The sequence below is a fragment of the Chamaea fasciata genome, unplaced genomic scaffold (genome assembly GCF_029207755.1).
Source record: "Chamaea fasciata isolate MVZ Bird 193981 ecotype frontalis unplaced genomic scaffold, bChaFas1.0.hap1 SCAF_18, whole genome shotgun sequence".
Lineage (NCBI taxonomy): Eukaryota > Metazoa > Chordata > Aves > Passeriformes > Sylviidae > Chamaea > Chamaea fasciata.
Window position 1 is genome coordinate 3,803,870 of NW_027094103.1, and position 141,907 is coordinate 3,945,776.

Sequence of the window (141,907 nt, forward strand, 5' to 3'; positions counted from 1 at the left end):
ATTTATATGCTTCTTTTAAACTGGATACCTAATTTTTCAGATTTCCTGCTATGAGGATTCATTTCAGATGTGGCTGTGCAATGCGGTGCTGTGAATTCAGCATTTTGGAAGTATTACTGACCATTTTATTGTCTGTGAGTTCATGAAAACCATTTAAAATAAACTTGTTAGTTTAAGAATTTGAACAATTTTGCCAACTTGAGTGGTATTTGTATTATTAAAGGAACTACAAACTGATTTGTAGAGGCAAATACTGAAAGATTCCTCTTTAAAATGTTTTTCACAAATTCAAGGGTTTGTGGAAATATTTTGGGGTTATTTAATATTATTTCATATTTCATTGATAAAGGTATTTGACATAGACAATTAATTTAATTAGGTCCCACTCCACAGTCAGCTTGGAATCTTCTCATGGACTTCTCTGGGTCAGCTCCAGCTTCACACAACACAGGCAACAGGAAAACACAGGCAGGGCTGTGCACAGTTATGTCACAAGCAGGATAAGTCTTGAACAAAAGGCTAAATACACCCATTAGGGAAACTTTGGATCTGGACTCACATCTGAACTTGTGGGAGGAGCTGAATACTAATTGTTCTATAAATATTTAATATAGCTAGCACTTTCCCATTGTGTAGCATCCCAAAGGAGGCATCTTTCCTTCTCTCACACATCCACACCCACACTCTCCTTTCATTAAGGGCTCCCAAATACAGTAATTAGAACAGTCATCAAATTTGCATCTGACTGATCAAGGCCACTCCAGCTTTATTTCAGTGTAATTGCAGTGGCCTCGGGTGCACTGGTGAACATGGCCCAGGGCTCAGGTAATTATTATATCAGAGATCATTTAATGAGGAAAAAGCAAGTGAGACACTTTGTGGGATAGGAACCCACCAGGAAATAACCTGCTTGTAAACATAGCAGGACCTTGGTATTTTTCCTAATTTATACATTACATTTATCACAATAAAAAAAAAAACAAACAAAAAACCCAGTTCAAATGGATTAATTCAATGTTTACCTTCATCCTCTGATACCAAGACAAGCTGTGGTACAGACACCAGCACATCAGATTGATAAATAATATCCCTAAATATTCTGGTTTGGGACAGAATTGCCATGCCATGCCCCATGGCTGTCAAAACTCCAGGTGCACTGTTGTCACAGGGCAAAAGCTCCTTGGAGGGCTACTCAGAGGGTGTAGGAACTTGTGGATTTCTGTGGAAATTTTCTTTTGCTTCCCTTTAGCTATAGAAACTGCAATTGTTGAGAAAGATTAACAGCTCCTTGCCCATGACTGAGGAGTCTGACTGCCCACTGCTCATCCCCACAGAGCTTCCATGCTAAGAGGTTGTCTTGTTTAATAATGTCAGTATTTTGCTTTTACACTTCATGTGTGAGAAAATCTGGCAACTTTCTCATGGAATTTGTAGAGGGCTTCCAAAAACGTTGAACTTTCAGCTCTTGCTCATGCCCTGGATTCTTTTTAGAAGCCTGCAGTAATCAAGACTGCTTTTTTTACTGGAGCAAAAGCTTGATTTTCTGTCATTTTTCTCACAGCCACTTAGATTATGAGTGTCATGGTTCTTCCTCTTTTCCTGCAAGAAATGGGAACAGCTGGACATTGTAATTGTCCCTCCTTTTAATGCAGTTTTCATTACAGAATACGTGTATTTTCCTTAGCTTCCAGCTGCCCTCCTCTGTAAGTGTGGTTTGAAGAGCCACAGGTAAGGAACTGCAGCCTTTGAAAGGCAAGGATTTGCTGGAATATTCTGAGAAATGTTCTAATGAACTCTCTGTGTTCAATGTTTTGATGACTGTTACAGTAACCTGGTTCTAGAAATAAATTAGATGCTGGAGTGGTCAACCACATGGAGATCTTTTAAAAATCTGCTACAATTTATGGCACACTGACCAAATCTATCATGTAATGGTTGGGTGTAATTTACAATGTAATGTACTAAAATACAGCCACCCTAATAACAAGCCATAAAATTCACATGAGAAAGAAACAAACATTTGCCAGGGGGAAAAAAAACCCCCAAAACGGTCAACAAAGAGAAAAGGATTTCTTTTCAGCCTTCCCCTACTTTGGTGTCTAATCTTTCCCCTGTGAAATGCACTCCAGAAATCTGGATCAACAATGGAAAATCAGAGTCCTGAAAATGGACATTGTTAATCAGGACTGATACCACTAAAAATAACGCTATGGTGTGGGGCTGATGCAGCCACCATCCCAAAGCCTGCAGGGGGTCTGTGTAGCTGGAGCATTCCAGCTCCTTGGGGAGGCACGCTCTAAGGGGAAAGAGTTTCAAGATTGCTGTGCTTTGTGCAAGAGTGAGTTTTCCCCTTATGGTGGAATATTTCCCTTTTTGACTGCTGAATAATCAAGGATCTGACTTATACTACATCACGTAGATCAAAATGCATCCACAGCCCCTTTTTGATGTTCAGTGACAGATGATTAAGAAGAGTACAAGAAATGGTAATTTCAGGGTGTTTCAGGCCCTGGTACCTCCTCCCAGGATCTCATGATCAACTGTTTGTGATTCAAAATCCAGAAAATTAAGCATGGGGCAGCTGAGAATTCTTCCCAGCTGCATTTGGTCCCATCTTTGTCTGTCTTTGATCACCTTCTTCTTGTGGTGGGTCAGTTTTCCTGCTGGGAAATGTATTCTGTGTGTGGGACTGTGGCTACACAGACCCAGTTTACCAGATCAACCTGCTGGTTACGAGATCAGCCATGGCACTTGTAATAATAATCTATTCTGATTTTACAGTCATCAACACTCATCAGGGTCAACAAGAGTCTTACCACTGACCTTAACAGGAGCTGGAGCTGATCCCAAATATCCTGGAGTTTGTAAGCCTGAGTTTTTGTCTTCTGCAATGCTACAACAGTGATATTTATTGAAACTTAGCAGAAAGAATTGTTGTTATTAGTGTGCCACAAATATAATTCCATCTCTTTAACGGGCTGGTGTGGCACCATTAATTTAAAAGATAGCAGAACAGAATGGTGATTTATAAATTTGAAATTCTGAATGGGAAAATGCACCCCAGTTTCTGAATACCCCTCCAGTGACATTTCTTTCCAATAAAACAGCCTATCTCCAAGAAAGACAGAGATGTTTATTTTATAATCCCTATTTATAAGATGCTGCTTTTTATGTCCAATACAAAACACAGAGGGACTATTGTTGATAAAATAGGATGGTTTGCTTCTTTTCTACCATGGTGGAATCTTTCCTAGGAAAAGAGAATAGAGATGACAATTTCTGAACCCTTTTGAAGCAGAAGGGAAGGGTGAGTGCTGAAAGAGGCATTACTTACTCTTTTAATTGTTGAGTTTTCCTGTAGCACTTGCCAGCCCAAAATCCAGGGAATTCTCATGAAATCAGAGCTTTCTGCCCAGTGACGCTCAGGCAAATGTTCTTATTTCAGTGTCACAGGTGAAACCTGAGGAGGGAGGGGTTTGAGTGACACTGGGAATGGACAGCAGGAAACAGTTCATTGTCTGAATCCCCTCCAAACAAGCGACCAACCCAAGTTTTCATGGCTTGTTTTGGCCAGTGGAATTTGTTAGCCACTGCTCCATCAGCTGAAACTGTAGAGGGTCAGACTGGGATGGGACAGAATGCTGATCTGAGCAGCTCCACTACATGCTCTGGTGACCTTTAGCAAGCTGCTTGGACTCTTGGTGCATCTCCAGGTGTTAAATGGGTTACTTTGAACCTTCCTTGCAAGGGTCTGCTGAAACTGAGAGTCTAAGACTGAGATTGTTCATGGAAGTATTTGGGAGAATCCAAGATACCTACAGGATAAAGCCCTCAGAAGTTTAAAAATCCCAAATCCTCTTTTATCTGGGACCTCTTAATGCTATTTCAGTCCTTTAAATTGGAAGATCAAGACTTGAGTAGAGCTGAGAATCTACGGATCCTTTGCCTGAGGAAACTAAGTTTTTCAGGAAGTAGGAAAAGGAAAGCTCCTTTTTTGCTCCAGAGGAGCTCTTTGACATCTCAAAGTAAAAGAAGCAGAAAATGTTCCATTATGCTGATGCTGCAGAAGCAAAAAAGACAATCTTCTTTCTTTTTAGAGGAGAAACCTGATGGCAATAGGTGAGAGAAGAGCCATCATCAAACAAAAGCACACATAAGATACAAACCCATTAGAGACTCCTAACATTCACACTGGCATCCTGCTCTGGGAGCTCGCAGAGCTGCTCAGACATTAGCTAATTACATTTGGCACAATCCTCTCATCTTACATGCACGCAGACACATTAGGTCGCCTCCTTAGCTGGCATAAAATTTGGATTCTCACAGCGTGGCTCGTGCCCTCCAGCTGAGGACAAGCACCTTTGTTTCCATTTTTTTATATGTGATATATAAATGAATTTCATTAATAAATGAAATTTCACAAACTCTGCCTGCAGTTCCATACAGTGAGGAAGAACCAAGATGAAGGTTCCACCCTCTGTAAACACAGTTCAACCAGGAGCTATCAAGCTCCTAAATTAAGATTTCTTTTTGTTGGTCACAGGGTAACACAGCAGCCCTGATAATGAAACTTGACCCAGATCATGGTGAAATGATCCCGGAAGAAGAGAAGATCTGAGGGCTCTTAAAACCTGTTGAGAGCTGCAAGGAAGTTAAAAGAAATAGAAGCAAATGATGGAATTAAGGTTTCAGAGATCAGAAGGAGACCTGATTGTGCTTATCTGCCGGAATCACTGCAACTGATTTCTCTGAGCACCAGATCAGGCCTGCAGAGTTTTTGGAGGGAAGTTTTTCCACTGGATTTTGAAGTGGAGGAAAAGAAAAGCATGGACAGAGGAAAATATGATTTCTTTACCTGTACAAATGCTAATTTATCACTGCCACATATAGAAAGAGAAAAGCAGGAGCACAACATAAGTCAAAGAAATCTGTAAGTCAAAGAAATTTGTGTTCTTGGTTCTTTTCCTTGAGAAACAGTTACCTCTTGATAATGAGGGGGGACAAAATAAGGCCATTAATCAGTAAAATATTACACATCAGCAGTCACTGTGCTCACATGGCCTTGTTTCCCCTTATCGTGGCTGAAGGATAAACAGCATTTTTCCCCAGTGGGCCCTCAGGAAGCTCTGACAGGCAGGGAAGCAGCTCGTTAAAATCATCAGCTAAGAAAGTCACTGGGTCACCAATTCCACCATCCAGAAAATGTGACCCACCAGGAAATACACATTTGAGCCCAGACAGGTTCACAAATATCACGTATTTGTCACTGTCTACAAGTTCAGGGGTGTGATTCTACTGCCTTTCCCTGGGAAGTAATGGCAAACATATGCTGAGGTAATCAGGGGAAAATGTAAAATGTACCTTCATCTGGAAACCTGGGAAATGCATCTAATGATGCTTGGCTTTTCAATACTGATGTTAATAAGGCAAGAATTCATCCATAATCAGGAAATAACTAGAGAATAAACTCAATGCCAACCCCCTCCCCCCATCTGAATAACAAATATAAAATAATTAATGCAAAAAATTGTCTTAAATCTTACAACTATCCTGTGTTTGGGCTATTTTTGAATAAAGGAGAGCAAAACTGAAGAGCAGATCAAGACAATGCTGTTTAGATATGGAAATCATTTATCCGTACTGAGTAGATGCTTCCTATACTGTAGGTATTGTTAGAGGAATGTTATCAAACATCAAGACAATACAGATCTGGACCTGCTGGGTGCTCAAACTTTGCCTTTTAAAGGCATGATAACACTCGATAAAATGCAGAAAAACTGCTGCCTCTGAGAGATTTCTCTTGGTCCCGCAGTCAGGGGAACAACTGTGATGAGAACACAAAACACGAGGTGGCATCGTTGCCATTTTGGTCAGAGGTACCTGGTTACACTGCACAGGGGTAAACGCTGTCAGTGTGCTCTCTTGTCTTCCTTGTGTCCTTCCTCGCCGGCCAATAACTTCCAGAACTACGAGATTTGAGCCCAACTTAAGATCTTTAGGAGCTGTTGCTTTTTTCATCGTTGTTGAAGCAAAACAAAGGTATCTGCAGAATTCTGTGACAATTTACAAAACCTGAACAGCTCATGGATGCAACGACTGGGAACAACCCCCCTTTTCAGAGCACAAATTAATGTTTCTCCTCGAGTGTCCTAATAGTTTATGACAGATGTCACTTACACTGAGGTGGTAAATAAATCAACAATGACATAATAATCAAATGATACTGATTAAAAAACCAATGGTTGTCATAACATCTTTCCCCTGAAGACTTCAAAGTGTACTGTAAAAAATGAATCTTCATTTAATGAGATCCTAAATTATTTCATCTGGTAACTTTTCAGTGCAGGGATTCCACCCACAGGTGCCTGCTCTCCCCACCCTCATCACACAGGGAATCAAGAACTGGGCTCTTCTCACCTCCACAGCTGCAGCAGTTCTGGAGAACACACCGGCAGTGCGGACAGAACCTTAAAAAAGGTATCTGGGTGAATTTTCAGATCAGGATTCTTCCATATTTTTCCAGTCTTTCTGGACATAGTGGTCACCCTTCACACACTCTGGGAGTCTGGCAAGCAATGCAGGAAACCTTTAGCTGAAAGAACAGCAATAAAAGAGAAGCTTTGGGGAACAAATGTGCGTCTGATTAATAACTCTGAGTTTGCCTGGCATTTCTGCCACTTCACAGCCTCCATAACTTCCACAGAAAAAATGGCTCTTTGGGGAATGCACCACTCAGTGTAATTCTGAATGAATCATAGAATGTTTTGGGCTGGAAGGCACTTTTAAAGTGAATAATGTGAAACAGCTTTACTTTATTGGACTTGAGCACCAATTCCCTTTGCTGGGCATTGAAATCAGGACTTCTTCATTGTTCATCGAATTCTGGATGACAATCTTGGGTATGAAAGGAAATAATAAAATCCCAACAAATGCTTTCATTTTACTGTAGATTTGTCCTCTTCATCTTTTCTCTATTTGTTTTGTTTGGCCTCTATGGATTTTCCAGTGCAATCAGTGCCTGTTCTGACACACTTTCTGATTGTCTTTACTAGTCCTTTTCCCTGTGCTATCATCATTCTCCTCTCTCCATGTGCTGCCATAAATCTCACTGATGTAAGTGCTCTGCTATTTTACCATTTCACCCTGAATGCAGAGATACAGGAGGAGAATTACACCTTACAATAAAAATAAAACTCTTGTGAAAAGACTGCCATTTTTAAATGTTCTGTCTAAATTCTGCGGTGCGGCTTTGACAGTCCTGAAGACTGATGTTCCAAACCTTTCTAGTCTGTGCATAACAGGGCTGTGGCTCCCATTGCAAAGGCAACACATCATTGGGCAGAGCTGCCTCCCACCAGCTTAGGATACGTGTTACTGGGACAGGAGAAAAGGGGTGAGAAATTTCCTCATTAAACCAGTAGAAAATGAAACTCACAGTTCTCAGCTTCAGCAGGGCCAGTTCTACACTCAGTAGTGTCCTGCTGTTGCGGATGTTCTTATTATCCCTGGCTGGATTATCCAGGTAACTGGAATCATGTCACACACAGCCCTTTTACAGCCCCTCCATGCACTATTTTGAGAAGGGAAGTTCTGCTCAGTGCATTCTTACACTACACTGCTCATATTTGTTTGTTTTTCTCACTTCATGAGAGAGCCAAGACAAGCAGCACGCAGCAGTCAAGTGTTCCTCTGTGATTCAGCTTCCTTGGCAGGCAGAGCATGGAAAAACCAGCCCCATTGTAAACGAGACAAGTGCCTGGGGAAAGCAGAGCCTCTGCCGTGGCTTTGTGTCTCCACGAGAGGGGTGACCAGCCTTGTCAGAGCAGAAACAGAGATTTCAGTGCTCACAGGCAGCCCTTGGCAGGGCAGGGCTGGCACAGAGAGCTGAACACATCTGTTCTGTGCTGGCTAAGTCAAAGCCACCCAGGGGTTCTGTGCCTCTTTTATCAGTTTTGTCCATCTTCACCACGTTCTCTTTCAGTTCTCATGCCCAGCTGTCTTAATCTTTCCATATCACTTCCAAAATACTTCATTTTTTATTTGTTTCAGAGCCTGGTATTTCTGAAAATATCACCCTTCCTGCCTGCTGCAAAAAAACAACCCAACCCAACCCACCAAAATCAATTTAAAACTTAAAGCTGTGTTTTGAACATGATCATACTTCTGCAGAGTTAACAGGGAACACACTAAGGAAGGCAGAAAACAATGAATGTGAAAAACATATTTTATGTTTAGCCTGTGGGCATTAATACCAGCTTTTTCGGTATCCTGTATACATCCCTATTTTACAAATATATTAGAAGTGTTTACATTTTATACCAAGTTTAGGCTGTAGGTAAAAAATGCTTCAAACTGCAGACTGTGTGTGGACTGAATTTATTATTCAATTTTTGTGTGAAAAGGATTAAAATGTCCAGAGTATATATTCCCAAAGTATATGCCCAGAAGAGCCATTCAGAAATAACCCCAAAACACTGCTGTAAATATTTAACCTGTAATGTATTTTTGTACACACTCATAAAACTGTCCATCATCATTCCTACATTTTTATTTTAATGTCAAACCACATAACTTCATCTTTAAATGGCCTGAAAACAAAATCTGGTCAAAGGCAAGCTGAGTTGTGTTACAAGAGTTACAAAAACCAGTCTCTTCCTACCTCTCAAGGCTCACTGGGATGTCAGGTAAGGATCAAGCTGCTTCTTCATGATCTTCTGCCTCATATTGGCAATGAGATGGGTTCGCTTTTAATGGAAGAGCTTTCAGGGTAGCTAAAGCAAGACAGAAAACTACAACTGACAACCTGTGGTAATCATTTTGTGGCAAGCACCAGTGTTGCTCAGAACATACAGCAAGACTCTTATTCTCACAAAAAAAATCTAAATTTAATATAATGTACAGGCGGGTTTTTTAGACTGAAATTTATGAACTAATTTGATGTATTTTAAAAAATGGTAAATGATACTGAATTTGGATTGTTATCATCAGTCACATCCTGGCAGGGAAGTGCCCTCACATTGCATTGGGATGTACTAAAAGTGCTGCAAGGTTTCCGTGGCCTGCGCTGCTCTCGTGTCAGAAAATGCTCCCTGACATTTGCATGCCAAGTGCTTTGCACGGAGAGGGCTGAGTTTGTACAGCACAACGTGTGCTTCAGAACCAGTTCTGTGCCCTTACCCTGCCTTCTGGGCCTCTGCTTCCTTGGTATTACACTCTCATGGTCCTCAATGAATGGCAAGTTCACTCTGTAGTTCTTCTGACAGCAAACCCTAGGACATAATCACCTTTAAAATAAAGTACACTGTGCCTTCTCCAGGATGTGAGACATTCTACAGGTGCTGCTAAAACACTCCTGATTTTACACACTTGGTGGGGCTATCCAGGTATAAAATTTATTTCTCTTGACCTCAAGGGGAAAAAAAGAAAGCTCCAGCAAAGTCTGTTTGTAAGAATGGTTTGCCATGTTGATCTTATAGCTGTGGAAACCATCACAGAGCTGAGTGATGAGGGAACACATCTCATGTTAGCTGCAAATGTTATAGAGAGACTGCGTATTTCTGGTGGAAACAGAAAAAATTCCACAGAAATAAGATAGAACATTGCTTTTTCTACAAAGTTGCTGGAGCACAGGATCTTTTCCATTTGCAAAGATTTATGGAATATTTTCCAGAAAGTACATACTGCTTGCACAGCAGCAAAATGGTTATTCTGCTACCCATGAAAAAAAAAAAAGCACACATTTTCTGAATTTACTGAATGCTGAATTAGGTTGTTTGGAGGGAAAAAAGAATAAAAAGAAAGAAAGAGAAAAGGCACAAACTCTGTTCTGATGAGTTGCTTTCCCTTGTCAAACCCATCAAGCGACATACCCAGTCCAACCTTCTTACCACCTTTTTGTTTATTGATACCTTTTGACACCTCTTCATGTTTTACCTGTAGGGATGCCAAAAAATAATCTGTAAAATCTTGCCAACTCATAGTGATTGCTCTCTCCCTTCCAGAGAGGATGCCACATATGCTGGCCTGAATGAGACATCCCAAAGAAATCTGGTGCTTAGTATTTCTGAAAATTAAGGGTTTTTTCAAAGAAAAGCAGATTTTTTTGAGAGGTTTCAAGATAGGTACCCAAATACAAATGCACCCAATTCACTAATCACTGTTGAAAAGATAAGCTTTGTTCTTGCAGCTGTTAAAAACCTCACCCATTAAGTAGAAGACACTAAATATTTTTTAGAACAGATGCTTATAAAAATGGTGTATTAGAAAATAAGGTAGATTTGAACAAACTATGGAGAAAGTCTGTTTTCTGTGTCATGCTGTGCTAGTGGCATAACTGTCAAGTCTGGTGAGTTCCTAAACCTACTGTATTACTTTGCCATTCTTCTTTTAAATGTCATGTGGAATTTAATGCATTTAACACCATCAGGTATCTAATTACATCTCTGTGTCTCCTTATCAGCATCCACCACCACTCCAGACATCCTCAAGCAGCCCTTCACTGGCTGCAGTTTCCAGACCCCCCCTCTTTGAGCAGATCTCTCTCCAAAAAATACCCTTTACTCTTTCTGCCTCCCACTGTAAGGTGAATGCTTTTCTTCTCCGCTCCCTGGAACACTTACAAAGTCAATTTAACTCACTGTTTTCCTTCAAATTAACGTCTCTGTTGTCCTTCCCACTGCTGTTTCATTCCTGCTTTGGTGCCATCCCCTGGGAGAGACAGACACTCCCATTTTCTCTGTGTTATTCCCTCCAATCACTCATGCAGTAAAACACCTGTCAGACTCCTTAGCAGAAATCCCAGTGTTAGCTGTCAAATCCTAAATCATCCTCCAAGGTGCTTGGTGTGTCCCACATGGTAAAAAAGTGACATTTCCCTGAGTACACAACACCTTAAAGTTGTAATCCCCAAATTCAAAAGGTCCTTTTCCTGTCTTTTTGGGAAGCACTGCACACAGAAGAGGAAATGGCTGCTGAATGGTGGCTGTGTTAAATAGCAGCTCAAGATATTTCTACATGGTAAAAGTCAGAACCTTGTTTGGAAGAGCCCAGTCCTTTCATTCATTTCCACCTGGAGAAACTGAAGGCAAATAATCAAGCTGGTCTGTATTAATAATAATATTTTTGAAATATTAACCTCCATAGCCGTGAGCTAGTCAGACATTAATTAGAAAAGAGAAAAAAAGCAAGGAAGGATTTAGTAATTTCATCTGACTTTGATTTCTATGCCTTAGTTAATCATCTGCGAAATGGGGTACTACATTTACCTGTTCTGCAGAGATCTAACAATGATAAATCAGTTGAAGAGGCATTGATCAACCTCAAAGAAAAGCCCCAAATTCAGGAATAAGTTCTATAAGGAAGATCCTTTGCAAAAATACTTATATCCTCTTTCAAAAAATACTTTTTTTTATGGAGAAGTCAAAGTTAAACTGCTCTCTGGAAAGCTTTGCAGAAAAAAATCCAGTTAGTGTTTAATCTCTCATACGAGTCCCACATTTTCCTTTGCATTGTGAAGAAAATGTGTGTCATCTGAACTGGTCTGCATTGTTCCACATTGTTCATTACACAGGGACCATGAAAAATAAGGCTTGCATTTTGTATGTTTGGATCATATACTCCCTGTCTGTGGAAAATGAGATTTTTAATTTTTCTTAAAATGGGGTGAAGAAAGCAAGCTTAGAACTCTAATCTGCTTTGTAAAACCTTTGACTGATTGGGTGGGGACTGAGTGATAAATGATACTTCCTCAGCAGTGACCTGTTGTTCTAGGACTGCAGCTTCAACATTTACCTCTTGTCAGCATGATGTAACATTTAAACCTTTGCACTAATGCAGCTCCTCACTCAGCCACCAAGCACTGAAAAATCCAATTTGTATAAGCAAAGGTACCATTGGGCAAAATGCTTTGTATTGAGTCATGAATTCTTAAAAGAAATCTTTCTGTTAGTCACGCTCAGTTGTATCTACAGATTATCTGCCTGCTACAGAATCTCTTTCCCAGCTTTGAAATATAAATATGTGCACATGTGGGTTAGGGTTATGTGTGCTCTCAAAATTATGTCTGTATGAGCTACATGAAGATTTGTGAATTTGGGGTATGAGGCTACAAGGCAGCTGTACTTGTAATCCATTAATTGTTTTTCCTTCTATTCTGTTAAATCGTGTTTGCACTTGAATGTACTTCCAGCAATATATTGTAGCAATGAGTTCCTAAATTTAATCATGCTTGAAAACACTTCCCATTGCTTTAAATTTTCTGCCAGATAATTTAATTTGGTGTGCAGTAAATCTGGTGTCAAGGGAACTTGTGAATAACCACTCTCTAATCACCTTTTTTCCAAGCACTCTATGATGTTAGAGAGATCTGTCATAACCTTGTCTCCAGCCATTTCTCTCCTGCACTGAAGAGCCTCAGTCTGTTTAATTGGTTCTCATGTGGAAGACATTTCAGATCTCCACCATATCTCACCACTTCTTTTCCAATCAAACTTTACTACTTGTGAAACCAGCCTGGGTGAATGGGAACTGATAAAGCACTTAAAAATATTTATATTTTTCCATAACGTATTTTCTTTTTTAGTGTCCTCTTCATTCTTGGGGTCTTTCTTGCCTTTTTGACAGATCCTGAACAGTCCCAGAGCTCTCCCCAATGGCTCCAAGAGCTCCTTCCTGAGTGGTAATTTAGAGTGTAGCAGAGCATGCTGTCAGCCTAATAATGATATATAAATATCAATTAAAAGGTAATTAGCAGTACCAAATGGTAAACGCACCTTTCTGGTCCAGTTTGACTTGGAAGGAAATAAAATATTTAAGATCACCTAGTTCTGTAGTGAACTGCATTGCAGAGACGACAGATAAAGACCCTGGCAGATCTATCAAGTGATCAGAGGCAAAAGGAAATTTGCAACCAGATGCTGCAGAACTGGAAAACCTGGGAAAAATCCAGAGCTCTGTGCATTTATACTCTGCTGCCAGCTTGTACCTGGGAGACTTGCTGACAAATTCTCCTTTATCCCAGTCTGCTGGTTGGTCCCCATATATAAAGGGGTGAAAAAGCCATTCACCACACACACCAGGACTGCTTCTCTCCTCCAATTTACCAGGCTAATCCTGTATAATACTACTTCTATGCCTCTGTTATACATAGACACAGTTTGTCTTGACTGAGAACACAGACAGAAAACACAACAGCTTTGGAGAGCTTTACCCTGCAAGTCAGAGCATAAACTGTTCTTACCAACCAACCAAATAACTTAAATGCACGTTATGTCAACATTATTATATTGACTAAAAAATTGTTGAAAACCTAAATTACTATTTACTTTTGGCAGTATAAAAGTTTAGAAGCAAGAGATCTTTTACAAAATACCCATTGCTGTCACACATAATTGATAGAATAAAATCAACTACTAAGTATCACTTAATAGCTGGCTTTGTTCTGTAATGATAATGTACATGGAATTCCTGTTGAGTTCAGTGGGATAACCCTTCAAGGGAAGGCTGTGGGAATATACATACATCTATTACTAAATGCATTTAATTTGCATATTTATTAGCCAAAAGAGAAGAAGGGAAGAAAACAGATTTGGCTGGGATCAGTATTTTCTCCTGGTTCTGCAAGCTGCAATAAGAGAGGAGGAATCTGTGCTGCTGGTCTGACTGTACCACTCCCTGCTGACTGCACAGGGACAAAACCAATCCAGGATTTGTTTATGGTGCATGGCACCGAATTAATAACATTCCACTGAAATGGTTATTTCTTGAAAGAAGAGAAACAACAACATAAATAGGACAAAAGATCCCCAGCACCTTGCTCCTTCCCCTGGGATTCCAGCAGGTCAATATGGAATGGGTCAAACTGTTGGATTTGAGCGCCAAAGCTTCCAAAAGGCAGTGTGTGGCACAGAGCTGTTGGAAAAGGTGTTCACTGGAAAGAGGAGAAACCAACATGTTACATTCCAGTCAAGGAAAAAGCCCAGCTGGCACTGTGTGGGCTCAAATAGACACATCCAATTATTTCTGTAGCAGGAGCTTTTAATTGTCCCAGTGGGTTCTAGACACCTCTCAAGGTTTTCTAGTATTGATACATAAATCTGTGTCCTCAAAGAATATTTTTGGATGTGAAATTTCCAATGGGCTTTTATTGATGACCTTCCCGCTGCTTTCAAACCTAGGAGAATTCTGACACTTATCCCACTATGGTGTGGATTCTTGGGGGTTTGGATTCTACAGGAGCTTCTAAGTTTTGCATTTATGTAAAAACAGTGTGCAAGTTTAAAATGTTGAGCTCATCTTTTTCCAAACCAAGATTATCTTTGGCATTCAGCTTGTTCCGTGTAAATATATAAAGGCACATTTGTTGAGCAATTGGGTTAATGAACTTAGAGCAGACCAGACTGTGTGTGTTAGTGACTAATCCAAACTACAGAGAAACAAACATGGTACAAGCACTGCCTTCTCCCTCTCTCTCTTTCATAGGCCCACTTTTACCTTGGCTGATTAAACTTTAATTTTCACAGCCTTTCCTTAAAATGAGCCCAATCCTGAAAGCTGCACCACATAAAACATTTTATGCAGTTTAGAACTTGCTGAGTGAATGTCAGCAAGGCAAATGATGCGTGATTGTGCTTCTGCACATGTGCACATACAAGGCATTCTTCAAGATTCAATCGTTTGTTGTTAAAATTTAAATAATTTAAATCATTTAAACCACTGTAATTTAACAGTTGCTATCAGTAAAGACAGGCTGTATCCCCACCAACCCCTGAAATTCTCAGAATACAATTTCAGCAGCTGAACAGCAGCTCTGGGTGTACCTGTGATGGGTCTGTGTCACTGTGAGTTTCACTCATGTCCTACCATGGAGGGCAGGACATGAATCTTTCTTCAAACTTTTTGCTCCAGGGTGGTTTGGAATCCAGACACTGGCATAAACAGTACTAAATGACTGTAAGGTCATCTTTTTCTTCTTTTTTCCTGATTTCCCCATGTGGCTATCTCCTGTGGGAAAGAAGAAGGACTGAAGTTAAAAAAGTAGTATGTGAAATTAAGGTAGAGCAAATTAAACTGTGAATTGTTTTCATCACACTCCCTCCTCTTCTTAGCTTTTAAAAGAATACTTAGATGCCTTTCTAAATTGTAAATGACTGTACTTATTAGCATTTATTTATATTGAAAGTTGGATACTTCTATGTTTATCAGGATATACAATTTTCATTTATTTCTAATATGCTTACAGTACTTTCTAAATTATAAATACAGTATTATTTGTATTCACACATTTATACTACTGCTTATTATTAGCAATTAAGCATTTATGCGAAATCAGATTTGGAAGCAGAGGAAATAATGTGACTGATTTGTTTGAGAAGAGATGCTGACACACTGCTGGCATTCCATTCTTGTTTTCACTTGTTTTCTGTTGGAATCATGCCACTGGAGGTGGTAGGACTATATACCTGAGGCCAAAGTTTCAAGATGTGCTTCAAATTCTGTTCAGTTGTTCCTGGGTTACCATATTGTGGGCACAGAAAATAACAAAGATTAAGTTGAAAAGATTCACCCCAGTGAGAAGAATCTTGGCCAAACCAGTGTAACAGAAAACTGAGCTTTTTACAGGCTGTGGGTGCTGCTCATTCACTGCCATGAGTCTCTTTGACCTGTTTTCTCCTTCCATCACACTATCTCTCAGGAATACTTTGTTTCTTTCCCACCTTTTCTAGCTGTTCAATCAGGCACCATTCAGATTGCTGGATACTCAATGTCACTCTAATAAATATGATACATTTCTGTTGAGAATTTCTCATCCTGTCTGTACTATTTGATTGGTTTTCTTATCTGGTTTTTTGCACTCTCAGGAGATATTTTATTTCTTATTTTTTATTAATGGTTACATATTGTTGTCTCAGTTCATGACTAGAGCATGATGGCATCTCTGATGACTGCGGAGAATGAGTTATACAAGTTGAGAATCAGTTCATGAGAGGAAGGTGGTACCTGGGAGTGACAAAAGCCACAGCAAAGTGATGAGAAAAGACTGCTGGAGATGGATGAGCTTTTGATGCACTAAAGCTCCAAAGGTCTATGACCTCCAGAAGAGTCCCTCTGTCCTGCTGAGCAAGGATTTAATCATCACCCAGTGAGAGCTGGCAGGTGGAAGACAACTTGTGTTACAATGGGCATTAGAGGTGCAGTGGGAGCCAAAGGACTGAAGACAATTGCGTGATCAAATGGAGAGAAAACCTGAAGAAGTTTCTGAGTAATAGGCGTGGAGTTGTGAAGAAACCCAGCTACTTCTGCTGAATGTAATTCTATTTTATTCTTAGTGCTGTGGGTTCCCACACTGGGGAAACAAAAGCATGGCACAAGCTCACCAGGTTTTTTCTTTTCATTTCTGAGGTAGCTATGAAACCTCTCCAGAGTTCACTCACCTTCTGCCTGCCTTCTAAACGTCCTCTTTTAAAAACCACTTCAAGCACTTTTCCCCCCCACGCTTGCCAAGTTTACAGCTGCTCACTTACCCAGACTTTAAGCATTATCCCTTTCTAGTCCATCCAAGGGAACTACCTCAATAGCAAGGAATGACAGAAACTGGAAACTGTCACTTTTTAAAACCACTGCCCTCAGATCATCCAAAGACCTCTGAGCTGACTTACATGTTTATTTGTTCCTTTGACTCCTCCACATCAGAGGAATATTTGGGTGGCTGGAACTCAGTTCTTTCTCATGTGCCCCGAGCCTGCTGGGTTGCTTTCTGTGCACTCTTCCTCTTCAGCGATTCCTGACCAAGTATATGAAAGTATTCTCCACCTTGCTTCACAGAACTGAGGTGATGCCTGCCAAAAATCATCACAACTTGGGCAGTGGTCTGATCACACACCATTAAATTGATTGATTCCTCTGTTGCCCACCCACTTAGTTTTTAGAGATGATTTCACATTCTTCTATATTCAAGAGTTCAACACTAGTATCTCCCTCTGCAATATGATAACAGAGGACAACAATTCCCCAGCATGAACTGGGAGAACTTTCCCTTATCTCTTTCAGCATCACACAGGCTATTGGATGTCTTGAGCTCAGCATCACTTTGTCCAGTACTTGGTTCAAAAGTGTAAACACCCCATCTAATTCCAATTTCTAGCAGTACTGGACTCCCTGTGTGAGCTCAGCTGTCACTGTCCTGCAGCTGCCTGTTCACTGCTGAATTCCACATGCTCTTGGAAGGCTGCACTGTTGAGGGAAAGGGAAGGTGCCAGGGCAGTCTGTCAGTGAGCTGAAGGGAACAGGCAGGGCATTACTGCAGGAGAAGGAAATAAATTACTATGCTGTGCTGCCTGTGGGATAACAATAGAGGTTAAAAAAAAAAAATGGAAGTAGAAAAAGCAAAGGTGATGGCAGTGAAAGGGATTTGGCACACAGGTACTCTGCAGCCTTGGAGTAAAATGTTAGTAAGGATGTAGCAGCAGATCCAAGTCCAAGGAGCATCTTACCCCACACTACAGGACACATCCCTGCCAGTGGATGTGCTGCTGACTTTTGAATCAGGAGTCATCAGACTGTATTGATTCTTTCAAACACAATCCAGGCTCAAAAGCTGGGCCTCATTTGTTTTACTGACAAGTAATAACTCTCTTTTCTAACCACAGGAGTTAAAGCACCCAAAGGCCACAAGGTGCTCATCGCTCTCGGGCACAGGATGATGGTCCTGTGCAGGACCAGGAGCTGGACTCTGTGATCCCTGTGGGTCCCTTCCAACTCAGCACGTTCTGTGATTCTGTAATTTCAGGCACCAAATTCCCCAGTTCTCAAGGGGAGCAGTGTACTCCCTCCTTCCTTCTCAACTACAGCAAAAGGGATAAATAACAGAACATTTAACAGCAACGCAGCATATAAAAGAGCTGTAACAACCATCTGATTTAAACACACAAAAATATCTACTCATAATTTCATTTTTTGGGGTATTTATGAATGATCCTAAAAGTTCATGGGCTCTTTAAAAAAAAACCCAGTAAAATAAACTCAAAGTTAAAATACAGAGATAACCAATGCACTCTTCTACACTGTAGATTTACAACATATTGCCGGAATATGACATCAAATATTTCTCCATTTGAATTCGGGCATCACAATACCCTGTTTATACAATAACTTAATAAATTTCGCTGGGCTGCCTATTTGACAAGTAGGCGAGAATCGTTCATTAAAATGCAAATGTAATCAAGGTGAAATTTGGAATACGTTTATTAAAGTAATTGAGCTTCAGTCAGCTGTAGTCACAACACAGATTTTCAAGCGCCATTCAGACAAAAGGATATGTCTAATTCTTCTACATTAATATCTTTATCAGCAGGAACGTTAAAAGAGTTTTCTGAGCAGTAATAATGTACTGTGGAATAATTCCAGTTTTCTCTGCAGGAATATATTATTACAGATAAGGGTCAAAGACATGCACAAAGGAGTGACCCAGCAGTGTACTGCATATATAGAAAATGGGTTGCAAGTGTATTTTCAGTGCTTGATGTAACTATGCACTTACTAAATTACTCTGTAAATCCTTTAGAGACTCAAGGTCATCAGTTAATTGGCCATTAAAGTGTTGGAGGATTGAACTTTTACTGCTAAGATTTGGGATTCTTGGTGCCTTTGACTAGGAAATTACTCATAAAAAGAAAAGGAAATCCTAAATTTGTCCTAGTTTATGATTTAAGTGCTAGTAAAACATTAGGAAGCTGTGATAGGAATGTCAGAAACTTTTTCATCAGGGTAAGGACAAGCTAGGTATTTAGCAGGGATTTTTACATAGTTTCTAGTTGTTTAAGTACCCCGGGCCATCTTTACTGCCTTCAAAGGAATCACAGCAAGGTTTTATTTTCCCGAGAAGATCAAATTTTATAGTTGATAATGTCAGAGCTATGGTGTGCAGAAACAAATTCAGGGGAGAGATAGTTATTAAAGGACTGATGTGATGCCAAACCCTTGCTCAGCTCAGCTGGTTTGGCTCCAGCCTGAACAGAATAGCCAGGAAAATGGGAAGAAAATTGCAAAGCCCTTGGCTGCTCCAGTGTTTGATGCAATGGGTGGTCTCACCAGGTGCTTCAGCCTCATTAACTGTTTCTCCTCCTCTCCCTGTGCCCCATTCCCCAAGGCTGGAGGTGCAGACAATTTACACCAGCTTGATTCTCTCTCTAAGGCTGAAGATTCCTGGTGCACAAATATTTTAAGCAGTAAATAAAGTAATTAGGTAGCTATCAAGCAAAGTATATATAGGTATTTCTCCAATCACGGAAATTGTTAGCCACCATTTCATAAAATGGCTTCTTCAATTTTCTTACCTCAATGGAATCAGCCTTTATATCAACAAAGCTGATGCCAGAACATCTCCTGCTCTGGACACTGTTGGAAAGAATCCAGCCTTTTCCAGAGGCTCACAGCCAATTGCAAATATAAATGAAACTTGTGTGTCACTGCTCTGAAAGCCACTGTGAGCTCAGGCTAAGGGCCATTTCCTTTATTTTCATAAAAGCATTTCAATGTGCATCTGCAGCAATTCCCTGCTAGACCCATAAAAGCTCCTCTTTGGGCACCAGGCCAGAACCTGCCGCGGGTGTTGGGAGGAACCCGACTTGCTGCAGGAGTGGCAAACTGCAGAGGAGCTAAGGCTTCCCAGGTGACAAACGAGTGCAATTTAATTCACACTGCAACCATTGCCAGTAAGGATTTTCTGTGGCAGAAAATGTAGTACAACAATCCATTTGCTTATAAACCAGAAAGTGCAGGAGGAAACAACTTTGAAGCTACAGCAAATACAGCTGGACTGTTTCCTGAGCAGACTAAAACTGTATTAAAGCCCACTACAAATCTTCTAAACAAGCACTTTGCATTATTTGCAGCCATGCCATCATGAGCTGTGATCCCATCACAAATCTCAAACGAGGACAGTGAACATCTGGACCCTGAAGATTTCGAAGCAATATCCAGTGAAGAAATAAGGGAGAGCAGGAAGCTGACTTCATTTGGATTAAACTTGAAATCTATACTCATCTATAGTTTTGGGGGAAGCATGGTACTGGAGAGTCTGTTTTTTTTGAACATGCAGTAAAATGGAAGTTCTGACAAGATGAAGGATTCAGGATGTTATGGCAATTCTCTGCAGGAGCACAAGTGTTAACACTGCATTAATCAGATTTCAATTGATTACACACCACTGCCCTCACTGCTGTTTCACTTTTAATAGAACACTATTTTTTTTTTAATCCTGTCTTTTAATCCAGTCCCCCCAAATATATATTGAATGTATCTGCTTTAGAACACATCAGACTCCACTGGAGCTGTTGCTGCATTTTAATGGCTAAAACAATTCTTCCATGTCCCTTAACTTCGTGACAAGGTGCTACAACAGCTAAATAGCAAATAATGGTGAAACTGCAGGAATTGCCAAGATAAAAGAAATTCCATAGGTACAGAGTGCTTTTCTTATTTACAGAGCATGCACAGAACAATAGGAGAGCAAACCCTGCATTTCTTGTATGCTGTCAACAGTGATACTGATTTACACCAGCGTTCCATTCTCTTATCAGCAAATACTGGAGCTGCTGACCATTTCACTTGGTATTGCAGGGCCTTACATTCAGCACTGTAATTTATATCCACGCCAATATGTCCCAAATTTATTTCTGCTAGGACTGTTCTATCACCTTTCCTGAGCAATGTAAGGCAGCCTCATTGTAAATGAGAATTAGGGCATTGTTCACTATAGAATTATTCAGTGAGTTATTACAGGGCACACACATTAATCCTGAAATTTATTTCTGAAATTACCAAAAGTCCTGAAGTTGAATTTATGTAGTGGTGAGTCAGCCAGCAAGTCCTGCTATCGAGCTCTGCATTTGGGTCATGCTCTGAAAGCTCAGCATGTAGACAGAAAAAGCTTGCAACTACTCACAGTTCAAATGCAGCTACTAATGCAAATTAATTATAAATTCTGGTTTGGTAGTCTTCACAGCCAAGTTAGAGATGCCCACACAAGGAGTCAGGAGCACAGTGGTGACTGCTCCCATTCAATGCTTGAATAATTACATACTAAGAACCGAATGGGTAAACATTCATCCACCCACTTTTCTTTAATTCGGCGAAGACCAGATGATAACGACATTAAAAATCTATTAAATGTAGGTACCAACCCACAGAAAATCACACATCTGTGATCATTTTCCATGCTGAACCACTGATGATTCTGCCAAAGAACTCAAGCAGTGCCACATCAACATCTGTCTGGAGCAGTTGAAGACACACAAACAATCTGGAATACCCACATTGTTTCAGATGTTGATTCCCATTTTATTCTGCTGCAGATGACTACAATATTCTGTACTCAAATGTCTGTTTAGAAAACAAAACCAGGATTTGCATAATGGGAAAGAGGCACATTATCTATGGAAATCTGACCAGGAAATAAGTCACGAAACAAGTTCAAGTATGACACAAGCAAATTTGTGGTACATTCACAGAAGGTGGTGTGACAGGAAATAAAGATCTTCAAAAGTCAAAACACCACCCACACTGTGATAGGAGATGTCACAGGTAGATGCATTCACGTAGTACTGCATATTCAAAGTGTCTCAGAGTGGTTTTCAATTAACTACAAAGATGTTAAAACACAGATGCTGCATCCATTGTGAAATGAGACAGAACCTCTTGTCAGAAAAAGAGGAGGCTCTCTAACACTGAGAAGCCGAAACACATTTGGCTACTAGGAATTACAAAAATCCTGTCTCAGGAGGAGTACATAAACAAAGGTGAGTGGGCAAAGTACTTCCAGAGCAGCACCAAAAAGTCAGTTTTTTAGTGATGAAGGGCAGAAAAACAGTCCCGTGAGATTTCAGAGCTTTGCTTTAAATTTTTCTCCAAAAAGCTGTGGGTAAGCTATTATCAAAACTTCAAAAGAAAAAAATCACGTGGAGATTTCTGGGGTTTCCATTTTCTAGCTGTAAGAATGTACAATAATTACTTTATGTTCATATTACCAATAAAATCTCACTGCTTATTAAGCAGAATTTCAGTGAGGACCCTCATCCTCCACCAGGAAATAATGCTGCTTCAAGATATTAATGTGAAAGTAGAAAACAATTCTCATGGTTTCATATCTTGCTTTACTACATTAAGGTATTTACAGAGCAATGATATTTTACTGCTAAATAATGGAAACCTCATTTTACATGTCAGCATTGTTCAAACATCCAGTGACAATATGTCATTGGGGTACCAGAAATGTGGGATTACATTGCTGTGTTTAGATAAATAGTAAAATCTAATAAGGATGGACTATTTACACATAAGAAATCTCAAATATAAACAAATATTTTTGACTAAAAGGAAAGGAATTGAGACTCAAAGGAACAGCCTCTGGAAAGGCAGAAATGCTGATAGGAGTAGCAGTCTTCCCAGTGATTGATGATAGAGATAATGGTTCATACATCCATACACTTAAATGGCTGTCTTTCCCCATGACTGCTGTCTAATTAATGTGAGCCATCATTCATGTAAAAGAAAAATTTTGCTTCTGGAGAAAAAAAAAAAAAAAAAAAGAACCTGCAAACTGCCAGCAGTGACAGTGCTAGAAACATGCCAATTAGAGTGATTTCTGCCACGCAGCAAAAGGGCACCAAACACTGGTTTCCAAGCAACTGACATTATAAAGTATTAAATACACTGGGAACTCAAATTGGCAGATAAACACTTCACCTTCTCAGCACTGTCTTTGCTTCTTAACTCTACGCTGCCTCTCCTGCCTGTTCCTATAGACTCCACTTTACCTTCCAGTGAATATATGCACTAAGGAATGCCAGCTTATCACACTCCTAAACACTAAACATCTTCTATCCGCATATATTCGAGTAGCACTGGGACACATTCACAGGTAAGGACAGACAAGGTCGTAACCAGAACTCCAAAAATAACACATTAAAGTCTTTCAGTACAGGCTGCCATTTCAATCACATTGAAATGGTTTTCTGCTAAAGGGAGATCCACAGCCACTATCAGGAAAAGAAATAGGAGAAACTGCTCTTCAGGTTACAGGCAGTCTGTTGTTCCAGGCAGAAAGGATGGATTAGGAGAGGCTGGGCTTTCTGCATGCAGAGTGACTTTTAGAGATCTGCCTTCAGGAAACTTGAACCATTTTAAAGAGCGATCCAGTTCCTAATTTAAACCAGAAAAAGCAGCCGGTTGAACACTGCTGAACTGCCAGCAGTTTGACATTTCGCTTTATCTAACCAGCACAGCCCAGGGAAACAAGAGAACAGGAGGCATTTCCCTCAAACTCTGGTTAATTCCATGCAGAGGTTCCATGTGCCCTTTGCAGGTAAAGGCTTGGCTGGCTCATGGAATAGCACGGACACTTCTCCTTTGGGCTTGCAGCTCAAATCTGTCAATTCCTAGGCACTGACGGTGACCACAACTTGTCCTTTTTACATGGCACCTGTGCTTACATGACTGTCCTTGCAGAGTTTCCAGTTTCTATCATTTTTCATACCTCCTTTTTACAGACACAAAAAAGGTGTTTTCAGCCAGTTTCATTTGAAGCAAAATGCTTAGTTTTAAATTCTATTTTTTTGTGAACAGGAGTGTGTCCAGTATGCTTGCATGGTCTTGGTGGGCTGAGCTGGTCTCAGAAGTGGTTTATGGCAACCTGCTTTTATTTACGAATTAACCACTACAAGTTTCCAATAGTTTTGTAGTCTCTCTTGCTGCGTAGCTGTTCTTAATGCTTCTCCAATTTGTTAATTATAAAGACTTCTACTTTCTTGGTTCTCATACAGTACATCCTCAAAGCATGGATTACTTAGCATTATCTCTAGATCCCATTTACAGGTGTCACTGGAACAAAGCAATAAGACAGGAACTCCCTCAGAGCTCAATGTCATTTTGAAGGGACTGTGCTGCTTGACTTTACTTAGTTCTAGTAAAAATAGCAATAGAAATGAAAACATAATTCTTAGCTCAAAGCCACGGGTATTTGAATGCTCAAGGACAAAGGTGGTGTCTTTCCTGCCACACTGTATTCCACCCACTGAATCAAACACTGGGAAGTACTATAAGCAAATTCCTTCCCATGTTTCCATGTTGTGTGGGGGTACAAGAATATAGAGGAGGGGACAGGAACCTCCTGGAGCGACTGGGCCCAGCTCATCAGGGAGCACTTCATACCTGGGAATAGGGACTGATAGTTTTGAGAGATGAGTAGTTTGCATTCTATCTCATCATGCTCTTTTATGTCATCATGAGGACTCAAGAAAGTGTAAGAGAACATTACTGACAGGAGGTATGAGGTCATAATTATAAGGTTTATCTGTAGTTTAATTACGTTTTTAATGTGCAAGGCAGAATATTAAAGCTGTATGAATGCAGTAAGTCTGTTCTGGTAATGACTCCTCCAACACTTCTGAGATAATTTTAAAATTCCTGCGACTCTGCTATGTCACTGTGATCATTACAAAAACTTCCTCACACTTCGTTCCATTATACTCTTTCATACAAACAAGCTCCAAGATCACAGATTCTACTTCCTGTGAATATGTATCAATTAACATCCAATTAAGACAACTGCTGGGTGTCCTTTTCAATCAGGAGGAAAAGCAGCAAAAACCAAATCCACAAAGGTCATTTGTATTCACTGACTCTCTGTAGTAAGTATTAGCATGCTGCTCTGCTAGCCTGACTGCTTTAATTGAGATTAAAAAGTTGCTGCCCTGGAGAAGAAAACTCCACTTTTCTTCTTTACTTTTTGCACTTTCCATTCTGCTTTTTCTCCTAATATATCTCCTATTTTAATGTCTGAAATTATTACAAGAAGCATTGCTGACACGGCCTTTGATCCAAACCAGCAGCATAGTCATTCTCATTTGAAATTATGTTCTCCTGCAACTCCCTATTTCAATATTTGGTTAAAACATCTGCGGGCTTTGATTTCTTTGCCATTCTTGCTGTTTCTTTTTTTCTAGATTTAGCCAAAGTAACAAACCCTTAAGGTGAATGGCTAACATGTTTTCATTGTGAAAATGTTTCCACTCAGGCATGGGAAATCACATGAACTTAGTTTTGAATGCAGCTGTGAGTGAAATCTGTGGGACTAGAAGATGGCAGAGGGATGCTTAACAGGTAGGGCATTTCTTACTTACCAGCCCTTCAAACTCTGCTTGGGATGTTAAAATTAAGCTGGGTCCTTTCCATCTACTGCAGCAGGAATAAAAGGAATTCTGCAACCCAAATTTTATATCCAAGAACAGTTTCACAGAAACCACTGTCCTCTGTGGGTTGGAGGACAGGTCTGGTCAGGACTGAAGAGACAATTCTGCTGACAAAGTACAGAAAGGACCACAGTTATGCCCGTCCCCTTAGCAGCACTGGCTGCTGTAGGGTGGACAGGGACGAAAGACTAAAATCAGGGAGTTCAATCACTCAGGGAAAAAATATGACATCAAAACACATTAAGATCAAATCTATTCACATCATTAAAAATATACATTTAACATAATTTTGCAGATTGCATTACCATTAAAAATTCAGTGGAAGGCCAATCTGCATTTATTATAATGTGGCCCACGAAACAAATGTCCTCAGTAAAATCAGGCTAAAGAGTCCATCTGTTAGAGAGAACAACTGCACTCCCCCAGAGTAATGGGCTGCAGCTCACAAAAAGTCTTTCCCTGGAGATTCTAATTTAGTAGGTCAACTTTGAAATTAGAAATAAAATCAGAGAAGCAGAGGCAGCACTGAAGTCTAGAAGAATTAGTAAGGTGAGTAGGATATTTACTTCCCCAAGACACACAAAGTTCCAATTGCAGCTGTAAAAGTGACAATTAATCTTACATCCCCAATTGGACTTCCATAATTTAGCCCTGAGAGTAATATTTATTCACCTAATACCTCTCTGTGCTGCAGAGATGAACAGGACAATGCTTGCACATACTTGAGTACTAGGCATTATAAGATTGATCAGATTAGCATTCCTAAAAGTGTAAGAGAGTTGTAATAAGATTTTTTAAAAAAGGAATTCAATTAAAAGAGTAAGAACAAATATTACCTATGTGTAAAAAACCTGTAACTTGCATTGAAGCATCCTGCTTCATCTAAATGCCTACAGATCAATGTGTTACTATTTAAGCTGAGCAAGACTTTTAATACCAATTAAATGAGGGTAATTTGTATCCTAGAGAACACTTGCAGCTATTTCTCCTCCTACTCATTTGAAAATAAAGAATGCAAAACAACCAAAAGCAAGCTCCAAGCACCTGCAACTCGTAGATCAAGAAGTAAAGTGATCTTTGGCAGATTATCATCAAAAGAACTTTAACGTGACCTCAAGGAGACAATCCCTCTGAAACTTAGCAGAGAATAATGACTGCAGGCAAACATAACTAACAGTGCATTTATGGCAAAACCGAGTCATGCTTTACTAAAATGGCTTATCCAGCCTTCAAAATACATAGGATTTATTATTTTGTTTACAGTTTATTACTATTTTCAGTCAAGTTTATCAAGGGAAAATCCACTAAAACTGATTCAGTTGAGTAAGTGAATAATAAAAATAATTGGGGGCAGAGAAGGATAAGAAGGGAAGTATGTGAAATCTAATGGTACCACAAGTAAATAGTATAAAATTTAAAAATTACTCTCACATAAAAATTTGAACATTTAAACCACTTAAATTTCACTTCATTGTGAAATGTAAAGCTCTGGTTTCTCTACAGCAGTGCATGCAAAGAAGCTGGTTTAACTTCCTTGACTTTTATGCAGTTAATCTCAAACAGTGCAAGAGCTTAATTTTTCTCCAACATATGCTGATACAATATCCCACGTTGTCTCGACTGCCACATTTGCTTAGATTTAACCTAATTATTAAGTCTTTATATAGATGTCTGTCTTATTGCTGCTTGCTTCAATTCAGCTTTTTTCCCCCAGTGAATGCTCTTCAAAGACTTAAAGTCTCAGAAGCTTGTAAACACTCGTGTAATTTGTACCCTGCTGGGGCTGGCAGGGGTAATTTGTCAGTTTTATTTGCAGCAGGCTGTAACTAAATCCTGCCAGATGTAAATCATCTTTTTGTACTCTTTGCTGTTCAATTGCAAATGAATCTCTTTCCTTAGATTAACACTCTCATCAACGAAGTCAGAAGTTTCCAGAAAAATTTAGAAAACCCTGGAGTCACCTACTGCTAAACTTGTTATGCAGTTTAGCAACTGTTTAAGGTAATTCGGAGAAAACAGAGCGAGTGGTCTCTGCAGGCAAGTTTAGAGTGCAAGCAGAACTTGGGAGTGCCGCAGGAAAGCAGAGTGAAGCCTCAGCGCTGTCAGCTCAGGCAGCTCCTGCCGTGGCAGTGGTGACACCAGGGTGACAACACGTTTTTACATATTAAGAGCACGAGAGCCTAAATGGGAGCATACTTTGTCAAAGCCTGCTCTCGATAAACGTCCCCTGCGTGTGGGTGTTTTGTTTGCTTGGTTTCCAATGTTTATTTATTTATTTGAGTGAGACCATAAGAAATGTCCTGCTGGACCAGAAGTTTCTTGTGTCTAGTGGCAATAGAAGATGGTTTCTAGGAAAAGAATGTACAACCTTGTACAGCCCTGCCTGACTAAAGTTTCTGTGTGCTTTGGGTTCCTTCCCTTGACTCAGATCCATTCCCAATTCTCTAAAGGGGAAGAGCATCATCCCTGGTTCCCGTGGATCAGACTGAAAGTCACCAAACCGAAAATAAACATTACAGCATCAATTAGGAGCAGCTCAGCACAGAGAAGGTATGTGCAGTCTCAGGGTTTGGTTTCCATCACCAAATATTTTCTGAGCTGGTCATCACCTGTGACAGCATCGTGTCATCTCACAAGCATGGAAACAAGTCTGAGTTCAAGTTTGACAGAGATCTTGCAGGAAGTTGAGCAACCACGACCTTCATTAAAATACCAGGCAAGGAGAAGAGCTTGTTCAATAGCTTAGACTTAAAGAATGGCTGCTGTGTGTGCTCATGGATTAACAAACTACAAAATTTATGCATACTTTTCAAAACGAAGTGGTGCAAATAATTTTTTCTACTGAGATGCAAACTAGAGCAAAAGTCTGGTGTAGAAAAACTTTGTATACCAGGAAGTGTCTTTGGCGCACAAATAGATTCACATAGGAAGTACCTGTGCAAAATGCATGTATGCTTTATAAATTGTTATGCTTAAATGCTTAAGAAATGTAACTTTTCTCATGGGAGATTAATATATAGACTACTGTGTCTAACATAAAAAGAATATCCAATTTCCAAAGCCAGGAATAGAAAATTACTTACTTGTAGCTGCTTTTCCCTGAAGATACACTGTCATAAACCTCTATTCTGGGTCTGTGCTTTCACCCCCAAGGAAGGCACAGACCCATAAAAAGCCCTCAAGTCAGACACAAGCACAATTTTGGGACTCCCTCAACCATCAGTTCATTCAAGTGGAAAAAAAAGACACATTCCTGCCTATTAAAAAAATTATATAGGTAGATTAATAAAAGACTTCAGATCAGTCAGCTGTGTCTGGAGTTCAGGCTAAAAAGAACATGAAAACAGTAATTCTTTCCTGCACGAGTTTTAGATCAAAGGGCTCATTCACTGATTCCAAGCAATCCAAAGCTCTAGGCCCCCAGAATTTGTGCCCATGTACTCAAGGCAGAGAAAATGCACAAAAAAGAGGGCCCAGCAGACTCAGAGCTGTGGCTGGAACACTTGCTCTGCTGTGTAGCTTTTGCACAACAGAGCGAAGCCCGAGAACATTCAGGTACTTCCAAAAAAAAAAACAACTGGAGGAGAACATTTTGCTTTTTGGAATCTTAACTTAAGAAGGCATAAAACTCCTTTAAAAATTCATGTTCCTATCTAAGATTTCAGCAGAGCAAAGGTTCAAAATGTAAGGAGCAGTGACTTGGGGCACCCAGCCTTCACCTGCTGGAAATGCCAACCAGAGATTACTGGGCATATTCAGCATGGAGAGTTTCTTACATAGAACTGTAAGGAAAACAAAAATTAAATATTTGTCACTGTATAAATTTAGTAATTACTATTTGACATATTTTTTCCAGGGATCAAAGCTAATTATTGTAACAATTTGTAATAAAAAGCAGGTTTAGAATATTAAATGTTTTCATCTGTGGAAATAGGCTTTCAAATAGACTGGATTTTAGAAATGAGTTACCAGACAAAGCACTTAAAAAAAAATATTTCCAGCATAAAAACATAAATACTTGTAACTTCATTCCTGTACACCCAAGAACAAAACTGATCTACCCATAAATAATGCTCAAAGACAAATAATTATATCCTCTGATAAGCCCTTCTAAATTTCACAGCACTCTTGAAGGTAGAAAGGTGCCAGATGGATGGAACAGACTTTGTGGGTGGAACACCTTCAGAGAAGTTGCTTCAGAAGCAAATTGGTTTTAAAAACTGAAGTTTTCATATTTTGGGCAATATTCAACTTGTATCAGGGGACATGACTTTTAAGAGTTCAGTGAAAAATCCAATAAATTCCAAGTATTTGAACAGCCTTTGATCTTTTCTCTCTTTTTCAGTTACCGTTTCCTTAAGGCTGTCTTCCCTGGCACGTCTGTAATCCAGAACACCACCTCCTCAGCACCATCCCACAGCACAAAATAGAACGACAGCCCCAAAATCCAGGAACTTGTGCCGGCTTTTTCATCACCTCTGCTACAGGAACAGCATGGAACCGAGTGACTCCGGCAGGACTTCTTTCTTCCCCCCCCACACACACTTTGTATTTAAAGAAAATAATAGAAGAAACCTGACTTGGACACTCCACGAAGAGGGACTTTCCAGTCTGCTTTGTTCACGATACTTACTCGGGTATTTTTTTCAGAAGCAGCTAACTGTTGTCAGCAGCCAGGTCCCATTAGTTCTCCCCTTGATGACACAATTAATACAAATTAAAAGTCTTTCAGGCTCGCTCCCCACTGAGGGGCAGGAAGGGTGGGCGGGAGCGGAGCGCTCCGGTTTCAATGGAGGGAAAGCAGCGGCGCGGCGACCGCGGGCACGGTCTGGAGACGTTTAACCACGATCACTTAAAGTGTTTAACGCCACAGAGATTGAAAACTCGTTCTCTCGGGAGCGACATTGCCTCTTCCCCTGCCTCTGGCCAGCGAGCTTTGCCAGGCGCTGGGGAAAGGGAAAGAACTGTGACGGGCCTCTGCCTAACTCAGGGGGGCTCTGCCTCCCTGCCCTCAGGCCTCAGGGTGATTCCTCTCAGGAAACAGAAGGGAAAACTTCCTTTCCTGCAGTATTATTCATGGATGGGAGAGGTGCAACCCGAGTTTAAAACCGAATGTAATTATAGAACAGTAGAACTCTCCCTCTCGCGCTTTCTTTTTTTTTTTTTTTTTTTTTTTTTTTTTTTTTTTTTTTTTTTTTCTTTTTTTCTCTTTAATTTGCCGTGCAGTTATAAAACCAGAAAACATTGCTGGAGTGTGTCATTTGTTAAACCCAACAATACATTATTGTGACAATCTGTAGAGTCTCTGCAGGTTGGGTGTTGGTGGGAGGTTTTTTTTTTAGCGTTTTCAACTTAAGAAGACTTTCATTATAGCTCAGCTAATTTGCTTTAAGCCCCTTGCCAGTGATCGTTTCCTGATCTTAAAAAAAAAAAAAAATAAATTGCTCATACAACTCCATATGTAAGAAACGATAAATTTTAAAAAAAGTCATAAAGTAATACATGAGACATCATCATAAAGTGAGACGACATGAGGCAATGACGCGAAAGTCTCCTGTGGGCTGGTTATGGTGCGTTTCGGGGTGGAATTGGGCAGGTGAGAGGAAGGCAGGCAGCCTGCGGTGCTGCCGCAGCAGGTGGAGCTCCGTGCCCTCGCATCGCCCACGACTCCGAAAAATCCCAAGGACCTGCAGGCGACCGGAGCACAGGGAAGCTGCAGGTTCCTGAAGCATTTTTGGATTTAAAAAAAAAAAAAATATATATATATATATAAATATTTCTTTCAGTCAAACCCTTCTTCTGTAGACTCTAGATCTCACCCTAACAATTCCCAAATGCCTCCGCTTTCTCTTCTAGATAATTCTGGAGGGTGAAAATTGCTCAATTCTGACAAACCCATCCTTATGTTAACATTATCCCCATGGCACGCACCTTTGCAGATGTCATTCTGTAAGTTTTGAGATTTTTCCAATTTTTTTTGTTTGTTTAAGCTGGTGAAAGAACCTGTTTCCTCTGAATTAATGAAGATTTTTCATTCTGGGAAACTCATTAAGATTATATGATGGGTCAAAACCAGCAGATTGACACACCTATTGCACTCTTCTTCCTTATAATATATCACTCAACCAGGAGTATTATGATAACATTTGCAAACTGAATGTGTTTTGATGAAAATAAATCAGCACAGCCTCATCACGAGCCAACATTTAGTCATCCAAATGCAAGATCAACCTCAAAATTTTTTTGATTTTATGAAAATCTTTGGGCAGCTTTTGTAAAGCACCATATACAGAGATGGCTGCTGCAGTTCTGCAGGCAAGATTCTAACTGTTGAATTTTAAAGACAATATTCTAGCCAAGCACTCAGGAATTTTTTCCCCCATTTTCTCTTTTATTGCTGCTGCTCAATACTGACCCATCCTGCCCTCTCACTAGAAACTGGGAACACAGAACAGACATCAGGACCAAAAGAGAATTTTCAATTAAACACAAGAGGCTCCGAGACAAAGGACGTGACAAGGAATAGACTGCAGAAAATTTAGGTTTCTTTCAGAGCAACACTATTTTAGTGCTTAGGAAAAAAAAAAAAAGGAAAAAAGCCACAACTAAATCTGCAACAAAGACAAGCCACCTGATTTGTTAAGGATGTGCTGTGCCATATCAATAATGCAAAGCACTTTGCAGTTGAGGATCTCAGTTGCCAAGGGGAGCACTTGGTAGGAGCCAGAGCAGCAGCTTCCACGGTGCTGCTCTAGTTGGAATGGTGCTGGCACCCACGGAAAGGGGTTCATCCTACTGTTTTCCCATGACAGTTTTAATGTGAAAGGCAGTTCCAGTCGGGTTGGGTGTCCCTCTGCACTCCAATGAACGTGTTACTGTCAGTGGAGACACATCAGCCAAATGGAAGGAGACGGTTCAGGAGTCAGACGAAGGTTGCCTGCTAGTGAGAGCATGAGGAGGAAAACTCGGAATAAATAGATTCAATTTCATGTCTGTCAGGAATTTCCTCTGACACCTTAAATAAAACATTTAGCACCTTATCCCAGCTAGCAGAGGCCTTTTCTTGACTCCGATGAATTCCACAGCTCATCATGCCTCCACTTCCATTGCCTGGAATGGGAAATAAAATAGTTCTCTTCCATAAACATCCACAAAGCTGTCTGATATTATGGTGATGGAAAGCACTTAAACAGAAGAAAACCCTGTTTTCATAACAAAACCATCTTGAATAGCTTGGTATTGTTTATTCCATCCATTTGCTTCCATTCCTCATACTCCTGTGAGAAATCTTTTTTTATTATTATTATTTTCTTGTCTCCAAGGATTATTTACTAATTCTGGCAAGGTCGGTAAGTTTTGTGAAACAATTGGACCAAATTAGTAATGGCTGCAATATTATTGCTGCCAGTGAATTTACCCTACAGTAACTTTGAACCCTTTAAGCAACTACAAAATTTGATCTGCCATCTTTGTCAACTCCTCATTCAGATGATTTAAAAAATTTAAAATATGTCCTTGGAAGTCAATACAAATAAGGAAGAAAACAAAAGTTTCCACTTAGATATGAAGTTTCTCTATACCACCTATCTTTGTCTTGTTTCTGTCATTTATGTGGTCTTTGGATATTGTGCCTGTAATTAGGTATTTGCAACCCTCCCAAAGCCCTTTATGCACATTTTTTGGTTGCTTACTGGCAATGACAATGTTGCTCAGCCTTAGCTAATGTTTTCTAGATATTTTCCTCCTACTTAAGTCAAAATTACAAATGTTCTTGCCAAATCTCCCAGAATACCAAATGTCCCAAAGTCATTTTCAATTGCCAAAAATCCGTTCTAGTAGAAATTAATGCAATGACTGCTAAACAGAAAGGAAGAAAACCCCATCTGCACCATAATTCCGCTCACTTCCCCCTTGCTACTAGAGTTAAAAACAGATTACAAAAGTGCTGAAAAGAACCCTTCAGGCACAAAGGACACTCAGAAAGCAGAAACATCCATAAACATCTTTAAAAAAAATTGGTTTCTTACTTCTGCTAGTCTAACACAGGATTTCTTATTGCAATGTTATGCTAAAAACATGAGAGTTCATGAACCAAGGCAGAAGTACCTAATAAAATTATCAGATCGATATCTGCTACAGCACAGACTCTCTATTTAATCCAAAAGCAGCAAACAAAGAACATGTTATTCTGTTTTATTTCAGAGTGAGAGCAAAGTTAATTTGAAAAAGAACTGGGGGAAGACACAGCTGGAGAGCAGAGTTTCCAGCCTCCGGAAATTCAAGGAAATGTAATTGAGAACAAATTATCTCTTTAATTACTTTTGACCAAATCAATAAGAAGCATGGAATAAAGAGCATAATGGCTGCCACCTGGTAGAGGACTAAGAACACCAAAGTTGAAAAGTAACACAAAACTAAAACACAGCTGTGGTGAGGACAATCGGAGTACTTCTCTTACCAAAGGGGAAAAAAAAAAAAAAAAAAGGAAAAAGAAAAGAGTGTGAAGGGTATTAGCTCGATAAACAAACAGTTCCTGCAGAAATTAATGGTTGGTTTTGGCCACGTCTCACTGTTCTCAGCTGTGAAGACTGTTAACATTTCACTGTGCTGTCCACTCCCAAAATATCCTATCATTACTCAGGAATCAGAAAGAAGAATTCCCAAGACCTCTCTTTTCCTCCTGAATCTCCATTACTTCTCCCATGCTAGCTTTTATTTACCAAACACCAATGTAGGAATTCATTACTGTTTGAGTTTAAGGCAAGCACTTATTCTTGTCAGTGTGTTAATAAACCAGAGCAAGATCTTACCTCTCCCTTGGCTTCGTTCCCAGATCTGAGCAGGAGTACTCACACCCAGAGGTCATGTGTGTGCAGCTAAGCAGGACTGGATGGGGCAGGGTCCTCTGGCAAGGCAGAGATGGAGGGGCTGCAGGGGCTGCACTGGCATCCAGTAGCAGTGAAGGCTCCCAGCCTGTCTATCTTTAATAATTAATTAATAATACACAGTGCCCATTCCCACAGTAGTTTAGCAGTTCAGCACCTTTAAGACATTAATCCTCACAGCAGCAGTGTTGCATTATCCTCTTTGTCTCGCTGAAGAATGAGGGTGGAACAGGACAAGTGCCTTGTCCCAGCTATTCCAAGCAGGGCAGTGAACCCAAAACCTCCATCTTGGTATGGAAGCCCCGGATCCCCTCACACAGCCTGACTCAGTGTTCCAGCATTTGTCACTGTCACTGAGGAACGTGTGAGGAGGCAAATTGCTGAACCTCCTCCTCTCTCCTCAACCACGTTTTAATTTAACATTCCACAACTGTTCTTCATGTGGCTGCTGGGCACTGGGGTTAAAGCTGATTTCAGATGTGCTGTTGACACCTTGCCCTCTGCCTTTTTCTCTTTCTTATCGTAACTCCTTGGGGACCTTAAGATCTTCAGTGTTTCAAACAGTTTCTTTATAAGTCTTGGCACCTATATGTGAGCAGGAAAATGTGTTCATTTTATGGGCTGAGTAAATGAAATTTCACTCTGATGTGACCTTTCCTTGGATTTTTTTCTTGGAAGGAAGCAGAGTGGTCATTTTCCATCTCCAGAATCCTGCATCTACATTCACAGCACACATGCTGGGATGGCTGGCTCAGCTGATCTGTTCACCAGCTCCTCATGAGATGTCTGACAGTGATCATCTGCTTTATCCCCTTCACAGTACATCTGCGAGATGAAATTCTAGCAGAAACTAAATTCTACAGCACCAGCAATGTAGCATCAAGCTGGCCTGTAACTGAGCACCAACTTTTACAGGTCCTTCACACAGGGATCAAACCTGCAAATGGAGCATCTTTGTTGTCTAAAACCACAGTCACATTAGCCAGAAGTTCAAAATAATTGAAAATTAGATATTACAAGACAATTTTTTCCCCTAGGAGTATGCATCTTATATTTTTTGCATAGGTCTTACTAAAGTGCAGACATGCCTGAAATGTTATTAATTTTTCAGTGAAACAGAGCTGACTTCTACTACAAGTACCATCCTTGGCCCAGAAAAAAAACCCTCAGAAAGATGAACTACTTCTTATTTCACTGTCTGACATATAATGGAAAAAAAAAATCCAAGTGCCAACACAATGCAGACAATGCAGTGAGATGTGCTATGTAGCCTGAGGTGAAAGAAAGGGGCTTTGGAGTCCTTTCTCCTGTAAGCTGCTGTATCCCACTTAGCGAGTAAATGGATTTCTGGCCAAAGCCATTGTCATCACTGAGCCCATTCCCACAGAAAAGCATTCCCTGAGAGGTCCTGGGAGCAACCATGAACTACCTCGCTGGTTTTGTCCATAAATAGAGAAACTCATTCTGCAAACAGAAATGAACATTTTTCATAAGAACTAAAAATCATTTTAACCCCCAACAACAAAGAAAAACATATTAAAAAGATACAATGACTGGCTTCCTGGAATAACTGTCTCAAACAACAGCTGGCCAAGTATGACAGATTCACATAGAAGAAAGAGATGGCTGTGCTTTGTAACAGACATTATTTCAAACCCAGATCTCAGAATTCCCTTGATCCAAAGAAAAGTTTTTTTAGTTGGCTTAAGGGCAGAAAAACTGTTGGTGGAACGAACAACTAATTATGGTTAAATGCACCTCTGGAAGGAACTGGGGGTGCAAAACCAGCCCTGTAAGCAGAGCACACATCCTTTTAAAAGGATGCAGTTTTCTCATCACATCCTGATAGACAATATCCTAATGCACAAATGACAGATTCTCTCCTTGAAGAACACAGGCAGATGAATCAGAATCTCTCAGAAGATTGGCAAATACAAAATTTGTTTGCTCTTACTCTGCATGCAGCGATATACCTAAGGTCAGACTGCAACCCTCCATATGGAGGAGTTAGACAACAGGAATAATGTAGTAGGATCATTACGGAATTTATCAAATTATGTTTTGTCTATCAAAACTTCAACTTCTACATTTATTTTTCACACTGTCTAATCTTTTTGAGATTCTAAACCTATTTCAAAAACTCAGATGATTGAGTTTGTATAATGAGAAATTTAATGACCTGTAAAGTGAGTGCATCTGCCAGTCCTAAAAAAGTCATCTTTTCACCACATGCACGTCACAATATGGGACTGATGGTTCCACTGTTACTTTTCCAGGCATCCACTCCTGGATGGTTAAAACAAGCATACATTTTGGGATGTAAGCTGAAGACCATTAAAATGCTTAAATATTTCTTACAGTATTTTTCCAATAACACTTTGTAGAGAAATATTCACATTCTCTAAGTAAACTGAAAATAGAGAGTTTGCAAACAAAAAGATAAGCAAATTCTGAGCCACTGTTTAGTCTCACTCAAGCATATTTTTGTCAAAGGGTCAAATTCTGTGCTGGAATAAAAGCCCTGATTGAATATGTATTTTGACAGGGATGAATATGATCCATATTGCAACACCAGAATGAGTGTATATCCAAAGACTGGCTGGCACCAACTTCATCCACAGTAAACACGAGACAGATGAACATGTCAAGAAAAAGATCTTAGTGGCTATGCTTTATGCAAGATTACAGAGCACCCTTTAATCCTGATGCAAAATCCAAATCACCCTTTATAGCTATGCATACAGAATGTGCTTTAAATGTAGCATACAGAACTCAAAATTACTCTCTTTACTACGTGTTTGTAATTTATGTTAAAACTTTAGCATTCAGGCACACATATCCAGTCTGGACATCAGTTTATATTCGTTAACATTCTGGCCTAGATTTGTTTGGTTTACTGCAAACAAAGCCCTATCTGTGACATTAAAAAATATTAGTATTTAGATACTACCCCACACTCCTCGCAAGTGATGCTCAGTGCAAACTGCTGAAGTTCTGACACGTAAATAAGGGAATAAGCCCCAATCAAACCCGCCTGTCTGAAGGACAGTTATTTTGAGCAGCAGTTTGTGATGGCCCTGCCAGCTGCACACACAGCCTGCCTTGCATCTGTGGCCCATTCTCTGTGAGCATTGCCTTTGTTTTGATTTCCTAGTTTGTGTCCCATTAGTTTTAAGGCTGGATGTCACACTGCTGTTAAATCACTGTTTTCGAGCAGCGGTGTCTCCCAGCTGACCTCAGAGCAAAAGCACAAAGACTTTCATTCTCTCCACTTTCTCTGGCAAGCCAGAGGTGCTGAGAGCCTCCAGCTCACACAGCAAACTTGCTCTGACTCACCACACACCAACCCAGATCTCACACAGATAATCAAAACGAACATTAATTTACGAGAACAGCTCAAAGTGGAAATACCTGAAGGGAAAAAATTACATACACAATATTTCACTGAGAGCAGCTTCTCAAAAGGGAAGGATTCGAACATTTCTGATGAGCTAATGGAAACAGCAAAGTGACTGTTTGGAAAAGGTTTTTAGGGGGTTGGTTTGGGGGTTTTTTTTACACGTTTTTATCTGCTTTCACTAAGAGATGAAGCAAGCTCACCATCAGCAAGAATGATTTCTTGCCATCAGACAACAAAGCTAAATGAATTTAGTGCTTCTGAACTTTTAGACAAAGTTAGGAAAAAAAATAAAACTAGAGTTTTCATCTGATAAATAAAACTAGAGCTTTCATCTGATGAACCTGGACAGGGATCACTAGGATCCTGCCAAGGTTTAATTTCTCATTTTTCATGGATTAACATCATTGTTTATATATTCAGGCTGTTGCATAGTGACAAAGGCTCTAAACAGGGTGACAAGAAATAAACCCAACCAAACAAATAACAATTCCAAGATGCAGCAATTCCTCTGATGGGTGTTTAGAATGAGTTTATTTTACAGAAACCCACCTATGAGTTGCCCCAACAATGGCAGTAATTGTGGAGCAGAGCTTGGGGGGGATGAGGAGCCTCCAGTGATGTACAGCTGCCTACACAGAGGAGTCAGCTCCCTGAACTGTGATGAGCAATTTGTCTCACAGCTTTGATCCAATGTCACTTTAGTTGACACTGACTCTGGGAATTAATTTCTAACATTTCAGGGTAACCTAGTAAAAAAAAAAAAAGGAAGCACTGCGCGGTAGATATCTGTAGATAACCTATCACCTGCTGCAGGTGTTGACAGCAAAGTTGAATATCTCCTGTTAACAGCACAAAAGCTCTCAATTTCCTGAGCACATAAATACATAACCCTACCCAAGGCAAAGTATCAATGAAGTAAAGCAGCATAAAGGACGAAATGTTTTAGCCATATGCTGTAATAATGTGTTGTTCCTATGTATGTGAGAGGCTTCCTGAGTGGAAGAACAGATCCTTTATTTCAACCCTCTGCCCACTGGAAAAGGACATCAGTTCCATCAAAATGGAATCAGACTAGAATATGTTTGGGGTTTAATTACAAGACAGTTGCTATAGAGCTTTAATTATCTTGTTAATGTGATAAGTGCACTGCATGAAAGCCATAAATATTTCTCGCTCTGGCTGAACTGATCAACACCAAATAGAGCAGCAAATACTGGCTTTGGAAGTCATTTAAGAAGGGAATATAAACCCTTGTTAAATTCAGTCCTACTGTTACTCTGTCATTATGCTGCAGATGGATGACAAACCCTCTATTTCAGCATGTTTTGGGCAAAAATCTTTGTCATTAGCAAACTGACACTGAGTTGTGGCTTCTGGCTGTCACGCTTGGCCATCATGAATTAAAGGCAGTCACACCATTCTTCACCAGCCAGTGAACATGCTGAGGTCATGACACCTGCAAGAAGATACTGATCCTAGGAGCTCTCAGTGAGCAACCTCTGGTCCTTTCCTGGATCCTGTTCCCCTGTATCCAGGCAGGAGATTACAGGAGAGGAAGACTGCTGGCCCACAAGTACAAAAGTTGAATTTGTCCACAATTCAACCAACAATCACATGTAAAAGTCTTATTCTCAACAGTGTCAGACACGGCAAGTTTGACTTCCTGACATTAACTCCCCCATCATAAAGGTAAAAGTTTGTTCTTTAGTTTTAGGCCCTGGTTGTGACATAAATTTATTTATTCCCAAATTAAATAGCTCCCCCAAAAGCAGGGTAAACAATGAGCCCTGAGGATCAATTGTTACCTAATAAAGCTGTAAGTCTTCCTCTGTGTGGACTGGGAACTATCAGGTTTAAGGGGTACAAGCACTAAACAACAGCTTTGGGAGAGAGGGAGGAATCAACTGAGAGCAGAAGTCAAAACCACTGGAATCCTGAAGCACTGGGAAGGAAATACTGACAAACACTGGGACTAAATGATGCCACCTGGACAGTTGAGGATCCTCAGCATGGCAGACAAATGAGGCTCTCTGATCACTTTTGTACCTGCAGGGGAGAAATGAACCACCAAGGCCAAAACTACTGAAGCAAATACACTTCAGACTGAAGGACTGCAGTCCAAGGGCTGCTCTAACAGATGAAGAATGATATGATTTCATCCTCCTAGCAGTGCCACAGGCCTTAGCTCAAGGCCAAAGACACAGCAGAGAGCACACAGTGACCAGCATTGGCTTCAGTGCGTTCTGGAAACTACTGCAACCTGACTTTAATTGCAGAAGAGAAAATATTACAAATAATCCTAACAGCTTTGAAACCTCCTTGTTTCAAACACATGGGTTGTTATCTGCAGCCTGATGTAACACAGCTAGAATGTGCCTTTTATGAGTAAGGAAACTTGGGAAAAATCAGAGTTATTTTTCAAAAGGGAAGTTTTTTAATGGGTGCAGTGCATGAATGAGCCATTATGAATTTAAATATGTCATAAATGAAGCATCTTTTGACCCTTAAATGAAATTTAGTAGGTGTGAATAAAGTGAAATGCTCACAGACCAAAATCTAGCAGTGTTTTCTCTTGGAGAACTGTGCTTCACTCCATGATTACTGCTCTGAGGTTGATAGACAGGCATATGAAAAATCTCGGTCCTCCACGCCAAGAAGGATTGTGGAATCTGTCCTTTCTGCCCTTTAGATTAGCAGAGAGGATGCCTAAACCTTTTAGCAGCAAGTCATTGAGGAATTAAAGTTAAAACCTCCCTCTTAATACACCGGAAAAAACAGGTCCAGGCTACAGTACTTGGAACAACGTCACAGCCCAGATTTCACAATCAGCACCAAGCAACTCCTTCAAAACGGATGGGATGCAAAGCAACGTTAAACCCCATTCCCCATACCCTGCTTTTGAGCTCTTAACATACAGAGTAAGTTACAGCTGCCTAATTAACTTGACTGTTGCCCCCTAAAAATACTTTCTATCTTAGCTCCCCTTCTGTGCAAACAGCATAATGTTAATTTATTGGAAAGGTCACATTATACTACAAGGAAGGGAGTTACATTCCATTATGTCCTTCTCTCCCTGCTCACAGTCCTCCCCCTACTGCTGCTGTACATGCAAGGCATTTTCTTATAAACATTTCATGAATAATGAGAAACCAACTATCCAGGGAAAGTGCTCCACCTCTTGCTGTTGCACATCATTCTGCAGTCTCAAGGAAAGTGAAACACCACCCACTTGATTGTAAAATGGTTTTCCCTCTGCAAGCCAAACTCAAGATTTAATTATTACACTTTCCCTGTCACTCCTGAATGCTTTCATTCACTTTGCCTGCACAAGGAAATCTTTCAACCCAAGAACGGGTTTCAAAGTTCTTGAATGTGGAGCAAGTTACCCTGAAACTCACTTTCTTTATGAGGGGAGTGATTCCTGGTCTGCCATGCAGTGTTTGGGGGGAATTAGCAAGGTGTCCCAGCTAAACTTCAACTTGCTTCAGCTGCTGTCTGCTCACTGAATCTCGCCTCTCCTTTTCAGCTGGATCCATCATTCTTCATCATTTTCTACCCTGCTCTCTCGGGTAGCCTTGCTCTGCTCTGTTGGCCACAGTTAACCAGTGATGGCTGATGTGACCTCTACATTCAGCCTGCAAGGTGCTTTTGGCATCATTTGGGGCAAAACTGATCTATGAATATATGACTGCTCTTTCTAGAAACTGTCAGAACCCCACCTCTATCTACAAATCTAGTCCTGCATTTCTCTGTCAGTTCTGCTTATTTTTCTTGGAATATAAGTTTCCACACTTCCATCATGTTCCTCTGTCCCTAATTAAGCAGTTATCATTTCCTGCTAGTGATCACAGAGCAGCTTCTAAGTTGTGTGTATGCAAAAGAGCTCAGCTTTCCCTCCTGAAACATTTTCTTAACATTTCAGCTATGCACACATTCATTCCAGACATAATTCCACTGAACATGACATTAGAGAAATCCACCAGTGTCTGGTAAGATCAGCATTAACATTCCTTTGTGCTGAGTGACACAAAGGAACCAGAAGCTCATCCATAAATTACCTAGTGTTAACCTTACTGTCCAGTGCAAGTTCTAAACAGAGCCTACCCAGAAACAGGAGCTACCATTTATTTCTTACACAGAACTTCTAGTCAAATAGGAAAGGGGTTGTTTTTTTTTCCCCATTCTCACCCAAAAGTAGCCATTCCATGCAGTTACCAAAAGTAATTTTTAGCTGCCACACTGCAGCTGAGGGGGCAACAGATTCTCCGAATACAAGGAATAGCTTATTGCCTTCATTATCCGAACTCATAGAGCATTTGTATGCTCCGTTTCAGAGAAACGGGCACTAAACCTGTTAGAAATACAGTATTTTGAATATTCACTGCTCAGCGTAATCTTTGTAGTGCACTTCCCTCCTGCCCCGGGCAGGATATTGCAGCTCAATTCCCAAAGCCAGGTGAGCTCTGAGGACAGCTCAGCTTTAATCACAGCAGTTAATGCACCATGACTGGACCAGCAGCCTGACATTTGGCAAGTTTACTGAAACCTTCATAACAATGCATTATTACATTTGATATGCCTCCCTTAATTCATTATGGAAGCAGCCTTTAGGAACAGAAATTGAACTTTTGGAATTGATTAGACTGTTTTGAGCTTTAATAGCACGGATATTGTGTGGTCCTTCCTGGGTAGCTGCTGTTTCACAGATATGTCAAACTAATTTGGTGATCATAAAGCCTTTATTTTTATAGAACATAACATTTTCACCTCATTAGGCTCAGGTCAGGAGTACTACCTTGCATTTAATATTCATGTTAGACAGTAAAACTAACACTCTTAACCAAAGAAAACCATAAACTCTTAAAACCATAGTTCCATAAGCATGAGCCCCATCTCGAGTCTGATTTTTATCACCATTTTTGTTTCACACTCTAAAAGACAAAGCAAAACACTTGCAGGAAAAGCCAAGAGCTCAGGATCACAAAGCTTTTTGCAATAATACCAGTTTTTCCCTTTCCATATGCAATTACCTAAAGATAATTCACTTTTCTAAGTCATTTTGTGTGCAAGTACAAGAAAGGCAATGACTGTCAGTCTCACAAGGCCATGAAGAAAAACATTTCAACAAACCTCTCAGTACATGAGTGCTTAAATGTTACGGTTAACAGTAATAGAACCAACTACTTCAGCACTGAATGACTGCTGCTCTTCTAAAACAGTCAAGAATTTCTAATCCAGGCTGCCTACAGTGACAGAGTAGATCACAGTTCAGAATAAAAGATAAAACTCAGAAATTCTCCACCACCAGCTTCACTATGCCTGCTAAGTAATCTCAGAAACTTGGCTTCCAGTGTTGTTATTCTCTTAGAACTACTGCAGTATGATGTCATATTTCCCCATTTTGTCCATGCATTTGTGCAAATAAGAATTTTATTTCCTCAGATATGGTATCACCGACACTTTCCAATTCTTTATTAATGCTTTTTGAAAATTAAGCCCAAGTTGGAAGAAATACATTTATGGTTCAGGCTATCCAGTGAGCTTAATTAATAAAACGAACATTAGCCAGTGTACAGTCTGACAGCCTAATGTAAAACTTGTTGAAACTGACAGAAAGCTCTCTGCCATTGAAACTTAAACTTGTAACCAAGTTTGATGACATATCTAAAATTGAACTTTTCTTCTTGCATCATTCACTCTTTTCCAGTTCTATGACCACCTTACTTCACAGCCCCTGGTTATCTTTCATTCCCCTCCTCCTTTTACAGTCACAAACCAAACTGCTGCAGAACACCAGTTCTCTCACCTAAAGATACAACTGTTTCTTTTATTGCACAGCCAAATTATCTACATCTGCTAGGTCACCACATCCTAATACACCCTCATACCTCATGCATTCAGGCTTACTAACGTTCAACAACAGCACATAAAAGCAGAAATGCAATGGCACTTTATGGTTACATTGCAAATGTCTGGTGGGTCAATGCCTCCTTGGATGGGCGAGAAGGAAATCATGTAGGAGAGGGAGCCCAGGCCATTTTTATTTCCAAAAAAAAACCCCAAACCAAAACAAAAAACAACCTCCTAGTTCATCTTCTGCAACAAGAAACACGTTTTGCTATTTTAAAAAAGGAAAAGCAGTGTAGTGTTGCCCTTGCTAATACAGTTAAAGGCGACAGGAGACAGTTAAAAATAACACTTGAGCAACTCATTCTGTTTGCTGGAAACCACATTCCCCATCAAACATGTACAGCCAGGGTTCCACTGGCTCGCTGAGAGCTGGAAGTGCACATCAGTTTTCATTGTGAGAAGTGAAGCAGAGACATCACCTCAAATGGAGATCGAGCGTGAATCCTGGCCTGCCTGGGGTTACCAGCTGGCACACAAGTTATGGATGGAGCTTGTAGGAAAAGCCATTGGTGCAACACCCACAGCTCGTTCTGCACACAAACACTGAGCAGAACAGCTGCTTTTCTCTCCCTTCACTCCAGAAAGGAGAAAAAAACTAAACAGCTCACCACTTGTTAACACCGAAAGAAAAAAACCAAACCACCAAACCCAAGAAAACAAACCCCAAACAATAAGAAAAACCACAACATCCTTTTGCCCCCCCTCAAGACAAAACCAAACAAAACAGAAAAGGAAACTAGAGAAGGTTAGGCAAAGAAAAACTAACTGCAAAATCCACCTATGATAATGAAGGACAAGAAATCTCCATGGAAACCTAAGTCAGGCATACCTGTGTCCCCTCTGCACAGCAGAGCTTTCAGAGGGAGGCATCACACACCGTGACAAAGTCTTTCTGACATTCCAGGTCCCTCAGAGGCTCCAAACCATGCACCCTTTCACTGCTGGACAAGCAGTGAGAGTCTCTCCTTCACTGTGACACCACCAACTCTGAATTTGTAACCACACACGGTGCTAGTGTGCTCACAGCTGCTTTTTTTGTTTCACATATTCCAAACTCACCATCACTAACAGGTTTAGGCAACAGCAAGGTGAGAAGCTGCAGACAATTGACAAAGGGCAGTTTTCCAACTACTGACTTTTCTTGCACTTGGGATTTATTTTGTTCATGCTCTGCAAGATTGTGCAAGCCATGACACAAACGTGGGCTAAACCAAACCTGTTTTGCAGATGCTTTTAGTTTTTATACTGGTCCGTGTGGAGGGCACATGCAGCAGTCAGAGCTTCAAAGAAAAAAAACAAACCCACACAATTATGCCCAAGTTCTCTTTCTTCATTCCCAATTCTTCATCAGAAATGCACAAGGACAAACAAGATAAACTTGGATGGCTGGGGAAGCTGAAAGCATGACTCTCACTGCTACAATCTCTTCTGTACACTCCCTGTTTTGTCTTGTTCCCTTCATGGTGTCCAAAACACCAGCCCTTATTAACACTGGAATTCTTGAGCTGACAGGTTGTCACACGAGGAGCCTGGCAAAATAGTACAGCAGGAAAAAAAAAAAAAAAAAAAAGCCCAAAACAAATAGCCTTAGATCAAATATAAATTAACCCCTGCAAACAAAGCACATCTCAAAATTGTCACTTCCATGCTGCCAATATGCATTTTTTAACTGTTAAAAAGATACTCAAGTGTTACCAATGAAGACTTTGGGACTGCCTCTAGCAAGCAGTGGAAAGATGTGAAAAGGCCTAGTTTCACCTGTCAGGAAGCTACCAAAATACCCCAAGAGGTGCTTGAACCTGAACATCTCACCATATTTGTATCCACCTCATACAGCTAACACAGAAAAATACTCTAGAAAGTATTTTATGCCTTTTCACTTCCAAGGACAGTTGAGTAGTTTATGGAAAGAAATACTGGGTTATGGTTTCTCAATAGCATTTTATTGAAATTTCATGTTCTTTAAACAGGAAGTTTCAGGGTGTGTCTGAAGCTGGGGTAGTTTTAGTTTGTTTTTTAAATGACTTAGGCACTTACCAGATACAGGGAGGAGAACTGTGCTGATCAGTGACCACCTACTGGTTCTCAATTCAGAAAGGATTAGGAATGTCACCACACCAGTGTAGTCTGGCCAGACCAGTTTCTCCATTTTGGAGAACATAGGAAGACCATCCACCACCTATATTTTCCTGCTGCTCCCAGAGCAGTAAGAAATTATGACTAACCTTCACATAAGAGAGATGGCAGGGAAAAAAAAAAGGTCTTTGCATTAAAAGTTCTGCCTTGAAATACATGTTTTTAGTCTTCTAGAAAGCAAGGTTTTAAATTGGAAACACTGACAGATCTCTAACTGCAGCAATAACAAATAACATCAGTGTAATTTCTCTTGAAAGAAATTGCTCTGCTTTCTCATCCAGTTTCCAGCTTAAAACCTTTCATTGCTGAGGCTGTTGTCAATCTTATCTAGTGACCCATTTACCCAAAGCACAGAATTACAGAACACAATATTATGACAAGTACAGAGCTGACTTTGACACTAATAACACTCAAGATTTTGTGGACTCGGATTGTTTTTAGTGCTTGGTCAGAAAGGCCACCTTCCTTCCAATGCAGAAAGTCAACAATCCACCTCAGAGGTTTTGCAAATGAATTTGTCATGGCAATTAAGGGGAAGAATCTATCTAGCCGTGATAAAAGGTGACTGACAACAACGTGCACCGCTACATTACAGAATAAGAGAGAGACCTTTAACACATTGTTCTGAACACTTAGGAAATCAAAAATACAGTCTGAAGAGCTACAATCCGTGACTTTCAATGAATCAGGGGCGTCTGCAATGCACACCCGACCTCTGAGGCAGAGGGAAACAAACCTCAGACTGAACCAAATAACTTCCAGTGATCTGTAGCAGGGGGTTGAAGGGCTCTGCCTCACGTGGGCTGACATCAGCTGATTTTAACCCAACACAGAACCAGGCAGCCCTGCAAGGAGTCCCCTCCCCAACGAGGTCTGAAAAGTACAAGAACCCAAAATCCACTTGGAAGATGCCTGCGGTATCAGTTCTGGTTAAAAAACATGGTCTGTCCAACTCCCCAAGATTCTTCTGGAGAACAGAGTGGCAGGGAGCAGATGGAGAAGAGCCACCACATGGGCAGTCTAAAGCCATGAGGGTCACAAAATCCACATCACTGTGGAAAATGGCCACTCCATCCTGCCTGGATACTGCTGTACAGGGTGGCTAAAAGAGGTCTCCTTGTTGCAGGGTTGAAGGATTTTTGGTTTTTGTGGGTTTTGGGGAAGGTTTTGTTGTTTGGTTGGTTCTACAAACACCACTGCTACACACCCTGAGCTTCTCCCTGTCCTTCACTGGTATTGCCAGTGGGTTGGACTGGGTTTATTTTGTTCCAGTGTGCTGCAGTGGAATGCAATTCTTCCACTGGGCTGGCCCAGCTTCGTGTTTTCCCTGTAAGAGCCACCACATTCCCGAGAGACTACAAAACAACAGCTTCCAGTGCGGCAGTGAGAATATTCAAATATCAGCCCTATGTTTCCTGACACCAAATTTACTTCACAAAGATACAAAAGGCATGCATGAACATATTTGTTGCCATCAAGTATATTAAAAAGTGCCCTAAACATGCAATTATTCCATGTAATGCCCTACGGCCATATTATTTTGTGAAACCATCCCCACTCCCTCAAGTGGTTTCAGCTCTTAAAATCTATTTTTTAAATAATATCAGTTTAGAAAGCAGCATTTGCCAGCAGATATTAACATACTCAAACCCTGTTGAATTCACATTTTATCATCATCGTGTTGTTTACAAATTTTCCTGTCATTCATCACTGCAAATCATCAGCTGCACTTGTGGCTGAAGAAAACACTAACTCAGAAGGCAGAGATGAGTGCAAATGCATTAATCAGAGATCGTGATTTTTCTACCAGGAATGTTATGCTCTCAGACACCTATAATTAGACATATCCAGCACCTATAATCTTCTCAGATATTCAAAATATTATGGGGACTGCTCGGTGTGTAGGAATGGAGTGAATTAACAATACAAAGCAAAAATACAGGTATTTTTAGACTTGGGCTATAGAAACACATTTCTAGTCTAGAATTTCTTAAAAAAACAAAGACCCTTACAAACTAATATTCCTGCAGAGAACACTGACAGCCTAAATAGCGAGACCTGATGTGTGAGCAGCATGAAATCCCTGGGCCTTCCCCAGATTGGGGGATGGAAGGAAGCAGATGACAGGTCAGATTCCTTTTTTTTAACCTTTTCTTCTTTTATTTTTTTTTCCCCAACTCAGTAACCTTTTAGTAAAAGGGAAAAGAATCGTCAGAGATTTCCAACACTCTGTAATGCTTTCAGCCATGCTCTGCACAAAAAGGAACAGCAGGCGAGACCATTCATCTCTGATTGCTTCATGAAGCTCAAGCATAAGCCACAACCACACATTTGGTAATCTACACAGTTTAGTTTCTGTTTTAATTGTGTACTTTTCATTTGGTCAAGTTAGACAGCCAAGTTCCAACTGGGTTTCAGAGCATCCTTAAGGATCAAACCCTGACATCATTTTTCAATACCAAAACAAAATCATTACCTTGAATTAACCAGTATTTTCAGGATTACCAGAATGTAAAAGCACATATTTGCAGCTAAAAATTCTTGAAAACAACTTCTAATATTCAGCAGGAAAGATATTTTAGAATTTAAGGGACAAGAACACTAGCAACACTTGCTGGATAACCTCTGGATGAGGATGCTTCTTCAGGTGGAATATAATAAAAATGAAGTGAATGCAGATGTTGTCTGGACCTGGGACTGATGGCACAGGGAGGGTTGCAGAGATTCCATTCAGCTTTTCCACGGAAAATTGCTCAGTACAAACCAGCCCAGACACCTCAGAGAGCCTCAGCTCTCCCTACACGAGCCAACAGCACTGAGGAAAAGAGAACAAGCAGCAGAACACTGCAAGCCCATCTGGAGATCAGTGAGGCAGCTCCTGTCCCTGTGGTTTGTGAGTCAAGCTTGACTTGGACGTGACTTGAGACAGTGCAAGACTCACCCAGTCAGTGATTGCTGCAGGACTGAGGAGACCAGGAGATAATCAGTTTGTTGTTTGTGTGGGTTTTCTCAGAGACAGTTGTGGCTTGCCCCCTGACACTCTCCTGAAACTCAAACACAGAGATGAAGTGAAATGTAAAACAGTTAATCCACCATCTCTGAAGCCATCCCTACTTATCTAAGCTGTACTGCAAAAACTTTACTTTTTATACCATTCTCTTCTGTTCATCTTTTGTGCTGTTTACCCATTCCTCAACTGCCAGGATTTATAATTCCTGCTTCTCAATCCATTCTTTACCCTCAAACCCTCCCTACGATTCCTTTCCTTCCATTTTCAAGACTTGCTACCTTTCCCTGAATATTCTCCCTTAAGTGCATCTTTCTTATTTTGCATTTTCCTTTTTGCTCAGCCTGCTACTGTCCCTGCTCTATTTTAAGTACTCTCATTAAGAACTTCAAATATCAGTTTCAAAAAGCCAATTCGCAAGCCACAACGTACCCATCAAAACAGTCCTGCTTTACTTACAAACACTCTGTACCACCATCAAATATTGGAGCCTGTGATACATTTCCTGTGATTATCCACAGGAAGGCAGGGAAGAATGTTCCAAGCATTTATTTAAACAGAAATAATGATTTCTTCTCCCTGGGAAAAAGAGCTTACTTCAAAGAAAGATGTCTCCTCCTTTAAAAGGGAACCAGGAAAACTTGGATCTTTGTGGAGAATCTCTCCAAACTCCTGATAAGGCTTCTCAGGTAGTTGAAGCACCTCTGAATGAATTATTTTTCCCTCCTAATGATCATTTTCCCAGAACTTACTTTCTTGGAAATTTGCTGCTCCAGGCCAAGACCTTTCCTTCCTCCTGAGCAGAGCCAATCAAACCCTAAAGGGGCACAAAAGCCCAAGGACTCAATACTTTAGTGGCTGCTGGCACCTTTATTCTGCTGTTCCCAGGTGGATCTGGGACTCCATGTGCCTCAAGTTTGCTGTTCCCACCTGCATTTGCTATCACAGGTCCCTTGAGTCTACAGTTCTTAAATGCATCTGGTACTGGCATTGTTCCAGAACAGGAGCCTTGGTGGTTTTAATTCCCTAAGTTATTAAAGCCCGTTGTTTCCCAGTTATGAAAATACACACAGCTGCCCAAACTCTGAGGAAAGAGATTTTAATTTTCTAAAGGGTAGCCCAGCAGAAGGATCTGCAGCTAATTACCACTACATGAGGTCTCATTACCCTCAGCAGCCCCGCAAAAATAGAAACAAATCCTGAGGGGCCAGGACACCTTAAACCTAACCAGCCTCCTGGGGACCACCCACAACACCTCCTTTGTATTTATATGTCAAATAAAACTTATTTATATCTATATCTAACTGAAGCACCACCTCCCCTGCATGCAGCCCACATGCCAAGGGCCTCCCACCACCCAAATTCCAGGGACTGGGATGAAGTTCCCTCATCCCCTGGGGCCAAGGGGTCCATGCACGAGCACAAGTGGCCACAGACTTGCCAAGGGTTGTGGGGCTGTGGCAAAAAGTGGAATATGTAAAAATTTTCTTAGGAAAGGATGTTTTTGATGTTTGACAATTATATATTTTCAAGCCTAATCAACAGATAGGAACTAATAACCAAGCTCATGCATTAGGAAAAAATAGCCAAATTACCAGTTAGTGGAATTGCCTTGTTAAGTTTAGGGCTGGACATGTTTCATGGATCTCAGATTTAGGGAGAGGTTAACAAAGCCTGGGGAAAATGGATGCCCACTGATTGTGGACACAAAGAATGCAGAATTGATGGGCCCTCTGGCAGAACTCCCTAGATAAGAAAGAAACTAATAAACCCAACTCAGCAACTGTGCTGGAATCAGCTCTGACATCTCCCTGTGCACCAGGGTAGAGCTGCAAGGGGGTTCCTCCTGCAAGACCCACACAGGGGGCACCAGGAGGCAGCTGCTGGTTTCTCCAAGCATGAAGGTCACCTCTGGAGGAGGATTTCCTCACCTTTCTTTCAGTTGAGGGTCAAGCTGGGGTGTCCCCCTGCCCCAAGCTCAGGGATGCCAGAGCTGTGGCCAAGGGATGTGGCCAGAAATGTGTTTTGCCTTTAGGTCAAGAGAACTTCATCACTTCACAGCTGCTGACAGAGAGCCCAGCAGTTAAAGCCCTGGGAAGGAGAAGACCTGAATATCATTATAACAGCAAGGACAATATTAATCAGTATTTCAGTGAGTTAAATATAATCCTTGGCTACTTTCCCATGTGGCACTTGGGGTACAGGACAGAGCAACCCCAGCCTCCCCAGCCCCCTGGTGCTGCTCAGCCCTTGAGAAAACCCATCAAACCTCACTCCTCCCACGACTGTTTTCAGTAAAAGCCTTTTAAACTCTACTCAAACCTTGTCAAACAGGCTGTAACTGGTGCAAATGAAAACTCGAGATGAATTTAATACTGTACCTATTCAGCCCTAAAATACAGGGCCGATCAGCAGCAATAGCACATTATTTGAGGTATATGATTTCCAGCAGATTGGGTTTTTAGCTTGTCAAGATCACTCCAACCATCTGAATCCTGTGAGTTCTCTAAAGGGACAAGGTATCTGAAAACATCTCCTCCCTCCCCCCTCCGTGTCTTTCCTCTCGGCTCTGAAAAAAACACCCTTGCTATCATTTCCCTGCATTTTAATCTGTCTAACTCTTCTTTGCCATCATAACTTTTGATTTAGAGGGATGTGACCAGAGAGGAGAAGTGGGGAGCCACAGTGGGGTTGTGGGGCACCAGAGGCTACAGGAGAAAGCAGGGGGGCATTTGCAGCTGGGCAGGTTCCCCCCGCCTCATTTTCTTCCCTGGCTTTATATTTTCTACAGGCTGATTTTTACCATCAAACCTCATGCATTGCTCTACTTTTCTTTTCAGGAAAATCTTCTCAGGCATGTAGTGGTTGAGGCCAGAGGTGCTCACCCACTGACCTGCTAAACTGGGGAGCTGGAAATGAAATTTCTGCTACTTTTCTCATTGGATTCAGTTTAATCATAGATGTTTCCAGCTGAAAGGAAATATTCCGACACCCAGTGTTTGAGACAGCCAGGAGAAATATCACAATTTGGTAACAATGACCCTCTGAGCACCTGCTGGTTTTGGATGTGGGCATACAGGAATGATTTCAATTGAAATATTGGAGAAAAAAACAGTTTCAATGAATTCCCTAATACAAATGATGACATCTCATCTAGAACTGGGATTTCAGCTCGGGCGACCTTTGTCTGCAGCAGGGTGGAACCTGCTGGGGCTCTGGCTCCTGGAGAGGGGGAACCCAGCTGAGACACATCACCTCTGCACCCTCTGGAGCTGTGAGTCAATGCAGGAGCTGCAGAGGGGCGGGTGGGCACACAGGAACCATCCCACACCCCTGCCCTGCAGGCATCAACAGTCACCCTCTGGAACTGTGCCCCAGACTCACTCTGCTTCCCTGGCAGGCCTGTTTTTAATGGCTTTGAAACAACCAAAATGCCATTTGGCTAAGGGTGTTCAGGAGCCTGGAAGGGCCCAGAGGGGATGGAGGGGATGTGTCCTCCTGAGGCTGGACGCTGCCTGTCCCTCCTGGTCTCCCTTCCTGCAATTTGTCCCCTACCCCAGTGACACCTGCACTCCAAGGGCAGCCTGCAAGCCTTGGGGCAAGGCTGTTGCACAGAACACCATGTCTGTCTCCAGGCTCTTTGCAATTCGTTTCTCCCAAGATCCTTCCATGGGGAGCACACCCTGCAAACTCCTTCCTCGCAAGGAGTTCCCTCTGGAACTCAGAGAGGAGCACGTGCCTGTGCCTGGCTCCTTAGTGCCATGTCCACAGAAATGAGCTCCCTCCAACACACAGGGGGATGTATTATTCAGAAACAAACAAAAAATATCCAAAAAGATGGATTTATAAGTTTTGTTTTTGGAGACACTCCCCTATTTTCCTCCTGCAGCCCGTGGAGGTTCACAGAGCAGAGCCAGGTGGGATCTCCCAGCTCTTCCCTTCCTCAGCTCCATTTCTCCTCCACCCTGTTCATCTCTAGTCCCATTTTCAAGCAATACTCCAATAACAACAGGTCTGCATTTGTTTCTTTTTTCCTTCTGTGTCATTTCTCCATCCAGCTTACAATTTTGGCGGCAATTTAACAGCCTTTACAAATTACATTCCTATCTTTTTCACTGTTATTGTTAGAGGAGAAAGTCCCATTTTTCACTGTGATCTTTCAGGTTTCTGCTGTCACTGTATTTAAGACTTTTTTTTTTTTTTTTTTTTTTTGTCCTTAGCTTTTATTTTCTTATCCCTCAAGGGCAGCCTTGGAAATTCAAAGCTGTTCCCTGCCTATCAGTGGATCTGGTATTCTCTTTTGGCAGTTCCACAGTGACTGTCTCTCTTCCTTCCAACCTTCCACCTAAATGACACCTTTTCTCAATAAATTACCCTTTGTCTCTCGGAGTGATGGTTCCATTTGTGACAGTTTGGATGTGTAATAGTTGCATCCCAGCGGATACCTCCGGGACCATCAACTAACAGGCCAATACAAACCCACTGGTGCAGAAAATAAAGAGATTTATGTATTTTGGGCTTTATTTCCCCCCCCTTGGTAGTCAAGCTGTGCTCTGCATTTTCAAAGTTTCAGTTTAAAGGTATGGTTGCTCCTTGCCAAAAAAAAACCCTCCCCTGGATTGGAGGGATGGCTGAAGTCATGGCAAAATTCCTTTTCTTGCAACATGACGTCCCTTGGGATCCCTGGAAAATGCCTTGGAGCAGCCAAACCCATCTACCTATTTCTCCCCACACTGGTGCCGGGCTTCATGGATTGTTTATGCTACAGAGGAAACATTGATTTTTGCAAACATTTCCTAACAATAACAACAGGGATCGATTTGTGATGCTGTTGCTCGTGGTTTTGCTAACGAAGGATAAATGTGTGGAACAGCAGCTTTGAGGTGTCCCTCGGCTCCCTGTGGGAAAGGAGGGCTGCTGGGGGGACACACTCACACCCAGCAGTGTTGGAGGAGGGGTGCAGAAGAGAAATCTTGAGAAATTTGGATGCTCACACCCTGCTCCCATCAGATGACAATGGAGATATCCAAGCCCATGGCTGGCAGCAACACCATCCTCCCTGGCTCTTGCAAGCTGCCCAAAAGCAACAGATTGAACATTTTTAAAGAAGTTGTCAAGATCCAGCCCTTGGCTTTAGCAGCCTGGGACTTTCTTCTCACAGCCCTGCACCTTCTGTCTCCTTTCCAAACACCAGACAAGCCAAACATTATTTTCCAATCCCAGCATCTGGTACAGAGCTCTGGGCAAGCCTCTCAGCCTGTCGCTGGTGAGATAAATGAGCCTGTTTCAGCGGCCAACTTCATAAAAGTATATGAAAAGTAGTTAACAAAAGGGTGCTTCACAAAGAGGGGAATGCAAATGCAACCTCCTAGATAACTAATTAACTGAAGGAGGCAGACAAAGGGGAAGCAGCTTCCCATCTGTGGAAAGAGATGTCATTTTGTGGAGGCTCTAATTAGTTCTGCCCCATCCCGCAGTCATTCAGTTGCGGCGCTCACAGGCTGCTCCTGCTCGCAGCTCCCCGGGCTCTCCAGGCGAACAGGGGGAGAGCAAAGCTGGGGAAAATCCACTTCACCTTGCTAAAGTCCCCACGAGGGTCGTGTTTTCAGCAGGGACCCCGGCAGCAGACAAAGCTGGGGTTGTTTTCTGGAGGTGGCCTGTGCAGCCGTGCAGAGCCAACCAGAGCCGCCCAGTGCTGGCCACAAGGAGATCACAGAATCACAGAACAACTCAGGCTGGAAAAGACCCTGAAGATCATCAAGTCCAACCATTAATCCAGCACTGCCAGGTCCACCACTAAACCCTCTCTTCCATGGAGAGGGATTTCTTTCAGGTTGCTGTAGTTGCCCCATCCCTGGAAGTGACTCAAGGTCAGTTTGGACGGGGCTTGGAGCAACCTGGTCCAGTCCTGCCCAAGGTGTCCCTGACCATGGCAGAGGGGGTTGAACTCGATTATCTTTATAATCCCTTCCAACCCAAACCACTATCTGGTTTCTCCCCTCCTCAAAGCTTTCCAGCCAATTTTGGGCACGAGCATTAGGTTTTGCTACACCCCAAGCTTTGGGCTGTACCCCTGCTTTGGACTAAGGCCCAGCTCACACAGATGTGCTCTCCAGGGAATGTGGCACCCGGAGGGATCACTCTGGGGTCCATCCCCACAGCACCACCACCCCCATCTCTACCCCTTTCAAGCTGTTCTCTTGCAACATCCAACTTTTCTTTTGCTCCTCTGCCTGCGAGGGTCCCTTTGCAGCCCCCAGGCTGCAGGAGCTCAGCAGGGTTAATGCTGAACCATGGGAATTAGTCACCACTGGGACCTCAGTCAAGTGTTTTATTTAATGCCCTTTTCCAAAGACATTTCTACTTGAAAAAAAACCTGAGGAATTATGAGCTCCCTGCTAACAGACATGACTCAGAGGAGTGGTGGGCACATGCCACTTAAGTGAGAAGTGTCTTCTGTAGCGTGGGGGAGGAGGGGAGAGGGGCTGCTGACAAAGTGGGTTTTGCAGGGAAAAACACCCAAATGGCTTCAGTTTGTGCTGCCAGCAGGAGTGGTTCAGATCAATGATGGGGAGAGCCCACCAGTGAAACTGCTCCTGGGGGCTTGGCCAAGGTCTGATGTGCCCTGGTCCCAACCACCAGAGCAGCTCTGGCATTCAGTGCAAGGAGCAAATCCGTGCCTGAAACAAGGAGCAGGACAATGCTCTGCTACCAAAGGTCAAACTGTCCCTCACGGTGCTGTCCTGCCCCTGTGAATGCCAGGAACTCGCTCAGCAAGAAGTTCATGGGTCACTGCCAATCCCCTGGAGCTGGCTTTGAGCACCACGTGCCTTCGCCAGGCATTGCCTGTGAGTTGCCTGGTGCACAGGCTTGTGCAAGGAGCACCAGGAGCACAGATACGTGGGGGATTCCCAAGTCCCTGTGCCAACCATGGCAGGTCACTCTGGGGACATCGTAGGAGCTGGGAAACTTACAGGAAAAAAATGAAAATTGAGTCATCCCCTCTCAACACATAATTTCCCACCTGCATCCAGCACTGGCATCACTGGAAATTAACAGACTGGGCATTGTAAGCAGGCAGGAGATGCTGTGCAGAGGGAGGGGGACGAGAAATAAAGTTTATAGGGATACAAGCCTTGAACTTTCTCCGGACTGACTTCTAGTGAATTACCGGAATGACTGGGATCGGCTGCCAAGCGGAGGCATTTGGAAATCCTCCCAGCTCTTTCCCAAAGTGGACAAGGAGGAGGAGTTGCCTGAGCTGAGCTGGGTTCCTCCAACCCCTGTGAGGCCCCCAAGGGACCGGCTGGGAGAGGGGACCTGTGGGACCCGGATGGTTGGGACAGGAACGGTGACTTTGCACAATGCTCTGCCTCAGTGACTTGTGACACTGCAGCAGCTGGCAGAGGCTCTCTGGCTGCACCCGGGTATTATTAGACCTGATAGTTTTATTTCTGCTCCAGCCAAAGTTCAGCTGGTGCAGTTTGAGCTCTGATGCTGTGATGGGTGCTGGATGCACCCTGTCCCCCTAGAAACACTTGGTGCCGACAGTCACCGTGTCCCCCACTTGCCACCGCCCAACCAGGCAGCTTCCTACAGCAGGGTATTTCCTAATCCTTCTTTTGTTATCCCCAAAAAATAAGAAAAGCAATGACCGTAAATGATCCTAAGCCGGGGCATGCAGGGCACCAGCTCTTCCAGATGATATAACCCTCCTGATTTACATTCCCTAGGGAAATTTCCTCCCCACTTTGCAGAGCCTGAGCTCTCAGAAATCTATCTGCTACTCTCCTACCAGGGAGGTTGGGAGGAATGAAATAAGACCAGCTGCATCAAGCTGCAGCACATCCCTCTACTCCTCCTGGGTCAAGCACCATCTGCCCCTGTGACTGGCCTGGCCCAGGCTTGCAGAGAAGGAAAGCAAGGAAGAAGCAAAGCCGAGAATTGGCAAGGGAAAGCTGCTGGGAAAAGTGGGCATTGCTAGGAGTCCAGAGACACAGGGGATCCCTCTGTGCCATCCCAGCCTCTGTTGGGATGGGGGCATTTATCCAAGCCACTGAGCAGCAATTCCTGGCAGGCACAGAGCCTGCTCCTTGGAGCTGCTCTAAACTTCCCCCAGTGCAGCACTGAGCCAGTGCCCTGGGCTCGGCTTGTGAGGAGAAATGGAAACATAGAGGGAAAATCATTAAGAGCTCCTCCATTAACACCATTCCTGCCAGGCCCAGGGAGGGTGGGGTTTTGTCAGATCGTGTTATCACCATGACTTCGCTGTTTCCGAACCTGGAAGAGATTCTTCCCAAAAGAGCAACCGCCTCCTCACCCGCTTCCCTTTCTATCCCCAGCCTTTTTTATTTCACTCCTTGAGATAAAGCTACGTGTGTGGGGGAGGTATTTACACACACATGAGAAAGTATTGATGCACATAAAAATAACCTGATGATTTGAGAAAGACATTTCACTTCCACAGAGCTCTCTGTTCCCCCTTCCATTATAAACAGAAAATGCTGGAGTTATTGAGGCTTGCGGGAGGTTCAGCATTGTTCTCAGTGTGGATGCAGAGAACATTCTCTCTGCTCATGCACAGGGTCTGCGGCTGGGGGAAACAGGCACTGGGTATGTGCTCAAGGGGGAAAAAAGTGAGATTTTTATGTTCTTAAGAAGTTTCTGGCTCGCTGTGAAGCAGACACAGCAGAGATGAATTCCTACAGAAACCCTCCCATATCCTTATTTCATTCATGACACATTTCCAGATGTGTAAGTGCCTGTCTTCACCCTGCTTTCATGTTTGAAATACCTTTTTTAAGGGAACAAGGGAGGAGAAAGATAAGCACCCAGTGCCTCCAGCTACAAGTTAGCGCTGCCGGCTCTGGGAGCTCAGCTGTGCCCAGGTGTGGGGGCGATGCAGCACCTGCCCATCCCACGGGGTGAGCAGCCCAGGGGCTCACACACCTGCTGCTCCCCCTGCACACCCCATGGGATGCACTTAGCATCCACTGACCCCCAAATTTGGGATCCCCTGGGCAGGACAACCCTCTGAGCAGCACATGGATTCAGGAGGGAGCGAGCTCACACAGCGAGGCAGGCAGGCCCAGCCTGGCTCAGGGAAGCATCTCTGCCAAAACAAGACGCTCCTGAGCCCTGGGGCCGTGCTCTCGGTGTCCCTACAAGCCACAGCATGCCAGGACATCGCTGCATCGGGGCTGCACCAGCCAGGGAGCAGAGCTGAGCACTACAGAACATCCTCACCGGGCTGTGCTTGGGCTGGCTGCTGCCAGCCTTGTTGTGACTCTCTCTTGAACACTCTGCCACACGCAGCATTCTTGGAGACAAGCGACAGCCTCGTTGCATTAACAGCGCTCTGCCACGGTATTACTATTATTAGCTGTTTTTGTGGGTTTAATAGATAACACGCCAGCCCCCCCACTCTAAAATAACCCGGTGTTGGGAGCAATTTGGAGCAGAGATTGGGATATTTGCAGAGCATCCCACACTGTGATAAACGAGGCGGCGCTGTGTCCTGTGTGAGCCGCACACCCCTGAGCTGCGGGAGCCGAGCCGCAGGACGGCTGGCTCCAAATCACTCCGTAATTGCAGGAAGAGATAACAGGAAAAGGCAGCGCTCCGGCAGAGCCTGCCCGGCCAAGGTTGTTTAAAAATACCCAGTCCCAGCCCCCGTGGCTTCTGCAGCTCTGCTGGGAGTCGGGAAGCCCACGCTGGTGTAGAGCAGGTGCTCCTTGCAGGCTCAGCTCTTTAAAAAAGCTCCTGGGATCTTGCCCAGGGTCTCTTCTCCCAAAATCTAAGCCAGATCCCAGCTGGGAAGTGCTCTAAAAACACAACCACATGCCCTGGCAGTGACCTTTGGTGTTAAGCACAAAGCCACCTCACCACCCATGGGGAGCATCACCCTGCCTGCTGATGGGCCCATCTGCTGGGATGAATCCGACAACACTGGAAAGAATTTTAAAAGGAGTATGTAAAAATAGCTTGCCCGGAGGTGGGCTGGAGGCGGAGCTGCCCCAGGGGGACCAGCCCGGATGGGGCTCGAAGCAGCAGCTTCTGACCCAGCTGTAGTGCTGCCCATCACCGAGCCTCCCCATGCCCCTGGTGCCCACCAGCACAAGCAGGGAGGCAGGGATGGACAGGGAAAAAGCTTCCCGAGAATTCCAGCACTGCTCCCCTGTCATCCCCAGCACATTCCCCCGGGAGGAACACAACCAAGGCTGCATTATTTGCTGCTATTGCTCACGGTGTCCCCTGAGCCCATCCCCGGGAAGTGGGACCTGTCCGAGGGGACGAACCAGCCCCGCACGCGTTTCCTGGGCTGTGAGTCACCCGGGCTTAAGTAAACAGCCAGGTAAACAGGCTTGTTTTACTTTCAAAACAAAAACAAGGAGCCGCAAAGCCCAGTTCCTCCTCCTTGAGTAAGGACGGTGTGTAGTCATTGGCATTTGTCCCCCGGGTGCTTCCGCGAGGTGCCGGCGCTTAAATCCTGGCAGCCGCTACGAGACAAAGTGACATATTTAGCTCAGGAGTAAAAATGCTGCTCGTCTGTGAATGCCAAGGAGCAGGAAAACAAAAAGCACCTGCGAGGGAAATGCCTGCTGCTTGGGGAGGCTCTGAAACCTCACCTCGAAGAGGCACGAAGAGCCTGTCCCTAAGGCAACAGCTCTGGGCATGGCTGGAATTACGGGGATTTATAGCCAAATGCTCCATTCATGCATTTGAGGGTCTCTGCATCCTGCAGGAGGTGGCTTTCCAAGGAGAAATACAGCTCCAGACATGGCATTGCACTCACATCGCAAGCCTCGAGGCTGAGCCCTGACACCCGAAGTTTGCCTATGGCTTCTCTGTCAGAAATGGGTTTGGGCAACACCTCCAGAAATCCCTGTCCCAAACGGCACCTTCTCACGGAGCGGGGGTGGAGGAGCCCTGACCTGACCCTGCTGGCTTTGGAATCTCTGGGTGTTAAATGCCCTCAGATGAAGCCATTTCCCAAGCCATGTGCTGTAGGGATCTCACTGTTTGATGGCTCCTCTTAAGGCATTTCAGTAGCAGGTGGTGGAAGCGAGGGGGAGGGGGGGAGGAAAAAACCTATAAAATGTTTAACATCCCTTTAGCTTCGATTTATCTGAAGGGAATTCAAACAGCACAATTTCCTCCCGCCATCTGGGTGCCACTTTAAAAGACGTTTTCTCATATCACTGCAATTTCAGAAAATCTTGTTGTACATCTATGGAAATGCAAGATGCTTTCCCTAAATTGTGCATCAGCGTGAAGCTCTTTAAACCTCAACAGCAGCTATGATATATTTTGACAGCTCCCAGACGGCTCCTCAGAGAATTTTCCTGCTCCAACACTACCCATGCAGGGGGGCCCAGCTTTGGGAGCTGCAGTCCTACAAGGCAAAGCTCTCTGCTTGGTTTTTGTACCAATTTCTGCTTGGTTTTGCCTTGTTTTGCTTCAGTGCTGGGAAGAAGTTTCCCTTGCAGGTCTCGCCTGAACACTTGGAGCTGCAGGCGGTGGCACACGTGTTCATGATGTGTATTTCCCACTCATGCACCCCAAAATAGCTTAGAAACACATTGAACTGCTCCAAAACCTTAGAGACATCTCAAAGGTCCTGATAAACATCCTGCAAGTGGGAGGTCTGAAAGAGGAGAAAGGCTCCAGTGATGCCCCCGCTGCTCTCAGCCTTTCCTAGATGCCCCAAAAAACTGCAGGGAGAGCTGCTCTGTGCAGGCAGCCCCAAAAATCCAGCTCCACAGGACAGGGGAGGAATTTTCTTTGGCACCCCACTCTCAGGGAAGACTCCCAGCCCTTGGCCAGGTGAGAAAGACACCCCAGGCCTCAGTTCTCAGCCTTTGCTGAGCTCCCTGAGCCTCAGCCCTAGCAGCCACCTCTGAAAGCATCCAAACTCAAACGCTGATTCACAGCCAGGGGAAGTGCTGCAAGAATGAATTGAAGGGTTAACACAGGCCAGGGGTGTTTGGTGTCAGTCACTTTAGAGCTTAATGATCACCTAGACACAGCAGGAGTAACTCTGGAGCAGCCAGTTCGTCCAGGGGATGAGCTGTGCCTGGCAGAGATGGGACAGGGGGTGACTGCACGAGGAGAAGCCACAGGGCTCAGAGCTGGGGTGAAACCAGGACAGGGGGATCCAAAGAGCCCCCACCCTGGAACTACGACAGCACTGCTCACCCCAACACATCCCCACTGCTGCCTTTGTCCCACAGCCCCAGACTCAGCAACGAGACTGTCCCAGGACGGAGGAGTCACCCTCCCACTGGGACACACTGGGAAGGGACAGTCAGGCATTTGAGGTAGAGATTTTGGTCTAAATCCCGAGGGTTTGCTTGGTTTTGAAGATATTAGTGATTTTTTCCCACACGGCTCCTGCATGGCAAAGAAGGGCCCCATAAGAAAAGCTGGAGCTGACACTGAGCCAAACCCTTGCCACAGACAAGCAAAGTTTTTGTCATCAAATACCCCCAGATTTTGGAGGGGTCTGGTAGGTCAGCTAGGGCTTGGGTTTGGTAAACTCAGGACCGGGTCTAAGCCTGGCAAATCAAACCTGGATGGATCTAAACCATGATCCTGTCTCATCTTAAAGCAAGAAGCCCTGTCTTGAGCAATTTCTGCCATGCACAGTTCAGGGTAATCAGGGACATTTCCAGTGGAGAAATGAGTTATCCCTGTGGGACCAAAAACCCCACATCACATCACAAGAGCCTCAGTTTCCCCATCCTGAAACCAGGATGCATCTTTCAGGTTTGCCCCAATGCCATGAGAAACCAGCTCTGGGGACTCAGGTGGATGCTGGTTCTGTGGTGTTCCTCCCAAATCAGGCTCCAGCAGGATGGAGCCCCTTGCAGCTTGCTGGGAGGAGTTGAAATGCCGAGCACGCCTTCCTGACGTTCGCCCTGATTTTCAGAAATTGCATTAAATCGGTATTGCTGCAAATTGCCCTCTTTTTTTGGCTCCAGCTTGATGTGAAAAGGAAAACAAATGGAGTCTTAAAATGCAGCTAATCAAGGAGTTAAAGAGAGGTTAATCCTAATGGATTAATCAACTTGCAGGAGGATGGGAAGGAGGCTTGGGTGAGAAGGAGCAGAAAAGCAGCCAAGCCTGGTTCCGCCTCCCAGGGGTGACGGAAAGGTTCAGGGAGAGTGTGGAGACAGTGCTGATATTCCTTCTTCCACCTGGCTGCATCCAGCATGAAGACCACAGAGGAATGATGTGTCCTGGACTTAGGTATATCTTCCCTGAGAAAACAGAGCCCTCGATACATCTGTCATCATCCCCTGAGGAAAAGGGTGAGGAACATTTGACATCACCACCCTCACCTACAGAAAACAAGAGTTGACAAAACCCGGGATGTGGGGAGGCCCTGACTGCTGTTAACCCCCCTGCAGAACTCCGGATGGGATTGGGAAAGGGGTTTTGAACAGAGCAGAGCTGCTCCAAAGCCTTCACCCACTGCCTGCACCCACCAGGGCTGCCCTGACCCCCCTGCAGGGTCCAGCCCACGGCTCCTGCCACAAAATCCAAACAGCCTCCTGCCCAAACCATCAGCATCTGCCTCCCAGAACAGCCAGGCATCCTCCATGGGACAAAGCCTCTTTCTTGGCAGCTAATCGGGTTTAGACATGAGAAGGGTTTGAACATCATTAGTGACAGTGAAAGCAGGGAGGTTTAAAGAAGGTTACTAATGATATACACGCTGTATACAACAGCATAATCGCCCCCCAAAAATATTAGATCCATTAACTATCATTATCAAGGCCTGGAGCTCATCATTTAAGCTTAATGAAACCAATACATTTCTCCAGCACTGGCAGCAGTGCTCGGAGGGAGGTGGCAGCCAGGGAGCTGTCCTTCACTGCTGCACCGGTGCCCTGCTGGCTCTGGGCTCTGTGCTCCGAGTCGAGCCCCCTTCCAGGTGCTTTCAGCACCAATTCATTCTCTTCAGCATCAACCTTTTGCTTTGGCAGCTCGAAAACCTTGTGGTCAATGACCACAGAATGGCTTGGGTGGGAAAGGACCTTGAAGACCACCTCACTCCATGGGCAGGAACACCTTCACCAGGCTGCTCAGAGCCCCACCAGCCCAACCCTGGCAGGGCACTCATCCCACTGCCTCCACCCACACCCCCCTCCTCTCCCTTTTGTTTTGAGCAGTTCTTTGGAGACCGGAGGAGAAATGATTTGGAGCCAAGGCGGCTGTGATGATCTCACTGCTAATTATGCAGACAAGTCATTTTGCTGTGGCTGTGGTGATGAAGTGATATGAGAGGAGCAAAACCCCAGAGCCACTTTGTGCATCGCAAATTAAACAGAAATAAAACCCAAAGTGAGCAAACCCAATGCCTCGACCTCTGTGAACTGCTGTGGGTGCTGTGCTACCCCCAAACCCTCTGCAATTAGGGACAGGCAGCTCAGGTTGGGACACAATTTAAAATGCCATCAGCTCCACTTTCCTCTTTGTCCATGTCTGTTTTCCACCCTGGTCCCAGCAGCGGGATCATTGCTGCAGCAAGACTCACCATCATTTTAAAGGGGAGCAGGGGATTAGCACCATCTTTATTAAAACCACTCACTCACACCTCATTTTACCTTCCCACTGGAGATGATTTAGCTTGATTTATTCTAATTAGTTGTAATTTATTGTTTTAATGAGCTCTTCTGCAGGCTTTTTGTGCTTCATAACCACCCTCCTTGGCTGCTACAATGCATTTCAAGGTCTTTTAATAAGGAGAGGTTTCCAAGGCTGCCTCAGATAGGGAGGTTTTTGTTGGAGTATGAAAGAATCAAAATTAAGCTGAAATTTTTCCTCTCCTCCAGGATGGGTTTGCTGGGGAGCATCTGGCTGGGAGCAGGAGGCTGCACCTCAGCACTTCACCCAAATGGCAAGAGAGCCCTTACTTATCAGCAATGTTTGCAACTGGGTTTAAAGTCTGACAAAAGAAAGCAAATAGGAGAAAAACTCTCCTTTATCCGGCTGCAGCTCTGGAGCAGGGGATTTGGGCCTGGAAGGTGCTGCTGCCCAGCTGTAATTCCATGGATAGGTCAGGGGTGCCCAACACCAGGATCACCCACACTTGCCCACCCAGGAGGGTCTGTGCTGCTGGGGGGGTCACAGGGCCTCAGAGCCCACCCAGTCCCTTCCCAGGGTGGACACAGGGAGAAGCATCCAGAACACGATGCCATAATCAGCATTGCTTTACCCACAGAGATCTCTCCTCCCCTTCCCTCCGCTGGCATGGGTGAAGCTGCAGGAACTTCTTGATCTGCTCCCAGGGGTGGCTGGGCCATTTCATGCCTTTCCTGCCTTAAACTTAGAAGGGAGAGAAAGGCCCTCTGGTCAGCCAGATGGGTTATTTCTGTGACATTGGGTTCTTCCATTAGAAAAAAAACCCCAAGTTTTTGCTTCCCTGTCCCCACAGCCATCACGTGGCAAAGTGTTCTCTTTGGACACATCCAAAATAAGGCAGATGAGATTCGCTTTGCAAGTAGAGATAAAAACTTCATGAAAGCAAAACCTCCAAAGGAGGAGAAACTCCCAAAGAGAAACATGAAAACCCCCAAATGGCTTCAGCTACAGCAGGGAAACACCTGGGTGGTTACAGGATATTTTCCCAGGGAAAAGGGACTGGCTTGTACTGAAGCAGCAGAGATTTGTGTGAGAAATAGTGAGAAACCCTTGGAGAGCCAGAGATGCTCCAGAGGACTCTGGGAAGCCAGAACACCCAGCAGTGTTACACCAAATCCCCCGTGCAAACCCAGCTGGAGTCACTGCAGGAACGGGAACAGCTGCCAAATGAGAGCCTGGAGAGCTGCACGTTTCCTGGGGGGGCCAGGGGAGCTCTGCAGCCCCAGGGACTGAGGAGGAGGGTGCTGGAGGAAGTCAGGCTGAGCTCCTGCACGTGCGGAGGCTCCCAGAGGGGCTGGAAAGCACAAACAACACCATGAAACAACAAAGGGCTCTCTGTGGGCACCCCAGGACCCCACAGCATGATCCAACAGGGAGCAACGAGAGACATCAAGGGCATCCCTGCAGGGCGAGCCAGCAAGGGTGTCCCAATCCACGGGCACAGGAGTTAGTGAGAGTGATGCTCCCCAGAGCAGGGATGGCCACAGCTCTGCCCAGCCGCCACCTGCTCCTGCCACAGGGGCTGGGCAGCTGGAAAACTCCCTGAACCTCAGTCTTCTAGGAGAGGAGAGCGGGTCTCCGGAGGTGCCTGGTGGATCTGGACAGCTCTGGAGCTTCTTGTGGATTATTTACCCAGCTCCACACGCTGCCAACCGAAATAAATCAATTCAGCTTTTGCTTCCATTTTAGGAAAATAAATCCTCTGGGACAGGCTGGGAGCTGGTGCCCTGCTGGGAGCCACGTGCTCCCCATCCCAGCCCTGGTGGGATGTAAATGGGACTCAGAACCCCTTGGCCCCACTACCCCGTGTCCCTGCCTTGCAGGGGGCAGATGCTGCTCCACAGCTTCCTTGGCAGCTTGGGACAGACAGCAGGACACAGCCAGGAGGTTACTGAGCCTCCTGCCACCGAGCTGCCTTGGGAGCTCTCCCAGGCCTTGGGTGACCTTGTCCTTATCTTCTCACGTCCTTCAGCCCCTCACAGCAGCCAGCTGGAGCAGCAGGTCCTCCCAGGCCAGTTTCCCATGATGCAGCCCCTTATCTCCTGGTGCTGAGCCCTCCCTATCAGCCCATTCCAGCTCTGTGTTGGCAGCACTGGGAATCACCCACTTGTGCTGCAGGAGGGATCAACGAAAATTTTTCCCCAAACAAAAAAGCTTCATGGACCACCCACAGTTCCCTCCAGCTGCCCAGGAGAGCTCTGCTGGGATTCAGAGGTGAGCTTGCAAGCTCATGGTCCTTGAGATGCATCAGGAGCTGCTGGATTTCCACCTCAGCCCCAACCCTAGAATCCCTCTCCTGGAACAGGCACACTCCTTTCTCCTGCCCCATCAGTGCCAAATACAAATCGCCCAGCATTCAACTACTTAATCCCACAAGCTCTTTCAGATGTGGTTGTGTGTTTGATCAGAACTGGCTTCTTAGAAAGAAAAAATTAAAATCTTCCAAGCACCTGCTCCTGTCTCCTCCCCATCCAGGATGCTGTGTTGGCAGCATCAGTGTTGCTCCAAGAGCAGCATGTGAAAGGCCAGATTAGGATGGTTCCTCTATCTCCTTCAGCAGTGAAAATCATTTAGTCTTGGATGATGTGGATATTGGCTGCTCCAGGAGAAAAAAAGGAGCAGTGTCCTCCTGGAATAATTGGGACAGGGCTGGCAGAGAGGTGCTGCTGTGGCTGGGGTGCCCTGTGCAGGACAAACACAACCCTGCCCTTTCTCCTTTGTGTGAGAGAGGTCCCAAAATGCACAGCCAGGATCTCAGTCCCTCCTGGGTTCCCTCAGGCAGCCCCAGGGTCAAACCCACAGGATGCCCACCCCTCCCCTCCTGGTGGATGCTCCCCTCAGTCACAGCCTGCACCAGGTCTGTCCCTTAGAGCTGGCATTAAGCCATGAACCACGATGTGTTCTGACACCCCCTGATGGGCTGTAATTGCCCCAAACCCACAGATGTGATGTCACTGCTCTGTCTTATGGGGCTGGAGGCTCCAAACCAACGTCTCACACACGAGGGGGGTGAGCAAACTGCTCCCAGTCCCCACCAGCCCCAGCTCTGCTCACCCTGGAATCCCAGAAACACACAGATCCCACCCCCTCTCCTCAGACACGAGGGAGAGGCTGGTGCAGAAGTGCCCCAGTGCTTCCAATCTGATTTTTGCACTTGCAGAAACACCAGTAGGGATTACTTGTTTAAAACCTCCCTTGCAGGGATAATCAGATCATACTTGAAAAGAGCCTCCAGATCTCCAGTTACAATTATTTCATTAGGATGTGATACTCCTGACCATCCAAGAGCTTGGGAAGCTGCTGTCTGCACAGGTCCAAGCACGCTGCCCATGGAAGAGGTCCTTAGTGCTAATTGCCAATGCCAACCCCAGCCATTAGGAAATTATTGCTAATGCAGCTTACAACAGCTTTTATAAGACTCTATTAAGGAATTCATCAGAAAGCAGAACCAAATAAAGCAAAAAGCTATTAAAGAAAAAATAAAACTCACCCCAAACTGCAAGATCAGCAGGAACAAGAGCTGGAGCGCAGCAGCCCCAAAGCTGAGCCTGGAGCTCCCTTTGTCCCAGCACTGGTGTTGCACCAGCCTGGGGCCCTCCCCAAATAACCCGGGATGAGAGAGTGACTCAACTGTGGCTCATTACCCCCTGGCAGCTCCCTATGGAGTCACAGCTGGTCCCCTGCTCCTGCAGCCCTGCTTGGGGAACCATCCTGTGCCAGACATGTCCACTGGGGGACATCCAGGTGGGGTGCTGGGCCTGAGCGTGTCCCCAGGGGCCCCTGGGTTCCTTCTGTGAAAGGGGAAAAAAACTGAAGTTGGGCCTGGGGATATGTTTTCAAAAGCCTGATAAAAATAACTCTTTGAAGGGGTGAGGAAGAGGAAGGACAATTTGTGCTGGAGAGGTGTCACCCACAGGGCCTGACGGCTCCAAGTGGCACAAGGACACAGGGCTGGAGCTGTGACTCATGACTTTTTGGCGTTCCATCCCGGTGTCAGTATCACATTTCGAGGATTATATTTTATTCATAAAAATTGCTGTGCTCAGAGCCGTGCCTGGCAGAGCTGGAGTGGCTGAGCTTGGGGCTGGCTGTGCTCCGCACCATCGGGGGGTCCCAGCTCTGCAACAACTGCTGGAAGTTAACCCAGCAAATATAATCTGGAAAACTGGGTGAGAGTGCCCAGGTTCCCCTTCGTGACCTGGAATGTGGGTGCCTTGGTGGCACGCAGGTGCTGGGCCAGGGTTTACAGCACGTGGTGGGTGTTGTTGGTAACCACATCCCAAATGAGCCAGAGTGGAACACGTGAGGCTGTATTTTTAACTCTGAGCTCCTGGTGACATGGAAAACTGGGTGCCTGGCTCCAGGTGCTGCACAGATCGATGGAAAATTTCCTGCCACCCACCCACAGCTTGGCTTTGCTAACCCCAGGCACTGCAGTGGGTTAGCAAAAGGTGCTTTGCCCCCCAGGAATGGTTTCAAGGCTGTGCCCAGAACGCAGCAGAAACCCTTCGCCATTCCACTGGGAAGTGCTTCTCCATGGAGCTGCAGGTGGGGAGCTGGCATGGTGAGATGGAAATGGGGATGGGGCAAACCCAACTTTTCCAACTCACAGCTGGGTTTAGCATCCCCAAGCAGGAAGAATATTTTCAACTCCCTGAGGGGCTAAGGATGCGATGAGCCCACAGTCCTTGCCAGGCCTGATGCCTTCCTAGCACAGTGTTAGCTGAGACTTGGAAATCCACCATCAGTGCAGGCATCCCTACACATCTCTCTTGTCCTTGCCTTCATGGGGATGACCTGTGCCAAGCTGTGAGGTGGTGCAAGGTGACATTCCCCTCCTCCCCACCACCCTCCCCCAGCCCTGTGCCCATCCCACTGGCGCAGCCGAGACAAGCAGAGGCTAAGAACATCAACTGGGTTTTATTCCTCAGGTCTGATAAGTAAAAGCACAAATTCTCTTTGGAAATAAGGAAAAAAAAAAACCAAAACCAACACCAAAACCCCAAACCAACATTCAAAGCACGCGGACCATTTCTCAGGATGGAGGCCACGCCATCGAGCTCCACTGCTGGATGCGTGTCCTTCGCAGAGGTGTAGTTTAAAAAAAAAAAAAAAAACAACAAAAAAAAACCCAACTCATGGAGGAGGAAAAGACACAGACCTACGGGTTTCCACGTCAATTTTAAAGAAAAAAACAAAAACAAAAACAGGCCCTTTTTTGCTATTGTTATAAATATCCCATCCGAGCGACTCGGAACAAACAATGACCATAAGGAGGAACATCCTTTCTGCTTGGCCCCGTGGGCACAAAAAAAATCTCTACCGGCACCTCAGAGCGCTAGAAGCCCTCAGGGACGGTGGCCTGGCACCCGGTGTGTGCCCCGGCTCTCCGCTGGGGGGGCGGGTGCTGCCATCCCTGCGAGCGGCACCCGTCACCCTTGCCGGAGGCTGTCAGGACGCCGCGCCGCAGGGGACCGGAGGACAGGGGAAGGGGACAAGGGACAGGGGTGCCGGGGCGCGGGAGGGCCGCGGGTGGCTGCTCAGGTGCAGGTGGCCTCCTGGCTCTCGACGGGGATCTCGCTGCCGCTGCCGCCCTCGCCGTACTGCTGGTAGGGGGGGATCTGGGGCGCCTCGATGATCAGCAGCCCCTCCGGGGACAAGGAGGCGAACACCGTGATGGGATCCACCTCGTAGGGCAGCCTGCAGGGTGGGGCAGGAAAGACGGCACGGGTTGGGATTGGGTTAGGATGCTGCATCCCCGCTGGATCCCAACCCTTGGACCGCCAGCACGCGGGGAACCAGCGGTGCCGGGGCAGCAGCGCCGGCGCCCCGGCAAAGCCTCTGTTATTACTGGAAAGCCCGGGAATGTGCGGGGGATATTTCGAGCGGGCTCCTGGCCGGCCTGGCCCCCGTGGGAGCTCTGTTTAATCTCCCCGGCAGATGTGTTTGACGGGATGTCAGAGCCGCTTGTGCGGCGCGGAGCGGGAGCAAATCCCGGCCGTGCCGCACCCACGTCAGCCGCGAGCCTTGCCCCTAAAAGGAGCCCGAGCGCCGAGCGGCAGCGAGCGCGGGGCTCGCCGCAGCTTTCCCGTGGGAGTTCGGGATGCACAGGGCTCCTTCAGGGCGGAAAAGCAAAGCTGAGCTGCTGCCAGCCGAGGAAACCCTTCCCATGCCCTGGGCTTTGATGCTTTTCCCTGTTAACCGTGCGAGCCCCGCGGGTGGGACCTGCCCCCCACATCGGTCGGGGCTCGCCGGCCTCTGGGCTCGCCTTTGCGGTTGTTGTTGCCAAAGTGAGGCATGGGTGAGTCAACGCGATAGCGATCTCCCTGACATCATGGAGATGCGGGGATAGCAGGGATGTGCTCCGGGGCTGGCGGTGGGGCCAGCCCGCCGTGCGCTGCTGCTCCCCGGGGGCCGCCTCCTCCCCGCATCCCTCCTGCTCCCCGGGCGCGCAGGAGACTGACAGAGCGCCTCCAAAAAGGCCTCCTCCTCCTTTCCTTCCCTTGGGAAATGCCTCTGTGGCCCGGCCCAGCCAGGCACGTGCTGCAGAAAGACAGATTTTGGGGTGGAAAGAGTCTCTACATGTGTGAGCTGGGGCGCGGGGACTGGGAAAGCTCAGCCAGGTCGACCGGTACCTACTGGATTTTCTTGGTGAAGTTCTTGGAGACGATCCCTCCTTCCACCTGCTGCTCCTCGTGTTTGCCTGCAGGGAAGGCCAACACCCCACATCAGCACCTTACCAGGAGAGTATTTTTTCCCCAACAAACAACAACAACTACACCCAACAGAAAGTTTTCTGAGCAGCTGTTTCCACGCCCCAGTGCAAACTCTTTCTCTGGGGAGAGCTCAGGAAGCCTCTCCATGTGGGGAATGAGATGCTGGACATAGCACAGCCACATTTCCAGTGGAAAACTGGGGTCTCACAGGGTGCCAAGAGCTGGGGCTTAAAAAAATAAATAATAAAACCTTTGTAGGTGGCATCATCCCCCTTGGCCCCACTGCCCCAGATGGGCTCCTTTCCACCACTCTGTCAGGCTGGGGGTCCCTGTACCTGGAGCATCAGCCAGAGGACCCCCCTGAGTTGTGCCCTTCCCCCTGTGCTGCAGTGAGCTCCAAATAAACACCCTGAGCTGTGTTAGGTGGCAGCCCCCAGCCCTCCCTGGTGATCCCAGCCCAGAGGACCCAGGGACAATGGGGAATGTCAGTGCCAGGCTGATCGGACACTGAGGGTAGTCGTAGGCACCCCAAAAGTGCTGGACTCCACATCCACCCTTCCCTCCATTAACTGACTTTTCAGGGACGTGTTTCTGGCCGACTCAGAGCCGAGCCGGGCTGGGCTGGGGGCTGTGAGCAGCTGCTCCCTTCTTCCCAGCCTCTCCCTCGGCCCCTTTAAAGGGAATCTCCCTCCGTGCCGACCTCACCCTGGCTATAATTAACCGAGCAGAGCTGGGGCCCCTCTTGGCCGCTCGCTGCAGGGTGCTGCCAGCCAGGGCAGAATGCAGGGAGATTTACCCCAAAGGACACGTGTCCTTTCTTCTTTTGGCAGCAAACCACCGTGGCTTGTGATCCAGACCCCCCCCCCGTGACACCCAAACTGCCTCTGGAGATGCCCCAAAGCCCTGCTGCAGCCCTCCCCTGCTCCCAAGCACGGGGCTACTGCCGCCGCCGCCTTAAAATAAAGGCTCTTTTGGCATTTTGCAGCAATTCCTTGAGCTGGCAGTGCCACCTCCCCGGTGCCTTGGCTCTCACCTGACACCTCGACGTAGCCATCCTTGGTTTTGACCGTCAGCTCCTCGGGTTTGAAGCTGTGCACGTTGACACACACCTTCCAGGGCTCGCGGGGGAAGGGCGCGGGGCTGCGGCTCTCGGGGTACCCCCCGAAGTGGGTGCCGTAGGCGGGGGCCATGGGGGGCGTGCGGCTCAGGCCGGTGCGCAGGGGGCCCGGCCAGGTGGTGGTGAGCCGGGGCCGAGCCCAGTCGGGCCAGTCCGCCGTCAGATCCCCGGGGAAGGGCGACAAGCCGAAGTCATCGTCCAGCAGACGCGAGGTCAGGCCGGGCTCCCGGAAAGGGTCGCGGAGGCTGCGCCTGCCGGGATAATGGCAGGAGAAGGGCATCTGGCTATCGGCCATGGCTTCCTTCGGAGGGGTCTGAGAGTGTCCCCGGGGCTCTCCAACGGAGCCTCAGCCTCTGTGTGGCTGCTCCTGGCTGCAAACTTCCCCCGGGAGCCTGTCCCGGAGGAGACGCATCCACCCCGGGTGGGACGTGGGAGCGCGGGGACGGTCCCTCCTTCCCGGCACCAGGTGAAGGACGATGAGAAAATCAATTCAGGCTGAATCACCGGGAGCTGGAGGAGCGCAGGAAGGACGGAGGGAGCTCTCTGGCCGCGAGAAAACGCTTCCTGTCTGGCTGCGATCCCAGGACTGGGGAGGGGAATATAAAACTTCTTGTCAGGAGAGAGAGAGAAAAAAAATTAATAAAACCAAATATCCTGAGATTAAAAAGCTTCTCTCTCACTTCTCACTCTCCAGCACTTTATGTGCAACTTTCCCTGCTGCTCCTGGGTGAGAGCTGCAATAAATGCCCCAGCCTGGAGCCCAGAAACTTCTCTAACCTTCCAGCCGTTGGGCGAGTACTATTTATATGGATTTCAGAGGAGGGGGGTGTGTGTTTTTGCAAGTCCTGCCCTGCCCTGTCAGCCGAGTATTTTGGAGAGGATGAAACAGCCGTGGAGAATTTGGGCAGTGGCAGCTGACCTCTCCTGCTGGCCCGAGGATCCCGCCTGCCACGGGGCCACGGCGCTTCTTCGGCAGCTGCCCTAGTCCCTGCCGCCCCCTCCTGCTGTTCTGCCCGCCCAAAATAGCCCCCAAGCTCACTCAGGGCCGGCTGCTTTCACCCCGGTGTCACCTGTTAAAAATACCGTGGTGGGGCTGACCAGGCTGCTCCCCTCACTGTAAAGCCACGTGTCCCCACGGCACCGAGTCCCACTGTACCGGGAAATGGGTCAGCGCCGGCACCCCCAGCGCCGTGGGACCCCAGGGGTGGCTGTTTGGGGCGTGTGGGGCAGGGGGACAGGATGACCCTCTCCAGCACCGCTGCTTTGGCCATCTGCACTAGCTGGGCCCGGAGAAACATCCCCTAACTGCAGGGAGGAGACGGACCCCGGGCAGCAGGCAGAGCGCTGACGGCGCTGCTCAGCACCTCTGTCTCCTCCTCCTCCTCCTCCTCCTCCTCGCCCCACCGCATGCCCCGGCCCTGCCGCAATCGCGGTGCGGGCAGGGCGAGGCGTTAATCACAGCCGCGGCCGGGCTAATAATGACAGGGCAGCGGCGGGAGCGGGCTGCGCGCTGTGGGAAGGGGCGCGGCAGCAGCACCGGAGGGGGAGCTCCCAGCCGGCATCCGCCCCGGAGACACGGCCCCGAGCCCGGCCACAGGCGGGGGTACGGCCGGCACTGACGGGTTCCCCATGAAGGCGATCCAGGCTCCGGTGGGGCGTGCTGGAGGATGGGATGTCATCAGTGAGGGTCACGCTGGCTACGGAACCATTTCCTCATGCCGCATCCTGGCTCTGCATCATGCTCCTTCTCTCCAGCAACTGCAATTTTTCTAATGGATTCTATGGGAGTAATTGCAGCAGGAAGGCTTTAATGCAGTACAGGCCACTCAGGGGTGCAGCCGCTGGTCACTCCATGGCATTAATCACGGCAGCATCGCTGGGGGCAGGGAGCTACCTCTCCTAGGCTAGGACAGGGCTGCCCCCGTGCATGGAGACACCTGGGCATCACAGAGGTCTCCCTGGGCTCCGAAAGGATGCCGGGAGGTGCCTGGGGACGTCCCAGGTGCCAGCTGAGCACTCCTGGTGCGAGGAGGCAGCTGCTGGTGGAGGGACTGAGCATCCCCCTCCATTCCCTTGTCCTGCCCGGCTGCCTCTGCCTGGCTGGGGCCTCCTGGTGCCCGTGGGTGACAGTACGGGGACAGTCCTGGGGGTCACTGCCACACACAGCCTGAGCTCAGCTGGGCACACCTCAGCTTGGCTGGGGAGCAGGGTCTGCATCCCCTTGGGCAAACACCAGCACACGCGGTGAGAGGGACAAGCCCCGGCGTGGTTTCAAGCAGTCCCACGATCCTACCGTGTTTCCAGGAGCCCCATAACATCCCCCATCCCACGTTTCCCACATAGCTGCGGGCCATCCTCCCTCCCCGGCCAGGAATTCTTTCTGTCGCCTTGTTCATCCCGATTAGTCACACGTCCCCTCCTCCCTCCTGCTCTCACCCTCTCTGGGCCATCCCAATTTAGCTCCTGTTGTCATTCCAATCCTCCCGGCTGCCTCCCACCACCGACTCACCCCACGACATCAGCTCTGGGAAGCATGAAGTGCCCTTGCAGCCCCCTTTCTCCTCTGAGTCACCTGGGGATGCTGCCCCGTGGTCCCCATGATCCCTCTGTGCCACGTCCAGACCTTTCCTGGGTGCCCATCTGAGCCCTGTGAAGAAGCATGGGGACATGGCCCAGTGCTGCTGCTCCCCTGGGGGCTTCCAGGGTGCTGCAGAGTCCACACTGCCCCTGCCTCCTGCCGAGGTGACCATGGCAGGGCCCTGTGGCATGGGAACTCTGTGCAGGGCTTGGAGCAAGGGCTGTGCAGGAAGGGAAGGGCACAGCCCCGAGGAGAGCACTGGTGAGCCCGGTGTGACCTCCAGGGAGAGATGGGCGCATTTCTGGCTTGGATTCCCAGTGCCTGGAGAGGGTGGGGGGATCCAAAGGGCCTGGCAAAGGGCAGCAGGAGCCTGGCCCAGCAGGGAAAGGAGAACTGTCAGAAATACTAGCCCACAACTGTTTTTGCTTCAGTCAGTGCCCTGAGGAGCCAGTCCTGGGCAGCTGGAGTGGAGGCACATGCCCTTCCCTGCGGAGCAGCTGAAACAACCCGAAATATCCCACCGCACGCACTCGTATCCAAAAGGAACATGATGCAAAGGAAATACTGTCCGAACCTTTATTGGAACCTTTTTCTAACCAGGCTAACAACTCAAACACCCAGGAAGACAAAAGGATACAGAACACATGTGGATGGAGAGCAAGGGGAGCTTTACAATGGACTCAAACGAACAGATGCACCGGTGTCGTTGGGGGTGGAAACAGAAATACCGTTTCCCTCGCGGCTTTTCTCACGTCTTGGCTTTTGTTCTAAATCTTCTTCTCATTCCCCGGGTTTCAAAGGTGGAGAGCTGCCCTGGGCTGGTGAGAGTGCTGTTCTCTAGGCAATAGTCCAAAAGCTGGGGTGCTTGACCATGACATTGTTGCTTTGGAGACCCTCCCAGTCATGTGCAAACTGCCAGGTAGCAGCAAAATCAGGAGAATTATTTATTCTCTGGTGAAGAGGTAACAAAACCCCACTGGGCACTGAAGGGCAAAGTCTTCCCTTAGACACCTGAACCTGCCTTTTTCTCAAGCCACTACCCCGAGAGCCCTGAGGCTGAGCACCCAGCAGCTCCTGGCCAGCTCTGTGGGAACAGCCCAGCAATGGGCACTCTCCTGCTAAGGCTGGAGCCGTGTCCACAGTCCAGCAGCACAGGCAGCTCTGCCCAAGGAGCACAAACACCTCCCACCCCAGCGAGCAGAGCAGCGGCTGCAGCGTTGGTGGAGTGACACTGGGGCAGCGTGGGATTTTTAGCACATCTTATGCTCTTCTCAAAGCTGGGGGAGGATGCCTGCAGCAAGCTCTGCTCATGTTGGAGACAACGGGGGAGGCCTCCTGAGTCCTGCCCTGGCTACTGAGCTCACATCAGGGCAAAGCTACTGGCACAAAGTTTGGGGAAAGGGGCAAAGCAGGACATGGCACGAGGGTCTCAGGATGGGGCAGGGTGGACATCCTCGCTTCCTGATGGAGACCATGGCCAGTCACTTCCATCCCATCCCTTTCCTCATCACTGATGCAAAAGCTGACAGATTTCCCTGTCCCCCAGAGTGAAGAAGGGACCAGCAGTGGGAGATCAGAGAACTCCAGGGATTATTTTTTTTTTTGGTGATTGCAGCCCTATGCCATGTGGCAGAGAAAGAGAAGCAGGGTTATTCCTCCACCAGAGCTCGCCTGTCACCTCTGAATTCCCCACACCTTTCCAGGGGGATGTGATTTGTCAACAGAAGTTGGTTCAAGGAGATGAAGAGGTTTCCCCTGCCTTGCCAATCTCCATCACAATGAGGTTCCTCTCTAAATACTGGTGGTGAGGTCCAAATGAGCCAAATTTGCCTTCCTCTCTCCAGCATATCTGGCAACACTTCAAAGGCTCCTGCCTTCATGGACCCAACAGCACAACCCAAATAGCTTTTTTTAAAGTAATGCTCAATAAATAGAAGAAATAAATATTAAATAGAGGCCAAGTCCTCTCAGCCTGTTCAATATATATACAATGCATAGCAAAATAACAGTGATTGGCTGTTGCAGACAAGTTTGGTACAAATTCAGTCCCCAAAACAACAAGAACACTGAGAAGAATTGCAGTCAACATAAAGCAAAGCTCAGCTGAGTGCTGCACCCAATGAAGAAAGAACAGAACAGTGCTTTGAAACATCCCTCATCTTTGCTTCCCAGCAAACCTGCAGAAATGGTGTTGGATTTTCTGGAGCCTGGGGTTGGGAGAGGTGGGACAAGCCTCCCTCAGGGGGCAAACCCAGAACCAAGGCAGGTCCAGTGAATGGGGGGAGTTGATGGTTTGAGGGTCAAGGAGACATTTGGGAGTGAGTGCTGTGACATGTGCTCTGCCAGGGAAAGGCAGCAGGGATGCTTGTGGGATGATTCAAAATCATGGGTGGGAAAGAGCCTTTGAGTGTGAGACAAGGCTTCCTAAAAACAGCCAAGATATTATCCTGATGTTGTGACCAACCCTGAACACCCCTTGTGTGTCTGACCACAGCAGTGATTCACCAACACCAAAATGACCAAGCTGCCTTTCCACCAGGTGAACCTGCTCTTTGCAGCTAACTGAGATGTTGGATGCAGAGCAAAAATCCATAAAAGCAGTGAATGAGAGAAACAACATTAAAAAATAATAATTAAAAAGCACTGGCAAAAGGCACAGAGACAGAAAAACTCACAGCTTCACGCAAACCCACAGAAACTCCATCTGTCCACTAACAGGAAGGGTGTACTAAAGCTTGTACTAAAAATAAGTTAAAAAATAAATAACACCGAGGGAAACTCACATGTATATCCACATGTGCACACACACACATACACACACAGCCTTGGTCAGGTCCGTCACCGGAGGCTGGATTTTGCAAGGACCTTCCTCAGGGATCGCTCTCTCACAGTCTCATCTCTCTTGTTTTCCCATGGGTGGGTCAGTGCGCAGGGATAAACACGGCAGGGGAGTCCTGGCGACGGCCGATCCTCCCCGGGAAAGCGGCGGTGGCTGCGCGGAGCAGGCGGGTTTCGGGTTGAGCGCCGGCGGCGGAGCCAAGGCAAACAGCGCGGGGCCAGCTGGCACCCGGCCGGCGCGCGCGCAGGCGACGCTTCCCTGGTGGCACTGCCAGCACCTCGGCCGGCCAGCAGACCCTCGCCACCACCTCCGACACGTCCTAGACCCGTTTCTGTGGTCACACCCGTCACATTCCTGCGCAAATCTGATGAGAAACCCGAGATTCCGACATGAAAACACGCAGCTCTGCCCTGCGTCCCTTTGTCCATCCCGAGCTCTCCGCCCTGCTCCGGAGAGCGCAGAGGGACACGGTGGCAGCAGGAGTGACTGTCACTCCTCCGGCCAGCTCACTGACAGGGGCCAGAGCTGTAAACCTTTACACGAGACCGGCGGCATGGACACATTTGAACAAACAAACAGATCCAAAAATAACTTAACGTTAGAAAAAAAAAATAGAATGAATAAATAAATACTGGTCCATTCTGACATACAATTAAAAATAGAATAATAATAATAATAATAATAATTAAATAAATAAATATTTTAAAGAGGTTTACTCCAATGCAAGTCTGCTTGGGAAACCCCAGGAGTGTTTAGCTGCCACAGACTGTACAGGCAGAGGCAGTCCTTGATGTAGGGATCAGCTGGACGGGTGCAGGAGCTGCCATCAGCCCCACACAACCCTCAGGGTCATCTCCTGACCCACAGAGGGTGGATGCTGCTAAGCCTGGTGTGGTGCTTCCATCATCTGTCCCCAGCCACGAGGACTCCAGTCAGTGTGAGTTTGGTATTTACACCAGTTGCACAAAACCCCTCTTCTTTCCTTTCCTCGTTTTGGATCTTCGGGCTAGCTGCTTCCTTGCTACAGCTCCGTGTGTGCGTTACGGGGTGCCGAGGGGCAGGAGGCTGCTCATGAAGCACTGGTAGAGCTGGGGAGGTCTGGGTTCCCATCGCTGCCTTTGGATCTTCCCAGGGAGCAGAAGGATGGGGCATTTCAGCATCAAACTGGGAGAGACTCTTTGGGGAAGAAGCGTGAGGTTTTCAGCCCTTTTGAGAGGGAGTCTGCTGCAGAAGGTGGCCAAGGGGCTGCTGTTGGGGCCAGCACAGGAGGGAAGGCAGTGGCATCCTGTCTTTGATCCTTCAACCACAGCCCTGGAGCATTTACTCAGCCCTACCAGGAGCACTTCTCTCTGTGTCCTAGAAAGGGTCTTTCCAGAAGATGGACACATCCCCACTAAGCCACCAGCCACACCAGTACCCAGCTCTCTGTCTCAGCCCCCTCATCCTCACATTGCCTGCAGCAAGCAAGGCAGGGGATGAGGGTCTGGGAAAAAGGGGAGCTTTGGCCATTGAAGGCACAGGACAAAAAGCACAGCACCAGGAAAGATACTGGGAAAGAAGTCCCTGACATAAAACTTCCTCTTGTTCCACCCAGATGTAATCCCTGCCTGCGCTGCTGTACTTTCCACCAGATAACAGATTTATAGGGTTGCTGAGGCGATCATCCAGTTCCACCACAGCAGCTCGTGGCACTCAGCCGTCTTCCCCTTGCTGCTTTGTCCCTTTTCCAGCTGCCAGGGGCCTGTAGGTAATTCTGTAGATGGGGGGTGGGGGGCGGGTTGCATTCCTTTCTACCCTCTCTCCTCCTGCAGATGGTGGCTCCACTCAGCCCTTTTCTGCAACACTTAAACAACACACACCTCCTTGACTCATTAAGCCCAAACTCGTTAATAATCGTGCAGGATGGAAGGGGAGGGGATGGAAAAAGGGAGGGAGGGAAGTCTTAAGCCCAAATTAGCGTCTCTAAGCACCCAGGTGTTGTAAGAGAAATAAACTCCTCAGCACCAGCTCAGCCTGTGCTGGGAGAAGCCTTTGTTACCCGGCAAAACACAGTAATTGCACAGGCAGCTGGGCTGGCAGGGAGACAAAACCCCAGGGCCCAGGGCAGCCTGTGGCTCCCTGGAAAAACAGGCAATTAGTGGGGGGCCCTTCCTGTCCCCCTGCACTGCTCTGGCCTCCCAGTAACAAACTGGGACACCAGGGCATCCTGCTGCAGCCTGGCACCGGCCTGCAACTGTGCTGCTGATCCTGCCCCAGGGCAGCAGAGGGGCTCAAGGAGGAATGATTGCCTGGAATCCTGCCTGAAATTGCTGCGTGTTTGGAGGAAGGGGAATTGGGGCCCTCTGGCTCTTGCAATGCCCTTTTAACCCTGTGTGTTCTGACTGCACCCCACAACTGCTATCTCTGCACCTCCCTCTGGTCCCACCAGCAACACACTCCAAGGGCAATGCTCCCTGAAGACGAACCTAAACCCAAACTGTCTCAGGCTTCCTCCAGAAGGGAAGCCCTTGGCCCCAGTCTCCCACACGTGGCCTGGCCCTCAGAGCACAGCACAGCACCAGCTCCTCTCTGCCTTGTACTCCACCAGCCCCAGGTTCAGACCTCAGCAGGTAGTTTGCAAGCAGTTCAGTGCTGGGGGGATAAAACAACCCTGCAAAAGGTGCTGCTGCTGCCTGGTAGGAAAGGGCAGGAGAAAGAGCAAACAGCCTTTTTTTTCTTTTCCCCAGGAAGTATGTCAGAAAGGATTTCTAGCCTTCTATTTGTAGCAGGGACTGGCTGACTGGCAAAAAAAAATAAATATTTTCTCTGCAGAGTGGGCAGCAGCTCTGGAGGAGGGACCCAAAGGACCTGATATTTGCCTTGGTGGGGACAGCCATCCCCCCATCACTGAAGCTTTCCAGCAAACTCTTCTCCAGCTGGGTCTGTCTCTCCAACAGAAGTTAATTTGTTGGTCCCTGGTTTGTCAGAAGAGCGAGGAGCAGAATTCTTTCCTTTGGACCTGCTGGTAGTGCTTTGGAGAGCAGTAGCAATGGGGAGATGGGAGCATCGGGGAGGATGGAGCAGGTCTGTCGTGACAGATCCTCTATAAAGCACCGACCCTTCTTCCAGCCTGGCCGGGGGGAGCTGGGACTGAGCCGCCCACCCCACGCTGGGGCGGAGGGGCTGCACCAGGCGCTCCAGGGCTGTCACTCCGAACCGGGGAAGGGGCACCCGGCAGTGCCACCACGTCAGTATCGGGGATGATTGCTATCGATGGCCAGGTAGGTGGGAAGGAAGCGGAGAATGCCAGGAATGTGGCGATGACGCCGGCACCCGCTGTCAGCCAGCAGTGGCACTCCCTAACGACGCAGGCTGTCGGAGCTGGCTCCTGAGTCATAGCTCCTGCTCCTGCTCCTGCTGCGGCTGCTCCTGGGGCCCGAGCTCCGGCTGCTGCTCCAGCTTCGGCTCCGGCTGGTCCGGTAGCTGGAGTAGCTCCGGCTGCGGCTCGGGGAGCGGCTGAAGCTGCTGTACCAGGAGGAATAGCTGCCGGCGCTGCTGGACGAGGAGGGGCTGGGACGGTAGTAGGGGATGGGGCGTTTGCGGGCACTGTGGGGACACAGAGACGTGGGTTACCAGCAGCACAAGGACAGACTTACTGGCAAAATCTCCAAAAAGCACTGTCTACTCTGCACAACACTCCCAAAAATGTGACTGTGTTTGTTTAAAAGGAAAAAGAGATCAGGTAGCAGAGCGGCCTTGGGATTCAAACCACCCACCCCCACAGCCCTGGGTAATGTCCCAGCCACTCAGTCTGCCGGGCTCTACTTGATGTTGTCCCAAAGAGCCCTCTGCGTGAAGGTTAGAGTCAATAGTTGACTGTCTCCACTGTGGGACATCTACCACAGGGCAGGGTGAAATAAAAAGCCTGCGAGGGAATGCTCCTGGCACCTGAGTCCCTGCTCTGACTTCATCTTCTTTTTTCCCTTCAGCTACTGTAAATTGAGACCCTCTCCATCCTCCCTCTGCCTCCAGCTGGAAATCCCCAAGCTCTAGGGGAGGGGTGGAAGGGCCTGCTGATCAGGCTCAGGGAAACCGGTCCCCTGGAGAAACCCCCTCTGGCAAGGGCTGGGACCCAAGGCCAGCCCTCATCCCCCCGGGAAGTGCCGGCTGAGCCTGTCTCCAAAGGACGGGACAGCATCCCCTTGCCTTGTGATGCGCCGAGCTTCGAGGTGGCTGGGAGAGTCTCTCCGGCGTTTCCTCAGGGGGGAGTAGGAGCGGCGCCGCCGCTGCCGCTCCCGGTGCGACTCCTTCTCGCTGGAGCTGTACTTGTGCTCCCGCTCGCGGTCCCTGCGGAGGGCACAGCACGGGGCCTGTCACTGCAGGGCCTTTGGGGGGGTCAGGGATGGGGAGGACACGACCTACGAAGGCACGGATGAGCAGAGGACGCCCAGCTCCAAAAGGGACCACTCTGAGCGCTCTGGTGGCGTCACCCCTGAGCACTCCCGTAGACTGGACACCGCGAATTGCGTTTCAGTGGCTTTGCCCTGCCAAGCTAAGATGGCTTCCAGGGACCTGTGTCTGTGGGTGCAGTCTGTATTTAGCTCTTGCTGGCCGTGCTGCTGGAGCTGGCAGGAACAGCCCTGCCAGCAGGCCCCACGTGAGCCGAGGGCCTGGTAGCCCTGCAGGGCTCCGCAAGCCTTGCCAGAAGGAGTGCCGGTGTTGCTATGGTTTTCTCTTTCGTTAAATTCCCATACACGTCAGCACAGGCCCTTCTGTGCAGCGTGGCTGACTTCATACACCCTGCTCAGTGCCATCTGCAAAGCAGCACGTTACAGGTCAAGGGCCTGCCTGATCCCTGCACGCAGGAAGCGTTCTCCTCACCAGCACAGGGATTGTCAAAGCCTGCAAGAATCGACCCTGGGAATGTATGATTTTGAGCTTGCAAAATGTTCACAGCAGCACAGGTGCTACCAGGAAAACCCGCCAAAGGCATCTCTAGGGTTGAACTGTGAGACTGTTTTCTATGGTGTATGGAGGCAGTAGAGGTGCCTGGACTGTGTTTCCCTCTGCAAGGCTGTGAGTGCTGGTCTGAGGGTACCTGGCATCTGCCCTCACTGCAGGGGCACTTCCCCGGGCCTGACAACTCTTTGTCAGAGCTGTGGCTCTAAAAAGGAGAGTGTCTTATCCTGCTGCAATCAGATCCCTCTCTGACAGGGGCTGCAGCCCTGCTGCAGGGGCTGCTGGCTGTGTGGGCAGACCCAGCTGGAGCCTCGGGCTCTGCCCGCCACTCACAGCAGCATGACAGTGGGGGAGGCAGGGGGAGAGTGTGAGGCAGCAGGTACCACATGAGTGGACAGTGAACACCACATGAGTAGACAGCTGTACCTGCTACGGCTGTAGCGGGAGTAACTGGGGCTCCGGCGAGGCCTTGAACTTCTACTCCCAGGACTTTTTTTGCAGGATTTGGAGGAATAGCTGGGGGAACGTGAGGAAGACCTGGAGACGGGAAAGAAACATAAGAGTTAAAGATGCTGGAGGGTGAGGCTGTACCAGACTACTCTAAATGATGAGGGGGAAGAGATGTCCCATTCTCCAGGGTCTCAGCCTGGCTCTGCATGGCCAGTTCACCCCAAGCCTTGTGGATCCCTAGGCAGCCCCCAAACTCTTACACCTCCCCCTGCAAGGAGTCTGCCAGCTGGCAAGAGCTAGCCACTGCCCAGGGTCACAGAGACAGCCGTTCCAGCTGGCCTTACCTCTTTCCCGAGGAGCAGGACCTGCTTCGGGAGTACCTGGGAGAGGCCTTGTGGTGTGAGGAGCGGGAGCGGCTGGAGCTGGGGGAGGATCTGCCCGTGCTGGTGCAGGACTCGCTGCGGGAGCCAGGCCTGAGCGGGGAGCTGTGGGCTGGGGAGGGGAGGAAGCTTCGCTTCTTCTCCTCTGAGGACCCGAGACATGAGGATAGGCACGCTCTGTGAACATATATTTGGACACTTTTTGAAGCTGTGGCTGAACTGGGACTGGTCCCTGGCTGAGGTGAGCACCGTGCTCCAGCAAATAAATATTCCCATCCTTCCATTCCCTAACTGGAGGTAAAAAAGACCTCTCAGCTCCCCAGGCTGCTGTTGCAGAAGACCCCATGTGTGTGGATCAGAGTCCAAGAGCTCACCCTCCGGGCTCTGCCAGGGAGAAGAGGTGTGGAAGAGCTCTTGGGTGGCACAAGCAGCAGCAGCTTATCTGCCCCATGCCCAACACACCAGAGGTGTCTGGCTGGCAGAGCATGGTCAGGCCAGTGAGCTGTGCTGGTCCTGGGCAGGGAGTGAAGGAAAAGGTGCTGGAGTAGGGGAAAGGCAGAGCGTAGCAGGGCAAGGGCTGTGCTCCAGCCTGGCTGTGGAGCAGCGTGAGAGGGCACTGAGCAGGCATGTCCTGTTGCCTTTGGACAGCACTGCGTGAATTCCTCCTGTTCCAGAAGTACTCTGGGAATGAACTGGGGTCAGAGCCCAGCAGCCAGGCAGCCTCCCAGCAGCCAGGGCCAGCTGCAATCCCAGCTCCACCCATGTGAAGGCAGAGTTATCCCACTGGAGTCACCATGTGAAAAGTACAGACAGACCTAAAATTTTACCCTCTGACTGAAAAATGATGCTTGTTCTTACTGAAACCCATTACCCTGGCTTCCTCCTGTCACATTCAGTGCTCCAAACCATCAGTCCAAACTTCAGTCCTGGCTCTAACTTTCAGCCTTTAGGACCCAAGGGCCTGAGCTGGAAGAGCTCCCTACAACGACTGCCTGAGCACAGCCCTGGTACCAGCCACCACGCTTCATTCAGTGCCTTCATTCCCAACATCCCCTGGCAAACCCAGGAATGGGATGTGATGACAGAGGCTGACAGCTACTCCCCTCTCCTGAAGATGACCCGTGGCACTGGGTGGTGGTTGGATGCCCTGTGGCCCCAGTACAGAGCTGCTGCTGCTGTGGCTGGGTTATCCTGCAGCCAGCCAAGTATTTGCCCCTCCCTGTGCTCCCCACTGGCAGGAGATGCTATCTTGTCACCCTGGAGCTATGCTGGACGAGCTGGGAAGGGGCACGCTGGATTTGGCTCATTGGACAGGTGAAAGAACAGTCCATAATGATCTTAGTAGAAACAAGCCCCACTTCCCTTCCCCACAGTAGGCAGAGAGGGAGAATTAGCATGGCAACCCCCAGATGCTCCTTTCAGATTGTGCCCAGAAGGGCCAGAGATTTTATTTGGCATGGCCATGCCCAGGTGAGCTGTGGACACGGCCTCACCCGGGCCCAAACCCTGCATGAGCCACAGCAATGCCAAAGCACTGACACAGGCAATGTCCAGGGATGTGATGGCTGGGTTTTATCTTCCTCCTCAGGCTACAGTACTGGTCCTTGCTGGGTTCTGGACTCCAGACTGGCAAGACCGTGGGTCTGGTTGGTACCTGCCTGCCTCCAGAGCACAGAAAGCTCCCTGCCAGCTCACCACAGCAACTGGGGAGCGGGCAGGAGACACAGAGCAACAACGTACCAGGTATTGGGCTGCCTGCAGCAGCTACTGGTAATCACTGACCTTCGGTCTTGTCCCTGGGCATCTGGAGACAGATTTTCCAAAGCTGTTCCCTTGGTCTGGGAAAAGCAACTGGTGAAGGAATTTCCTGAATCAGAGCTGTTATCGCTGTTGGCCAGTTTGGGCTTCCCGGACGAGAAGGCATGGCCAAAGCCATCATGGACTAGACTTCTTTTCTCCTGGCTGTCCTTTGACCTGGATGAGCTCGTTTGAGTGGAGGGAGGGGAGGAAGTATCGTTTCCTGAGTCATATTCATGATACTCTCCATTCTGGCTGGCTAGGTTGCCAGGCGGGCTGTCTGTTTTGGTAAAGAGGTCAGCAGAAGACCCTGACTGAGAGATCTGAAAGCAAAAAAGCCATTTGGCATTGTTTGAATGGTTTTTGGGGGGGTTGTTTTCGGTTTTACTTTGCTTTTTTTTTTTCAAATAAACCCAGAAATTTTACCATCATGATGCACTGAAACAAAAGGAAAGGAAAGAAAAGAAACAAAGTAAGAAAGAAAGAAAAAAAGAAGAAGGGAGAAGAAAACAAAAGCACATATCCCTAAAAGAAATCCACAGTAAGAAGAAACTTATTTTCCCCCTGCTATAATAACGGGAAGATTTAGAGATCATGCAAAGAGAATCAGCATGCGGTTCATATTAAACAAAAGAGTTCAACAAAGTAAGCGGGCAACCAAAGAACTAAAATAAATAACTAACTAAATTTAAAAATGTAACAGAGGACAAAGCCCTTATTTAACCTAAAAGAGGAAAGAAAAAAAAAGGAGGGATATATGTATATAAAAGACCTACATAATCCTTGCAAAGAAACCGAAAATAAAACAAAGACTTAGATGAGTAAAATTTTTAAGCTTCCTTAATAAAGTGGCTGAACCAATGTCACTAAAATAAGCAACAAAAAATTAAATCAAATCAAATTAAGGGCTTCTGTACAAAGCAAAAACTGGCAAATAAACAAGCTTATCACTGAAATTAAAAAAAGAAAAAAGAAAAAAAAAAGAAAAAAAAGAGGGTGAGGGGAAAAAGAAAAATCCCTTTGGAAATAAAAGGTATACAGATACTTCTTTGTGTGCTTTTTACCCCCTGAAGAAGATATAGCTAATGCGCTCAAGTGACCTCTAATAAATTCCCTGGTGTCTTGCGGATAGCATCCACTTACCCATCAAGAACTCCTCCTTTAGTAGGTAAGGTGTAAGAAAAAAGGAAGAGCGGGCAACATAAGTCCATCATTAGAGTCTCAAATTACATGAAAAAAACATAAACCCTCTCTTCAATCCACACTGCCAACTGTTTGCTGCCTCCTCTATGCAAATGTCATGACTGCTTTTTGTCTGCTTGCTTGTTTCCCTTATTATTCATTTTTGTTTCCTTCTGCTTTAAATTAGCCTGTCCAGCCCGTTCCCGAAGGCTGATGGCTTGTGCTGAAAGCCTCAGCTTGCTCTGAGTCCCCCTGGGTTGTATGGAAATGACAAACGCAACTCGAGTGAGGGAAGAAGCAAAAGAATAGAGGAGGAAAAGTATCCCCACGCTGTGAATCAGAGACCTGTGGGGAAGGGGATGGCAGCCCTGCTCCTGCCAGCCTCTGCAAGGGGGCCAGCCACACCCTGGCAGGGTTGCTGAACACTACAGGGCAAGCAAGGACCTCAAACTCACATAGACTGACCTGGGCAGGGCTATTCTCTGGGACCCTGGGCACCACCAAGGGAGTTTACATCCTTTCAGTATTTTATAGTTCAGTTTTAACTGCACTGGCATTTACCTGAGCCAGCTCAGGAACGTGGCAGCACTGGGAGTGAGGCTGTGTTAGTGCTAACATCTGCCCTTGCAATGGGGTGAGAATTAGGGCCCAATGCACACATCTGCACTCTCATGTGGCCTCCTCCTCTTTCACTCAGAGCCTCTGCTCTCCTCAAACCCACCCATGAGGTTTGGTGCAGGGTTCTTAGAGTGTGGACACACAGGTTTGGCTCCCCCCTCTCAGGACAGTCGTCCAAACATGTTCCCAGCAAGCCGTGCTCCCTCAAACACGTGCACATGCCCTCATGCCAGGCTCTGGGGCACACAATGCCCCCATCTATGCCATGCTCTCCACACTGGGGACCTGGGCTATGCCCTCACCAGTCTGGGGCCTTCTGAGCCAAAAAACCACATTGCAGAGTTGGTGCTATCTCAGGCAGCAGAGGAGACCTGGATCAGCTGTCACACAGCAGGCACAGGGCCAGTCCCCTTGGAAAGTTCAGCTCTGGACTGGATGTCTTTTTCATCCTGAGAGGGGCTGCAGACTCAGCCTGTGTCATGTTTCACATGGATCTCCTTCATCCTATCAGATGATGCCTCCATGTCCAAGCTCCTGCCTGTGGCATTCAATCTGTGTCCCCAGGGAGAGCTGCTCCCAACCCAGTTCAAGGTGCTAAGTGGGACAGGGACAGCTGTCTCGGACACAGGTGCTGAACCAGCAGCGACTGAAACCAGAGCAGAGCTGCCAACACCCAGAGCAGCTCTCAGCACAGTCTGCAGAAGGATGACTGCCCACAAGACTCTGGTGCTCTGAAAACACCTGGAGCTGGAGGGTCTCCAAGTACTTTCTGTGTTGCCAGGGAGAGAAGCATTATTGCTTCAGGGATAAGGGACTGGTTCATCCATAATGGAGTTCCCCATCTCCACCCCACACGAACTTCTAACTGATGCTCAGTCCCAGCTCAGAGGAATCAGAAGCCCCAGCAGCAAACATGGGAAATGAAGTGATCCTTCTTCATTAGCCAACTTGCACCTTTAATGCAGAAGCCCTGGACAGAGCAGAAATGTCTCCCAAACGTTCCCAACAAGGAATGAGTGGAGAGACACATTGCAAGTCCTCATTTCAGCATCTGGAACTGCTCCGTGCTTCTTCTCAGCTCTAGCAATTCTCTTCTGCTTACTCCAGCAGAAACTGGAATGTCACAGGAACCTAAGGGAGCCAAATAGCCAGCTCTGCTTTTCACCCATCCCTTCTGAACCCTGATGCCACATCCAGAGCCCCAAGAGATCTGACCCCTGTGCTATAGACCACTGCACTCTCCCCAGGCACACTCCAGAAGATAGAGGATTGCACTTTCAAATACATTACCAGACATTTTTCATAAAAGATGGGTTTTGGTTTGCATTCAGGCTGAATCCTAACCCAGAGACAACCAGCTTTTCACTACTTTCACTTACAGCCATAAAACCACCATGTGAGGTATTCCCTGGCTAGGGATAGGATGAGCCTGGAGTGGGCACAGGGCTGCTCCAAGGGACACTGACCCCAGCATCACACACAGAAATCTCTTCCTTCTCTTCCTTCCCAGTTTAAATTGAAAGGCTGTTATTCCTGCCAAGAGATACAGCAGTTTCTTGGCATTTCTAAAGCAGCTTTTCAGACTGACTCTGGGACCTGGCATCCTTGCTTCTGCTCTGCCTTGGCTGACATCTACGTTCAAAGCAGCAACTGTTGTCAGCACATCACAAAATCTGTCAAATGACCGGGAGCATCAACAAGCTCCTTTGTAGTTCAACATCTGTGGCAGCAACACTCTGGGAAGAGGCAGTGTGGATATCAGTGAAATATGGAGCTGACAGGCTGGGTGATGGCTGGAGGGTCTGGATGGGGCAAGGAGGTGCCAGGGGACACACAGCAGCTTCTCAACCCCACCATTCTGAGGACCAGGCTGAAGCTAGTAGCTTCCTGCAGGCTGTGGGGAAGGTTCTGCCCTGCAGCAAAAGCCAGGACAAGTCCCAGGCTGATCAGCTTGCCTGCCTGCTCAGACCAATTCCCCATATTCCCCACTGGATGACCTTGGCTTTCTTTGCTCGTGGTCCCATTTCACTGTTTCTGAAAGTCAAGCCAGCCACCCAGGATGGAAGGAGAGTACCACATCTAAAAACACTGCACAGAGCTCAATTGAATCACACCATTCTGTGTGATTCTGAATTCTAATGGCTTTTTACTTTTCTAGGGTGGCTTAAAAGAGCCTGCTCTTTCACAAATCTAATTCTCTCTATGTGAACATTTGGATTTCCCCCCACACACAACCCCTAATAAGTAATTAAATAATCTAAGTGAACTTTGCTTCATCCAGCTTTCAGCAGGGAACATACTACTGCCCTCAAGGGACCCCAGGATATGTATTTATTGGATTTTTTGTTTCAAATCATTATTTAATCAAGATGAGGGGGGAGCAGAAATGAGGCCCTCACTCGTATTCCAGACTGTAATTCCAAGTGCAATCCCAGACCAAGGGGCAGCGCAGTCTAATCGGTTACAAAAATACAATCACTGCTCGTCTTCCAATTAAACCGAACAGCTCCATTTACTGTGCCACAAACAGCCCCGGGCCGAGAGATGACAATCGTTGTCTCAGCCATACGGGGACAGCAGCGTGGCACAGCCTCACTCGGAGCCGCAGGATTTCTTCCCCGGGTCTTTTTTGTCTTGTTTGCAGCTCACTTCAAAGCAGAGTTAATTTCCCTTTCAGAGGGGCATAACGTCTGCCTTTCTCTCTTTTTCTAGGCACTGTGCTAATGAAAGGAGTGAAACACTTGTGTCGGTGACCCCGGCCAGCCCCGCTCTCGGCGAGGGCCCGGCTGACATCTGCCAGAGCCACCGGCACAGGGACAGCACCTGCTGGGGCTGCTGGGGATGGGGCTCCGCGCCTGCCCCGGGGCTCCTCCACCTGCCAGAGCTCGGGGGAAACGGCCTCACCTCTGCTGAGAACCTGCCCCAGCTGAAAAGCCAACTTCTGATTGAGTACAAAACCAGAAGTGCTGTAGCAATTCAGTATAACCCCTTTTGGCACAGTTATGAGTCCCTGACTCGAGGAAGTGGGAAAATTCCCCTTCTTTTGGCTGGATGGGGAGTTCAGCGTGAGGATTTCTGTCCCACAAGGGCTAAGCTGAGTCCCAGAGCAGGGAGGCAAGGACACAGCTGTCCCTGCAAGCCCTGAGCTTGGGTTATTTGGGGCTGGATGGCGACACTGCTGAGCAGCCTGGCTCACCAATACATTGCTGGGGTAAACTCCAGAGAATGCCCAGCAAAGGTTGGTTTCTTTTCAAGGATCTTTTTAGCCTGCTGTGGTGCAGGCATTGTATCCCCACCTCAGCTTGAGCCAGGCTGGCACTGCTTTGGAGCAAGGGTTTGTCTTCCACCACCTCTTTTTGGTAGCTGGTGCACGGCCCAGCCCTGCAATGGATACAGGCACTGATCCTTTCCCCCCAGCTGCTGCTCCCCGCACTGAGCTGTGGATTTGTCAGACAATAACCAGGGGTAACCTCTGTCCCCCAGCTGTGAGGGGAAGATGGGAAAAGAAAAAAGAGAACAACTTCCATATTTACAGAAGGTTTTGCCTTGCTGCTCTTGAAGGGCCCTGTTTGCTGTCAAAAACATGCTGCCTAGGACTCAAAAGAATACTTTTTCCTATGTAAGCCAAAACCCAGGCTAGAAAACAGCAGCAGCAAGCCAATATGCAGGTCTGCCATAAGGTTTCCTCAGCCTTGCAGCACATTCTGTCCCAGTCCCGGCACAGCATTTCCCCATTCTACCTTCCAGCAGACACGAGCACAAAGACAAACAGCATCATTTGGGCCAGCTGTACCCCACTGAGCTTCACTGGAAATCTGGCTCAAGCCTGTGATAATTTGTGGCATCACAAATGAGTTACAGTGAAAGCAAAGGAGCTGGCAAGGAAAGTGTATGCACGGTGCAGTTATCTTCATCAGCAACAACAAAGGCAATTAGATCTGTGCCCTGCAGGTATTTATATTGCACTGCTAGAGGAAAGCACAGTGGCACAGTCATCCATCTGTGTCGGTGTGGAATAAAGTGCCTGCAGCTGGGCAGGGGTATTCTGTACAGAAATAAATGCTGCACATTACCCACAGCTTCTCTGTGCCTGCTGAGGCACAGGCCCACAGTCCTGCTCTCCATGGGTGCCTACTGCTGCTGCATGGGATTAAAGGAGAAGGAGAGGGAGAAGCTTGGAAATTTCTGCCAAAAACAAAAGTAGCGGGGAACTTTGAGGTGTTTCTGCATGTGTACAGGCATGTGTGGGTGCATCAGCTTTGGCATTAAGAGGGAAGGAAGCAGCAAGGTAGGTGCAGAGGCAGGGCATTGTTTTGTGTGCTTTATCCCCCAGCAGTTCCAGGCAGACCTAGTTAGAAATTTTGGCTGTTTCATTACAAAGGAATGAAGACAAATAGGGTGGAGAGGATAGCAGAATTTACCACAAAGCACTTCAAATTTTCAGAAGCAAAACAATGTAGAATAAAAACACCTTGAAATGCAAAACCCTTGCTTTGGAAGTGCTATAGCATTATCTCATCTTTCCCTGTATCTCTGTGTATTTTTCCCTGTTCCTCCTTGGACAGTTCCTTTCCTTTTGAGATATGGCAGTGCACTTCCCCAGGTAAGGATGGTTTGCTTTGGAAGCCCAGGCCAGATGGAAGGATAGGGAGTGTAACATACAACTCTCACGGAGGACTGAAACATGGCATTTTTGAATCCTAATTCTGATTTTTTCACAAAATCTTTTATTCCCCAGCATTTTATTTTTTTTTTTTAATATGTGATCAACATATTCTGCAAGAGCACATTTTCATTTCAGGCTGCTCTCAAAGTCTGACAGAGCGAAGCTTATTCATACTGCAACCATTTAACTCATGAAAAGGAAATGCATCAAAGGGTTGTGTATAGTCATTAATAAATGAGACTAAAGGTTCCCATTCCACTTTTCCCTTGCCAGTTTTGAGTACATGATATTTAATGACCTTATTCAGCAAAATTTCAGGGGCAGCTCTTAACCAGGGGCTTCAATTTGAACAAGTGCTTAAATGTGCTCTTGAATGGTGTCCCAAGAGAATGTACTTCTTTTGGGGACAGGAGGACAGTAGTGGATTTCATCAGTCATTATGCCTTTTAGTCACTAAAATATTTGCCTAAGTTATTAACCCTTACTAGAAAGAACACAGGAGTATCCTGATGGCTTTTACTTTGCATCCACCCCCTGCATCCGGAACTATGAAGCTCTTGTCTTCCCTTCCCTGCAGCTTTTCCATTTGCTTCACTCATTTACCTCGAGTGAAGCAAATGGAAAAGCGAGTGCAGGATGCTTGAGTTTAGCTCATTTTAAAGCTTTTAAAATTTTAAATTAGAGTTTACTCTTTCTCAGGAAACAGAACAGCTGGCAGTTGGCCTCACAGGACTTAGGGAGCCTGGCTTCCGAGAGAGGAAACTTAGCACTAATTAAAAACTAGGCTTAGGCTCAAAAGCATTTATGAAAAATACGCCGCTCGAACTAAACAGCACCCTAGCGACATGATGCAGTCTTTGGCTGGTTGGTTTTTTTAGGGGGGAGGAGCTCTGAACTCAGCAACACCCCCAGTTCATGCCAATGAGCTTCATACCTTGTTTTTCTTCCTTTGCGTGTGCGCGCACACATCAGCGTGTGGTGTGAGGTTCTGCTCTCCACGCTGCCTTATAAGGCTTTACAAGCACTGACTCACATGGCCCCACACGCTCTATAACGAGAGCAAATATGCATATCTATAATGTTGAGAGACAGCTTGTGCCTGTCTGTACCCACGTACAATCCCTGGGTATTTTGATCAGCACGCTGTCTGTGTGGGTGAGTGGGTAGAGTCTCTTGTCTTGCTGGCACCATCTCTCTCCTATCTGATGTAGCTCCTGCGTGTGGCTGAGCTATTTCCAACTGATGACTGGGCCTAAAGGAGAAAACAACTTTGGGGCTTGCAGGACTCTGTACTCAAAACACCTCTAGCATTACACATCCACACGTGTGACTGTCAGATCCTGTGCTACCTCCAGTCCTACGTAGCAATTTCTCTCTCCAGAGTGCCTATCTGATACCAACACCACAGTCAGGGCATCACACCTCTGCTTTACTGCTGCCAGGAACAAAGGGGAAACATGCCACAGAAAAGGAAGACCGGTATCAATCTCTATCTAATATTTCTCTCCATCTCTTGCTCCCTCAATTCATGTATTATATCATCTCTTTCTGTGTATATGGAAAAACATCCCAAGGCACTGAGCCTGGTTTTACCCTCTGATGCACATGCAGTTCCCATTAGCATCAATGAGGGCTGCTCATAAGTTCCAAATTTGGCCCCCGGGCTTGTCAGTCCAGAGGAACAGTGATCCTAAAAGGATCCTGATAGTCAGAAAACATCCCATGCCAATCACCAGCTCATTAAATGTAAATGTTCTTTTGTATATGTTTGATACCCTTTTTTAGCCTGAAGAACTAAACTTTTGGATGTAAAGACCAGTGAATGAAGTTCACAGAGCAGCTGAGCAAAGACTGCATAACAAACTCTTCCCTTTAAAATATCGTTTCTGGAGGCCACTTTTTTTTTTTTTGTTAAATGTCCTCAATTCATTATTCATAGGCTAAAGGCTTTGCAAGTTTTCCCCCTCTCCAGCCCCACCCTTGGTGTGAAAGTGCTGAAGGAAGGAATGACTTTACATACATTGGAAAACAGCACCATGAATTAATAATACAGTTTAACCAAGTTCGTCTAACATCACTATAATTGAGTTATAAAAATTTCATATCACAGTTCTTGCCCAGATTCCTCTGGCTAGTTCAAGCAAAGAAGCACAGTGTGTAATACTTACTACTTCCTTAGAAGACAGGAAGCTGTAGAGTGGGAGGGTTTGGCTGGCTTTTGGACTGGCCTGAACCTCTGCAGAGGAGCTTCTCTTTGCCATGATCTTTGAATGGTGCCAGGAGTGTCTTCGCCGTGTTTTACGCCCTTCCTCCCGAGACCTGGCTCTGTGCCTCCAGGAGACAGGAACAGCCAAAATGTTATTCCTTGGGATTGGAGCAGGGCCCTTTCCCAGCTCCACACCAACCCTTGGCAGGTCTGTGCTAAGACTCTTTGTATGGGAGAATGTTCTTCCACATGACTGCTCTGTGGAGTCATGAGGGAGAGAAAAGGGATGTTTTGCCTTTCTACTTTAAAAGAAAAATAAGGATTTTGCATCCAGGCTTTGGACTTTAACCTCAAATTTCAGCTCCAATGCATGATTTTATGGTGGCTCAAGGCAAACCATGACCTTTGTGCACCCTAGAATGTTCCTATGGTGATACACCTCCAAGAGAAAACACACTCTGTTCTTGCATGAGCACCCCTCCAATTACTGATTGCATTCCTCCCCCCACTGATCCTCAGCTTTTCATAAGAAAATTCCCAGTACTTAGGAGGAGTAAAGTAGGAGAGTGGGGGTGGGCTGTTCAAGTGCTTTCAGGGAACATGAAACATGAACTCATTATGTGTATAAATCACTTGCTATTGCGGCAATGCTGGGTCTAGCACCAGCATCCACTTAGCCGGCCCCAGGATGCATCTGTCATCCAGAGGAGAGATTTTAATCAGGTCAAAGACAACAACTATAGATTCCCATGGGCAAATATATTTCCATTGCTAAGACCATGTTTAAGGGTTTCCTGGGACATCAGCAGTACAGAGCCCTTGGGCTGGGGAAGGGACACTAGACTGGAATCAGCTGTCATGCGCTGATCATCAGCCATGGGGATTAGAAATGACTGTCAGACCAAAAAGCTGCAGCCACTGCTTCTTGAGGCAAAACCCTTCCATGGCTGAGACCACAAACAGCTCAGCCCCCAGTGTGTGACTTTGCTGCTACCAGAATGGGACGTGGCTGTGCACAGAGAGCCCGTGGGTTACACGGGCTGTGGCAGCCACATCCTTGAGCCCAGCAGGAAGTGCTGAGGACGCTGAGCTTGGGGGCAATGCTGTTACCTGCTCCGGCAGCTGGGGGAGTGGGAGTCGGAGCTCTCTGAGCGAGAGTGGCAGCGCCGATGCTGATGGGATTTCCGGGTGCGCCCACGAGAGCTTTAAGAAGCAGAAAGGAAAACCAGCATTAGGTGAGCAAGTGAGGGGATGCAAGAGCCAGCAGGTGAAGGCTGAGGTCGATACTGTTCAAATCAGAAGGGAGGGATGCCTTTTAAACCGAAGAGATTGGTGTATGAAACATGACACAGAACATCAAGGCACGAGAAATTCTCCGTCCCTTCATCCCTGCAGTGACATCTTCCTGAGACCTCTGCTAGCATTTTACACACAAGCTATTAGGTTGGCTCTGTAGCATGCTGGGGGGAGACTTCTGGACAAGCATGTGGGAGTGCAGCAGCCAGAACAAATCGTTTAAAGAGCCACGTGCTTGCCTTTCATCGTGCAGCCTACCCTATAACAGCCAGGCAACAGCCCAAGACCTTCCTGTTGCTGAGCCTTGGGGGAAGCACCATCTCTCTGGGCAAACATCACAAACCTTCAGCCCTCTCCCTAGCGTTGGCTCCTTGTTAAAGAGCAGGTACAGAAGGACAGAAGTGATGGAGTACACGCAGTAGCAGCCAGCCTTCCCCACCCTCTCCAGGTGGGAGCACTTAGCCAGTCCTGTGGGCAGCTCTCGTGGTTGCTGACAAAGTACAGCTTCCCTAAGCACAGGCTGCCTGTGCATGGTTCTTGCTGGAGAGACAGGACCATTTCCCTGGCTTCTGACAGGTCACTGGTGCTGTCTTTTCTGACAGGGCCTGAGGACAGCTCTCAGCAAATGTGTGTAGGGGACAGAGGGCCAGTGCCCTGCTGCAGTTCCCTTTGCACCACCAGGCTGTTTCTCATGGATTACCTGGCCCTGTTACTTAAGGGCTATAGCTGTCCATGCCAGCAGCTGAAGTCCTGGGTGAAGAGAGCAGGGTGACAGGGGTGACAGGCTAGCTGCCACCTTCTGTGCCCCATCCCTCCCACCTTTGTTCACCACAGCAGTTATTTAAGATCTGGAAGTGTTTCCATCTGCTCAGGCTGGCATGGTTGTGCCAGCAGGCAAAGCTAACTGTGGGTGAGCTGGTGGGACCAGCCTGGGAACAGTGTAGTGGCCACAATACACAGGCACTGACAGCACAAATACAATATGCTTGGACAGCATTTAGCACCTTGCTGGTATAAAACCTCAGCAAATAATTGCTTGAGAACAGCATCTCCTTTAAGACAAAAGGGCAACCTCCAGGGCAATTCCTTCAACTCTGCTTGGCTGTTTTCTTTGATGCTTTTCACACCCAATGATTATATTTTTTTAAAAACTTCTTATTTTGGGATCCTCCTTTCTTATTTCCATACAGCTGAAATCAGCAACATTGACCATCTTTCACTCATATGGTGGATTTGTGTGAAAATCCCCTTGTTTGCACTTTATCCCCAGCACCAGTCCTTCCAATTTGTTTTCCCTTCCTGCAGAAGGGAAAACTGGTCCAGCGTGATTTAGATAACCAGTTGCTCAATGCAAAGATAAGTCATAGCAGAGTGATTATACAAAAATCCTCATGGGATCCATCTGATCCACGCCTGGGGGCAAAAGGTTTGCAGAAACTGGGAGTGGCTGAGCTCTGGTTTGCCAGCAGAAAGATGAGGCTAAAACGCCTTGGCTGGTTTATCCCCAAAGAGCAATTCCAGCAGCTCCAGTTCCCTGAGGTCAGGGCACCCAGCAGGACATGGATCTTAGGTTTAACTGCACTGTTAGGATATTGCTGTGTTAGCCTGGGGAGAAGCCTCCTTTTACAGATAACCTAGGAAGCCTCTCTTTTACCACCAAGGGTTTTTGGGTGCAGGGCAGCCCAGTTTGAGGGGAAACTGAGCTGAAACTGTGCCACTTAATGTGCAGAAATCTTAGCAAAAGGAAAGGAGACTGGCTTTCTGCATGCAATGGAGGTGGTCTGTGCAGGCCCCAGCAAAGCTGACCAGGGGATCAGTGCCCAAGGTTCAGCCCCAGGACTGTTTCCTTGCTCTGAAAGCAGGTAAGAAGCCACAGGTTGCAGTTTCCAGAAGACAGAGGATGAAGGGAAAAACAGAGGCAGCTTGCAGTCCTTCCTTCCAGTCCTGAGGAACCCCATTTTATACCATGCCCCTCCATTATGTTCCCCACAGGACAAGGACTGTGCTCTGCTAACACTCCAGGGCTGAACCTCAACACCAGATTTCTGCAAAGTCCATCCCCTCCAAACAATCCTTCTCTTCCCCTTGATCCCATTCAGATCCTTGGCTGTACTCTATCTCCTGAGTAGGTCCCAATGCAACCTCCTAGAGCAGCAAACCAGGAGTTGCTGAGGCCCTTCTCAGTAAGGGTGTGCCAACCTGTCCTTTTGACAGGTCAGAGTTCAGCCTCTCATGCTGCCTCCACCAGAAAAGCTGGAGCCTTCTCTCTGGACTGGGTGGACAAGACTCTGCACATCCGTGTAAGATACACAAAGTGCAGAAAGAGGTGTCACAAAAGAAAGGGAGAGGAAAGATCTCCAGGCTCTACAAACCCTTTTCTATTCCTGCAAAACCAGAATTGCTGGTTTTAGCTTCAAAATAATCCTGAGAAATGCTCAGAGCTGTGCAGCAGGTGTTAGCTCCAGGGGCCCCACCACATCAAGCACTTCCTAGCCCCACACTGTGCAGGCAGGGCAGGGAACTCCATGAATCACTACTTACTGTTTTTTGTGTTTTCTTTCTTCCTTTCTCTTACTTTTGGGGCTTGAAGAACTAAATAAGAAATGGCTAATTAATTCGGAGATTTCTGTTCCCATAAAAAGCTGTACAATCACATGTCAATGTTACAGCTCAGTTGCCCAAGAGCATGCAGTAAAAATGAAAGGGATTCATGATTGTCACAGCACAGGGGGTCTGAGTGCCTGCTGACAGATCTGATTCATGGGCTTGGCCAAAACCCTCAAAGGGATCAGCCAACTTGGTGACTTTGCCTTTTTCCATAGAGAAGATGAGTACTTCTTGATAATGTATACACACATACTGGAATCAGAAGAGCTCTTCCAGTCCACACCTAGGGAGCCACTGAGCCCAGACCCACATGGAATGGAGAGACCCAAGGGGATTCCACAATGACACACAGAAGAATGTATTCTGCCCCTACTCAGTGAACATCAGCCTTGAAGAGACCATTAAACTCTTTTTTCTAAGGGATCACCCATACTTGCTCAACTCTTACCTGTGCCTTCTCTTCTTTGATGATAACCTGCAAGACACAAATATGTACATTGAATACAGGGTCTCACAAAGTTGGAAATTTGAGTCCAAGACCATGTGTTGAGGCTCAGACTAAGCACTGAGAGAAGACCTCATGCAGCTACTGGGCAGAATGGCCCTGCCTCTCCTTTAGGCAGCAGGTGAGGGAGCAGCTGAGAAATGCTAGCGTGGCAGAAGGGACCAGCAGACTCCACAAGCGATCGAGAATATGGTCCTCAGGATAACAAGTCTTTAGAGAGATCAGATACATCTCCTATCTCTGGTGGGTCCTTTTTCTCTGCTACTTGCTCCAGTTTTGCACTGGATGTAGAGGTGGGTCCATTTCCTGGTTTTCTATTTGAAGGACCAGAAGCAGTCAAAAGAAAAATCCTCTCTGTGTAACTCCAGAGCAGTCTCACAGCCAAGCCAGCATGGTGGCCCTGTCTTGCCTCCTGGAGCACCCCCGGGATGACACAGGAGGCACTTGCCTCATACAGAACACCCTGGTGGCGTGGAGGACACGTCCCTGCAGCGAGGCCTGGCCCCAGTGCACTGCACACCCCACTGTCTCTCAGCTTGGAGCACAACATCCTGCAGAGGACATGGCCTGAAGTCCTCCCTGGAGGGGCTGTGAGTGCCTCTGGCAAAATCAGTTAGGCCCTGTAGCTGAAATGCTGCCGGGTGTCTGAAAATACCTCCACTGGTCACTAATCCTGAATGGTTCATGTCATGCTGTCTTATGGGACCAGCTCCAGCTTGTCCTTGGCTTGCAGGGGCATAAATGGCTACCAAAGGTTCAAAGGCAAAGAGTCTCTGACCCAGGACTTCCACCAGGAGATGGAATCCATAGAAGAGCATAAGAATCACTCCTTGGGAAGAAAGTGTTTTAAAGGGGCTTCTGTGTCCTTGTCCCTCCTTCTCCCTTGCTCTTCTTTGGACATTCAAACTCAGCTTTTCACCCTGTTACCCACTTTTGGTAGCTTCTCTCTTTGGTTCAATATATTATAAATACATGAACCTTCTTAGGGAGATGGAATCCACTGTTCTCATCAAATATTGGTTTAACAGCTGAGAGAAAACAGTGAAATATTTGCAATTTTAAAATTTAATCATGCTCTTTGAATTAAAAATGGACTTCAGAAAGAGAAGGTGGAAACAGTCACTGGGGCTGGGAGAGGACACTGGGATGTGGGTGTGGGGAGTTAGTCTGAGCCTTTTTCCGGTCCTGACATTCTCTGCAGGCTGGGGAGGAAGGGATGGGGACCAGGGCAAGCCCTGAGCACTGATCCCATTGGCATTCCAGAGGATGGAGACACGTGAGGATGGAGACATGTGAACGGAGCAGCAAGGATAGCAGGCTGAGGCTCCACAGACCTCACAGTGATTTGGCTTGTCCATCTCTGTGTCCCACACTCCGACAGTCCATGTCTCTCTGTTTGCACTGAGTGGACACCCCATTCCATACCCTCCTAGCCCAGAGGGACTCTGGCTATGCCTCCTCGGTGCTCACAGAGCCTCATACCTCTCTGCCCAGTGGGACCAACTGCTGCCCGAGGCAGCAGTGCCTTCCACCCCTTCTCCAAACCCCCGACAGCCACTGCCAGCAGGGAATGACATTTTCAAGGGAAAAATACCTGTTTCTTTTTCGCTTCTTGGAGCTTTTCTTCTTCTTCTTCTTCACAGGTGAAGGGCTGTAGGAGGGAGACCTGAGGGGGCAGAGGGACATTAGGGACCACAGGGCTGCTCACAGCTGTCCTGGCCACCCCAACTCTCACCCCATCACCAGTGCCATCTCCAGGGCAGAGAGTGCCTGGGGGCTCCTGGTAGGAGCAGGATGAGCCCAGGGAGGAGCCCAGGGAGGAGCCTCAGCCCAGCTCTGCTGCCCTGAGGGGGGGGAGAGAAGATGGTGGCAGCTCCCTGGGCTGTGGAATCCCCAGGCCCTCACACCTCCATCTTACATAGACCCTTTTTCCTCACGCCCAGCTGAGGGCTGCCATCCCCTCCTGCCCCTCACACCGCCATGGCTCCCTCACCTCCTTCGCTTCTTGCGGCCAGATTTCTTTTTCTTCTTCTTCCCCCGAGCTGGCAGCGGCCGCTCCCCGTCACACGAAGGGCTGAGGGTGGGGGACAAGACCCAATAAGCATTAAAAAAAAATAAAAATAAACCATTAATGGGCTCACATGGGACTCTCTGGCATCCCCACCTCAGGGACATGGGGTAGCAAGGTCAGTGTTCATGGTGGACCGAGGGTGTGGGTGTTGCCTCATTACGCTCTAACGAATTATTTAACCGCAGTTTAAATGAAGTGTCTAATAGAGATATACCAAGACAGCTCCACCACAGCAATGCTGATTATTTAAAACATGTTTGCTGAGGTTAACGGCTCCGAAACAGATTTGTAGGTTTTGTTGCTCTTTGTAAATATGCTTTAAATAATTAATTGGCATTTAATTTGCATACAGTAATTATTGCAACCAGATGCGTCTAACTATAATAAAGACTTGACATGTGTTAAGTAGCAATTGATTAGAAATATATATATATTTATTGAGACACTATGGTAATTGACGGAGATATGCATCTCTTATACAGTTGTTAAACCTTGAAAATAAACCCTCCTGCAAATTAATTTCTTCTTTAAACATATGATGCTGAATCGTGTTATGTTTCAATGAAAAGCAAATACCGTGGTTAATTAATTCAGAGCATTGGGCTGAAAAAAAATGACAGATACTCTGTGGCTACTCATTAACTAAAGCAAATGCTTGTTAAGACACAGGCAGCTGGTGGCAGCCTGGTGGCATCCCTAATTCAGCCCAAATCAGCCACGTGGATTTCCATACAGACCCACAGGTCCCTCTGAAGCCCCAAACAGATCCAGGACCAAGGCTTGTGGGGGCACAGTGAGCTCCCCAGGGCCTCTGAAAAATCACCGAGGGTGCTGGGTTTGTGGCTCTGTTTCCCCCACTTCTCATCCTGCCCCTGGGAACAGCCAGGAGCAAGGAATGGGTGGAAGCAGCCCCATGGCTGGAGAATTCTGTGAGATCTTCACTACAAAAACAGGCCAAAAACTGAGCAGTTTTCTGCAGCAAGAACAAACATTATTGCTAATGAAAGTCCTAATGCAGAGCAAATTACACTTTGGGGGGGGACACTCAGACTCCACCACCCTCAATACTTGATCATCCAGGGCTCGAATTACCACTGAAATTACACTATCATAAAAACTCAATTGCTTAGTGCTTTTAATACGCTTTGGGAAAAAAAAAAAAATAAAAGCTCTGCAAAATGAAACTGCAGGCTAGTGCTTCAGTTGTGAGCTGTGAATAACGAGTGTTTCTGGTGCAGTAAATCCAGTGTGCAGCCACAGCATGGCCCCATGGAGCGCCCACATACTCCTCCTCCCAAGGACTTCCTGGACCGGCAGCACCAGGAGAGAATATGGCACACCTTGGGCTCAGTTGTGCCTTCTACCTTGATGCAGAAGTTGCGCGTTTTCCAGGATGTCTCACCGTCACTAAGCTCAGACACCTGCCCAAAGACACCCAGGGACGTGGCTGGGTGCCACCACAGCCACGGGCGAGCAGGGAGGAACATCCGACCATGCACCCACAGGCGGTTTCTGCAGAGCCCTTCTCCCTCTCCCCAGATAAAGTCTTTTGTCTTTGATGTGGCAGCTTTCTCCCATGTGCTGATCTGACTTCAATTGTTCCTCGGTGATTATAATCAAAGTCTAATTAAAAGTGTGCTTTAGATTACTGTTCCGGTTGGCCTGAAATCTGAAGATACGAAATGTGCTTTCTTGCTCTTTCTTTCCAGCATCTTTAACTGAACTGAGAGGCTTTAATCCCAGAGACAGTTGAGCAGGCAGGGCTCAGAGACCCCAGCTGCTCCATTTACTACGTTCCATTCATTTTTTTCCCCCTCTCAAGTGGTCAGGGACTAACGACAAGCTGATAACGAGGCTGTGTCCTAATGAAGGCAATGCTGCTGAGCTGATCTAGGCATGGGGAGAGGGGAATTGCTGAGGGCGATTCCCAGCAGACCTGGTAGTGCAGAGGAGTGCTGGCAGGTCTTGGAAGGCTCTGAAGGAGGCTGCAAGAGCAAGCCCTGGAGTAGGAATGAACAGCAGGTTTGTCCCTACAAACTCGCACAGGGATTTCATGCAATTGCACACATTTTTCTGCACACACACGGAGCCATTTAAGGCACCCTCGGCTCTCACAGACCCCAGAGGGGCTGAATAAACATCCACCCTGCCACCCCCGTGTTCCAGGGTGTCCCCGCGGACGGCCCTGGCTCCTACCTGCGTGACCTGCGGTGGGCATGGTCCCGTCTGTCCCTGCCCTTGGCACAGCCATTGGTGCTGGCGGGCTCCCTGACCACGCAGCTGCTCAGCTTCTCGGGCCGTCTGTCCTCCGCAGGGTACGGCAGGCAGCTCAGCGTCCCACTGCCGGGGCAAGAGGCGACAAAGAGCCGTCAGGAGCTGTCCCTTCAGCTGGGGTCATTCCCCGCGTCCTGGGGAATCTCTTTTGCCTTTTGCAGGTAGGAGCTGTGCTGCTGTGAAGGAGAGCTGCAGGTTGCTCTCAGAGCTCAGCTCTGCAGTGGGAAGTGCTCCTACAGGGCTCTGGAATGCCCCGTCTCCAAACCAAGCTGCACCTCGGCCCAGGCGTGCTGTGCTCATTGTTCAGGCAGAGATGCCATGAGCATCATGCAGCCAAGGAGCAGCTGGACAGCACAGGGCCAGATCCAACCCAATGGGAAGGAAAAACAGGAGTCAGTCCAGACATCTTCTGCATTGTGGGGCTTAGATCACCAGTTCTGCAGAGACGGCACAGATTTTGCACTCTGATAGAAAAAAACAAAAACCTTTCCCATTTCAAATGTATTTTTTTCCAAACCTGCTAATTCCTTGATAACACCTTGTCACACATCCCCATCCTTGACTGGTAGCAAACTTCCCAACTCCTACAAATAAGGTGCTGGGCTAGTGAACACTAGCTAGTCACCTGGTCCTGCTCACAGCTCAAGCTTGAGAACCTGGGACAGCCCAGCAGAGTTATGGGGAACCATCTGGGCCAGGTCAAGAGCCTTGGGAGCTGGCAAGAAGCAGAGCAAAGACAGGGAAAGCTTGAAGGGAGTGATTTCTAAGAAATATTGGGGCTTGTGGAAGCTGAAATAGAGAAAAGAAGCCGAATGGAGAAAACAAACCCAAACAAGTCTGCGTGCAGACACTCGGGAGGAAAGTAAATAAGTTTCCAGACCCTGCAGATGTTTATTTCAAAGAATGAAAAGATTAATGAAAAGCCATAAACCGTACCCGGCAGGGGTGCTGAAAACACTGGGGTTTGGTGTCATCCAGGGCATTATGGAACAGATAAAGCAAACATGGGCATGTCCAGGCCCAGCCTGGCTGTGGGGTGATACCCAGGGTAGGCTGGGCTCAGCTGGCACTAAAAGTGTCCCCGTTACTTCCCATTATCATTTTAAAGCCAATCCCAGGATTGGGCTGTGGGTGCCACTTTAGGGTCAGCTCTGCGAAGTCCTGTGGCTGTGTCTGCCACCAGACCTAGCTCCTCTCCTTGGAAAGCAACACTCTGGAGCCCTCAGGCCATGTGGAACCCACCAGAGCAGGGGGAGGCTGGGATGTCCCCCTGCCAGCCCTGCAGCAACAGTGAAAGATGCTTTGGCTGCAGAGACCACCACAGCCATCACACATGGGCTGTGGAGATAGGAGCAAGGGCCAGGACCAGGTGTGTGCTGCACATCTGGAAGTTAAGTGGGGGCAAGAGGGTGGTTAAAGAGCAATGGTGCATTAAAAAACCCCAGTTAGGCATGGCCAGAGTTTTGCATGCCCCAGGGAACATCCTGCTGCCTGCCTCAGCCATGAATAACACTCCTTGGGGTTGGAGTTGGCACAGAAGCACCTGCAAAAGGGTCACCCCTCTCTTCCCACCTGTATTTTCTCTCTCAACAAGCATTTACTTTATCTAATTACCAGCTCCTCCTTGGAGCCCATTTTGTAATGCCTTAACATTTAAGGAGATGCACAATCAAATAAAAGGGACAGAGATCAGTGGGGGGGAGCTGGGTGAAATATTTCTGGTCTAGAACATGCAGGAAGTGAATAGTCCCTCTTTCTTTAAAGAGTCTGTTTGTAACAAATCCCCCAGTCACTTTCCAACATCTCCATTATTTTTAACCATCCAGGAAGCTACATGGTTAACCATTTTCTGTGTGCCAGCTAATTGGCTTGTGGCCTTTCCCAAACCCCTTTTAAGAACAGCCTTCTGAGGCTCAATCATTAGGATCCATTAAAAACGTCCCCAAATTAATGACCTGTGCAAAGCCTGAGCTGGATGCACTCCAGCAGCAGAGGCAGGAGGGATCCTCCCCAGGCTGGCAGCAGGCTGGAACACCACTGCCAGGACCTGGGCACGGCAGGCGACATCCTTGTCACCCAGCCTCTAATGGGATTTCCAGGTCCTGGGGTTAAAACATATTGGCCTCGAGCAATCAAGGACTCCTGTCCTGCAACGTGCCAGGAACCATTTCTTCTGGGCTTGGAAGTAATTATTGATGGAAATAATTATTCTCCAATTCCATCAAAGACTGGCTTCCATTCAACCAAATGTTGTCCTCTGATGGATGCTGAGAGTCACTAATGCTTTAAACTGGCTGGTAATCCCCCTGACGTGGAGCTCTATAGATATTGATTGAATACATAAATATATATATTTTTAAAAAATTCTTTTCTAATTGTCTTTCGTGTCTTTCATGACTAATATAAAAGTGATGCAGTTTGGTGTGAATGATCTCTGTGGTCTCAACGGAGGGATTATCACACCTTCCCTGCTGCTTGTGCCTGCAGCAAAAAAGAAAAAGCCTCTGTGGGTGTTTTTGCTGGAACTGGCCCAGGGAGAGCAGCGGGGATGCTCAGCAGGATGCTGCTGGAAGCACGGGACTCACTCAGCCCAGGGGATGTGCCAGAGGAGGCAAGAAGAAGAGGAGGCAGGAAGAAGGGGAGGCAGGAGAAATGCCCTGCTGAGGGGCAGCACTGCTCCAGCACTCCTAGTGAGGAGCGCAGCCTCTCTCCCCGGTGTGTTGGTTGCATGTTTGTCCCTAAGGATGTGCTCACTCCTGGCCACAGGCAGTTGGACAAGGACAAGGCAGCTGTCAACCCATCCCACCTGCCCTCCAAGCTTCTTCTTTTTCACTTGGCAATTCGATCACTTGCTCTCGTTTTTCTTTTCCCTTTCTTTCTCCCGTGCAGAAATCCAGCCTATCCATCAGACCTGTCCAGAAACAGCACAGCTGCTCCTGATGGGAGACCCCCCCCACTGCAGGGCACCTGTGGGCTGCCTGCCACCCATTCAGTGCAGAACATGCCCTGTGCAACCACCCACCACAGCTGGCTCATCCTGTCCCTTCCCATCCCAGCAGTCTCCGGTCCAGGAGGGGTTTTTTGGGCTCATGGCCATTTTTTCCAGTGCTGCAGTGACTGGAAGAGAAGCAGCAGGTACACAGGGCCCTCAACTCTCCACCAGCACAAGCCTCTCACAGCCCAGCTTGCCCATCTCCACATTGTGGTGTCAGATTTGGGTTCTCACACGTATTCCCTCTCTAAAAGAATGTGTTGGCAGCAGAGGGAAATGATCTATTGCCTACCCTAATACAAATGATGCAGGAAAGGTCACTGGTGGGAAGGAACCCAAATATTCCTTATGTGAAAGCAGGTGAAACCACCATAAACCACTATGCCCACATGGAGGAGAAGGGATAGGTGGCTTTTTGCTGCTGGCAGTGTCCTGAGGCTAACCCCCTCTGCCTCCCCTCACTGGGGAAGGGATGTCACCCCCGGTTTGTGGGGATACCATGGAGACCAGTTAAGCACTGCCCGTGCCCACAGACAGATCCTGGCACTGTCCACAGAGGACAAGACAAAAGCACAAAGCATTTGCTGCCTCAGGGAGCAAACCCCCAAACCATGCCCGTCCCTCCATCCTGGGCTGCCATGCTGCATGCCACGGCCAAATGCCATCTCATCCGGCCATGAAATGTGGCACTTGGTGACACACGCTGCTCGGGGAGTTGAGCCCAGTGACACCCGTCCCCCCCAGCCCCGCAGTGACAGCACTCAGGGCGGGTTTGGTGTGCACTTGACATTCCCTGGGTGCTGCCATCCTGGGGCTGCTGGGGCTGGGCACTGCCCTCCCCTGCCCACAGGCTCCCGAGTCCCAGCCCAGCTGCCCTGGCCCCGCAGCCGTCTCCTGCCACAAACCTTCCATCAATCAGCCTTTGCCCTGCAGTAGCTCATCTCAAGAGGAGACAAAAGCAGGAATATTTTCTCCCTAGTGACCTTTCAGCTGCCAGACCATGGCACCAGACCATCTCCCCGCTCAGCTGCATTGTCCCTCACCTCTGCAGGATGAACCCCAGCAGTTCCAGCCGTCGCTGGCCTTGTGCAGCGCCTGTGCCCTTCCCAGCTGCCCTGCAAGCTGCAGTGTAAGCAAACTGGGTCTGGATCATGCTAACCAAGCAGTTTGGGGGTTTTTTTATCTTTTATTTTCCTTTGCACATGCCGCTGGGTTGGGTGCTGGATGCACAAGCACTTCAGAGGCCCTGGGCACTGAGTGCACTTGGCAGACCTGCACTGGCAGCACTTCCAAGGTCAGAGGATTTGGGATAGCCAATACAGAAACTTTACTACGTTCCCTGCTTCAGCCCTGGCTAGCTTCGTGTTCCTATCATCTCTACATCCCCCAGTGAAAAGGCAGGAGCAGCTTCAGCCAACCAAACCCCTCAAAGGGAAAAGGTTAAAACGCGTCTTATGAGCCTAAAAGCTGCGAATGTTTCACTGGCATTAAATGATAAAGGATGGATACCTTGCCTGGCACTGGGAACGTCAGGACACAGGCATCCTGAAGGGAGGTTGGAGAAAGTCCTGTGCCTGCAGCTGCCTGCACCAGGGATGTTCTCGCCAATTCTCCTGAGTAACATGCAAAAAGTGCGTGGACAGGTGACAGAATATCCCATCTTCCCTCTCCTTTCCTCACCTGGAGGTTTTGGCTGTGCAGGAGAAGGCAGTGGTGGGTCAGGACGCCCACCCTCCCACATCCCTGCACTCTCTGCCACAGCCACATCACATGTGCTTCTGCCCTGGGCTCTAGTGAGGGTGATCTGAGCTGCTCAAAGTGTTTCTAAAATCCACCCTTTGTGTTGAGAAGCCTTTTGGCACCAGCAAAATGAGCCTCTGATGTTTTCTCTGGCTTTGCTTATCTGATTGAAAAAGAAAATGGTCAGACCATTCCCTTGTCCCCGGAGAGGGAGGGGACAGAAAAGAGAGTTGTAAAGACATTTCCCAGAAAAAAAAAAAAAAAAACTCCAGCAGATGTGTTTACGTAAAGCTCTTTGAAATACGCACTAAAAATACCTCTTCAAAATTAGGAGATGGGGAATTTTGTGAGTGCTTCCCACAAGCACACACAAACACCCATGGCAGGTTCTTTGCCCACCTCATTCAATCCATTATTATTTGTGCAGCAGGTGCCCTGCAGTTTGTTATTGAAAATTATAATAGCAAATCACCGAGATATTTTCCTTGATTACACAGACTCCAAGCCAGTTCAATTTTAATCTTCTCCCTGCTATTTTTTTCTGTGCATCAGCAGAGGCACCAGCTGCAGAAAGGCACGTGGGTTTCTTGAGGCAGTTGAAACGCAGAAGAGAAATACAATTCTGTACTATACATTTTTCATAAAATTTTTTGCCGGTCGTGACTCTCCTCCCCCTCCCGCTCCTGGGAACCCTGTGTCCTGGCACAAGCCTGCATGCGGCTCCTTTTCCTTCTTGCACTCCAGAAAGGTTTAACGACTGCTCTCGGCACATCCCGGGCCAAAAAAGCAGCTTGGCTCTTTCTTTTCCAGCAGTTGATTTACTATGCATGGTTGAATCAGAACACAGGAGCTTCCCTGCTGGAAGAGGCCCCGGTGGCGGCGCAGGATCAGTGCCAGATGCTCCGGGGGATGCTGTGAGGTGGCAGCCCACGGGGAGGGCTCTGTCCCGGGCACCAGCTGGCAGCGGCGGCGGCTCCTGCTGCGCAGCACGGGATGGACAATCCCTGCAGAGGGAAGACTCCACGGGGGAAAGCGATGCCTCCATGGATCGCCTTTCTAGGTAGGGTCAGGCATGAGGGTGAGCACAGCCTCTCCCTGCTCCCCACGGCTCGGTCTCCTTGTCCCCAGGGGCACCGGGAGCCCCATGCCCTGTCCCCTTTCCTTCCTGAGCGCTTTGCAGGGCTCGGTGTCCCTTTCCCTCGCTGCCGGCGACCCAGGATGGCTCTGCTGACTGCCCGCCAGCGACAACAGCGAGAAACCTGAGGAATATGGCACATGGTCACATTGTTTCTAAAGAAAACCTGGACTGCTGCCCCATCTCGAAGGGTTTCTACGGCATCTTGTGCCTCCCACGCTGCCAGCTCGGAGGTCCCTGCGGAGCTTCCTGCCCGTCAGCACCTGCACACTGCCGGGCCGGGCTTGCTCCCAGGGGGACAATCCTGAGCCGTTCCTGTCCTCAAATCCTCCTCCTTAGACAAACACCCTGCGGGTTCCCATGTCTGTACAGGAGCCAGGTTTCTCCTCCAGCAGGAAATACGACGAGAGGAGCTCTGGCTGTTTCAGGTGCCTGCAAATGCAGACAAAAGTGCTGACATGGGCACGCTGCCCCATGGCACAGCAATCTGGCACATCCCTGATCCGTGTTTTGGGGGACTCTGGGCTCCTGGGTGACCCAGAGGCCTGGGGTTGAGAGTTTATGCTAAACCCCACCGTACCCAAAAGCCACTCTCCTCCCAGCTGGCCTCGAACAACACTCCTGGATCCTTTCCTTGCTATAGCCCCCAGGCAGCCTGGAGCAGCCATGAAGGGGATGAGCTGACAGCCAGGCATGGGGGCAACCTGAAACAGCCCTTGCAGTGCTTGTGATTAGGAAAATTCTGGATCTGAGCTTTCGTTTCCCATTAAACACTTGCCCACCAAGCAGCACAGGGCAAAACCAAGCTGGGCAAAGGCCAGGACCAAGGGGCTGGGAGGGAGCCCAGCGGTTGTGATTGGGCACCTCCCAACACAGCACAGGGAGCCAGAAGCTGAGGAGCACCAGAGGATGATGCTTAATGCTTTAGGAAGGTTTAACAAAAAAAAAAGAACTCATGGATGTCCTAGAAAAGAAGTGCTTTGGCACTACCTGCAACATGATCAGGCTGGAGAGCACCTTCACAGCCAAGGGGCTGCACAGTGCCAGCCTCTGCTCCAGGGTCCATCAGATGTGCCTCTTCCCCCCACTGTCCACACCCCATGCTATTTGGCATGGCAAACCCCAGTGAAATAGTGTATTTGCCAATAACAACTCGTTAAATTTTAATCAAATAGGGAATTGTAACCACACAGTTACCCAGAGCTCCTGGGAGCACTGAGATCACTTTAAAAATGAATTAGTAATTAGGCACTTTGGAAGCAGCAAGGAGAAGGCGGCTGGAGAAGATCCACTTGGAGCAGCAATGCTTTCTTTGCCACTCACATAAAGTTTTTCCTCCTCTCCCTTAATTTTCTTCCTTTGGAAGAAAAGGGGAGAACACACTGGAGGTCCCAACACTCGAGTAACTCCAAGAATACAGCCTGCTCATGCAGCTGCCAGCTGTCTGCAGAGCTGCCCTGGAAATGCCTCTGGTTGAGTCTCTCTGCTGCCCCATCCATCCATCCATCCATCCATCCATCCATCCATCCAGGCTTGGGACAGGGACACTCAGGTCCCCAGATGCTGTTTATAAACCAGCCACTGAGCCACCCCATGTGCCAGGACGCAGGCATGGTGCTCAGTAGCCTGTGGCTAGGGAACAGTGATTCCAAGGGCTCAGCTTGAAATGACTCCAACATTCAAAAATGCTCAAATGTCCCCCAGGACAGACTCAGGGGTACAGCCAAATGGATGTCCCCAACTTGGGTGCCAAATGGGTGTCCCCAGCCAGGGCATCACCTGGGCAGGGTTTGGTGAGAAGGGGTTCTACAGAGACACCTTGGGACTTGTCTCCTGAACATCCAGCCCCCTGTGATGCACAGGGCTGCACTGCCAGGGCCACCTGGGATCGGGAGGGCTCTGTGACACCATGAGGAGCTGATGTCCCCATGCAGGGAAGTGTGGGCAGAAATTAGCTCCTGTGGAAAGGAATTAACCAACAGATTCCTGCTGCTGAGCCATGAGACTGAAACGTTCCCAGGCCAGCAAGGGATGTGGAAAGTGGGCTTTAAACTCCCACTCTCACTTGCTGACAAGGGCTTTTTCTGGCCAGAAGGGCCCTTTGCCTCTCCCTGTATGTGCTGTGACAGCTGAGCTGGGAAGCTCCCGAATTACAGCTTCCTCAGTGGGAGTGTTTGGTTTGACTCCAGTCCCCTCCCTGCAACACCCCCTGGTCCTGTGGGAAACACCTCAATGGTCAGGCTGCCTGCCCAGGAAGGATTGGTGAGGAGATTTTGAGTAAAGGAGAGTTTCTGGAAGGGAAGACAGGGCCTTTTCTCCTCCCACTGTGCTCCAAGGAGGAAAAGGTTGGTATAGCTGTGCCGTCCCTGCCACACAGAGAGCTGTGGGGTGCTCAGTGCTGTGTGGGAGCCGGAGCCAGAAAGAAACCTCCTGTCTGCTCTCAGGTCCCCACCCATCCCCAACACGATGCAACCCTGGACATTGTTTTAAATCATCCCAAAAAGGAAAGGGGGGATGGTATTTGTTGGCTTGCTGCTTCCTAGCGGGAAGATTTGGAAGAGGCAGGCAAGTCCCTGTGGCAGACCCTGCCAGGAGGGGCTGCAGAGAATCATTTCAGTTTCCATCCCATCCATCTTTAATTGGGTGTAATAATAATTTTATTGCTTGCTGAGATTTGTGAGGCTGAACTAATATTTGTAAAATGCTTTGCTATCCTCAGCTGAAAGGCAATCTAGAGTGGCAAAGCCCTGGTGTTATTCACATTTGGATAATCCAGAATTATTCATAAACAAAATCAAGATTATGCAAATATATTCATTAGTTCTCGGAATACCTCCAGGAAAATAGAGGAATTAGTTTTGTTAACAATTATGTATTATGTAAGTGTGTGTCTAAGCACGCACAGCCCCGGTGCTGGGGCACATTCTCCTGGGACTCATCCCGGGATCCCAGAGTGTTGAGAACAGAGGTTTGGCCTGTCCAAAGCGACCACCTCCATTTTGGGATATCCTGATGCCCCACAGCGAATGACAGCACACAGCACAGAGCCCTGTGCCCTGCCAGGATGCCCCTGGCTGTTCTGTTGGCATCCCCAGTATCCCCTCTGTGTCCTCACAGACAGCCCACGTGTGAGCACCGTCACCTTACCCCACCCAAACCTGCCTTTCCTACCCAAATGAGGGGTTTTACAGTACATGCAGGGTCAAGAGGCTCTGGATTTGGGATCTGGAGGCAGCCCCCTCACCCAGGGCCTGCCCTTTGTGCCCAGCACAAGCCCTCACATGATGCCAGCTTGTGCCCAGCCTGGCTTTCCACAGCGTGTGACCGTCTGTTTGGGACGTGCTGGGGAACAGGAGATAAAGGTGCAGAGAAAATACTGCATGGTTTAATTAATGCCACATGCCTTTCACTCTATAGGTTGTGTGGATGGTTAATTATTTTTATAAAGAAAATAATTAGTCCCAATCAAGGCAGAAGCTCTCCAGAATTACAGCTCATTAACCGCTCTCACATTTTTCTGTTCTATAAAAAGTCATGTGGTGCTGATGAAGATTATAGACCCTTGGAATCAGCATTAAATACAAATTCAGACAGTGTTACCATCCTATTACCATCAACTGCATCGACTTGGCTTCGGTAATTGCAGCTGGAGATGAAGGGCAGGGATTTCTGCTCCACACAATCTCTGGAAACAAGCACCCTGCCCATCAGTTTGCTGCAAACAATGTGACACCAAGCCCTGACTTGGCTGAATGCATCCCTGAGGACATGACAGCCACCAAGGAGAAAGGGAAAAGAGCTTTGCTGGGCATGTGAAGATGAGGAGTGCTCAGGGTTGGTTCAGTTCCTGTTTGCAGTTGGGTTGCACCCTGAATCTGCCCTATGGCAAAGCCACCAGTCCAGTGGTGATGCAGAGGGAAAAGAAATGTCCAGGAAATTCCCAGTCCAGGAAATGCAGAGGGGACAAGGGGCAACCTTTAAGCAGTGGGATCATCCTCATGGGACATGGAGAAAATAGGGCATTGGGGGGATGCTCTTGTTGGGGATGGGGAGCATCTGTAAGCATCTCCCTCTGGGCTGTGCTAGTCCAGGCACTGGTCCAGTTCTATTGAACGTCGCAGAGACCTCACTCAAAGCCTAATTGAAAGAAATCACAGCACATTAAAGGGAGTTCAGGTCAAATCAATACCAACATGGTGGGGAGGGCGAGTGGGGGGAGCAGGGCACTGGCTGAGTCCCAGTGCCAGCTCTGCAGGCAGGGCACAGGCTGTGTCCACGGGCTCCACTGCCTGCTTTTCCACCACGGGAAGGTGAGGTGACACCCACTGTCCTCTGCTCCATGCAGGACAAACCTGGCAGCAACACAGGCCAAAGGCTGGCAGTGGCAGCCAGCAGTGGGGAGGGGGCAGGGGAGCCACGGGTCTTTAGGATCCTGCTTTTCAGTTTCCATTAATCAGGGATGGATGTGCCCTGGGTGGCATTCACAGCCCAGAGAGCCGGCAGCCAGCACTTTGGACCACAAGCCTCCGCTGCAAAATTAACCCACCTGTCCCCACAGCACAGCTCCCAGAGCCCTTAGAGCATCTGACCCCCTGGGGGGGATGGCGGAACTGGGGCTCTGGGTGGAAAAAAAGCACTTGTGGTGAACTCCTGAGGCAATGGGGGAGATACTACTGCCACAAGGCAGCACATAGCAGGAGCTAAACCTTCCACTGGCACGTGCTGCCAGTGCTGTGCCTTTGGCTCTGCCCCTGCAGCTGCAGAGATGCTCCACACTCACGGTGAGGGCAGGGATAGAGACAGGGACCCTGGCATCCTGGCCTCGCCAAAACATCCAAAACCCCTCCAAAAGATATGAAGAACATCCTTCACCTTCACTGGCTCCTGACCCACATGCAGGAAGTGTTTGGGAGAGCACAAGAACTGGTCCAGAACCATGCCAACAGCTTCTCCAGCCACCAGACAGAACTGAATCTCTGCATTTGGGGATGTCCAGGGATCCTAGGGGAGATGCAGCCAACACATCCTGCGCCCTGCAGAGCTCAACCCCACACAGGGACTCCCAGGGGCCAGGGGAGGTCACCAGGAGACCAAGCTCATCCTCGATTAGGAGGCACAGGGCACAGGCAGGCCAGCAGCCCATGGGTTCCACCGCTCCCCAGCAAGTCAGGCTGCAAACCTCCCCGTTTCAGGGGTTACACCACAGCTCCCTTTGTTCCTCCTCCACTGGTGGTGCCCACCCAGACCCCCTGCATCTCCCTCACTGTGGCATTATCCTCCTGCCCCTCCGCTGGCCCTGCACAATCACCCTCTAACCCGGCCAGGGCATGGCTGATGAGCAGACAAAGGCAGGGATGGGGTGGGCAGTGAGGGGTAACCACGGAGGCTGTCCCACACACAGGGAAGGGCAGGTAACACATGACAAGTTTTGTTGCTTTGGGGTTTTATTTTCTGTAAGTCACCAGTCTTGGAATTTTCTGGCGAATAAAAACCCCATCCCTTCCCAGAAGTGCTGAAGCCAGTTGTCTTGCTTGTCCCCATCATAACAATCCTGACCAGGCTCTGATCAGAGCAGGGTGATTTGAAGAGGGGAAATGCTTTATAAGGAAATAAGTTTTCTGAGTTAAAGCACCTGCCTCAGGTCTGCCCAAATCCCAAACTGCCTCCTGCATGCTCTGGGCCACAGCCATGTCCATGCCCTGGCAGAGCAGGGTCGCTCTGCTGGCTGCAGCTGATGGAGCTGTGGAGAATAAGTTCTGTTATCTTTACATGCTCTTCCAGATAGGTGTTACACTCGCACAGCTTTGGCGGGCAGGGTGTTGTACGGCAGCTCCAGCTGACCCACAGATTAATGCAGCAGAAGCTCTTTAACTGTGAAATCTCTCTTAATGCAAAAATATTTCTCTTGCTGGGCAGTAGCTAATTCTTCATCCTGACGGTGATGTAGCTCAAATCCCAGCCTCCTGCCCCACTTTGTTCCAGTCACCCTCCAACACACGTGGGCACAGAGATAAATTCAATACAAGCAGCCCATTGCCAAAGTGCCATCAAGTTCCAGCGGGATGATGAGCTGCTGGAATTTGATGTTAGAGGCAGTGAAAACCCATTTTCTCGTCATTGCCTGTGGGTCTCAGAGCATTTCAGCCCCCCTGTGGGCTGTGGGAGGAGCACCTGACCCCAGCCCTGGAACCCAGCAGCAGGAAGCCCCCACAGCCCATACCAGCGAGCCTCCCCTGCCCCAGGGAGGAGAGAGAAGAGCAGCCCCACAGGCAGCAGGACCCTGTCCACAGTGTCCCCACTCAGGGGTGAATGAGGAGATACCCCTGGCTGGGGCTGGGCAGCAGATGCTTCTTCTTCTATTAATGACGAGACATAAATTAAACATGGAGAGTTAAACAGGTCATTGGTGGAGCCCCAGCCTCGCTGCCTCCAGACCAGGGACTCATTTCAGCTCGCCTCAAACACCACTACAGTTTTTAACAGAGTTTTTTTTTGTTTTGTTTTTTATCTTCTTTTTTGCCACTTGCATTATTTTTTGTAAGCCCTTCCTGCAGTCCCTGCTGCGCTGGCAGGGAAAGTGTTCCCGCCGCGTGCGAAAGAAACGGCTATTTTTAAACTGCCCGTGTTTGTCAGCGCTTTCGGCTCAAGTGCCTGATGGAGGAGCCAGTTTTGCAGCACCCGGTGTCCCACAGAGGGTCGTGTGGCCTTTGCCAGGAGATGGTGGCAGAGATGTGGGCACTGTGCCTGACCACGCTGCCGGGGGTGATGGTCCAGCTCGCTCATCCCCGGCATGTGCCAGATCCACACCAAAGCCCTGCTCCGGGTGCTGGGCTGCTGGGACCCACCACACCTGCCAGATTTCAGGCAGCACAACCTCTGTGCCTTTGCAGACACCTATGAAATCATCAAGCAAGGCTGCAAACACAAGCTGGATGCCGGGACTTGGCCTTTCTTCCTGCCCTTTGCTGGGAATGCCAAAGGGCTCCAATCCAGGCATCAAACCCAGCCCTGTTTTCCAGCTGATGGCACCGTCAGGGATTTAGGGCCAGAGGAGGACCCAAGGGGGTGAGAGTTGTGTGTGGGTCACAGGGAAGAACTGTGGGTCACAGCAGACCCATCTCAGAACAGCAAAGAGTCCCTGGGGGCTCATGCCAGAGCAGCTCTGGCAAAAGCCCTGTCACTCTCTGCAGCTGAAACACTGGTGGGATTTTCTGTCCAGGTCAGGCTTTGCAGTGTTGAAGAGGTTTCAGTGCCCACAGGGAGAAAGTGAAAAAAAAATTAAAAAATAAAAAAAAAAAAGGGAGAGAGAGACAAAAAAGGAAAGGGTGGTCATGCATGAAATGATTTCATTTCAGTGACATGGGGGTTGCATTTGATAAGTCCAGCTTATCGAGAACTGGAGGTATAGAAAGGTCCAGCCACCAACCATGGAGATGTGGGAAGGGGTAGGAATGGGGCTGAGCAGAGAAGGCCAGGGAAATCTCCCAAGCCCAGGGAGCCTGGTGAGAGAGGGGACCCCCACACAGTGAGAGTGGGATTTGCAGAGGCTCTTTCTGGAGTCAAGCTGCAGCAGGACAGGCTGTCCCAGACGATGGGGGCAGGATGGTGACAGCAAGGAGACACAGGCAGCCACAGGACCTGGTGCTGGGCAGGAGCTCCTTACCAATCCCTGTCATCAAGGTCATCATTGCTATTTATTATTTAGGGCCTCACAGCCCTAAATATTCATCAGCAGGACTTTGCGGGAGGGGTGTGAACATGTGTGTGGGGTTCAAGTGTCCTGCTCTCCTGCCTCTCCAGGGATGGGATAAAAGCAGGGATGGGGGCTGGCTGGAGCTGGTGCTGCTACCTGAGCCAGGCAAGGATGAACCCCAGCCCCGCAAGACCCTAAACTGTCATATTTCACCCTGGCCTGGTTCTCCATACTCCATGAAATAGCCTCACACAAGTGCTGGGATGCTGCTGAGCCAGGGAGGGGACCCCATGGTCAGTACAGCCCCCCCAGGGAGCCAGACCCCACCAGTGCTACCCTCACAAACCTGGCACTCCCAGTATCTGCAGATGTGGGGCTTCCTGGCAGCCAGGGCAGTGTTTTCAGTGGAATTGTTCAAGGGTGAAATAAAATATTTCTACGAAACCATCCTCCAGCCAGCCAGTGGAATTCTCCTCCCTTTTGCTTCCTTCCACCTGATTTCATCCCTCGTCTGAAGGGATCAGATACGGTGCTTCCCCTGAAAGTGTGGACACCACAGGCTCCCCCTTGGCCAGAGGTGGGGCGGCAGCAAATCTCGAATTTAGGGAGACCCTCATCCCGTGTTTCCTCAGCAGCTGCTGTGGCCTTTCACTCTCACAGCAGGGCAGGTTTTGCCCGTGTTCTTGCTGACGAGCGTGGAAGCTGGACCCATGGTTTGGGCCCCAAGCAGAGCTCAGCTGAGCTCTCAAGTGGTCTTTTACAGGCCAGAAATTACCTGTCTCCAAACCCACAGCATTTCCCAGCAGGGTCATGGTGCCCAACACCAGTCCAGAGGAGAGGCAGATGGACAGGGCCGGGGGAAAGAAGGAGGATGAGGATGCTGAAGGCTCTGCGAGCAGCAGGGGGTGGGTCCTGCGGGCATTCCCAGCTCTTCCCCTCACTCAGCTGCCCCCAGCCTCCCGGCAGTTCCCGAGCTGCCTAATTAGCTCTCCCTGCTCCCAGCGCCGTCCAGCTGGAGCCGGAGGGCAGGGGCAGACAAAAGCCTCGCTATTGACAGCCCCTCCGAGGAAGGGGCTTTTCTTCTCCCCCTCGCTTTTCTTTTCAAGCCCCTCTCCCCCCGTCTTGGGCCGGGGCCACGGGCTCATTAGCACTTGGGCTCGTTGGGATGGAGGCAGCAGATGGCAGCCAGGCGGCCGGCCCCGCCGCCGCCTCTTCCCGCGGAACAGATGCCCGGCCGACAAGGGGGAGGATTAACGGGGATGGGGGGCCATCCGCACTGCAGGGCTGCCAGCGGGGGCTTCCTCCCCGGCAGCACACCCCACGTCCCTGCCTAGGGGCTGCCAGCCCGCTGGGGACTCGCGGCCGCCAAAGGATGTCTTGGGAAGCCAGAGGTTGGGATGGCCAAAAGTCACTGCAAAGGCCACAGGAGAGCTGCAGCTGCTTTCTGCGCTCACTGGAGTACCGAGACCTCTGACCCTGCAGTGCCACGGCTGCTCCCGCCCTGTCCCAGCGCAGCGGGGAGGACACGTCACCCTTGTCCCAGCACGTTTGCCGCAGCACCCAGACTCCTCTCCAAGATCACCCGCAATGGCAAACTATGGCTTAATCCCGCTTCAGCAGCACATCCCTCCCCCTCCGTGCACGGTGCGTGCCGGGGGATTAAGGGTTAAAGCACAAATCCCCAGCGCTGCCCTGATGTGACCCACTTAGACCATCTGGCAGGGAGGGATGCAGGAGCCTCCTTTCCCCCAGCGCTGCCGGCGCTCACTCAGCATCACCGGCTGCCCCAGGAGCTGACACCAGCACCCACAGGCCCCAGCCCCAGAGTGCCCAAAAGTGGATTTTGGCTGAGTTTCTGGGGACAGGGCAGCTCATGCCAGCAGTACTGTGACTGGCAGTGTGGCAGCAGAGAATTAAACCACCCCCAGAATCATCCTGCAAGCATCCAGACTCCCTCCAGCTCCAGTTCCCTGGGATACGCTGGAGCATTTCCTGCCTGGATGTCCCCAGGCCCCGGCAGCGGTGATGATGAAATTCGTAGCAGCGCTGGAAGAAGTCAGGCTTCCAGGAGGGACAGGGCTCCCAGCCCCGCCGAGGTCACGGCCGGGGAAGAGATGCAGACAAAAGCCCAGCCCAGTGGGAGGAAAGCGGATCCTGCTCCGGGGCACAGGCCAGAGCGTGGTGTTCATACCCATCCCCAAAGGCTGGGCAGAGGCCGGTGGCACCTTAACACAGATTTTAAAGGCATTTTCAGTTCACCAGAGCCAAAGCCCCATCCTCATGGTCCAGTGAGAGAGGCTGAGGGCACCTCGGTTTGGCAGAGGGGCTCAGAGCAGGGGAGGTGGTCCCTGTCCCTGACCCCATCCCTCCCCAGCACACTGGGCACAAAACCCCCTTAAATCCCACACTGAGATTTTGCATATGCTGGAGCAATTCCCCTGCAAAGGCAAACTCTGGGTCAGCCCCAGCCTTTTCCAGCCTCCCCTCACCACCCAGTCCCTCCCCGTCAGCTGCACAGCCAAGCCCCACCAGGCCCTGTGTGGGAAAAGGTTAATTGGAAAAGCCCCTTTCCCCATCACCTCGGTTGTTCCTTTCACATTGCAAACTGGTCAATAATCCATTTACTTTGGCAGAGCTCTGCTCTGAGCACAAAGCTATCGGGGGGGGGGGGGTGAATTTCATGCCCCCCCAGCCCCAGCAGAAACAGGAGGGAAGGTATTAATGTACTCTTTTGTTCCAGGATGAACCGTGGGTTTAGCAGAGCTTTAACCCTCCAAACCTCCAAGACAGCTTGATGAGAATTTAGCTGGAAAAGGCTTTACCTGCTGAAGCAGCAGGAAGGTAGTGGCGATGGATGGGGCAAGGAAGGAAAAAAATCACTTTCTGGCCAGGGAACCCCATTGCTGCCCCACAAGGATGCAGGATTGAGCCCTTAGCCATTCTCAGGGCACCCTCAGGGATGGCTTTGGGCTATGGACACTGGGGGAGCCCCTGGCAGGACCCCCCATGCCACAGCTGAGCCCCTTGACACTCCAGAAGGGCACAAGCTCAGCCAGAAAAACTGATGGGAGGGTGGGCAGTGCTGGCCTAGAAACCATGGCAGCGTCTCCGCTGCTGTGGGAAGCATGGGGCCAGATCCAGGGCAGGGTGTTTGCAGGGGACCAGCTGTCAAGTGTGGGAGAAAACAGGAATCCAGATGGTCATCTTAATATTTCATTTGGCTAACTGGTCTCCCCATCTCCTCTCTGGCATTACAGTCATTTGCTCTTAAATTAGCCGGGAGTATCGTCAGGGAAGAGAGGCTGATCCAAGCAGTGGCGCAGCAAAACCTTCCGGAAAAACAAGCCCAGAGTGGAGCCAGGCACGAAAACCACTACAAGAGGAGCTGCTGCAAGCCTTGGGTCTGTTCTCTCCACGGATGGGGAGCAGAAGCCTGGCTCTGGCTACTGCTGGACTATGAGCTTTGTGCCAGCTTGAGGACATCACTGCAGCCCAGTGGGGACCACCCCCGGGGCTGTGAGATCTGGCATTTCAGAGGTGTGATCCTGCCCAGACGGCAGCCTCGGGCTCCTGGCGGAGCCCTGTGGGATGCGAGCCGAGCCGGCAGCACCGCTGAGAAGAGCTGGGAACCACAGCATCTCTGTCCCTGCAGCCTTTGGTGGCAGCCCCTGGAGCGGCAGAGCCTGGGACAGGGTGAGCGCAGCGAGTGCCCCGCAGACCCCGGGGCGAGCCCCGCCGGGCTGACCCCGCTCCGTGCAGCCGGGAACTCCCACTCCGCAGGGAACATCCCCGGGCCCGGCCGGCAGCACACGCCGCCAGGGGACAGACAAAAGGAACCACTGAGCCGGCAGCGGCATGGCCGGAGCACAGCCCGGCGTGGGCACCTGGATCTGCGGGTGCCGGGGTGCAAACCACAGCAAAGTCAAGCTGGAGGGGCCGTTCTGCTGTGTGCCAAGAGCTCCTGAACTGTTTCACTACCACTAGAGCTGTCACTACCGACAGCATGGAGAGGTGCACACATTTGGGAACTTTTTAATGGATCTGCAAACACCCCGAGCCGTGGTGCTCAGCCCCACCAGGATGTCTGCACAATCCAAACTGCTGGCGAGATAGAGCCAGGCATCATTCCTGGCACCCAGGCTGGCTATATTTCCCCCAAACCCGAATTTGCTGCCTTCTTACACCTCCAGCTGCAAGATATTTAAGCAGCACGGCTCACTCAGGCACCTCCAGGCAGGAGTGTGTGTAGTAAGCCAGCGCTCAGCCCTTCAGGTGCCGACCATACCCGATGCAGGGACAGAGGAAAACACGGTGGTTCCTCTCCGCCACAAAGGCTGAAGCCCTGCAAACACTGCCTGTGGAAACAAGAGTTGCTCTTCTCAATTAGAGGCCGAAGCCATGCCTTTCCCATTTTCCTACCCAGATTAAGGGAAATCAGAGAGATTGGAAAAAATTCACGCTCAGCAGCTGGGCTGAAGGGGCAGAAGGGACCCCCACACTGCACAAGTGGCAGGACCCCCATGCCCACTGCTGCTGTGGCTCACAGCCTCCTCTGGCACGGGAAGCATCTGAAATGGCTCATTCCAAAGGATCTCTCTCCTCCCTAGTACAGGCTGAGCCTCCAACACCCAGGCTCCTGCAGACAGAGCCCCTCTCCTCTACAGATGCAGCACCTCCACGGAACTTTGGCTGGTTCCCCACACCAGCTAGGCAGAGGAAAAACAGAGCAAAGAGAGAGGAGAGCTAGCAAAAGCGTCCTTTCTTTATGAAAGCAGCATAAGCAGGATATTCTTAACAAATACCGAGACAGTCGGTGAAATAAAGCTGGTCTAAATTAGAGTGTGCATGGCTGTGAGGAAGCCACACGGACCTTTGCCTGTGTGACAGCCTGGCAGAGAGGTTCAAGGGGTACCTGCAGCCCCGTCGCCTCTTTTCACAGGTTTCTCTGATTCTCAGCTACTCTGGCAAAACATGGGGGCACCGACTTTCCTGGAGCAGAAGGACAGGACAGGTACCGAATGAGCAAAATCAAGGCTGCTTGGCTGTGGGACGTGGGGCCACCATCCCCAGAGCCGTCCCAGTCCATGGCAGTGACCAGGCTCTGTGCACTGTGTCCCTGGGGGACACCAGCCTCCCCTCCGTGACAAGGCAGGGTCCAGCCCTAAGGGGCTGTTTCCCTCCCCAGGCTTCACCTTCCCAAGGGTCTCAGGTGAAGGGCTGACACAGAGCCAAGGCAACCAGCAGGACACACACCCCAGGGCTCTGCACAGAGCTGGTCACACTTCCCAGCTGATGACCCCACCACTGCCCCCACTCCGTAGCCCAGCTAGAGCTCTGCAGACCCTCACCCTGCTGCCCTTGGGGCTCAGCCAGCTGCCAGGCTCCAAGCACCACTGAGCCAAAGTTTCCTAAACCTGCTCTGCTCTGGAACACAGCACCTGCCCAGGGAGGGGGGCTCAGCCAGCCAGCATCCCCCAGCCTCAGGCATGGGGAGGGTGCCCCGGGTCCTCTAGCCACGAACTGCTGGTGGCGGGGGGACACACTCAGGACTCCCTTTATGGTGGGAAGGGGAGCAGAGGTGGAAAAGGACGCGGGTCTCCCAGAGCCCCCCCTCCCTTGCCCCGGCAGCCCTTACCTGGGCAGCGGCTTGCGGGCGGTGATGCTGGCCACGATGATGCTCTCGGGTCGCGGCGTGGCCACGGCTTTGAAGGTGCCTCTCCAGAACTTCTCGAAGAGCTGCTTCTCGCCCTGCTGCACGCCGGCCATGGCCCCCGGAGCCGCGGCCAGCCCCCGGCCGGCCCCGCCGCTGTCCGCGGTGCTGAGCGCTACATCCCCCGGCGCCGCTCGGCCCGGCCCGCAGCCCGGCCCGCTGCGGGGAGTGCGGCCCCGGCCGCCCCCGCCTCCCGTTTTGTGCCGGCGGGGCGGGCAGAGGGGCCGGACCCGCCGCCGTCCCCTCCCCGGCACCGCCCTCGCCGCAGCTGCGCCCGGAGCGGCGGAGCCGAGCCCGGGGAGGGGGCGGCTCCGCGGGACCCGCGACCCCGCTCGCCTGGTGTCGGCTCTCCCGCACGCTGCTCACCCCTACCGGGTGAGCTCCTGGGGGGCTTCCACCCCCTCGCAGCCCCCAGGACCGTCCGTGCGCCATCCCCATCATTTCCTTCCCCAGCCGAGAGGCCGCTTCCAGCTCGCTGCTGGATCGGGGATACCGCTGCACTTTGCCCTCTCCCTCCAGGACACAGCGAGTCCCCGTCCCCCCACAGACGCTGCCAGTGGCCTTCGTGTTTGCCCAGTCCCAACCGGACACAAGAACAGAAAGGGAGAGCCTGGAGCCACGGCTGAGGGAGAAAGCAGCAGGAGGCCGTAGAGACCACTCGGTAACTCGTCCGTACCGAGACCCATACGAGACAGCGAATTTGAAATACAAGCTCTTTTTTCCCCCTCCTCTCCACCTCCCTTCCTATTTAACTGGGAAGGGGCAGGGATGGAGCACGCAGTTCTTTGGCTCCAGTGCAGTGGCAGGCTGGGAATCCCACAGTGGGGTCCCAACCAGCACAGAAAACAATTCCTCGCCTTCCAGGGCAGGATTTGACCCGCCAGGACCGGACGCGTGGGGAGGGAAGAAAGCTGGGGCGGTGCAAGTGCAGCGCTGCGATTTCCCTCAGCCTCTGGGCTGAGTACAATATAAACGTCTTTAGGAGAAAACGCTTCTTCTACCACATGCTTTGAAGCGCAAGTAAAAGCCGGTGACCTTGGATGAATGAGACTCTCTCCATTGTGCCTCAGAAACCCGCATGATACGTTTATGTAAGCGGCGGGGTATAATGGAGCCAGGAACAATAGGCGGTGGGAGCCGGAGAAGAAGGAAAATCATGGGGAAACTTAATCGCTTCTTTGCGACGAATACAACATAAGCAGACGGCTCGTTCTGGCGGCGTTGTTTGCCAACTCCTCCTTCCCTGCCCCGTTTTGCTTCCTGCCCGCTCTGTGCCGCTGGTGGCCGGGGTCAGGAGCGGTGTCCCCGCTCCGAGAGCCGCAGCACGGGCGGCACACGCGGGCCGGGCTTTGTGCCGCGGGGCCGCGGGCGGCTGGAGATGGATGCTGGGGAAGCGGCAGCGGGGAGAGCGGGCACGGATCCAGCAGGGCTTAGAGAAACACTGTCAGCTCTGCCAGACAATGCCTAAAAATCCGACAGGGAAGGACAGCGCTCATGCACAGCGCAGAGATGCTCGCTGGGAGGCTGCACCCCCCGGGAAACCGCCCAAGGGCAATGCCTGGGAAAGGCCGGCTCGGAGTTGCGGCTCTGCTCTAGCCCGGGGCACGCTGCACATGCCGCGGGCAGATGTCAGAGCGGGGATGCTCCAGGGACAGTCACAGTCAGGAAAGGGTAGAAGGAGCAGGAGAAAGGTCTTCAGAGGTGTCTAGAGCTGCCTAGAGGGAGAGCGCACGCAGCAGCCCCAGCGCTCTTCTCCTGCAGCTGGGCAGAGACAGGGACTCCCCACCTGGACAAATCCAAGCTTGGTTTTCCTCTGGCCCTTCCAGTCATTTCTGTAGAACACAGGGTGTTCATTAGGAACCCGTTTCCCATTCAGAGCACATTAAACTCAGTAAATAGAGATCAGGTGTAAGTACACACACCCCCCAGTCTTGCTGTGGCTTGTCGGGGAATGAGCCAAACGTGGGGTGAGAGTCAGGCAGGAGCCCCAGCGGCACTGTCAGCCCCAGCCCTCGGCTGGTGCCTCGTTAACCACACACCCCGCAAGGCACCACCATCTCCTGGGCTTTGCAGGATGAGCCCAACCACCGCCAGCTGCAACCAGCGGCACTCCAGGGCATTTCATCCCCTTTCACCAGCGATCCCAGAACGGCTCTAATCGCCCTAACATTAGGTCCCAAATAAAAGGAATAATAAATGTTTGCACTATTAAATTAGCAGCACGGGTGGTGTGTGGGCAGGAGGAAGGCTGGGATCGTTACAAGAGCCCTCTCTCCTGGCGTACCTTGTGGAGACATCAGTGAGCCAATTAGGCAATTGGCTCGGTTAACGGAGGCTCCCAGGAATAGACTTCCCTGCTATAGAATAACTGTGCAGTAATAAATTGTCTCATAAATAAACAGCCTGAGAAAGCATTACAAGATACCCAGAAAAAGCACTATATCATCAGCAAAAGGGATGCTGTGCGCTTCTGGTGTGTCTGTTAACCCGTGGCATTGCCAACGCTTCTCTGAACTGAGGCTGGGGGTCCCTGTGGGGGCTGTGGGAATGGTCCCATGGGGGTGGACATGACCACAGCATCCCTGGAGCCCCCGCAGGTGCTGCCTGCCCTATGGGACCACTGTTTGCCAGCAGCACAGAGCCCTCAGTTACTCACCCATGGGAGTGCCATAAATGCCAGCCCGGGTTATTTACATCTCCAGCAGTTAACGTGGGGCTCTGCCAGGTTCAAATGTTTGCAATAAACTGTAGCAGAGTGAGTGAGTCCTGGGATGGGAACAGGGAAACTGGGACTTAAAGGATAATTGCACTTTTCCCTCTTAATCAGAACATATTAATAAAAGAAAATGCAATAGTATAAATATAAATAATACAAAATATAAAAACTGTCTTCCTTAAAGAGCTCTTCTTTCATTATTTGGAGGTTTTTTTTGAGTGACACAAAGGGCTTCCTCCCTGTGCCTGGGGGGCTGCAGACCGGGCTCTCCCCAAGGCTGCTGGCCCCCGGCCATGCTTGCCACACCTGGCTCTGCAGCCCTACAACCCCCTGTACCCCACAATTAAACACCCAGAACCCTCCTGACCTCCCAAACCTCCCCTCAGCATCCAAACCCTGCTGGGAAATGTGAGAGGGACCCACCTGGCTCAGGGACAGAGGAACTCCAGCCATGCCTTCTCCTGCTTTTCCCTCTCCACATTTAAAGGACCCCGTGCCCTCATCCCTTCCCACACACAAGCTTTGATTTTGAGGGTATGGAGGGAAGAGAGTGGTCCCTGCTCTGGTGAAAGCCCACTGTGAGCTTTGGGCTGCTGTTGAGGAGGACAAGCCCAGGGCCAAAGGAAGCAGGAATCAGCAGGAAGAAACTGTGTGTGTGCAGGAGGTACCCCAAGGGAGGGAAAGGAGAAAATGTGTTTAGCTAGGATTAAGTTTTAATCTGTTCCCCCTAGTAGAGAGAAGAAAGCTGGGCTTGTCCTGGAGCTGCACAAATATTTTTCTGTAAATGTTGGACGTTGGTTTTTGTTGGGTTTTTGTTTGTTTGTTTGTTTGTTTGTTTTTCCTTATTTGGCTTGTACTCAGTGGGAAGAGCCAGAGCCTGGTTTTGCTCAATCCACCCCATTCCCACCTCCACGTGCCATTGGCATGGGACCACTCCCCCCATTCCCCAGCCAAACAGGTTTACTGCAAGGGCAGAAAGTCAGTAATTATCTCTGGAAGTATTCATTATGGTCAAGAGTCAATAAACAAAGGCTGTGAGGGCCCTCTGCTCGTGGCCCTCCAGAAGCACCTACCAATTATTGCCTTGACTTGGCCAGCCCTGCCTGGCAGGAGGGGGGCCCTGCCTGACACTGCCTGCTTTGGCCAGGCAGGAGGAGGAGGAAAAGGAGGAGGAGGTGGAGGGGTGATTCTCTGCTTTAGAAGCTGTGGGAGATGTGGATGGACACTGGACTGGTTTGGCCATGGAGCTGTCCAGAGGATGCTCTGTGGGGCTGGATCCAAGCTGGCTTTCCCGAGAAAGGAGTGAGTGGGGAGTGGCCTGCAGGGTGAAGGAACAGCAACAGGACAACGTGTACTGTGTGCCAAACTAGGAGAAACCCTCAGATGCTGGCAGGACGCTGCTGCTGGAGCATCTTTAGCCTGGTAAATGGATTTTGCAGCATCAAACTGTTGCAAGAAGGAATTCACCACCTTTCCAGGGGCAAATAACTGTTTTATGGCCTTCTTCCCTGCAAGGCTCCTGGCTGACCCCTCAGCCCTGGGCAGAGCCCAGCACCCAAGTGTCCTGCTCTGCCTATCCCCACATCAAGGTGCATCCAAGGTCAAGGCACTCACCAAAGGTGTCTTTTTGTTTTTTGTCCTTCCTTTCTCCACCCGCAGAAAAGCCATTTCCATCTGCAGGAAACGCAGGAGTGCCCATGGCCCTGGGGCAGCTGCAAGGCTGTGCTGGCCCCTTGGGCACAGGATGGTGGCAGTGACCACCCTCTGCCCTCCCTCCATCAGCCTGCCCAGGTTTCTCCAGGCAGAAGATAAGGGCAGTGGGAAGGGGAGCTGCAGCCTTCCCTGGAGAGCACCAAGGCTGTGGGCACTGGGGTGCATCCCCTTTCCACAAAGGCCATCCATCAGTACCCAGCTTGGGAGCTTCAGGACGCTGGACCTGCTGCCAGGGGGCTGCTGGGGCTGGTATTGGGGGGGAGGACCTGTGCTCCCCTTGTTTGGGTCGATAAAGGATGGGGATGTCCCCACATCCCCTCCATCAGTGTTGGCTCCACTGTGCCTGTGCAGGGAAGAGGGAAACCTGTGGGGTTTGAGTGTGAAAAACCGTTATGAGAGTGGCACCAGCCAGCCCCTGGATCTCAGAATACCTCTCCATCATCTCCAGACAGACACTGGATGCCTCTCCATCATCTCCAGATGGACATCAGGGACCTGCCAAGCCCCTGTGTCCCCCTTCCCAGGCCCAGGTGTGTCCCACCCCGGCTCTCTGTGCTGGCCTCCGTGGAAGCAGCCGGCTTCTCTGTCGGCAGGAGGGGGCTCTGCAGCTCACCTGCCCACGCGTCTGCTCCAACAAAAGCCTTTTTCCCTCCCTGCTTACCCACCGAAGCCGCCCGGCCCGGATATTTAGGCTGTACGAGAAAAAAAAAAAGGCGCAGGCACAGACACTGTGAGCGTTCCCAGGCAAAGCCATTCGCAGCCGCCGGGAAGAGCGGAATGAAAGAACAGGAGCAGAGGGAGGCAGGCAAGCCAGGCCACGTCCTTTCCTTCCCTTTGGCTCTGAAAAAGCTCCAGACTGGAAAAGGGGATGGAGGGTTGGAGCTGAAAATATGATTTTTCCCCTCTGAGTGGCGGTGGCCGTGGAGGCGAGGCGGCCCCCGGGGACCGTGCGGCAAAACTGCACAGCCGCCGCTGCTCTCCGGGTGCCACCGCCGAAAGGTCAGACACAGCTGGCAGAGGGGGACGGAGGGGACAGAGCCCGCAGCCACATGTGTCCGAGCAGGAGAGACAGGGCCCGGCTTTCCAGAGCTCCTGGCCGGGCTGCAGGGGGCACAGGCAGCCCCCGACTGCAGGTAGAAGGTCCCAGGACCCCGAGGATGTGCCCCGGAGCTGGGGAGAGCAGGGCTGCTCTCCTCTCACTGCCCTCCCCGCTGGCAATTAGCAGCCTCCAATCACACGAAGAGCACCGCTGCCTGTTGGAGTAATTTCTGGCAGCTCGGCCGGATCCCAGCCTCCCGCTCGGGTCTGGCTGGAGGAGGGAGTTTGGGGATGCTCAGCACAAGCTTGGGCTGCAGGGCAGGAGGGCACCAGGCTTTTGCCTCCAGCTTGGGAAGGGTGGAAGGGGTCAGACTCAGGATGCATGTCCTCCTCCAAGCCAGCACTGAGATGTTTCCATCCCTGGCTCACCCCAGTTCCCAGTGACAGCTCAGCTCCTGCTTCCCTTCCTCCCGCACATCCCCTGCACTGAACCCATGAGCCAGATCGGGGGCAGGAGAAGGTCTGAATTCCCCAAACTGCTCGAGCTCACCCTTCCTTGGCCACTCCTTGCACAAAAGTCCATCTCCCTGGGGAAGCTGAGGTCTGGATAAGGTGGGCGAGGGACAAGGGACAATCTTCACCCTTTCCCTTTGGATTCAGATCTTAAAACTCATTTCACAACATGAATCCCCAGGAAGATGCTGCCCAAGACCAAAGGTATTTAACCAAATCTGCCTGGGGAACGCTGATGGGGCAAGTGGTTAGACCCCATGCAATTACCTCTTGCTGAGTCTTTTTTTCCCTGTGGATTATCGTGCTGGGGCAGTGGGAGGGGTGGACAGAGGAGCCTCCTCAGCCCCTGCCATGCAGGGCTGCCCACACCACAGGGGGGTGGAGCAGGAGGCAGCAAAGTGCTGCGTTTTGGCTTTTATAGACTATTACTGATAATAGAGAAGAACAAAAATGCTTTAAAATAAAGCACTCGAGGGCGTCAGACTAAGCGTTAAATAGGCTTCTGCTAAAATGCTGCTTCCACTGAAGAAGCTTCCTGATTTGGATTGGAGGCATTACCCTGCTTGGGAGAAAGCTGGAGCTTGGATAAAACCGGGGGGACAGGCAGCACCATCCCAGGAAAGGGGCTCTGGTGTCTCTCCTGCGGTGTGGGATTGCCCCACCTGGGATTCAGAGTGCTCCTTGCTCAGCTCACCCCTACCCATGCAGAGGTGCCTCAGCAGAGCACCCACTCCCCTAAATTTCAGGCTTCCCACCCTTGTGGGGAGCGGTGCCGCCCCTGCCAAACACAGAGAGCATCTAGCAGTGTTAATGGGCAGCACAACTGCTAATGTGTAAACTTTTACTGCTCGGGAGAGTCAACAGAGTTTGGGGAGCAGACACTTCCCATTAAGACGCACTAATGAAACGTGAAAATGTTTTAGTGTGCTGTAATTTTATATATTTTTGAGAGCAGCTGCAGTGCTGTTCCATTTGTGGCTAATTTAAGCACAATTAAACCAGGCGAAATTACAGCCAAGTACACTGCAGGAACTGATGTGACAAGGGACGTGTCCAGGGGCCCCAAATCTCGCTGACCTTGCTGTCACTGTTAAAGCTGGTTTGCAAGAGCTGACAGCTCCTGGAGCTTGCCCAAAGGTCACAGCAGATCCCTGAGGACAGTGGGATCTTCCAGCCAGACTGGGGCAAGGGCCCCACACCTCCCACGGGTTCCAGAGCTGTTGGGGTAATCTGTGTGCCTGGCTCTTGGAAAGGTCCTCTTCCCTGTTGGCTCTTGTTGGGAGCTTGGATGAGCCCAGGGCTGCAGCAAATCCTTCCTGCTTGGCCAGAGACCCCCACTCCCCCTTGCAGCAGACCTGATGCTCTTCCTGGGACATCTCCTGAGCCTTCAGCTACCTGGCGAATGCTGAGGCTGCATCCTACACCTCACCCCAGCTGCCTCCTGGGGAGGCCGATTCATCTCAGAAAAAAAAAAATCCCTATTTTTTCTAGAGAATGAAGGAGCTGGTGGGATTTTATTCTTCCTTTTGGGTAAAGGGAGGAATAGAACACCCAGAGGCTGTGTTGTGCCTGCTGGTAGCACCTCCTTAGCACCAGGAGCTGGGTTGGTGGCTGCACTGCCGAGTTCTGGTTCCCCTCAGCAGGGATGGAGCCCCCAGCTCTGGGTCCTGCATGGTTTAGGGCGCAGAGCCTGTTCTCAGCAGACTGGGGGTGGTTTTTACTGCTCTGGTTCGCTGAGGACGGCCCTGCTCCAGTGAGGATTGCTCTGAGGGTTTCAAAGGCACCAGCAGCCAGCCCAGTGCTCCTGCAGCCCCCGGCACAGGGAACCGCCGGCTCTCCCAAGGGCTTTTCCAGTTGATTTAGGCAATTGCTGTAAATCCCCTGCGGCCACTGGTTTCCAGCTGAGCCAGGTTAGACCCGATTCAGCTCAGGGACAGCAGGGCTGACACTCTCCCACAGCCCTTAGGGATGCTCCTTGTGCCTAGGGGGACCACGGCCCTGCAGATCTGTGCCCCACATGTCCCCCAGGAGAGATGCACATCTGGTGCTCCCCTGGTGCACATCTGCACCAGGCTTGGCACAGGAGCAGCAGAGCAGCACGGCAGGGTCCAGGATGGCCAGGATTATCCTACTCAGCCTTGCTGCAGGACTCACATTCCCCTTTCACTTCCCTCTGTGCCTCGCTCCAAAACCTGGGGCAGAGGCAACACCGCCCACTGCCCCTCAGTCAGCCAGGGGTGATGGGGAAGGTGACTCCGTGCCCCACCTGCCTTAACCCGGCTGCTCCTCGGGGTCCCCTCGGCTGACAGCAAAGCTCACCCACAGCCCCCTCTGCTCCTGCTGCCTCTTACAAGCCCCGTTAACCAGGCCACGCCTCATCAACTCCAATTAGCGGGCAGGTCATTTCCCTGAGCCATCAGCCAGCCCCACCGCCCGCGGCCGGGTGAGCAGTGCCTCGGCATCCCCCGGTGCTGCCGGCCCAGCGCCCGGCAGGCACGGATCCCACGGATCCCACGGATCCCATCGATCCCACCACTGGAGGAGGCTGCAGCCAGGGCCAAACCTCCCCAGAGCAGCCGCCAGCTCCGCTCTAATTAATCCAATTACAGCGCTGCGTTGGCGGCGCAACCGGTGGATTAATTGCGGTTCGTTCCAGGTAGATGGAGGCGGAAACGTTCAAAGAGGCTTCTTGTTGTTGTTAACTGTGCAAAGCGCAGCCTCAAAGCAGCTGGGGAGGAAGGAGTCCTGCCACCAGCATCATCCTCGGAGGGACAGCGAGGAGCTGGGTGTCTGCAGAGCCTCGCACCGCTCCCAGAAACAAATCCTTGCCTGAGACTGAAAAAACAAAGATTAGGGGGACGAAGCTGGGAGCAGGAGTACGAAGTAAAAGGCTGCTTGCTCTCAGACATATATATATATATGTATTTAATAGAATAAAAGGGAGATTATTGGAAACAACTAATTGTTCAGACTGTCAAAGAGATGAAAGTGTCAGGAGTAAACAGATGCTGGTCACGATTCAGCGCTCATTAAGGCAGGAGAAGGATTCATTTCATATGCATGATTAACTCCTGGCCACTGATGATTTACACAGCAGATGATCAAAGGAGAATTAATTATTGCACAAATCGAGTTGCTGCCAGCCCGGCCCCGGTCCCCGACGGCGCTGCCGATGGCACAGCCCGTGGTCCCCAAAACCAGGATCGCCCCGGCCACCGCTGCCCCAGGCCACGCCTGACCCGGCCGGGAGCTGTTTGCTCCCACAGCTCTCAGCCCATCCACCCCATTTCACTGCCCAGCATCCCGAGGATCCTGCGCTGCACCCACCACGCACCCTCCACTGGGAGGGTTGGAGGGTTTCCAGCTCACCAACACCCAGCCCAACCATCCCCCCCGCCCCCCACCCCGTCAGCAGTAATTAACCCAGGAAGGTGTCTCTCCACTTGACACCTTTTCTTTCCTTTGTGATTGAGTCTCTCTTCGTTACAAATCCACGCTGTAATTACAGGAACTTCACTCCCTTCACCTGATTTATTTTTTAATGCCGTCCACTTTTGATCTCTCTTAATTAAATTACGAGCCGTGAATCAACAGCACTACCAAAGCTGCTCTGCCTCACTTCCCTCCTCCACGAAGAGTCGCCAAGACTGACAGGAAAACAGCAGCTCTGCTCATGCCGGGATTTCATCAGGAGCACAGGGCTGCATCCTGCTGGGCTCATGGAGAGGAAACATGAAGCCCCCAGGCCCAGGAGTGGAGCAGGGAGGGATGTTGTGGGATGATCTGGATGCCACTTTTGTCCCTGGCAGGTGATGGAGGACACGGGGCAGCTGGAGAGGCATCACTCTTCTGCCTGTGCCCACTCTCAGGGATGGGAAACCCTGCTGGAAACGGCACCTGAGCCCTGCTGGGATGGTCCATCCTCGGGAACGATGGGTTGTGAATCCACGAAGGCCCTGCAGCCCCCACCGGCTCCGAGATCTCAGTCCACCCTGGAGCATCCTTGGCACGTGTGGTGCCTGTCCCCGCATCCCTCCTACACCCCCGTGTCCTCCCCGCTGCCTCTCCTGCACCTCCCCTCGCAGCTCTGAGGCCACCACGGAGGGACAATCGGATGTCACACACCTGTCCCGGACAGCCCTCGCGCTCCGCGGGCACCCGGCCCGGCGGGCGCGCATCCCTGCGGAGCAGGAGAGCCAGGGAAGCCGCGTGTCCCGGCACCGGGATGGCCCCGTAACTCTCTCCGGGCAGTCCGGCTGCTGACGGAGCTTTTAATGACCGATTATGGTGGTCTGCATTTAAATGCACCGCACTGTTGACTCACGACTGCAGCAACACCGGGTTAGGAGGAATAAATCAGGGAGGGCTTCCAGGATCCTCATCCCCCTGGAAGCGTCTCCTGCAGACACCCCAGAGTGAGGGCACGGGCGGCAGAGCCACCTCTTCCTCATCCCCTCACTGAGTGCAAATGAGCCCGATGCCAATTTAATGAACTGCTGATGACTATCGCCTTTATTTTTAAATCTGAATTCCCGCAGGAGTCACCTTCAGCAGGGAAGCAGCCCCTCCCCAGCGACGGCAGCGCGGATTGATTGCCTGTATCTGATTAGCAATTACACCCGGCGCACTTCAGTGGTAAATACCATCACCCTGGGCCGGGCACGAGGTGATGGCAGACTGTGGGGTCCCCGGGGAGAGGGCTGGGGGGGCCGGGAGCCTGCAGGGATGGCACCCTCGGGGGCCACAGGCACCTCCAGCTGGAGAGGACAGTCTCTCAATTTAATAATTTGCCTCTCAAAGATTGTGGAGGCCCTGTGTGGTGGGTTGAGCTCTCCACCTTTCCCTCCCCCAGGATAACTCTCTCCTGCTGGTACTTACAGGCATTTATGAATTGTGTCTTTAATACGGCGCCGGAATATTTGCCCCATAAATTCTTAAGATCAGATTTATGGATGAGCTATTACTGACATCACAGACTATTAATAAATCGGTTAAACCTACAGAGGAGATTGTCTTCCCCCATTTTACGGTGGCACAATAAGCATATAAAGAGGGCCATAAGGCAGCACAGCAGCTGCGGGTGCTGATGCTGGGCCACCGTGGCACAGGGACCATGTGCTGCGTCCCCCGGGCCACCTGCCCTGCCCTGGGAGTCACCAGCCATCCCTCCCTGTGGGGCTGTGGGATGCCCGGGGCTGAGCGAGCGGCTTCTCGCAGCCAGCGATCGCAGCACGTCCCCATTCCCCTGCAGGCAGAGGTGCCGCGGGGGACGCGGATCAGTGTCGAGGCACTCAGGAGGGTGGAAGGGACACAGAGGACGCTGCTCGCACCGCGCTGCCTCCTGTGCTCAGGAGAGGAGCTATTTGCAGAGCCGAGCGCGCAGCTATTTCTGGGAGAGGCTTCATTGAGAAAAGCCATCTGGAGAGGGGCGGCAGCGGAGCCGCGGCTCCGGGAGCAGCTGGCCCCGCGTCTCCGGGATCCGGTGGGCGCCCAGGGCTTTGATGCACAGGGGAAATGCGGAGTCTCTCCCTATTCCCAGCCACATCAACCGGCTGGATATTGGGATACTTTGTCCCTAATTCAGAGCCAGAGAAACCTGGTCGTTTCATTCTCGCTGACACCCTTGGCAGGGCTGTTCCCAGCCGGGGGAGATGATCAACCTTCCCATGTGCCTAAGATTTAGGCAGACAAGACCTGGAGACACCCTAAACTCAGATCCTGGTGCCATCGTGGGTGATAGGAAATGTGACATGGAGGGCTTGAGCCCCACAGCAGCTCCTGGAACAGGGGCACCATGTGAAACTCTCCTCCTGAACAGAAAGGGGATGTGGAGAACAGTGGCAGGAGGAAGATCCCACTGCTGGGAAGCTCAGCCAAAGTATGGGGCTGGGAGCTGGTGGGCTGGGAGCCTGTGGCTGGCAGTGGCCCCACTGCAGTGGCCCGACATCCAGCCTGTGCCCCCAAGCATGAGGAGCCCCCCACGAGAGTCAGGACATGGCCCCAGGGGCACAGGGAGAGATAAACAAACAGAAATGCAGTATTTTCTTCCACCACCAAGTTTCCATCAGTGCTGGCTGGCTGGATTTGATTAAACCTTGCATTTATTACATTTTGCAATATAGTTTTGCTACCAGATTAAACGCACATAAAACCCACAGGAAGGGTCCCAGCACACCCAGCCCCCAGAGGCAGCACAAGCATGGGCTGGGAGGGGACACTGGTACCTTTGGGGTACGTCAGGGCCCCTCCCCAGGGCCCCCCAGGCTGCTGGCCCTCTACCAGCTTTTCTCCAGCTGGGAATGCAGCCCTGTGTGGGTGGATTCCCTGGGGATTGCAGGCACGAGGGATCCATGGAGCTGAGAAAGGGCCAGTGCAGCATTGCAGATGCTTCTCCAGCACTGGGCTCACCAAAACACATCACGTGGTGAAGGGACACCCACGGGCTACAGCCACCTAGCCCTCATCTGCCCCTGTCACTGAGCTGTCCCCAGGGTGCACCGAGTCTCTGGGGCAGCAGATCCACGTCGAGATGCGAGGGTGATGCAATCCCATCCCTGAGGCAGCCCTGGCAGCTGCTGAGGAAGAAGTCCTGCAGTCCAGAGACAGCTCCACGGGGCTGTTTGACCATGCAGGCTCTCAGCTCTCTGCCTGCTGCCCTTGGAGGAGCTGGCTGTTCAAGCTGCACTCCAGCACTGCAGCTGCTGGGCTGTGCAGCCTCTCCGTGACACCAGCCCCACTCCCAGGCACTTGAAAAGCCTCTGTGTAAAAAGAAATTAATAACAAAGTGAATTGCACTCGAACGCAGCTTCTGCGGAGATAAAGCAGTGGCAGGGGAGCGGTGGAGTGTGAGGGAGGAGTCTAACCTCCCCGCCCCACAACCCCAGGCAGTGATGGATGATGACATTATCACAAAACCAGGTCAGATTAAGACCAAAACAAGCTGAGATCCACCCGGCTTCCTGCTGGGGTCCTCACCGGCGGGGCTGGGTGTCAGAAGGCTGACGGCAGATGTCAAATGATTGATTCCTAAGCAGGCTGGCTTTCCTTCCCAGCCCTGTGATTGGAAGCTGGGAGGGCTGGAGCTGCCTCCTGACACTGCCGGGGTCTCACCCAGCAGCCAGAGATCGATGCTCACCCCTGAGCCAGCTGCCTCCCGGTTGGGGGCCTTTGTTTGCTTTGTGATGGACAGAGCTTGGGAAAACTGCATCCTAAAAGCTCTACGGCCTCGTCTGGAGGCTGTGGGGTTTTCACCCCCAGCCTTTGCCACATCAGTGCAGCAGCAGATCAACCCACCGCGGAGCTGCCCTCGATCCTGACAGGCATGGAGGAAGGAAAAATGTATTTTAAAAAGATGCAGGTTTGCAAGGGCACAACTCAGTGTGTGCCCCACGGGCAGGAATGAGAGGCTGGAATACAGAAGGAGCATCTTCCACAAGATACATCTCCCAGGGGGACACAGTTTTTTCGCAGTTTTCAGCTGGAGTTTTCAGGAAGCAGCATCGGTAAAATATCCCTGGCTGGGGAAGCAGCAGCCATGGGCGACCTCGGTGCCAGAGCTCCATCATCAGCAGTGATTAATGAGACGTCTGAGCTGTCCTTCAGCACCACGAGATACCAGGGAAAATGCCTGTGGGAGAAGAAATGGGCTGGGCTGGAAACTCCAACCTCACCCAAAGGCTCCTGCTGGTGTCTGACTCTTCGGACAGGGCGTGTCCCCTCCCCAGGCAGTGTCACCCTGGCTGGCATCCCTCCCCAGGCACCATTGTGCTCCGGATGCCCAAGGGGATTTGTCTCGCAGGGCCCCCGCAGGTGCTGGCAGGAGAGGGAGTCAGGAGCTGTTCCGACCTGTCAGGGCACAGCAACTTAATGTCATTCAGAGCTGGGATCTCACCTCCAAATCCCTCCTTCTCTGACAAGAGCAAAAACCATCCACTCAAATCTTCAAACAGCAGTTCAAAGCCTTTACATCACTCTCAAGATTAATTAGCAGCTAAATAATAATCCAGGATAAGTCTTATCAAGGCGTAAGAACCACGACATGGTCAGCCAGTGATGTGTGGGATCCAAGGCAGGAGAAAGTTTCGTGTTCCTGGTTAAATTCAACATCTCCCAGGAAAACGCAGCCTCTGCCCATAACAAACAGCTGTGTCAAGAGTCAATCCTCACCGGAGGAACATTTCAAACCAAACTCACCTGGGGTAGAGGGGCTGTTTGCTTCACCTGTGTTAACTTCAGGCAGGGCAGCAGCAGAGCTCTGCTCACTGAGGGCCAACCCAAATATTCACCAGTGGGTTGGAGGATAGATTCTGGTGGGTCAGAGCTGCAGGGTCAGCCAGGTCCTGGGGCAGGTGGGTCAGCAGAGGCATGGCCATGGCCTGAGGATGGACCTTAAATAGAGGGACTCTGTGTCAGACCTGGGACATGCTCACATGCAAGCAGGGGCAAGAGGAGAAGGGATTGCCATTCCTGCATCCTGACGCGGGCACTGAGCCCAGGCACGTTAGGCATGGCCCAGAACGATGCCTTTCCTGCTCTGGCCTCCCACCTGACGCTCACATCCCACTCCAGGGGCCCTCACTGCAGGGTACAGCCCAAACCACAAGTGGAGCCAAATCCCCACCAGCCTGGGAGTGCCATTCCTTTCCTACCAAGCCCCCATATTCCCAGGCAGCTCTGAACCCTAGGAAGAAAAACTATCTATCTAACTAACTAACTAACTAACTAACTAACTAACTAACTAACTTACTACATACGTAAGTAAGTAAATAAATAAATAAATACCCCTCTGCAGCAAGCCGGCTGCACCAGAACATTTATTTCATAGAATGCACCATTTATTTTCAATTATCGTGGTGCTTTCCCCCCTCCTCCCTGCGCATCTCGCAGGTGGAAAGTTAGCAGAGTCACACAAGAGCCTCGGGCGGAGCAGCGGCCCCAGGGAAGGGACAGACGGGATGGGGACAGCACCGGCACCTCTCCCAGGGGCCAGGAGGAGGCTGGCAGCCCGGCCGGGGCAGGGCAGGAGGGGTCAGGCAAGGAGAGGCGTCCCGGCTGTCAGCTCACCTCCGGATTAGCGCGGGAGGAGGTGACAGCAGCCAGCGGAGCAGAGGCGGTGACAGGGACACGGCGGGGGAGGGCACAGAGAGGGATGAGAGCAGCGCTAGGGGCGTCTCCTCCCTCCGGTGTCACCCTCTCCTTTCCCCTCTCCTCCAGGGACCCGGGTGAGCCAGAGCTTGGGGTTGCAGCCAAGTCAGCCTTTGGCTGACAGGAGACACCAGCTCTGACCCCTGGGACACAGCTGGAGGCTGAAAACCCCCGGAGCTCCAGGGGCCAGGCTGCCCCCGAGGCGCTTGTGTGACACCCTGTGTCACATCCCCGGCCCACAGGAGATGCTGAGCTGTGACCCAGGCACAGAATTCAGTGTCTTCACCCCACGTTTGCACACCAAGCAGCTTTTTTATTCCCAGGTGTGCCACAGCCAAAGCCATTTGAAGATCTCTGACACGTCATGAAGGATTTTCTAATGGGGCTCAGCAGACTCTAAGATTTATATCAAAAAGGCCCAATTTATTGAATTAATGCTGCAGAGCAAAGCCATGGCTGCTTAACAACTGGAGTATCAGTATTTTACAGCAACATAACTAATAAGGCCATTAATACAAAGTGGGCTCACTCCTGACATTTATATCACTGTAAATCTCGCTCTCAGCACCGGAATTATTTATGCCATTCCAGGCACTCGAGGAGCGCTGTCATCCTTTATCAGGCTGAAAGATTTGAGCCAAGAAACAAGGAATATAAACACAATAACAAAATAAAAAAAAAAAAAAATTTAAAAAAAGGAGCATGAGCAGAGTTGGGACAGGTCCCTGATGCAGAGGCAGGGCTGTCCCTTGCTACCCTACAGGGATGGGACCCGGGGGGAGCTGGAGCACAGCCAGGTCTCTCAGGACTGAACCCATCCAGCGTACCTGGCTGCAGCTCCCCACATGCACCCTGAGCAAGGAAAGCTCAGGATTTGCACAGATTCACGGAAAGGACCTTAAGGATCATCTGATTCCAGCCCACCATGGGACTGCTTTTGCTTAAGGCCCTGGGTGGAGAACACAGACACTGAGCCCACCGTCACAAATTTCAAGCAGAGATTGCGGATGCAGCCAGGAAGACTGAAAACTGCACAGGGTGAGGAAGATCTAAATCCCTCCTGCCCCCTCCAAAAAAACCCCAAACCCAAAACATCCCCAGCACTTCCCAAGCACCTGGGAAACTGCAAATAGGAAGAAGCTGAGGGCAGGGAGGGTGGGAGAGCTGAGGAGCCCGACAGAGCTCACTGAGTACTAATTATTCCCAGCATTATCTGTGCAGACAGATAAGGTTTTCATTAATAAACTTGACAGAGGTGGGGGGAGGCAGAGAGAGCATCAGCAGCCGCCGCTGAGAGCCAGGCGAGAGCTGTGGATGAACCAGCAGCACCAGCAAAATGCAATCAGGACAGGGAGCAATTAGGGGCCCGGGCTGCAGTGGGGGGATGTGGGGACGTGGGGACAGTAATTAGCTGACGAACCTGCTCCTGCTCGGCATTGTTGTGCAGGCTGTCTCCTAATCCACAGCACGCTGGAAATGAAATCGTTAGCGATCTTCCCTAGGCAGGGCCTTGTTAAACCCGAGATCTAGCGAGAGAAACCCTGGCTGGTGTGGGAGGAGGGTGAGGGAGAAGCATCCCCCGCTCACAGCCTCGCTGCACCAGCACCTCTCTGCCCTTCCCACACCCAAAGCCCTCTCCCCGTGGCACACTCCCAGGGGAATGCCTGGGAAATATTACCCTGAAAATGTGAAATAAATCTCCCAGGGACTGGGTGTCCAGGAGGATCAGAGGTGTGACAGCAAGCGAGAGGCCAGGATGGGAAGCCAGCCCAGTCCCAGCTCAACAATTCATGTTTTAAGTTCAAGTTACATCATGCAAGGCTGAAAAGGGGGGGGGGGGGGGGAATCCCATCCCTAAATTTCTAGCATCTCCTTTCTCATACCTTATCTCCCAGCTTTTCCATAAGCCAAATCCAACCTTTCCCCAGCTCTCCCAAGCAACAGCAGCAGCAATTTGGTCTGCTTGGCTGTAATTAGCTGCAAAACCAAAAAATTGCCTGGTTGAAGAACATTTAAGGACTGAAAAAAAATAAGAAAAAAAAAAAAAGGAATGGAGCTGCAAGAAAGCAAGCAAAATCCATCATAGCTAATTATTTACTGTTGATTGTCAAAAAAAAAAAAGATGGATTGATGAAAGGAGTTGGTAAGCAGGACGATAGCAGGAGTGTTGTTGGAGGCAAGCACTGCAATGGGATCCAAAAGCAGGAATTTTCATAATCTATGGGCTGTTAATTATCTAAACTGAGGTCTCTTGGAGCTGCCTGAGTGAAGATTAATTAGTTTTTGAAATAATAGCTAAATTGATACTGGGAAGGAGTTTGGGTCCCAAAATAATGGCTGAAAATTAGCCAGCCTGTTTCTCCATTTCTCTCTGCCATGTTCAGGAGGACATTTGTCTCTGTTGCTTTTTCAGAAAAGGGCCATTAATCAAATCAGCAGATGGTTCTTCCCAAGCCTGGGGTGTTGCAGAAACACAAAAGGGAGGAGGAGGAAGCAATCACCAACAAGTGTTAGGGGAAAAAATCCTCCAGCCCAGTGATTAGAACTTCAGAGTCCATTTTCCCTTGAAAGAGCAGGAGCTGTTCAACGGGAGTAACACTTCTGGAGACAAGGAACGTCTCCCGTGACAAGCAGGCACCTCCAGGAAAGGGATTTGTCTGTCTTTAAAACAAATTACCTGCACTAATCCCAAATACCAGGATTTATGTCTCCTGGCTGACCCAGGTTTGATGTCCAGCTTGTCAGTGCCTGCTCAGGCTTTCACCCACGAGCGGGCCACACACATCAGACTCATCCCTGCACGTCCTGGGGGTTTGTGTGCTGGCCTGTCCCCGTGCAGAGGTGCTCACTGCCACCCTCTCCCAGCTGGCTGCATGTCCCATGGGAACAGCTCCATGCAGGAACATCTCCTGTCAGCACCAGTGACAACTCTGCTGTCACACGCACGGCCAGGACCATCCAAAGGGCTCAGGAGCTGTCAGAGGAACACGCACACACAGAGTGCCCTGGAACACCTCTTGTTTCCTGGCAAGTCAGCCAGGGGCAGCCTCAGCTCCTCAAAGAAACCGCCCCCAGTGCCCCCTGCCTCCCTGGGATGGCATCAGCCACAAACTCCCCGCACAGAAGGTGCCCTCACAGGAGGAACACTGCTCCTGGAGGGTCCCTGCTGTCCCAGCTCAGGGGGAAGCAGGTCCACGTCGCAGCCAAGCGAAGGCACAGGCAGCTGAAGGCTGCCCCATCAATCAGCAGCCCCTGGGCTCGGAGGAGCATCTGCTCCATCACACACACACAGCTGACACGTGTGAAAGCCTTCACAGCACTCACTGCGGCACCCTGCCTTGGATTTTATGGCAAAGTGAGTAAAGGGGGAGAGGCAGGCACCCAACCCCTCTGCATCCCACCTTTCGGGGTGCTCCAACCCAGCCCTGCAGGTCTCCTCCCTGGATGTCACCACTCCCCACGTGGCTGAGGGACAGGAGGTCATGCTCCCAAGGCCTCGTTCCCTTTCCTGTTCAGCAGCCTTTAGGAACAGGCACCACCAACAAAGCCCGTTCTTCCCTGCCTGTTATCTTTTCACAGGCAAAGGAGGGGCACGTGGCTGGCTGAGGGGTGGTCTCCAGTATCTGCCAGAGCCAAAGTTCAAAGCTCAGACCCTGTCCACGAAGCTGACAGCCACACCTCTGCCACAGGAGCAGTCAGAAGCCTCCTGGAGCCCACTGCCATGAGCTCAGAGCAGGGACCACCCACCCTCAGAGCCCCCCCCACCTTACACCGCCCCAGCAGGACCAGAGCTCAGCAGTTTGCTCTGGAAGAGGCAGGAGCAGCGCTCAGAGGAGAGACCCTTTGGATCAGAGGGAAGGGGAACAGGCCTGCAGCAGGACGAGGCACTGGGTTTATCAGCAGGGCTCTCAGAGCTCCCACCACGGTGCAGGCAGGCAGCAGAAACAGCTCCTTAGTCACGGGGCAGCTCCTGGGGCTCTGCCAGCCCGGCTGAACCAATCCTCACCGGCAGAGGATCAAAGGTGAGGCAGGGACAGGGAGGGAGAGCACACCTTGAGGCTGCTGGGCCAGCATCATCCTCAGCTCCTGCGGCGTGTGGGCTCCAGGCTGGGTAACCGCGTGGTCTCGCCTGCTGCAATGCCTTAACTGGATTTATTGCTCTGCCATGGGCAAGAGAAGTCAAGCGGATGCTGGATTCTTGGCCATTACTCTGATTTTTCATCCTTCACCTGCTGTGAATAATAATAAAAAAATGACAGTGAGAGCAGCAGCCCCCCAGGCCAACACCCACTGTCACCCCCAGAGCAGGGCCAGGAGCACCCATTGCTCACTGTGCCCTACACGGTCCAACAAGCCACTGATTTATCCCCAGGTGCCAAAAGGAAGGAAGCTGGCCAGCAATCCTTAATCAAAGTAGAGGCACCTGTGCCTCGAGGAAGGGCCAGGTTCTGTGCAGGAACCAGAAGGAGTTTCCTGGCTCAGGTGTTGTCGGCCTTGCCTGGATTCACTTTGTTGCCAGAAACGCACACACTCAGCTGGGAGGGCACTTCAGTTGCCAAGTTTTGGGGTGTCTCTACTAAGAACAGAAGGGGAGCAGTGCCAAGGCCCCAGGGAAGAGCTGCGTGTGATGGACTGGCTTGCAGAGGCTTGGGGTGCACAGCATCCGCACCACCTCCCCCTGCAGTCAGGCCCCAGGAGGGCAGGCACGTGGGCTGGGGAGCAGATCCAGCTCCTGGGCAGGATGCTGGGCCTTGGCTCCTTGTAGACATCTCCATGTCTGGTGTTTCCAGCTCCCCTATCCAGCCCCAGGCTCTCTGCCAGCACACACCCGCCCCTCTGGGTTCTCCAGCCCAGCTAACCCATTGGGGCGAGCACATGGTCCCTTCTCCAGATCCCTCTCCAGCCATTTCCCAGCCCCAGGCACGGGAATGGTTTCTCAGCAAGGTGATTAAACGCTGCACTTGTAAAACACTTCATTCTGGGAAACAAATTATGCAAAACACACTCAGTGGGATCTCACACTGATGGATCCAGCCGGCTGACAGGGGGGACTCTGCTCCCAGGATTTACCTTCTGGGGACTGTGAGAAGCTGCCTGGCCAGCCTGCTCCATCCTGGGAAAGGGTGTTCAGCACAGAGCTCTGCTCCATCCCAGCCCCCAGGGACCTCCTCTGGAGAGGGCTGGCTGGTGGCACACACAGCACAGGGACAGACTGGTCTGGAGGAGGCTTGAGCATGGAACAGAGCAGCTCCAGAGGCCCAGCACATCTGCATCTCCTGCTGTTCCTTATTTTAACCCTCATGTGGCTTTTTCAGAGCACTTCTGCTGCTGTTGGCATTGCTGCACCACGCTGGGATAAGAGCAGCTGGATGGATCTTCACTCATTGTGTTTCCAAGCAGCTCCAGGGATGCTCTACTTGCCCACAGCCTGGGCCAGCACTTTCCCAGCATGAGACCTGGCTGGCCAGGCAGAGCTTTCCACATCTTGGGCCACTGATGATGGGAAAGGAGATTGCTCAGCTGCAGACAGGCCCTGGCCATGGCAGGCATCAGAGGATGGAGCTCACTCTTCTGGAGTGGCTCAGGGATGCTCCAGGGGAAAGGACTGCAGGCAGGCAACGTGCTGGATTAGGAACAAAACCAATCCAATCTGGAGCCTACCTTGGGTGCATCATTGTTAAAAAGGAAAAGGAAAAAAAAAAAAAAAAGAAAAGGAAGAAAAGAGAAATTCAGATTCCCTGCCCCCAAACTGCTGACTCATGAGTGACTCAGGGGCTAAGTTTAGCTGAGAGCTCTCGGCAGTGGGGTGAGCACTGCTGGCCTCTCCTTAACCTTATCATCAGACCTTCCAAGCAAACCCTTCACAGCTCGGGACAGATTCTGCTCATGCTCCAAGGGGATTATGAAGCACCTCTGAAAGCTGGGGCCAGGCACGTGGAGGTCCTGAGGTGCACACAGAGCTCTCTGCTGGGCATGCAAGACCTGGCAGTGGAGACACAGCACCGAGAGCATCAGCTTGGGGAGTCACCACAGCGACAGGGA

The 141,907-nt window shown here is 49.1% G+C and overlaps 2 protein-coding genes and 3 long non-coding RNA genes across 8 annotated transcripts; all 5 read right to left on the bottom strand.

Annotated features, from left to right (window-relative positions):
• Positions 1 to 3,166: 3,166 nt before the first annotated feature.
• LOC136298758 (uncharacterized) lies at positions 3,167 to 26,131 on the bottom strand. Of its 2 annotated transcripts, none has more exons than XR_010723361.1 (10): positions 26,081 to 26,131; positions 25,176 to 25,348; positions 16,656 to 16,835; positions 14,817 to 15,000; positions 13,810 to 13,927; positions 9,178 to 9,269; positions 8,660 to 8,771; positions 6,418 to 6,586; positions 3,335 to 3,460; positions 3,167 to 3,250 (listed from the first exon to the last, which is right to left on the bottom strand). It is a non-coding gene; the product is annotated as an uncharacterized lncRNA (long non-coding RNA). The 2 variants fall into 2 exon arrangements; XR_010723362.1 differs by having other exon boundaries at positions 25,176 to 25,351; positions 26,081 to 26,113.
• A 4,571-nt stretch (positions 26,132 to 30,702) lies between these two features.
• LOC136298757 (uncharacterized) lies at positions 30,703 to 49,504 on the bottom strand. 3 transcript variants are annotated; one of them, XR_010723358.1, is made up of 5 exons: positions 49,335 to 49,504; positions 48,517 to 48,625; positions 34,055 to 34,714; positions 31,876 to 32,354; positions 30,703 to 30,967 (listed from the first exon to the last, which is right to left on the bottom strand). It is a non-coding gene; the product is annotated as an uncharacterized lncRNA (long non-coding RNA). The 3 variants fall into 3 exon arrangements; XR_010723359.1 differs by lacking the exon at positions 30,703 to 30,967 and having other exon boundaries at positions 30,984 to 32,354; positions 48,517 to 48,619; XR_010723360.1 differs by lacking the exons at positions 30,703 to 30,967; positions 34,055 to 34,714 and having other exon boundaries at positions 30,984 to 32,354.
• Positions 49,505 to 68,132: 18,628 nt separating this feature from the next.
• On the bottom strand, positions 68,133 to 71,846 carry HSPB8 (heat shock protein family B (small) member 8). The gene is made up of 3 exons (XM_066199724.1): positions 70,981 to 71,846; positions 69,871 to 69,934; positions 68,133 to 68,931 (listed from the first exon to the last, which is right to left on the bottom strand). The coding sequence occupies exons 1-3, from the start codon at positions 71,357 to 71,359 to the stop codon at positions 68,772 to 68,774; spliced, it is 603 nt and encodes a 200-aa protein (XP_066055821.1). The 5' UTR covers positions 71,360 to 71,846; the 3' UTR covers positions 68,133 to 68,771.
• Positions 71,847 to 74,204: 2,358 nt separating this feature from the next.
• Positions 74,205 to 120,895, bottom strand: SRRM4 (serine/arginine repetitive matrix 4). Its single transcript, XM_066199711.1, has 13 exons — positions 120,667 to 120,895; positions 101,394 to 101,537; positions 99,120 to 99,200; positions 98,721 to 98,792; positions 97,070 to 97,096; positions 96,556 to 96,606; positions 93,829 to 93,921; positions 92,681 to 92,843; positions 84,032 to 84,369; positions 82,214 to 82,426; positions 81,846 to 81,956; positions 80,667 to 80,807; positions 74,205 to 80,066 (listed from the first exon to the last, which is right to left on the bottom strand). The coding sequence occupies exons 1-13, from the start codon at positions 120,795 to 120,797 to the stop codon at positions 79,820 to 79,822; spliced, it is 1,812 nt and encodes a 603-aa protein (XP_066055808.1). The 5' UTR covers positions 120,798 to 120,895; the 3' UTR covers positions 74,205 to 79,819.
• An 11,769-nt stretch (positions 120,896 to 132,664) lies between these two features.
• On the bottom strand, positions 132,665 to 140,157 carry LOC136298759 (uncharacterized). The gene is made up of 3 exons (XR_010723363.1): positions 139,918 to 140,157; positions 134,915 to 135,108; positions 132,665 to 134,348 (listed from the first exon to the last, which is right to left on the bottom strand). It is a non-coding gene; the product is annotated as an uncharacterized lncRNA (long non-coding RNA).
• Between the last annotated feature and the right edge of the window lie 1,750 nt (positions 140,158 to 141,907).

Coding starts and splice junctions, on each gene's coding strand:
- HSPB8 (XM_066199724.1), bottom strand. CDS start 71,359: ATGGCCGATAGCCAGATGCCCTTCTCCTGCCATTATCCCGGCAGGCGC. Junction 69,935..70,980: donor TGGCTACGTCGAGGTGTCAG/GTGAGAGCCAAG, acceptor CCTTCCCTGCAG/GCAAACACGAGGAGCAGCAG. Junction 68,932..69,870: donor AACTTCACCAAGAAAATCCA/GTAGGTACCGGT, acceptor CCCACCCTGCAG/GCTGCCCTACGAGGTGGATC.
- SRRM4 (XM_066199711.1), bottom strand. CDS start 120,797: ATGGCCGGCGTGCAGCAGGGCGAGAAGCAGCTCTTCGAGAAGTTCTGG. Junction 81,957..82,213: donor TCCTGCTCCTCGGGAAAGAG/GTAAGGCCAGCT, acceptor TCCCGTCTCCAG/GTCTTCCTCACGTTCCCCCA. Junction 80,808..81,845: donor TCCCGCTACAGCCGTAGCAG/GTACAGCTGTCT, acceptor TGCCCTCCGCAG/GGACCGCGAGCGGGAGCACA.